Here is a 134,009-nt window from a genome sequence, read left to right on the forward strand (position 1 = left end):
ATAGTAGTAAGAGAAGTGTCCAGAATCAAAGTGAAAGAATGAAACGGACATGTACAGAGTTGAGATGTGCTGAGAAGTAACTAAATACCAAAAAATATATATGCAACTCAGAATACTATTTTTGAGTACCGTATTTTCTGGACTTTAAGGTGCACTTTTTTCATGGTTTGGGTGGTCCTGCTACTTATACTCTGGTGTGACTTACATATTAAAATTTTCACACTGACAGCCACGAGAGGGCGCTTGAGAATTGTGTGCCAGTATCTGCTACTCCTATAGATGCATCAAGAATCTCGGACTTCCGATCATTGCGCAATTGCATACTGGGAAGGATTTTCTGAAACAGTGAGCATCAAATCGCCATGTTTGTTTTCCCAGTGGGATGCGTCTGTTGACAAAGCCGATCTTTTCAAGTCTTTTGAACCATATCACTTTATCACAGCTTAAACCTACCTTAAATATTTTCTTAGATACAACAATCTGAAAGTGTCTCCTTGGACAACTCTGCTCAAAACAGGTCAGGGGAGAGTTGACAAAATTATTTTTTTTATGACAAAACTATAAGTAACTGGGAGCTAAAATTTGGGACTTTTTCTACTGGAAAGTGTGTGAACCTCCTGGAATTTTTTCAGTCAAATCTGAGATGGTCGGGCGGGGGCATTTGGAGATTTGGCGTGGAATGACCCCCCTCTCTCCATAACTGCTGTTGTAAGACTCCTCATTTTTGGTCTTAAAATTATTAACTATTATCCCGCTCTACATGATCCTGGTGTTTTTATTTTGCTGTTTTGTCTAATATGAAACTCGTATCCAAATTCACTCCGATCACTGCAAGCCTCAGTGAACCTCATTTGACTGGAGTCGAACACTATGAGTCGCACTCCCTCAGTCCACGTCTTTACACAGTCTCTGGTCTCACCTCACAGTAGGTCCTGAGTTGCACCCGTCCCTCTTGTATGAATGGTTGGAGGTGGGTGTAGGTCTCGGGGGTGACGGCTCCTCCTTTCCGCGCCTGTCGGATCATGGCCAGTCGTCTGTGGAGGCTTTTCTCGCTGTAAAACTGACACAGAAACGCTCTGCCGTCCATCTGGATCCCATGCTCCACGTGGGAATATCGCCCCACCAGGCTCTCCACATCGCCCACGTCAAACTGCTTCAACTACAACAGCAATAAGTAAGTAAAGAAGTTACATATAGTTACTTTCTTCATGTGTTCACTGACCTGCTCAAAATCAATTTTAAATTTTGAATAAAAATCTCACAAAGTTCAGCAATACTGCCAAATTCAGGACACTGAAATCAGGATACTGTGTTTACATGAACACACACAAAAACACACAAAAAACCTAACTGATCTAAATATTTTAAATGTTTATTCATTTTAATGTTTCAGTTCTCTCAGCACCTTCAAATCATCATCTATGTGCGACAGTAGCTCAGTCGGTAGGACATTTGTCCACTCATCTGAAGGTTGGCAGTTTAAAACAAGGAAGAAAATAAAATATGTGACCTGAAACACTGAGTCCAGAGGAAGTTGAGGAGATAAAAAGAGTGTTTCAGATGATCGGAGGAGACTTTCTACTCTCACCTCTGCAAAACCAACATCACCCTGTGGTCTGACATGTTTGTCAAAGCCTTTCTTCTGCTCGTGGGTCTGTCAACTGGTGAGAAATGAGTTTATGGAAGGATTTATTTATTTATTATTATTTTGCAGATTTAGGCTAAATAGAAAAATACTTAATTGAACTGACTGCATTTTGTGGAAACTGCCAGTGGTAATAAAGCAAATTCAGATTCTAAAGGCAGTTTTTATTAAACTGATTTTATATTTCTTACATTAAAAGCTTTTGCTGCACAAAAAAACATATATATATTTGTGATAACATTTTTGTATTTAACTGTGCAGGACCAGTCAACTTTCATAGTTCTCAAAATGTCTTGAATGTTATGTAGTTTTTCAGATCCAATTTATTTTTATTCGATTAAGTCCAAACATAGTCTTGATTTAGGCAGCTCATTGATTTTAGTTCTTTAGAAAAGTGATGTAATTAAAAGTTCAAATTTATTTTGTAAATATTGTGTGAATTGACTTACTGTGTATTTTTCCCTTTGCAGCATACTCACTAAAATGCTACTATTGCTTTGGCTGTGATAAGTGCAATAATATCATGGACTGTGGATCAGACCCATCATTCGATCGATGCTATTCTGGTGTAAGTCAAGGTAAAAATACAAAGAACCAAAAACTTTATTTGGTTTCTAAACTCTTCAGTAATACCTGATATAAGATCTGATTTTATCAACTTTATGTCTTGATGTATACATTTATATTAGAGTAAGAGGAGATGTATTTGTAAGTTTGTAAGTAAATTCATTAGGATTAATGTATCTTCCTATTTTTTAACATCTGAAATTATCTTGTTTTATTTTGCTTTTATTGAATCAATTTGAACATTTCTCAGGGTGCAGTTTGAACTTTTGTCATCTGGGTGACTGTTGGACTATTGTGACCTCCCACTCCCCCTGTTTTTCTCTTCTGTATATTATTTGTATTCTCTCTCTCTCTTTTTTTCTTTCTTGTAGTTTTTTTTTTTTTTTTTTTTTGTAGTTTTTCAGTTTGTTTTTTTTAATGAACTTTCTCATTGTGACTAAACAGAAAATGTTGTTTTGTGTTTCTCAGGAGTGTCCCAAAAGGCCTGTATTCGCAAATCTGACTGTGTCAGTAATGCAGAAGTTCACATCTCCTGCTGTGAGGGAGACTTGTGTAATGGGAGCGCCTCCTCTGGTCCTGCTGTGGTACTGCTGCTCCTCTCCTCCTCCATTTTCACTCTGTTTCTCTGAAGATTCATCACATCTTTGTAACAGACGATGTTTTAAATGTCTCTGTATTAAATGAATGATTTAATGAGACTTCCTGTTCAAATGAAAGCTACAGCCTAAAACAGTCTAATAAAACTTTTGTTTTGGTCTTTTGCCATCTAAGGTTTAATGTAATTTGTATTTCATTTAAATGCAATGAAAAAAAAATCAAATAACTATAAAATTACATGGGTTTGAGAAAAAAGAAAAGAAAAACAATATCACAGACAAAATACAAAACCAAGACTTAAGGTGTGTGGAATATATGTTCTGTAATCAAACACACAAACAAAAAACTGTTTGTAATCATGTGTCATGCTTTTGCATTAATAATATATAATCATGTGTAAAAGTATTCGAAGTATTCTGAATACACTCAGTCATTTTGTTAATACCACTAAGCGTACTACATACATATAATTACTTTCTTCATGCATTCACTGACCTGCTCAAAATAAATGAAAAATGAAAATAAAAATCTCACGAAGTTCAGTAATACTGCTAAATTCAGGATACTGAAATCAGGATACTGCGTTTACATGAACACACACAAAAACACACAAAAAAAACCTAACTGATCTAAATATTTTGCATGTTTATTCATTTTAATGTTTCAGTTCTCTCAGCACCTTCAAATCATCATCTATGAGCGACAGTAGCTCAGTCAGTAGGACATTTGTCCACTCATCTGAAGGTTGGTGGCTTAAAACAAGGAAGAAAATAAAATATGTGACGTGAAACACTGAGTCCAGAGGAAGCTGATAATAATACTAATACTACTACTACTACTACTACTACTACTACTACTACTACTACTACTAATAATAATAATAATAATAATAATAAATTAATTACGATTAATGTATCTTATTATTTTCTTAACGTCTGAAATGATCTTGTTTTTATTTGCTTTTATATAACTGTATGGTACAGCAGCCTCTCCCTCACAACCAAAAACAGACAAATTGTTAATCATAATCTGTGGCCTCCCACTCCCCCATTTTTCTCTTTCTGTACATTATTTATGTTATATCTGTTTCTTTCTTTGTTTCTTTTTGTAGTTTTTTTGTTTTATGTCTCATTGTGACTAAACTGAAAATGTTGTTTTGTGTTTCTCAGGAGTGGTCGTAAAGGCCTGTGTTCCACAGTGTGCCTGTACCAGTCCCATGTCCTGCTGTGATAAACATTTGTGTAACGGGAGCGCCTCCTCTGGTCCTGCTGTGGTACTGCTGCTCCTCTCCTCCTCCATTTTCATTCTGTTTCTCTGAAGATTCATCACATCTTTGTACCAGACAATGATTTAAATTTCTCTGTATTAAATGAATGATTTAAAGAGACTTCCTGTTCAAATGAAAGCTACAGCCTAAAACAGTCTAATAAAACTTTTTCTTTGGTCTTTTGCTGTCTAAGGTTTAATGTCATTTGTATTTCATTTAAATAAATAATTAAAATAACAAAAAGAAAGAAAAATAATATCACAGACAAAATCCAAAACCTAGACTTATACAATATGTGTGGAATATGTGTTACTATTATAACTAATAATAATAATAATAATAATAATAATAATAAAGCCTCTTGTAGATTATGTACACTTGTTAAAGGTGCACTGTGCAACTTTTTTGATGGGGGATCTGCCATCAGCTTGTCTCCATGGTGATATTATTGCTTTGCCTTGGATGTTCCACAGTATGGCATTAAACAAATATACTGTGAAAACAGTGGTGAGTGTACCAGTTAGTGTGGGACTGAAACTTTTGTGGTGTGAGTTACAAAACTCATTAATCAAAATTGAAACTGTGGTTTTCCACTAAAGGGCACATGAGCACATCTGAATATCTGAATATGTTTTCTTTATTTTTAAGATGTAACTTTTTTGGAGGGTTTGCAACCTTCTTGTTTTCATTTATTAGATTTAGACTTTATTTATCCACACGGGAAATGATTTGGACACAGTAGCTCACACATCACAATATAATATAAAACACAGAGTAAAAATATAATTGGCAATAATAAATTCAAAATAAGGACCAAAAATAACAAGAGACTGGTATCAAATAAGCCATAATTCTACAAATCTATTTGAAAAAATAAAATATAGAAATATAGCAATAATCATATATATCTGAAGCAGGAAACAGCATTTTAACATAAATCAGAAAATAGAGTAATATGAGTCTTTTAAATCCCACCTGTCGTCTATTAAAATATAAGTTGAATACTTTTTAGATACGTACATTTTAGAATATACTGAATGTTCTAAATGACTGAGTTGGTGAGTGTAGCGGTTCGCGTGACATCGTTTCAGTTTGGATGGTTTTGTGTGTTCAAAAAAACATCATCATCTAGACCCCTTCAGAAGTCTCTATGGACAGTCGTGCTATAAACACTAAAACAATACATCTGATCTAATCCAGTGTAATTACAATGTCCATATTAAAGGGCCTATTTTCTGATCTGTGTTATAATGTTGTTTCCTCATCACAAAAACACCCAGAGTTGTGTTTTGTTTCATTCGCACATGTTTAACTCACAGACACGGTCAACTGTGATCATGTCAGAGTGTTAAGAGTTTAACAGGAAGTTTGTAGTCTGTGTCTGCAGCTGTCAGGTCACATGACTGAAAACAGCTGCAGAATGGCATGCTGAGAAACCGTCTCAAGCAAGGTCACTCACACTGGGAGATGTAAGCGGCTTTGGCCAAATAAAATATCTACGAAAGTATTCAGTGCATTTAGGTAGAAGCTAAAACCAATCCAGTGCTTTGCACCACCTTAAAAGTCCTATATTACACAAAAGTGACTCTTGTGAGCTCGAGTTCCCTGAGACACAAACACTGTCACATATAAACACTGTGGGACAGGTCGTTCCCCTTAAATGCCACACTTGTTAACCTGGATGCATAACACATCGTCCTCATCAAGCCCTAGTGGTCACATCTGGCAATGACAACTTTTTTGAGTCCATTACGTTCTCGACTGTGATTGTGAAAACACATATATTAGGTTTATTATTATTCCAAAAGCAGAGGCCATGACTGACTAGAGCCACAGGAGTCCGTGCATCTGCTGAACATACTCCTCAGTCTTCGATCTGTCATTCTTCTCCGTGTTGTGCGGATCATCTTGGTTTTGTTGTAGTTGATGCCAAATGTGTTTAGCAATTCTGTAACTCGCTGCTTGTCCTCCAGCCAGGTTCACTGCATGAGGCCCAATCTGGAGAAAGCACGAAAAAAGACGAGGAATTAAAGGCAAAAAATTTGATATTCATGAATAAATGCCCTATAGCAGTGGTCTCCAAACAATATTTTGTGGATGGGGGGGGGGGGGGGGGGGGGTTTGGGTTTGAGCTCTTAGGGACAATATCTTCACAGACAGGTGGCGTACGGGAGGAGGCGGGAGGAGGCACAGCCTGTTTTAGTCCTGGTTAAATCCTGTTTTAGTCCTGGTTTAGCCCTGGTCGATTATTTTGTGGCAATAAAATTTGTTATTATCTAGTATATAGACTTTCACACCGGCAAACAAAACAAATGGTTTGTTTCGATTGACATTTCATCAATGTTTATCTTCCAGTAGAAATAAGCGCCCATTTTGGGGTTTCCCCAGTTCCCCCCTCCAATTGTGAAAGGTACTGATGCTCCCCCGTTAAAATCACGGGCCGTCCACATCTCAAGTTGTCATCATGAACTCATAAAACAGCAGCATGTAGCCTATAACTTTGTACGCAACTCCCTGCACTTCCTGCAGCAAAAGCACTGAGTTCAGGCAACAGCGATAAAGACATGGGAGCACTCACTGCGGCCCCTCAGGATGGTCCGGTCCTTGGTCTTGTGCTGTCCTCCAAGCGTGGTGGTCAGATGGTCTGGAGGCTCTATTCTCGATGTCGTGGACCCAGATGGGGGTGAGTAATACCAATGCGCAATGGACAGGGTCCGAGCGGTTCCGTGCCGTTGTCTGCACATTGGATCCATGTGGTGAAAAGCAGATTGTGCTGTGGACTACAGGTCCGGGCAGGCTGCTCCTGTCCTCTGCGCTCGAGGACGGCGGCTGGTTCTGAGGTGATGTGAAGCATCTGGGCAGAAGTACGAATCTGGTTTGGTTCGTTATATGTTGTTCTGAGTGGTCCGTCTTCCGCACACTTGATTCTTCCAGGGGAAAAGCGCTTGTCAGGCCGAGGCACCTAACATCACTCCCCCGCTCCAGGTCATCTGAGCCCGGGGAACATAGGTACACACCCCTCAATTTCACTATGGAACGAGACGTTTGCACATTGGTACTCTGATCTCTGTGTATCACATTCTTTGTATTGGCCACTGATGGCAAATTACCCTAAGTCCTGGTTTTAGTTCTACTTTAGTTCTGGTTTTAGTTCTGTTTTAATTCTGGTTTAATCCTGGTTCTAGTTCTAGTTTAGAGGCGCATCTCTAAAATTAAAACAACTCAAAAGCAAAAGTTTTTGCTTTTGAGTTGTTTTAATTTGATCTAATTTATATCTATAGACCAGGAGTATTCAGCTAAAATTTGAGGAGGTCTGGTTAGAGAAAATTTCCTCAAGCAGCGGTCTGGGACATCATGATGTCTAACTTGTGTTATGATTGTGATACAAAAGTAGCCTAGTTTTATTACTGTCTGAATGTATGAACAATGGGCTGTAACATCAACGAAAATAGTTAAAAACATTTCAACTAAATGTATTGTTAACACTGTCTCAGTACATTTTTCAACAGATTTCTCAAAACCTCTTTCCTCTGTCTGTGTCTGTGTTCAGGGTTGTGATCACCTTGAATGCACAGATTTGATTGGGTAAGTAGCGTCAGGACTGGTTTGTACGTTCCTTGGTCCATTGACACAGTAGTGTAAAGTTTAGACTCTAAACTGAATAGGTCCTGTTCAATTGATTCATCTTATAAAATGAACTGCATTTAGCCTCGTGTGAGAAATGATCCAGTCGGACTAGATCCAAAACCAGAGTCCTGAACCAATGGTTCAGGCCAGGCTCAGAGGAGCTGGAGCGGGGAGTGGTTCTTCCCCAGGAAGAACAAAGTGCACAGAGGACCGACCGCTCAGAACAACATATAACAAACCAAATTGGATTTGCGCTTCTGTCGAGATGCTGCACCACCTCAGGCCCAGCCACAGTCCTCGAGCATGGAGGACAGGAGCAGCCCACCCGGACCTGTAGTCCACATGCATTCTCGCTTTCCCCGCACGGAACCAGTGTGCAGACAACGGCATGGAACCGCTTAGATCCAGTTCACTCCGCACTGGTCTTGCTCGCTCCCGTCTGGAACCAGCACATGGAGGAGCCTCTGGACCTATCTGATCAAAGGCTCGGAGGACGACACAAGACCAAGAACCAGACCCTAAATCCCGTCCTGAGGGGCTGTGAGCTATGGTGAGTGTCCTGTGTCTTTACCGTTGTTGGCTCCTGCTGTTACCCGAACTCAGAGCTTCTGCTCTGGGCTGATGTGCAGTGAGTTGCGTACAAAGTTCTACATGCTGCTGTTTTATGAATTTATAGTGAAAACTTGAGATGAGGATGGCCTGTGATGTTAACTGGGAATATTGATATCGTTCACAATTGGAGGTACTGCTGTTCCCCTGTGGAAGCACAGGGGAACATCGGGATAACCCTGTCCGGGTCCGTATGGGATGGCGTCTGGGTCCGGACTCGGACTATGGTCCACCATAGACCATATCATAATGTATTATTTATTGCATTTATTATATTAAATGTGTCACATGTTATATATTATACAACCTAATAAACATTAAAATGAGAAAACAAAACATAAAAAAGCATTGCAGTCTGAAAATTACCCAAAATTCTACCAAGAATACATGGTTACAAGAACATTCAGCTTTTACTGTTATAATACATAATACATACATAATAAGAAGACTCACCTGTAGCGCAGTGTACTGCCCCATCAGATACAGAGGACAGCCCTCCGCCCACTGCAGACTCTCAGAGATACAGGGCCAGCCATCAAGAACCTACCAATGACACCAGTGATATTTCTCAGTTTGCTCTGTGTAGTGTCTTTTGTAATGTTTTCTGTATTTGTAAATTCTTTTTTCATATCATCCTATATCTTCAAGAAAATTAGTGCCTCTCTGAGTCTCCCTCTGCGCTAAGTCACTTTCTCTTCAGACCACTATCACAACTACTACCATCACCATCAGGTTTAGTTGTTTTGCAGTTTTGCATCATGCTTTTGTAAATGTATAGAGAACTGTCACGTGGGCTGAGTATTGCACAGTCTTACTGCTAACTGTATGGAGGGTTCTTATCTATATAGTTCTTAAAGTGTCATGTTTTTTTGCACTGAGCAAACACACACACAGCACAGAGCGGGAGATATGAAGTGCAGTGAACAAACGGTACATAAAGTGTATGTAGAGCTCGGCTTCACTGTGACTACGATGGGAAATGAGGAAAGTCCTGGTGTGTTTACTGTGTCTAAAAATGTTGGCAGTGGACAGCATGAAGTCAAATAAATTACGGCATCACTTAAAGACCTTACATCATATACATATACTAGGAGGAGTCACTGATTTATCCAGATACCATTGGAAGAAAAATTGTGATTGGTCCGTTTCCAGTGCATTATATTAACCCTTTGTTTCCCAAGAAATATCAGTCCAAGTTTATAACACTGATCTAGAAATTATTACTAGTGTAGTAGTGTTTATTACTCACTGAATAAAAAATATAGATAAAATATTTTAGTAGTACAAAAATTCATTCAATATTTTTTCTTGGGCCTTCACTGAATACCTTGAAGGCTCTGGGGGAGGGGTGTTTTCCAAGTTACTACTGTCTGATCGTGTGTCAGCTTTAGTCTAACAGAAGAAGAACAGAGTCTGAGGCTGCATTATGGATCTATTAAAATAACTGGATAGGATGTTGCTGCTTGTAGCTGCCTCCAGTTGATGTAGTGGTCACTCACTGGAACTTCAGTGGAAAAACTCCCATGGGCCGAGAGAGGATTTTTCTCATAGAGCGCAATGTAATCACAAACCGCTCGTGTTCGGCTGACAGGCACCTACAACTTTCAAAAATTTTGAATTTGTTAGCAATTTTTACCTATTTTTAGGTCATAAACTTTTTCTCAGCTCAAAATTAATCAGTTGTCTTAAAAAAAAACTTTATAATCGTTAGCTCCAGCTCAGCTCTAGCTCCTCTCGCTCTGATTGATCAAAGTGATCACATGATACACAAGCCATGCGTGTGCCCGTGGGAGAAAAGACATATTATTGCTTTGCCTTGAATGTTCCACAGAATCACTTTAGACGGCTGGTCGGCCCACAGCCACCAGAAGTACCTCGCTGGGCTAAATTCTAATCTGGAGTCATGGGCCATTGAGCTCGGCCCATTGATTTGAATGGGTGCCCATTTAGAAACCCCAGGGCTTGCATCTAATTTCTCTTTCTTCGTTTCCTTCTCTTTTATTGCTCTCCTCAATTCTGCAGGAAATTAGTGTGGAAGTCCTGCCCACAGAGGAGACACAACAAGGAGAGATTTGGTTAGTAACTATCAGTGTTGATGTGTTGTGTGGAAAAGGGGGCAGATAACATAAGATGACTCTTCTTTGTGCTCCTTTTCATTCATTTCTTGTGTATCTGACACAGTTGTGACAGTATTGATGCCTTTTTGTACTTTATGAATAAAATAAATAAATAAATAAGGACAGAGGATATAAACTCCTCAGTGAGACCAGTAAAATTATTTTATCTGATGTTTGCTCCTGAAGTCTCCCTCAGATTTACTCCTTCCTTCTGTGGAGAGGAATCAAGGTGAAGGAAGTGAGGAAAGAGAAATGAACAAAGACTTTATATTCTTAGATTTTATAATAATGTTTGTGTCACTCCTTTAAATTCACATTTTGCTCATTTGAGCAAAAAGAACAGGACAGATTCAACTCTACTAGGACTCAACTCTGTCCTGCTCCTGTGCTGCCATCTTCTGGAAACATTTGATCGTTACATCAGACTCCAAACCAAGTTTTTTAGCAATCAAATAAAATAAATGCAAGATATAAGTCTAAAGTGATTCTGTGCAACATTCAAGACAAAGCAATAATATCTCTGGATGACAGACCCCACTAGAAAAGTTACATAATGCACCTTTAATTACACTGCCACAAATATAATAACACTTCACTATTTACCAAGTGTGTTAAAATTCAAAATTGTTGATAGAGAATGAAATGCTGAGAATAAAATGTAAGTATAATATATTTTTTTACTGTATTTAATTCACATTGGCGTTATTTTTCATCCCTGACCTGAATAGGGAACTCTTTGATTACTTCAGACAGCAGAGGGTCTTGCTTGGCGTCCAGTTTGCAGCCTGTAGCGAGCCAGATCACATCACCGCTCCACTGCCCCCCGGTGGTGAGAGAGAGGGACCACGCCTGGGTTCTGTAGCACCATCTGGCTTCATTCACCTGCAGAAAACCAAGAGCTCATGTTAGATGTTTAGGAAGGAGAAAGTAGAAGTGTCCAGAATCAAAGTGAAAGAATGAAATATATGTAAGCAACTCAGAATACTATTTTTGAGTACCATATTTTCTGGACTTTAAGGCACACTTTTTCATGTTTTGGGTGGTCCTGCTGCTTATACTCTGGTGTGACTTATATATAAAAATTTTCACACTGACAGCCATGAGAGGGTGCTCTAGGCTTGTGTGTCAGTATCTGCTGCTCCTATTACTCCTGTACCACTGTCACTTCACTCTACTGTGCATGTCTCCTGCAGAAAGAGCCGCTGTCCTGTCTGTATCATGACAGTCGATCACACCATTACATCTGTACCAACTGAGAAGACTGAACACAAATCCCCCCAAAAAGAAAATCACATTTTGCAGGTTACAAGCTGCAAGTCGCGAAATATGCAGTCGATAACAGTAATTGAGCTCAGAAGTGACACCGAGGATGAAGAATTCAATGGATTTAGTGATTTGGAGTGAGATCGAGAGTTTGGTTAAGTTATTCAGAAATTTAATATTGGTATCAGTTAATCAGTTATTGGCCACATTATTGTACTGTACAGGGATATGAAACAAAAGTAATAAGGAGAACTTAAAGTGCATGTCACATGTTTTTATTGTTTTCTAATTATTAAGGAAGGAAGACATTTTTAATAAATTTAAACCTTAATTTACTGGCCCATGTTGGCCCATGTTAACATTAAGGAATTACTTAGTATCTGTAGTATTCCTACCTAGTATGAAATAAGTCATATGTGCTGCCCATGTACCACCAGAAAGTTAAATGAGTCTCCCTCTGAGCCTCTCTCTGCACTAAATCACTCCCCTTTCAGACCACTATCACAACTACTGCCATCACATCAGGTTTATCAAGTGGTTTTGCAGTTTTGCATCACACTTTTGTAAATTTATAGAGAATTGTTGTGTGGGAACATGACTGATGTCAGATTGTGGGCTGAGTATTGCACAGAATCTTCCTGCTAACTGTAAGATTGTGTGCAATCAGGGCCCAGGAACTGATCACTAAATTACTGAAACATGCATGGGTGACATCTAAAAGCTATTCAGGCATGTCTTTTTTGTGTTAACAAAAAAAAGGCAAGCTAATCCCTCCTTAACTTATTTATGCATTTTAAAACCCTATGAGCTCCCTGTTAATGGTCTCACCCATAGACTGTGTGTATAAATGGACATGGCTAATCTGCTATGCTTCTGATGCCGAGTCATTCCACGCCAAATCTCCAAATGCCCCCGCCCGACCATCTCAGGTTTGAATGAAAAAACTCTACAAGGTTCACACACTTTCCAATTAGAAAAATCCCAAATTTTATCTCTCAACTCCTTATAGTTTTGTCTTTAGAATATGGACTTTCACACATGTGCTTTTGGTTTATCACAGATTTCAGGGGGCTTGAATTTGCTCGAAAATTCTACTCTTCAAATTTGAGGGCATCTTTGAAGGGCTGTGGGAAGTGCAGTTTCAAAGACAGAGGTTTCATATTGAACATACTCTTTCCCCCACATGCTGTGTACTTTGTATTTTAAAACACTATAACCCTCTGTGATGAACGCTCTAGAAGATATTAAGTGTTCAAAATGGAAAAAAATAATTGGTGCCATCTTTACCATGTTATACCAAAAAAATTACAGCACTCACCGGCATAAAATGGACTGTTTTAGAAAGAGTAGATCTCTGTTTTTAACATATCCAAAATTTGTGATGGTGTTCTGCCTTATTTTCACAAAATTAAGTTCTTGAAAATGTGGTGTCCGCATACATGCAGAGCCTTCATGGACTATGAAGGCACTTTCAGAAGCTAAGAAACTCTGATTTCATGACACACAGCTTAAACCTACCTTAAAATTTTTCTTAGATACAACAATCTGAAAGCATCTTCTTGGACAACTCTGCTCAAAACAGGTCAGGGGGGAGTTGACTATATATTTTTTAGGGAGTTGGGAGCTAAAATTTGGGACTTTTTCTACTGGAAAGTAGAATTGGAATTGGAATTTTTTAGTCAAATCTGAGATGGTCGGGCGGGGGCATTCAAGGATGTGGCATGGAATGACCCCCCCTCTCTCCATAACTGCTGTTGTAAGGCTCTTCATTTTTGGTCTTAAAATGTTCGTATTTTCCCGCTCTACATGATCCTGGTGTTTTTATTTTGCTATTTTGTCTAATATGGAACTCGTATCCAAATTCACTCTGATCACTGCGAGCCTCAGTGAACCTCATTTGACTGGAGTTGAACACTATGGGTCACACTCCCTCAGTCCACGTCTTTACACAGTCTCTGGTCTCACCTCACAGTAGGTCCTGAGTTGCACCCGTCCCTCTTGTATGAATGGTTGGAGGTGGGTGTAGGCCTCGGGGGTGACGGCTCCTCCTTTCCGCGCCTGTCGGATCATGGCCAGTCGTCTGTGGAGGCTTTTCTCGCTGTAAAACTGACACAGAAACGCTCTGCCGTCCATCTGGATCCCATGCTCCACGTGGGAATATCGCCCCACCAGGCTCTCCACATCGCCCACGTCAAACTGCTTCAACTACAACAGCAATAAGTAAGTAAATAAGTAAACAGTAAATGATCATAGTTTTATATTACACTTTTCCACCTTCAAGAGACTAAAAAAACACTCACCCATTCACACACACATTCATACACCAGTGTACGCAGACACTGGTGTTTGTGCAGGATAATGCTCCCACTTTGAATGCTGTTATTAGGAACTTTGTGTATAAATTTATGAGGCGCCTTGAGGACTCACAAAATGAAATTAGGACACAGGAGGAAGTGTTTATTGACGATCGACTATTATTATACATGCATCCCGAATTTTGCAATGCATACTGGGAAGGATCCTCCGAAAAAGTGAGCATCAAACCACCATGTTTGATTTCCCAGTGGGGTGTGTCTATTGCCAAAGTCTTTTGAACCATATCACTTTTGTTTCTGGTTCTGATATTGTCATATTTTAGTTATGGGATTCAGATGTCGAAATTGTGTGGTTGTTCGGATGTCCTAACACCAGAAAATGAGCTTCGGAAGTTTGTGAACTCCATAACTGCAAAAGGGAAACAGATCTGTGTGACTGCAAACCTCCGTTCAAACTGTTTCCCTTCCCAACGGAATTGAAAAATAGTGAAAGGCGAAGGCGATACTGATACACAGGAAGGACCAAAAAGGTAACCTCTAATTCCCTTTTGCACTTATGGAGTTCGCAAACTTCACAAGCCCGTTTTCCGGTGTTAGGACATCCAACAACCACACAACTACGATGTCCAAATCCCATAACGAAAATATGACAATGTCAGAACCAGAAAAAAAGTGATATGGTTCAAAAGACTTGAAAAGATCGGCTTTGACAATAAACGCATCCCACTGGGAAATCAAACGTGGCGGTTTGTTGCTCACTGTTTCGGAGGATCCTTCCCAGTATGCACTGCGCGGTGACTGGAAGTCCAAAATTTGGGATGCGTGTATTGTTGTGTTGCTTGTCTTCAGTCTGTTTTTAAATATTCTGTATGGACCCACTGAATCTGAAATAAACCTTGAATGATTGATTGATTGATTAAGCCTCATTCTTCCTCTTCTTCTTCTTCCTGTAGAAGGTCTTGGAGTATTTCCTCTGGAAAGTCTTCAGTCATATTTGCTGCCACATTTGGCGTAAAAAGCCTGAAGTATCTCAAAGGTCCTTAGCAAACAGCTTATTTCACACAATCCAACAGTCCCTTAATTGTGTCCTTTGCACTGCACATGCTACATCTCAAAATATGATGTTAAAAACTGAGTTTAAAAAAAACAACTAAAGTTTCAGAAATGGCCCAGTGAAGACAATCATTGCATTAGGAGTCATGCCATAATTGCTGTGACTATGGAGGACTGATGCCATATCTTGAAATCCTTGAATAGAGGGACAGATATTTATCAGAGACTTATTTCGTTGTTCCACTGAGCTGTTGTTTACTTCTTAATATTTTTGTGGCTAATGTATCTCTATGAGAGTTTTGCACTACTACTGTTCCATCTTGAGCTCTGTCTGATATTTTGCAGCTGATGTCTTCAGCGTTCCCTGCGAGTGTGAAGCGAACTGAAAGCACTGCTCTGTTAGAAGTTCTGTTACTCAAGTTTGACTTTAATCTCTGCTTTATAATAATTTATATTCAAACACCTAAACAGGACTATGAACACTTGTACAGGCTCCTGACAATGTGTTGTTTCAATTTTCAGACTGTCTTAAAACTTTTTTGTCAGTGTTTGTCTGTCTATGGCAAAAATAAATGAGAAACTGACTTCCCTAATTGTGGGTGGGCAGTCGCTGTTGAGAAATAGAAAGCTTAAAAAAAGACACTTTGCATAATCTCTTAGCCGGAGACAGGCCGCGAGCCGTAACACTGTTCAAGCTATAGGTGAAACCCTATATCTTGATTTGCATCATGACGGTTAATGTAAACAGGGTTTGTGTTCCTCTTACCTGTAAGTACTTCCTCATGACCCAGGTGACATGACTGGCCCCCTGCTGGAGAGCGATGGAAACTACATGCGCACTGGTCAGACCTCCTCCTACCACCATCACCCTCTGCCCCTCTGTGCACACGACACACTGACCTACGAAGACATACAAAAGACAGTTAAAGGCACTGTGTCTCATCTGTACTGTCTTTAAAATGTGGAAAACAGAACTAGTTCAGGTTTGCCGTGGTCCAAAGTTATTCCTCACTTACCGTATGCATTCCGAGCATCCTAATTATTCACCGAAATGACTTATAAACTCTTTTCACAACAGTGTGTCATCAGTGTAATGCTAACAACAACAACAACAACAACTAGCATGCTAACACACACTTCCTGGTTATCAGACAATAAGCTTTATAATTAGTTGACTATAGCACACGGTGGACTTATTTTGACCTCAAGAACTGCTTATACAATATATCTGTACTGGGGCAAGACAAATTTTGCTCAAATACAAGGGAAAAAAGCAGGCACAAGGCCTTTAATAAAACATACAATTCTCAGTCATAACATCAGTTAAAGAAAGAGGAGAAACACTGACCTATTTCACTTTAATGGAGCACTCAGTTTTCATGGATAATAGATTAAACCATTGAAATCATGGGACTGAGCCAAAAATACAACATAATGACTTAACTGACTGTGTCATTTGTTTCCTGCAGGTATCCTTAAAGATCCACTCTGTAACTTTTCTGCTGGAGGGTCTGCTGCCGATGAAGAAGTTATAAAATGTCCCACAGCATGACAATATGCAAATTTCTCTCTATGGAGAGTAGCAGTTAGCACCAGTAGTCCTAGTTGTAGGTCAGATCTGTGGCTACCCTGCTCCCAGAAATGTATTTTCTTAATAATAAAAAAAACAACTCCTCCATCCATCCATTTTCTTCCACTTATCTGGGGCCAGATCGGGGGGCAGCAGTCTAAGCAGATACTCCCGAACTTCCTTCACCCCGGACTCCAGATCCTCCGGGGAAACCCCAAGGCATTCCCAAGCCAGCCAAGAGAATTAGTCCCTCCAGCGTGTCCTGGGTCTTCCCCACGGCCTCCTCCAGGTGGAACGTGCCCAGAACACCTTTTGAGGGAGGCGCCCAGGAGGTTCCTGGTCAGATGCCCAAACCACCTCAGCTGCCTCCTCTTGACGTGGAGGAGTAGCGGCTCTACTTCAAGCTCCCCTGTGTGACTGAGCTCCTCATCCTATCTGTAAGGGAGCGCCCAGCCACACTGTGGAGGAAACTCATTTCGGCCTCTTGTATCTGCACTCTTGTCCTGTCGGTCATTACCCAGAGCTCATGACCATAGTTGAGGGTAAGAATGAACGGTAAATCGAGAGCTTTGACTTTTGGCTCAACTCCCGCAACTCACCATAATGACTCGATACAGCGACCGCATCACTGCAGATGCTGCACCGATCCGCCTGTCAATCTCACGCTCCATCCTCCCCTCACTCGTGAACAAGACCCCGAGATATTTGAACTCCTCCACTTGTACCTGTACTTTCATAAATGCTAGACAGACAAGTTTAATGCCATACTGTGGAACATCTCAAGCAAAGCAAGAACATCTCTAGCGGGCGATGGACTCTACTCTAGAAAAGTTACATAGCGCTCCTTTCACCCTAACACACTCTGGTGAAGTCACCTTGTGTTTGTGAGGTCTGACTCAGAGGTAGGTGATGCATTAGTTTGACAGTGTGCTGTAGCGCCCCCTCTGGATAACTCTCTCCGATTGCTGACACCCAGGACGGGACGTTGGCCATCTGCGCTCGTGTCGGCCCTGTTGCCATGACGACGCGGCGGGCCCTGAGTTCGGAGCAGTCCTGGAGTCCGACCCGGAAGTACTTGACCCTCCTGTGAGCTGTGGAGTCAGTGCTGCCCCCTACAGGCCGCTCCTGCTCCATCACCGGGACAATAGACTCCACCGTCCCCTTCAGAAGCAAAGAGTCCAGGTTGTAACGCTCCACCTGAAGATTCACACGTACCGTTTTAAATAAAAATAAATAAATAAAAGATAATACAACTTCACAATACTGGACAAATATTATACATGCCAAATGCCAGTGACAATGTCTTTATGACTTTTAAAACTTCCAGTAAAATCTGTGTGTCATTCGTTCATTCATTTTTCAAGATAAAACCAAAAATAAGAAAATGAAAAAAAACAACTATTTTCTTCATTATTTGTCTCCAAAACCAAAATGATAAAACAGATAACAATTCGTTTTTTCAGTTTTTTGATTTTGTGTTTAAGTGAATGATGATGATAATGGTCATTTCCTGTTTCTGTGACTTAAACTGTGACGCCGGACTGAACCAGGACTGAACCAGGACTGAACCAGGACTAAACCAGAACTCGAGATCGGGACCAGACCAGGACCAGGACTGAGACCGGGACTGAGACCGGAACCAGAACAGAGACTGAGACTGGGACTGAGACCGGGACCAGACCAGGACTGAGACCAGTTTAGTCCTGGTTTAGTCTTAGTTTAGTCCTGGTTCAGTCCTGGTTTAGTGCTGGTTTAGTCCTGGTTTAGTCCTGGTTCAGTCCTGGTTTAGTGCTGGTTCAGTCCTGGTTTAGTGCTGGTTCAGTCCTGGTTTTTAGTGCTGGTTTAGTCCTGGTTTAGTCCTGGTTCAGTCCTGGTTTAGTCCTGGTTTAGTCCTGGTTTAGTGCTGGTTCAGTCCTGGTTTAGTGCTGGTTCAGTCCTGGTTTAGTGCTGGTTTAGTCCTGGTTCAGTCCTGGTTTAGTGCTGGTTCAGTCCTGGTTTAGTCCTGGTTCAGTCCAGCCTCACAGTTTAAATCACAGAAACAGGAAACGGACGTTATCTCTTTTTTTTTCAATCATTCATTTAAACACAAAATCGAAAACTGAAAAAAATTGTATCATTATCAGTTTTTTAATTTTGGTTTTGGAGACAAATAATGAAGAAAATTGTTGTTTTTTTTTGTTTTCTTATTTTTGGTTTTATATTGAAAAACGAATGAACAAATGATACACGGACTCAGTAAATTAGTTTATTTTGTCAGTGTTCAGTTACTTGCACGCAATTATTATAAAAACAATTCACATGCAGCGTACACATTTTTTTCCCTGCTGATTCAGATAAAAACATGCACTTTAATAATAACATTTCTGGTGCTGAGTCTGCCACCTGTTTGTCTCCATGACGATGAGATTTCTTTGCCAAAAATGTTCCACTGTATGACTTCCTACAACTGTACAATAAGTCAGTCTTGTGTAACAGATAATACTCCCTACAACTGTACAACAACTCACCCTTATGTCACAGATAATACTCCCTACAACTGTACAACAACTTACCTTTATGTAACAGATAATACTCCCTACTACTGTACAACAACTCACCCTTATGTACCAGATAATACTCCCTACAACTGTACAACAACTCACCCTTATGTAACAGATAATACTCCCTACAACTGTACAACAACTCACCTTTATGTAACAGATAATACTCCCTACAACTGTACAATAACTCGCCCTTATGTAACAGATAATACTCCCTACAACTGTACAACAACTCACCCTTATGTAACAGATAATACTCCCTACAACTGTACAACAACTCACCCTTATGTAACAGATAATACTCCCTACAACTGTACAACAACTCGCCCTTATGTAACAGATAATACTCCCTACAACTGTACAACAACTCACCCGTATGTCACAGATAATACTCCCTACAACTGTACAACAACTTACCTTTATGTAACAGATAATACTCCCTACAACTGCACAACAACTCACAAGGGACACAAGGAGATTGTCTAAATGTTTATCTTCACACATTTCTTTTGGGAGCCGGGTTGTCTCTCCTCAGATCTGACTAGTAACTTGGCCTAGTGGCATCACCTGACTGTCTCCATGGCGATAGATACATTTAATCTCATCCTATGGAACATTCCAGGCAAAGCAATAACTTCTCCACCGATACAAAACAGATCCACGGTGAGAAGTCACATAATGTTCTTTTAAATACAAAAAGGAAATTCTAATGAAAAGTCCTAGATTGCGCAATTTTGCTTATCGTGAGTTTAAGTAATCTTGTATTTTTAGTCTGTCTACACCTCCAAAGCTCAAAATGCTCTGCCCCACCTTGTGATGTCATGGCGTGGTAGTTTTAAAGTCTTAAAACAGCTACCTTTTTAAGCTTTGTTTAGTGGAGATTGGCAATTCCAGGCATGTAATAACAACACAAATGATTCTAGTGAATGAGTTTTGAGTTTAAACTTCCTGTATTACCACATGACATCACAAGGTGGAAGTGTTTTTTAGTTTCAGGGAAGCACCTAAATATGCAGGGTTTGTGTGTTCAACATGTGTGAATGAAACAAAACACAACTCTAGTTATGTTTTTGATGAGGAAATAACCTTATAACATAGATCAGGAAACAGGGTAATATGGGCTCTTTAAAAATATTACAGTACAAAATGTAATTAGTCGTATAAAAACCAAATGACATGACACACAAACATGCCAACCTTCTTCACAGTGGTGTTACAGTTGCAGCGTCACACGTCACACTCCTTCGGTTGAGCTTTGACCTGGTTGCGGAAAAAGTCCACGCTGAGTCTGGTCCCGGGCAGGCTGAAGCTGGGGTTCCTCTTCAGGCTGGAGGACACGTGGAGGCGTCTCTGCTCCTTCTTGCCCAGCCGCATGTCGTTGAAATAGGCGTTTTCGTCCAGGATGTAGACCTGATCGGGGAGACTGTGGAGCTCAGAGGAACGGCCAGACTTAACCACAAAGTCCTGTAAGGCTTTCTGTGCAGGGGGATGACAGATCATTTTTACATTTTGTTCAGTAGAAATTGGCAAATCCAGGGATGAAATTAACAGATAATACTCCCTACAACTGTACAACTCACCCTTGTGTCAGAGATAATACTCCCTACAACTGTACAACATCTCACACTTATTTAACAGATAATACTCCCTACAACTGGACAACAACTCACCCTTATGTCACAGATAATACTCCCTACAACTGTACAACAACTCACTCTTATTTAACAGATAATACTCCCTACAACTGGACAACAACTCACCCTTATGTCACAGATAATACTCCCTACAACTGTACAACAACTCACCCTTATGTCACAGATAATACTCCCTACAACTGTACAACAACTCACTCTTATTTAACAGATAATACTCCCTACAACTGTACAACAACTCACTCTTATTTAACAGATAATACTCCCTACAACTGGACAACAACTCACCCTTATGTCACAGATAATAGGCAAGGCAAGGCAAGTTCATTTGTATAGCACAATTCGTACACAAAGTAATTCAAAGTGCTTTACAGAATAAGAAATACATTAAAATCATAATAAAAACAAATCAAAACATAAATAATCATGAAGATTAAAATTTTAAAAAAGGGAGACATAAATTGGAGAGAAGAGTGCGGAATGAAAACCTTTCAGTTATATGCACAGTTAAACAGAAATGTTTTGAGTCTGGATTTAAACAGCGTCACAGAAGAGTCTGTCTCACATGTTCAGACTGTTCCAGGTTTTAGCTGCATGAACCTGAAATGCTGACTCCCCTTGTTTAGTCCTGACTCTGGGCACCAGCAGGAGGCCGGTCCCTGAGGTCCTCAGAGTGCGAGATGGTTCATATGACACTAACATGTCACAGATGTACTTTGGTGCTCGGCCATGGAGAGACTTGTACACAAGTAGAGCTGCTTTAAAGTCTATTCTCTGAGGCACAGGAAGCCAGTGCAGAGACCTGAGCACAGGACTTATGTGCTCGTACTTCCTAGTTCGAGTAAGGACCCGAGCTGCAGCGTTCTGGATGTTCTGCAGCGTCTCACAGCTCGTTTGGAGAGACCAGTGAGCAGACCATTACAGTATCTAACCTACTGGAGACAAACGCATGGATAAGTTTCTCCAAGTCTGATTTAGACAGTAAACCTTTGATTTTCGCTATGTTTTTTAGATGGTAAAAGGCTGCAGATGTTATTGACTTGATGTGGCTGTTAAAGTTCAAGTCTGAGTCCATTATTACCCCGAGATTTCTTGCCTGATTTGAAGGTTTTAGAGAGAGAGACTGGAGGTGACTGCTGACACTGTCCCTTTGTTTCTGTGGACCAAACACTATGACTTCAGTCTTGTCAGAGTTTAGCTGAAGAAAGTTGTTTTGCATCCACACACTGATCTGTTGGATGCAGTGACAAAGTGAGTCCACTGGTCCATAGTCTCCTGCTGCCAGAGAGACGTAGATCTGAGTGTCATCTGCATAACTGTGGTAGGACACATTATTGCTGCTTATTAACTGGCCTAATGGCAGCATGTAGAGATTGAACAACAGGGGGCCCAGGATTGACCCCTGAGGCACCCCACAGGTCAGGGCCATGTGATCTGAGACACAGTTTCCAATTTCAACAAAATACTTCCTGTCTTCTAGATAGGACTTGAACCAGTTTAGTACAGTACCAGAACCAGAGATGCCCACCCAGTCCTCTAGTCTCTGTAAGAGGATCCCATGATCGACAGTGTCAAAAGCAGCACTCAGATCTAACAGGATCAAGACTGAGACTTTGCCTGCATCAGTGTTCAGGCGGATGTCATTTGTCACCTTGATAAGAGCAGTCTCAGTGCTGTGGTGGGCTCTAAAACCTGACTGGAAAACATCAAAGGAGTTGTTCATTTGGAGAAAGTTCGTAAGCTGTTGGTAAACAGCTTTTTCAAGGACTTTGCCAAAAAACGGCAGATTTGAGATGGGTCGGAAATTGTTCAGTACTGTGGCATCAAGACTGCTCTTCTTTAGGAGAGGCTTAATGACCGCAGTTTTCAACGCGTTTGGGAATGTTCCAGATTGAAGTGACATGTTAACTATGTGAGTGAGTGGTGAAAGTAAACTGTTGAGGACGGACTTTAGAAATCTAGTGGGTAACATGTCCAGGCAGCAAGTAGATGAACTCAGACTGGTAACGATCTCTAAAACAGTTTTGTCAGTTACAGGTGCAAAGTGATTCAGCGCTAAGTGTCTCTGTGGCTGCATGCTTGTTATTTGTGTTGTGGAATTGATGGCATTTTTGATGCCCTGAACTTTGTCATTAAAGAAAACTGCAAACTCATTACATTTAGATGTGGAAATCAGTTCTAGTGGCAGTGGAGCTGGAGGGTTTGTTAATCTGTTCACTGTTGCAAACAGGACACGAGAGTTGTTACTGCAATTACCAATAATGTCCGAAAAATACTTCTCTCTTGTTTTACTGAAAGTGTAGTTGTACATATGCATTGTTCCTCTGTAAATCTCATAATGAACCTGGAGGTTTGACTTGCGCCATTTCCGCTCAGCCTTCCGGCACTCCCTTTTCTGTGCCCTGACTGAGTCATCATTCCTCCACGGAGCTTTTTGCCTATCTTTAACCACTTTAACCTTTATCGGGGCGATGGCATCCAGAACATTCAAAACACTCAAAGTCACAGAGTTCAACACATCATCAACATTAGAACATGAGGCAATTTCAAAATTGATCATTTCCATGAACAGTGCACCTGTGTTATCATTTATGTGTCTTCTTCGAACAACTGTAGGAGCAGCCGGTGGTTTGGGAATAACAGACAGATCAAAGAAGACACAGAAATGATCAGACAGAGCAACATCAACCACATTGACATTTGAAATATTTGCACCCTTTGTAATGAGCAGGTCCAGAGTGTTGCCCTCTGTTGTGAGTGGGCTCACTGACATGCTGAGTCAGACCAAAAGTTTCAAGGACAACATTAAGCTCTTTGGCACTTTTGGCACACACATTATCCACATGTACATTAAAATCACCTGTAATGACTAAACCATCAAAGTCTGTGCAAACAACTGAAAGCATCTCAGTAAAATCATCAATAAAACTTTGACAGTGCTGAGGAGGTTTGTATATGACTATGTAGAGTATGGACGGTGATTGTTTTAGCTCCATTTTGAAGGAAACATACTCAAATGATGAAAACACCCCAAATGACAACCTGTGTGTAACCAAATGATCTCTAAAAAATGCTCCCTACAACTGTACAACTCACCCTTATGTAACAGATAATACTCCCTACAACTGTACAACGACTCACCCTTATGTCACAGATAATACTCCCTACAACAGATAATACTCAAAAACACAACCCCAGATGTTTGTGATGAGGAAACAACATTATAACACAAATCAGCGTAATTTGGGCCCTTTAACCTTTAACCTGAAACATTTACTCTCATACTCTGGAGCATTCCTGGCAAAGCAGTAACTTCTCCACTCATACAAAACAGATCCTCCATGAGAAAAGAGAAACAATGTACTTTTACATTAAAATGGGAAATTCTACAGAAAACCCCTATATTGCGCAAAATTGATTATGAGCTTTTAGCCAAGTTGTTATGTCATCAAAAACATGCCTCAAGTTGTGTGTTATTAGGTTCTTTTTTCAGACCAAGAGTTTGCTTTCATATTTGACAGTTTCGATTGCTCAATGGCGGTCTTCCTCAGAGTCACGTGATGTTGCTGTGACGTGTCCGCTCAGTTGATTTAAACAGGTTTTGGCGCTGTCTTGCTACCAGTGGAGGCAGGATGACAGCGCCATCTGCAGTCCGACTTCCTCAGGACAGAATCCCAGGTGTGTAAGAGTAAAAAAAAAACTCATCCCGTTTTATAGTCTCGTGGGAACGTTTCCTGCAGATGGCGCTGTCGTCCTGCCTCGACCTGTAGGAAGACAGCGCCAAAACCTGTATAAATCAGCTGACTGGACACATCACAGCAACATCACGTGACTGAGGAAGAGCACAAGTGAGCAGTCAAAACTCTCACGTATGAAAACAAACTCTTGGTCTGAAAAAGAACCTAATAACATTAAATATCGGAAGATTAAATGAACCTTATTGGACTATACCTCAAGTTGTGTTTTGTTTCATTCACAAATCAATGTGTATTATTATTCTACATCAGAGATCTTCAACAGGGGGTTTGGTTGATTAGACTTTTTTTCTTTTTTCTTTATTTTGAAGGATGAGGATGAACTGGTTTTCAGCGGGTTCTGGCTGTGCGCTCCTTCATCACTTCTGTCTCTTTTCATTCCCTCGTCTCTCGCTCCTTGTCAAACTGCAAACACGTCGGCGCGGATTTTGTTGTTTCTTCTAGGCTACATGTGAAGAAATCCGTTAAAGCTTTACTTTTAAAGTGGAACTTAAGCTCCGCACGTACTACTGCACATCCGGGAAGGGGTCAAGCAACTTCATTCCCAGGGCGTATTAACTAGGCTCTGCACTCAGCACGGAGCGATTGGAAGAGGAGGGGGAATGAACAGGAGAGGAGGGGGTAGTCGTGTCTTTCCTCTCGCTCCTCAGATCAGAACAAGCTCAAAAGTGTCCGAACTGTGACTCCTCTCTAATGAGATCATTAAAAAAAGTCACACTTTGAGCCCGTTTTCCGTGATGCCGTTGCTCCATTGATCTGGCCTTCTCAGAGTCACTGTGATCACAGGATTTCAGGATAAGCCTGGACTTGTTAAGCGACTTTGATGAAATCCCTCTAGTGTTGAATGTACAATAACAAAGTAGCTGTTTATACACGACACTAGACCCAATTTAATATAAAACACAATTGTATGCCATATGTATATAAAAGGGGGTCCCTGCTCCAGCTCTCCATCAGTCTGAAAAAGGTTGAAGACCCCTTGTCTACATCTCCAAAGCTCAAAATACTAAATGTTCCATCTTGTGACGTCATGAAGTGGTAGTTTTAAAGTTTTAAAACAGTTACCTTTTACGTTTTGTTTAGTAGAAACTGGCAATTCCAGGCATGAGATTATCCAGATGACTCTAGTGAAGGTGTATGGAGTTTAAAAACACAGTGGAGCTTCATTTATTATCACATGACATCACAAGGTGGAACAGTGTTTTCAGTTTGAGAGAAGAACTAAGAAGCCTAAATATGCAGTGTTTCTGTGTTAAACGTGTGAATGAAACAAAACACAACTCCAGGTATGTTTGTGACAAGGAAACAACATTATAACAAAGATCAGAAAATATAATACGGGCCTTTTAACAGGAAACAATGTCAGGTTAACTATATTTTACAAAAAAAACCAAAACAAAAAAACAGATGTCTCCTGACCTTGTGGAATGGATCTGTGTGCACCAGAGTGTGAGAGCGGAGGTGAGGGATGTTGAGAGCCACAAACTGACCCTCCCAAAGGCCAGCCCAGCGTCCGTACGAATCCACCACCGAGAGCCTCATCTTGGGGCAGGTCGAAGTGTCTGGGGGCCCTGGAGCCTCTGGGCACGGAGGGTCCACCACACTCGCTACAGGGACAAATTAAAAAAACACAAAAATATTTGATCTAACTTGCTAACGTTTCTGAAAGTGAAGCTTTAAGCGTGCAGATGATGTTATTGCATTGTCTGGAATGTTTCACAGTATGGCATTAAAAACCTTTCTATCGCCACAGAGATCAAAACAAAGTTACAGGGCAGATCTGTGAAGTAGCAATCTCGCTCACAGTCAGAATGTTTATTTTTCCAGGTATTTTTGAGCTATAAAACCACCTGTAATTGAATAAATGTAAAACTAAGCTGCTTATTGTCATACTGTGTGCCAAAAATGAAATAATAAAAAAATAACTGTTCTCAGATCCAGTCAAAAGCAACACATATTAATGAAACTAGGGAAAAACCCACATGTACACGGCTACACTGAGGTGAATTCCCCAAAGGAACTGAACTGCTCTGAAATTATAGTTTCCCCCCACAGAAAGTACCTCCCTTCAGGTCAGTTCAAACTCAAGTTAACTCTCCTGGTCACTTTACTAGTATTTAAAGTGAACTGTTCAATTTGCTACAAGGGCCTAAGTCCCCGTTAAATACACAAGTGCTTAAAATAAACTATAAACAATGAAACATGTAAATCAAACAAATAAAATCCATAAAATAAAAGAGAGCCCAAAACCTCCCCCAGAGGCTTTAAATATATCTGTCCAAGGGCACGCCCCCTCTTTTGTCTCCAGACCATGTGAAGTAACAGGTAAGACGGTCACTTGTGGTGGTAAATGAAATGTAACCAAATGAATAGTTGTAACCAAATAAAATATTTAAAGTAACTTGTGTGTATTGTGTAACAACTAAACAGACAAAATAAAACAAACCCAGGTAGTTCTATTTAGTTACTTAGTTCTACACAAAAATATCAGTTGGCATGACTTTGAAGTGTGCGGCATTTTGCAGAATAAAACTGTCAGCAAAATAAAGAAATATGTGCATGTATATTGTAGTGATTTCAGTATACTGTGTGTGTATATATATATATATATATATATATATATATATATATATATATATATATATATATATATATATATATATATATATATATATATATATATATATATATATATATATATATATATATATATATATATATAGTACTTACTAGCTTATAGTGTGTGCAATATAAATTATAGCGCTATTTAATAAAGTGTGCTGTCTTTGCAGTATTTTAAACTCTTCCTTAACCTCAAACCCTGAATAAACAACAGCGGAACACACACATATGTAATACAATGCAATGTAGAGCTTAAGTATAGCCTATTTATTATTTTTTTCATTTAATACTTTAGGTTGATCTAAAAAACAAAACTAAAATTGGGGGGTTTAAGTGAACTGACTTCATATCCTCGTTCACTTTTCATTCACATTTTAAAGGAAATGATTTTAAGAACAAAGAAAATATTTAAATAAGTCAAATAAAAAGAGCATGTATATTTATAAATCATAGTGTGTACCTGTTGCTGTCCTGATCTTCCTCCTGCCTCTGCTCTTTGTTTTGGAGAGTCTGGATGTTTCTAAAGTCGGGGGAGACTGTGGAGCTCCGTGCCCAGTGTGAGGTGAGGAGCCTGGGCTGGACAGCAGGGTGGAGAGGGTCAGAGCATGGGGCCCCGATCCGATTATCAACACATCCAAAATCATCTGCAATACAAAAAACACACTTTTGTATCAGGAAATGCGTCAGTAAGGAATTAATGGATACGGTTTTGGCTGGAATGTTCCACAGTATGACACATGGAGACAAGCAACTGGTGCCATCATGCAAAGTTACACATCAGTCAGATCTGTGGAGAGGAAACCCCGCTCACATAAAGAATACTAGTATGCTTTTCAAGGTATTTTTTACCACTAAAACAAATGTAAGTGAATAAATGTACACTGTAAACTGTAACTTTCAAAATAATTAAATAGATTAAGCTGTTTATACTCAATGTTTTAGAAATTATTATTATTATTAATTATGTCAAGTTGCTGTAACATTTTCTCCTTTTTGAGTAATTTTAACTAATAATGTATTATGTGTGTAAACTATAATGTGTAATTATGTATTATCAAACTATATACATATTATATAATTAGGGCCAGGCAAGTTAACGTGTTAATTTTGCGTTAAGTATTTAATTCATTATCGCCGACAATTAATTTTCTCCCCTTAACACAGTTTTTTTTTTTTTTTTCATTGTAAACATTTGTTGCTCACTGGCTTTTATTTTGAAAAAGTTCATCATGAGTGAGCCTAGAATTCCTTACTGCTCCAACGCTCACAGAAAACGGAGGGAAAGAAAGCAGGATAAACAAACATGGAGAAGGGTAAGAAACTTTTACATGGCCATTTTTATTTTAAAGTTCTTACAGACGGCGCAGTCGACACAGCTAAAGTCTTTTGTAACACTGCAATGCTGAATTGTCTTATCACCGGAGTTTCCGAGTTTGAAATATCACCTAAATGCAACACACTCTGCTGATGCTGGCAAATCATTCAATGCTACTTTTTAATTCATTAATTTTGCGTATAACATGCGATTAATCTTAATTAATCAGGAACTTGTGCGATTTTATTTTATTTATTTATTTTGCCCAACCTTATGTATAATGTTTATTAGACTAGTAAATCCCCTGATTTTCTTGTGGGGACCCTGGGTTTAAATCCTCTTCCTAGGGTGTGTATGATCTAAAATATATATAATCTCTATATGTATAATATCATGTGTTTATAGTATAATATATGTGTACTATATTGTACAATTTACTGTGTGTAGTTGCGATCAGCCGAGTAGCTCATCTGGTAAATCTCCTTTCACGTGGGGACCCTGTGTTCAAATCCCCCTCCTATGGTGTGTATAATGTAAATATACTATGATGTGTCTATATGTATACAATAATGTGTGTAGATACAACTGGATGTACTGGATTGTGTGTACAAAATCATGAACTACACACAAAACTGAAAATTCCAGTGGTTTGAAAACTCTAACTGCAAATAGGCGAGTTTCAGCTGACGTCATTGTTATTAAAAGCCCACGTTGCATGCTGGGAAATATTTTGGTCGGGGGCAAGACACACGATAGCGGTCAAACACAATGCGTAACCTTGCGTATTTATCCCGATAATGGTAAATTCCTGCTGCATTATCGGATGCACAAATAGAGGCACGGAAGAAGGAAAATGTCTTTTTCGTATTCTGAGTGAAAAGAACCGCTAACGGCGAATTAAACCGTGGACTCCAACAAGTTCAACAACGCATCGAGACTCTTGGAGGTTTTAATCTTTTCTGCTGTGAATGGCCCAGGAGTTTCCACCAAGTCATTGTGGATATCACCGAAGTGAATATTTAGCCAGGTTGTTGGCGATTCTGACCAGAAATTTGGTTTTGTCCACCTTTTGTAGGGGTTGAAAAGGGTGATTTGGCGTCTGTCGATGCTTATGACCAATTTCTGGTCAAATGGTCTTGGGTCCTCTGCCGTTAGACTGGATAAATAACCGGGATCAAAACCCTTTACGTGCTTTCTCGCTCCGTCCGTCATGTTGAATTAGTGTTTCTTGCCGCTGACCAAAATAATTCCCAGCATGCAACGCGCGCTTTTGTCAACAATGAAACTCACCTATAGTTGAGCTGAATGAGCACTTTTAATTCAGCTGTTATAAAAAAAAAAAAAAAGAGCAAAAGTAGCAAACCATTTAACCTTTTAAATTCTGGAAGACTGTGAATTTTAAGTTCGTCTAAGTTTAAAATAATTGAGGCAATCGATTGTCTCTCTCTTTTGTCTCTGTCTTTTTTTTTTTTTTTTTTGGAGTTCTAATAACTTCTATGGGTTTACGATGTAAGATGGATATGTGTAATGCCATATCATGGGATTTTCAAGGCAAAGCAAACTTACATTAAGTTTTAGGGATAAAAATATTATCTGAACTTTAATAGATAAGTTATTTTATTTTTAGTCCTTTATTGGGCACGAGTAAGTTGCAGATGAAGGTGGTTTAAGTCAGGTTATGATCTGGGTTTGTTCTGAATAAATTAGTTCTGGTTTAAAAACTATTTTCTGATTTGTGCTTTAGTGTTGTTTCCTCATCAGAACAAACCTGGAGTTGTGTTTTATTTCACTCATTGTTTGACACACAAATCCTGCATATTTAGGCTGAGTTTTTCTTTCAAACCGAAAACACTCTTCTCCATCTTGTGATGTCATGTGCTCCACTGTGTTTTTAAACTACATACACCTTCAGTAGAATCAGTTGGATGATTTCAGCCCTGGAATTGCCGATCTCTACTGAACTGAAAGGTAAAAGTTGTTAACTTGAAAACTACCACGACATTACAAAGTGGAACAGAGCATTTGGCGCTTTGAAGATGTGGACAGAGTAATAAAGACGGATTACTCAAACATGTGTGAATGAAACTAAACGCAACTCCAGGTCTGGTTTTTGATGAGGTAACATTATAACATGAAAGTTCAAAAAAGTTGTTTTTGTGTAATATAGGACCTTTAATCTTCCTCTTGAAAACAAAATGAATAGTGTTTAGTCACTTACCTCTGTGTCAGTGGAGGTCTGTGGTGGTTGAAGCGTGGTTTCTCTGACCATATCTCTCTGTAATCAACTCTGCCAACACAGCCAGGGATAAATCCAGGACTAAAACAGAACCAAACCAGGTCTAAAGCGGATTCTCATGGACTCAACCAGGAGTAAACCAAGACTAAAGACGAAACTCAACCACGACTGAGCCGAAAGTAGCAGGACTAAACAAAGTCTGTAACAGGACCAAAACTGGACTTCACTGGGACACGCTGGTGCCCAAACAGAACTGAACAAAGTACTGAAGTAGAACTGAACCGAGACTACACCAGAACTGACCATGCCGTAGCCCTGTGTAATTTGAGGAGGGAGACATATTTAGCTTGACAGGCTCCTCAGTGAATCTACAAATAGCTCCTGTAAAGTGTGTGTGTGTGGGTGTGGGTGTGTGTGTGTGCATGTGCGCATGTGTGCGCCTATGTATGTGTGTGTGTAGTAACACACACTCACCCCAGTATCCAAATAGTCAGAGATTACATGTGACTGGGACACTGGGCATTTCATTATGAATTTATTATGAATGTTTTAAAGGGCCTTACTCATAATGTTGTTTCCTCTTCACAGACAGACCTGGAGTTGTGTTTTGTTTCATTCATTTTAATAGATCCGTGATCATCATCCATGTGAATCAAAGATGTGAGGAGATTTCTAGTGAGTGCGCATGTGCAGCAGGAGACAACAGCAGCGCTAACTTTCAACTTTTTCAACTTACAAGCGAAGCACAAAAGAACTCACTTTTAGCAACAAGTTATTGTTTGTTAGCCTGATTCATCAGCTGGTTTCACTTTGTGAAAACTGTCTGACTTTGCAGCATTAGAATTTGTTCGCTCGACAGTAGGTGGGTACTATTTTTATTTAACCAATCGCTGCTATTTGGCCGTGACATATGTAATGCACCTCTAACGGGCTAACTGGTATATGAACCTTTCCCCAAATCCCGCAGGAAGGACAATAACGTCTTTCCCCTTGATAAAAATTCACCAAACATTCTCTTTATTCCAGCTTTAAATCCTTGGTCTTGGGAATCATTGTGGAATGTATGGCTTCTTTGTCTACATCCATCTGGACCCACTTTGTTTACTGTTGTGCTGTACCACAAAAAGGGACCCAGTCATGGCTTACCAGCTCTTCGCTGATTGGTCAGTGTGCAGTCTCCAACTTCCAGAGTTCTTGCAAACCGTCTAGTGTATTATGACCTAGTCACTGGAGAGAAATGGCGCACTAGGTGTCGCCAGCCTGGCTAGACAGCTGAAACTTGTAGTGGTAAACATAAAAAAAACATTATAGCCATCAGTGAAGAGACATACATTCTATGCTGACAACGATTCCCGAGATCGAGGATTTAAAGCCAGAACAGAGAGAATGTTTGGTGAATTTTATCAAGGAGAAAGACGTTATTGCCCTTCTTCCTATGGGATTTGGGAAAAGCTTAATATACCAGTTAGCCTCGTTAGCGGCACATTACATACATCATGACATTATACCAGCAATTGGTTAAATAAAAAAGTACCCGCCTACCATCAAGTGAACGAATCCTAACGCTGCGAGGTCAGACGGTTTCTATACGAAATGAAACCGGCTGATGAATCAGGCCATCAGCTGCCTTCTTTCGCTCAGAAATGTTCTCCGACTGCTGTGATGTTTTATCAGTTGATCTGACAAGTCCGGCCACGCTCCCTGGTGGTGTCTGGTGAAGGTGTCTCTTTGTTGTGACCAAACCACGGCATGTCCAAGTACACACAAACATCACACTTATTTTGTCTTTAAAAAAAAAATAAAAAAAATCTGTGTTTCATTATAGTCCATGGAGACTAAGGCGACACTGTCTTCCAAAAAGAAGGTTGTGACCTCTGACCATGAACCTGACTCAAATTCTGGAGATGGATCCCAAACATTATCCCAATTTGTTATATTATTTTACAGTTGGCAATTTATGGCGTGGTATTTCCCCATTAGAGAATCCACCTCAGTGAAAATGACCGTTGACATGTTGACACACGAGTGATGATGACTTACACTTGATTGTTTATTGTAACATGAGGTGTGCAGGCAAAGAGGAAGTCCATTTCTAACTTCCTGTTTCTATGGGTAAGTATTAAATTACTCTCACTGTAATTGTTTTAGAGACAGTCGACTTGTTTACGCCCAAACTATTCAGCCGTGACCGTGCAGAGGCGGGGGATCGACAGTTACCATGGGGACATAATGCACACATTAGCAAACACTGTCAAGTTTTAATTCTGATTTTTAATAAAAACGGTGCAGGCGACTCATTCAAAAGTTGTTGTCCAATGCAAGTGTTATTTGAGAGGGACTTGCTCAACAGAACAGAGCTGCTCACCTGCTATACCTCCAACTAAATCACTTCTTTATGTTCAGATTGTGTTAAAACCAAGCGCAGATTAAAGTCTAACTTGAGTAACAGCTTCAGACAGAGCAGTGCCTCCTGTTAGCCTCACCCAGGAAATAATGATGGCATCAGTTGCAAAAGACCAATTAAACATCCTCTGTAATCCAAAATGTTCTTGTAAGACAAGAAGTTGACACAAAATACAGTTGAATCTATGCAGAAAGAACAAAAATGTGGCTGTTTGCTGCAGGTGTTCCAATCAGTAGGAGCAAATAAAGGGTGCTCTTGGAAAAAAGGATCAAAACTCAAGACACAACGGATTCCAGGCACTCCAAAACAGTAGAAAAAGTTAACACATTGCACGAGGAAAAATATAATTAAAAGGCCTTTATTTGAATGGCCAAAGCCAACATGTTTCGACCTTAACTGGTCTTCATCAGGGCTTGATTAAAAATACAGTTGTTTGAGGCGTGTTTAATGCATAAACGAAATGCCACAAAGGCTCCCTCTTTTGAATGAGCATCTTAAATGAGGCATAAAACAATAGCTGGAAGTTAATTAGCCACATAGTAAACAGAACACTATTGTTACTCAAATTCTTCTGAACTTTTAGCCATGTTATAAATGATTACCTCATCAAAAATATACCTGTTTTGTTTCATTTACACATGTTAGAGTTTATTTTTTAGTATTTATTATTAATCTGTCCACATCTCCAAAGCTCAAAATGCTCCGTTCCACCTTGTGATGTCATGAATTAGTAGTCTTCAAGTTAACAAGTACTTTTTTACTTTTTGTTCCATAAAGACTAGGAATTCCATGGCTGAAATTGTCCAAATTATTCTAATGAAAGTGTATGGAGTTTAAAAACACAGTGTGACGCTTCTTGTATGACCAAGACCAATGACATCACAAAGTGGAACAGAGTGTTTTCTGTTTGAGAGAAGAACTAAATCCACTCCAATCCAATCCAACTTTATTTGTATAGCACATTTTATAAACAAAACCGTTTCCAAAGTGCCAAAAATAATAAAATCAATACATAAAAGCAGTGCTAAAAAATAAAATAGATAAAAACAATAAATAAATAAATGAATAAAAAATAAAGCCTAAATATGCACGGTTTGTGTGTTAATCAACATGTGTGAAAGAAACAAAACACAACTTCAGGTATGTTTGGGACGAGGAAATAACATAACATAGAATTGCGTAATATGGGACCTTTAACATCTGTTTCTGAAACTTTATAAATTGCTAATTTATTAAACCAATTGTTTTAAATGTCCTAATCGCGTCATGAATATTTGTTAACATGTGACTGGTTCACTTCTGCTCAGGTAGAACTGCCACCGCCTCTGCTAAGCTTTTGAACTCTTGATATATGAATTTTTTGAAAAGGCATTATGGGCATCTGAGCCTCTGCTTCCTGTTCTCCCAAGGCACTTTTTGACCACTTCCTCTTCTTCAGGGAAAAAGCAGAAGTGTTCACTGTTTTTATGCTCTAGTCTTGACTTTTCAACTTCACGCTCCAGCTTGAAATCTGAGCGAAGGCATCATGGAGGTAAGACATAACTGGTGATTTAATGTAATTTACATCCTGGTTTTGATTTAGCTTCATCCCAAATCTTTTTTGTTTTTTTTATAATACCGGTCAAAAGTTTTAGAACACCCTAATTTTCCCAGTTATTTATTGCAATTCAAGTCGTGCAAGTCCAAAGAAGAGCTTGAAATGGTACAAAGGTAAGAACTGAACAGTCAGAGGTTAAAAAAAAAAAAAAAAGATAAAAGATAACAAAACACAAGCTCGAAGCTCTGCCTACCTCAGAAAAAAGATGGTAAACTTGAAAACATGGAGTGTCCAGCACAGTCTCCAGACTTAAACCCCACTGAGCTGGTTTGGGATGAACTGGAACAGAAGAGTGAAAGTCAAGAAACCTACAAGTGCCACACATTTATGGGAACTTCTGCAAAAGACTTGGGAAGAACTTTCTGAAGAATATTTGATTTCTATTGTAAAAAGAACGAGTGTGTTCAGCTGTTATATCTGCCAAAGGTGGACGCTTTCATGAATCAAAAGTTTAGAATATGTTTTGGTCAGTAGTAAACAGTAAAAAATTGGAAAAAAGTGTGTTGTTCTAAAACTTTTGACCGGTCGTGTTACTATGTGTTACTTATGTTTAGAAAATTAATTTTGTCTTCTTTTTTTATAACAATACTTTGTACAATGTTTGTCTAATTAGCAGAGAACACAAAGAAAATATCTCATTTACGTGACATGTTTTGTCAGTAGCAAAGTCAGAGGTGTCAGCTGACTGCAGTGATATATCTCTTATTTAGACTTAGACAAACGTTACTGATCCACAAGGGAAATTACTTGGACACAGTAGCTCACACATTACAATATAATATAATAACAAAGAGTAAAAATATAAATAGTAATAATTCTAAATAAGTAGCAAAAATATCAAGAGACTGGTGTCAAATAAGACACAATTAGATAAAGTATAAGTACAAGTGAACGTAAAAATGCAATAGAAATAAGTAATAAAAATGTCTCAGCAATATACAAGCAAATATGGTGCGAAGATGATACGATGATTGACAGGACATAGGGTTATCTGTTACATAATGGTGAGTTGTTGTATAGTTGTAGGGAGTATTATATGTGACATAAACGTGACTTGTATGGAGTATGGTTTGAATGTAGTCCTGTATCTCTCACTGTCGGAGAATGAGCTCCTCTGTTCCTCTATAGTCTGGTGCAGTGGGTGAGTTGTTGTACAGTTGTAGGGAGTATTTTCTGTCCCTGTACAGTCTGGTGCAATGGGTGAGCAGGAGTGTCCGTGATGGAGAGCGGTTTGTCCAGTGTCCTCCTGTCCAGCTCACTGCCGATCGATCACGTGCCCAGCTTAACAGATCAGTTTGTTACAGTATTGCAACACTACTGGCAGATTGTGTGCTAACTGCCTTTCCAGGAAAATATATCGAGAGAAAAAGTAAATAAGAATGTATTATTTTGATATAAATTAATTAAATGGGACTACTCACACAACCCATGATTAAAAAAGTGAAATTAGTTATGCAAGCTGTGATTTGTGAAATAAAAAGAGAAAAAAAAAAGTATGAACTACTATAAGGGACGGGCTATTATTCTAATTAAAGCCAATCAGACTAATAAAAGTTTTTTTTTTAGAATTAGAAAAAGCATTAGGTGGGCGAAATGCTCTTAACTGTTCAAAATCAGGAACAGGTAGAACTAAACCAGGACTAATCACGACCCAACCAGACTCATGCAGGACTAAACCAAGACCAAACTAGGACTGAATGTGGACTAGACCATAGCTAATCTTATTATACATTGCAGGATTCCCCGGTGGATGGAGGTGTCTTGTTAGTCCACGAGTTCACTGAAGGAAAGCACCAGTATGAAGTTAAGAGTGTCATCAAACAAAAAGGAAAAAGGAAAAAAGAAGAGGAATATTTCATCCGGTAATGATTATCTTTTTGTCTTTTACTCAAATATTTGAATACAAAGTCATAAAAAGTTTTATGGGTTAGGAGTTGATCTTTCCAGTACTCAGATTAGGTTCTTTCTTCCGCTTTAAAAATCTTATTAAAAAAACAAAAACAAAAAAGATAGCTTCAGTCACAGACAACAAGGTGAGGGGCAACTGCCATTACCAGATTTGGTCCCTTTTTAATTTAACTTGTTTAACTTTTTAAAATGTGTTCATTAAATATTCTGTCTGCTGTACACAGCCTCTGTAAAACATCTGTACCCCGAGAGAAAGTTGGATCGAACAACCAATGTATCTGGGCACACAAGGTTTGAAAAATGGTGCCAAATAAGATAAGGTTCTAAATCAGGCAGTAGCGTGTTATTTTCATTTTTAGTTTCATTTTATCTGAGTGGTTTCCGTGGTGGTTGAGTGGTTTCCATAGTAGTTGAGTAGTTTCTGTGTTATCTGAGTGGTTTTTCACGGAGCTGAGTGTTTTTCATGGTATCATAGTAGTTGGGGAGTTTTCATGGTAGTTGAGTGGTTTCGTGTTATATGAGTGGTTTTTGTAGTAGCTGAGTGGTAAAATGGTCAAAGCCACTGACCTACAGGTTGGCAATGCAATTCCAGCTCCCCCTAGATCAGGGGTGCCCAATACGTCGATTGCAATCTACCAGTCGATCCCCAAGTTAGTGTGGGTAGATCGAAGTGTCATAGTACTCGTCTCGGACTTGATAGCGTTTGGACTCGATCTTGTCTCTCACTCGAGGTTTGACACTCGACAAGTGCAATCATATTTCATTACAGCTACTGCTATCAGCAATAAACTTGTACCGGTGTAAAGGTTTCAAACTACCCCTGGTTTCAAACTACCGGGGGTAGCTTGAAGCTGGTTTGAAATTACCCCCCGGTAATTTGAAAACGCTACCCCGCCTTAACCCTAACCGTAACCCTAACCCCCGGTAATTTGAAACTGGGGGTAGTTTGAAACCTTTACACCGGCACAAGTTTATTGCTGATAGCAGTAGCTGTAATGAAATATGATTGCACTTGTCGAGCTGGTTTCAAATTCCCGGGGGGGTAATTTTTTATGTGCGGGATCGCGCAGTCTCACTGCAGCCTGAGCGCTCAGTGGAACCCGCGGATACTGTGCGGCACATCACAAACACACTCCCTGCGCGCGCCTTGTCTGCAACAGCATGCGCCCTCGTGTACCAGCGTGTATCACAGGGCAGGTTAAACTTTTAAAACATACTACCTGTCCATCTGCCTCACGTCAGCACGCCGCCCCTCGCCTTTTCACGCTCTCGCTCCTCCCCGTGTATAGTGCACACAATCTCCCTCCTCAATGCGCACTGATTAAAAGAGCAAGACGAAATGCGAAGCAAAAACTAACCTAAATTAATGTTACAGTGTTGGCACAGAGGATGCCTACAGCACAGAACAGATCTACTGTGACATGTGGTTGAAGTTTGCTTAATAAAAGTGCACAAATGCATCTGTATTTGTCACTATGTGCGTTCGGTAAATGTGCAAAGGCTGTTAAATCCCACTGCAAAAACAGTAAGAAAATGTAACTCCAGTTAGGAACTTGAACAAACAGGTATACAAATCCAGTCCCATTTCTTCATTTTTTTTTTTTCAAATTTTTCTGTAAAGTGCCAGAGAAAGTTCTCTTAAAAGGGGTTCTCAAACTGTGGGTGAGGGTCCAAAAAGGGGTGCAGGATGTTTCAGTGCAGTAGGCCTACAGTTTGCTTGGCTTTGTATTAGGTAGATAATTTTGACATGGTCATTTTATAAGTAGCTCACATGCTGAAAAAGTGTGGGCACCCCTGCCCTAGATGAATGCTGCCATTGTGTCCTTGGGCAAGAGAGATAACCCTTCTCACCCCTGAAGTGCTTGCATACAATGTAGTTTGCTTTGGTTTCCCCCAACCTCTAAAACTGACATGGCGTTTGATGCCTATGTTCTGTCTGGGCCCACAGTTGAAACACACACATGATGGAGATAGAGTCTTTGAGAGGCAAAAATTACAGATATTCACTGACACTAACAGACAGACAGATGACAAAAACAAACTTAAGAACCCATCAAAATAAGACAGTGTTTTTGGATTTTGGAGGTAGAAAGAAACCCAAAAAACAAAACAAAAAAAAAAAAAGGATTGAACCCCTCTCTTGTGATTTTAATAGTAATAATGTATTTGGTGCTTTTCAGGAGAGGAGATAGGCTGAGGATGGTGAACAACAGTGAAATAGAGGATGTGCCTCCAGAGCAGCTGGCAGAAATATTGGCCAAGGGCAGCCCCATGCTGGTGAGACTGCCCTATATCCACTCTAATCTATTTGAACAACTGCACCTTAGTAAAATTAGTACTGAAGTCAAGTTTTGTATTTTGTTTTATTTCATTTTTTCATGTTTTGCATGTTTTTATATTGTGCTGATTTTATTACTTGGTCCCCGAAGGGTTGACCAGGTTTTGTATTCACCCTGTGTGTCTGTGTGTCTGTCCACCCGCGATAAGTCCACCATTTATGGACTGACTGACACCAAATTTGGTACGTGGGTCAAGCCCCCGTGCCCGATGCCGCAAAAAAAAGTTTGGTGATGATCCAAGGTCATTTGAGGTCACATGGGTCAGTTGAAAGGTCACGCCATTATAAAGGATCGGCAATTTCATCAATTTCTGAACCATCTGCGAGCTAAAATATTCACCCAGTCATCACATAAGCTGGCACACACATTACCAGGGTATGGGCTGGGCTCCTCATAAGCTGCTTCCGTGGTGATGAACTGCCACCACCGATGCCTCATGGGGGACCAGGTCGCTGTCTCTGATTGTGCTTGTTGGCATTTTGGTCACCTTGAGTGATGTAAAGGGCTCTAAAAATAAAGATTTAATGACACCAGGCAGCGGGTCAGGAGATATGGTAACTCATTCAAAAGGGTCACAGGTCAGCTCTGGTCCAACCTTCTTGCCCCGGAGTCCTGGAGACGTACAGAGATGGGAGACTGCACCCGATGACCTCCTCTGTCTCTGGCAGTGACCCCGGGGTACCACACCGTGATGAAGGTGGTGAGGATGGACTCAGTGATGGCCGTGTATATCTGCACCGTGATTTGGTCTGGCAACTTTGCTTTCTTCACCTGAAACATGAAGTAGGAAGAGAGATAGTCCACAGGGTGTCAGTCAGGGCGAGGGGGGACGGGGGGCTGTGAAGTCCACCATCATCTCCATTGTCTTCTGGGCATTGAGCTTCAGGTTGTTGCCACGGTAACAGGTCAACAGCCAATCCACCTCCCTCCTGCAGGACTCATCGTCGTCCATGAAGAGCCTGATGAGAGTGGTGCCACCTGAAATCTTGACCAGCTTTACGCAGAGGTGGTGCATTCGTTGTACAGAGAGAAGAGCAGGGGGAAAGTACACAGCTCTGTGGAGACATTTTTCCTTATCCACATATGCTGACTCCAGTCTTTCAGAGAGGTAGAGCTCCCCGGGCAGGTAGAGTTGGGCAGGTTGAGCAGAAAGAGGTGGAGTAGAGCAGGGAGGATGGTGTTGAATGAGTTGAAATCCACAAACAGGATCCTGGTGTAGAGGGAGTCCAGGTGGATGAAATGAGCTGGTTTGATGCATTGTCTACGGAGCATGTAAATGTTAACAGATCCAAATAATTACTGTTGATATGTTGTTGTGGTCAGACATTGCATAAGACGATTAGGAAGAAGCAGCCCGTGGAAAAGAAGCCTTCAGATGAAGATGTGATGGTTCCAATCTCTAAAGAAGAGCGTATACTGTGCTTCAATCGGATGATGAGGAGAGAGGAGGAACAAGAACAAGAAAACCTTCTACCCACAGGGAAAGGTAAGCAACATTCAGTCAGGCATTCCACAGTCACACAGTAATACGGTAAATTTGTGAGTTTAAAAATATAAATCTGTTTCCTCATCTTGTTCTGTTTCATTAAAAACCTCAGTTCTGGCCTATTTTTCCTAAAATGCTTAATTAAAATGACTCCTAATTCAAACTGATTCAGTGTCTGAACTCTCTGGAGTACAAACAAATGGCTGGGCTCTTTGTGAAGCTGAGGCTCTGTAGTTTTAAACTCTGCTGTTTGATCTACCCTCAATAGGCTATAAGTGGAACAAGCTCTGCACTGAGGAATATCAGATTTTGATCTTAGGGTTAGATTTTAATTCATGGGCTTGGAGTACAAACTGATCCTGATTCGTTCCAGAATGGTTGAAATGACTGAAAAATAAGTGGGTTACAGCTTTCCATTAATGTTTTACATGCCATGAGCTTGATAGCTCCCTTTTATCACATGGTGGACAAAAAGAAATTAAGAAAAAGTACAAGGGCCTCTGTCTCTTAATGCATTTTTTTATGTTTTGTGTGAATTGAATGCAATTGGAAAAAAAACACTATCTTTGTTATAAGCAGGTAAGGCATCAATACAGACGCAATCCTTCTCTCTATATTTTATAAAATAAGAGAAAAAAGAAAAAAAACCTACCAATGCTTCTGCAGGTGAAGAGGATGAGTGTACAGAGGACGATGAGCAGAGTGACTTCCTGGTGGTGTCGATGATGAAAACCACAATCTCTGTGATAACTGGAAGGAGCTGTGACCCCAAAGATCACTGCTACGAGTGTTCACAAGATGAGTGCAAATACAACGACATCGTCATGATGACTGAGTCCAGCTCCGTCACACTAGGTGAGTCACACTTCCCATAAAATATTAATATTAATAAATGCTAGACTACACAGACTAATACTAAGTGATCATGTTGAGTGTTGGTGAGTTTGCACTTGTCCTGGTTAAGGCCTGGTTAAGTTTTTCTTATGGTCTAGGTTTAGTTCAAGGTGTAGTATTTTGAGATATTTATGTCATGTATCTGCTCTCCTCAACAGTCACGTGTAAAAGAGGAGGTTTGGTGTTTACCAAAACCACCACTGGAGGTTGGTTAGCTGTTAGCTCAGATGCTATTTTTACACATTAATAAAATGCCAAATGGTTTAGACACAAGACTTTGTCCTCGCCTAAATGTGGTCAGTGCGTTGGCATCATTTTATACCCTCTTGATTAGTCATAATTTGCCCTTTTTGTGGCTATAGGAAAAAATACAGGGGACTGGCTCCGGTGTTGCAAAATCTTGTCAGACTAGTTGAGTTGCAAAGTGGTCATAGCATTAACATTAGCATTAGCATCAAACGTCATGTCTTTTTATTATATGCATATGTCTATGGTTGTCCCAGCTGGAATGGATCCTTCTGAGACAATGTCCAATCTTAATATTGGTCAGTTTAAAAACAAATACAAGCACGTACGAAGAAGTGAGGAGAAAATTCAGTTTGTCGACTGGACAAAAGTTAGTTTGGTTGAAGACGTTTGTCCTGTACAGGGTGTGGGGTCTAATTAGCATAACAATTCATGGCCATAATGGAGCTTCCACACCTCTGAACCTCACCTGGCTACACCTGTTGTTCTCTTGTTTGTTTTGAATTAGTTTTGAGGATGGAGTTGTAAATAGGAGATAGATGGTGTCTGAGGCCTCCATTTCTGTTTAGAGAAGGATTCTCTTTCTTAACAAAAATGGCTTCTTTCACTCCCCTCTCAAACCAATGTTTCTCTCTGGCTAAAATCTGTACCTCGCTGTCCTCAAATGAGTGACCTGTGGCCTTTAAGTGGAGATGTACAGACTGAGGTCCACTGCTGCAAGTAGTCTGCTATACATCTCCACTTAAAGGCCACCGGTCACTCATTTGAGGACAGTGAGGTACAGATCTGTACAGGTCAATAGGCCTAACAAACAGAAACTGTAAACAAGTAGGTGTGTTAGTTTCAGTTAGTTAGTTCCTCCCTGCAGATATAAGGAAGCGTCCACCAGCATCTGCCCAGAACTGAAGAAGCAGCTTGGATGAGCTGTGAAACGTCTTCAACCAAACTAACTTTTGTCCAGTCGACAAACTGAATTTTCTCCTCATGGATTCTACCTGGACGACTGAGCGATTCTTCACACACATACGAAGAACTCACAAGGCACTAGGTAAAAGACTGCAATAACACACCAACTATAGTGTATTAACTCCTCTTATGGATACTTTGGTGATTGAAATTACATTTGAATTAAAATGAATATATTAGAATGATTATATTGAAAATAACAAATTCTTCTTGGAGTTAATGATGATGGTAAAGTGGAAGATTCCAGCTAGCATACATGGTGGTTCGTATGTAGAATATTGTTCTATGAAAATTACAAAAATGAGCTGTAGTGACCCTGAGTTGATGTCTGAAACTGTGAGAAGCACTCCCTTCAGGTAGGTGGTTCCAACAGGTAATAAACTGGCCTTTACTACAGACCTTTTGAAAAAAATCCTCTAGATCTCAGAAACTCTTCCTGCTAGATGCTTCTGGGTTGCATTCACGTTCCTCACAGACTGGCATAGTAAACATCTTAGTCTCAAAACACACAAAAAGATGCAACTCTAGGAAAGTTTTGTTTTGTCTTTAGACTCCAGTCTAAAGACATCTGTAATTTTGGATAAATTGTTTACATTTCATTCTGCTAATATATTGATGACTCATTCACATAATATTATTATAGCTACAATCATACATACTGTATATTAAACCTAATGTTCTTTTTTTTCCTATTTAAAGCATCTTTTTATATTTCAGTTACACTTAGTCTTTCTGCAGAGCTTTTAGTAGCATTAAATAAGTTCTTTCTACTTTTCAAACATGTCAACATTTTTTTTTTGTCCTCTGTTGTGTTCTGCACTTTACCTGTAGTTTCAGATTTTGTTTTTTGTGGTCATTGTAATGTAGTTTCACTTTCAGCCTTGTCTAACACATATGGTGCTCTGCTTTTTTCAGTTCCCAGAGGAGGAGGCTCTTTCCGGTGTCTTAAGTTCAACGAGGTCGAGGTGACGACTCAGACTTTTCGATACCTCCACTGCCTGTGTGACCAGAAGCAGGTCTACATGTCCGATTACCCAGGTCTGACCCACCACAAGGATCTGCTGTTGGCCAGTGTGGGAATTTACTAAATACAGCCAGTATTAATATGGACATATTTTACCACAAAAATAATCGGCCTACCAACTCCAACTCTCTCACATCTAAACTGTAAAACCATCACACACTCTATAACAAAGGACCACACACTCACCCATGTACTGTTTTTTCACTGCGCTTTGGGTGATGAATACACTGAACACACTATAAACCACATCCTTCTGTTCTGTTCAGATGATATATTTTGCTTGCATCATGTCTTCTCTGTGTTCTCTGGACATATTAAGGGTGTATTCATACTAAACCAGGAGCTCTACATGCATGACTATGGCAGAATGTTCAGCTGTCACTATGGTGACATAATGCACACATTAGCAAAGATACTGTAGCTTTTTAAGTTTTTAGATAGTCTGAAAACTTAAGAAAAAATAGAAAATGGTTTTAAACAACACATTTTCACAAGCCTGGGTTAGTGTGCGTGTGATCAACTCTGAAACTGCTGGCTAATACTAGCTGACTTGTGATTGATGTAATGTGTGAGAGACTTTTTCAACAGCACAAATCATCTCAACTGTTGTAGTTACTAAGGTTATGTTCAGACTGCAGGGCTTAATGCTCAATTCCGATTTTTTTGTGAAATCCGATGTTTTTGCGAGGTTGTTCACATTTCCAAATAAATGTGACTTGTATGTGATCTCCAGTGTGAACAGTAAACGGCCCAAAAGTGTCCCGCATGTGCACTGGAGACACAATGTCGTCAACCGCAGAGAGCGTGCTCTGTGTTTACGGAAGTTGTCCAAACATGGACGCGAGCATTGAGCACCTGGCGATTTTAAAGTTCCTCTCATACCAGAGTCAGAACATGAACAACTTACTTGTTTTAAGGAGACTGAGAAGAAGGACAAGGTTTTTGGTCATGCCGTTTCGTGGGGCAGTGGCAGCGACGTCCGTTGAAAGGAACGTGTGGATGTGGAGATGTAGCCAAGAGTGGTGAGTGGTGATGTGCTTCGCTTCAGTGACACGGAGTTCATTAACAGTTTTCCACCTACTTCAGCGCAGAATAGTGACGTTTGTGGCTTGTTGATAACGTGTAGGTCGGATGAATGCACTTTGGCCGTTCAGACTGAAGTCACATGTCAAAAGATCGGATATGTATCGGTTTCAGGAGCACATATCCAAGTGGCCTGGGTCGCATTTGAAAAAATCAAATCTGTATCGTTCAGACTGTCATTAAAAGATCAGATACAGGTCACATAGGGGCCGAAATATTGGATTTGGGTCACTTCGGGCTGCAGTCTGAACATAGCCTAAGTCAGTGCCTTCTGGCCAGATTGTGTTATACTAAAACGCAGTGCAGGTATTCAGTATTTAGTATTCTTCTCAACACTCACTGTCAGAGGAGAAATTATACTGACTAAAATAATGACACATAAATAGTTTACTTTACTTTTCTGAAATAAAAATAAATATTGAATGCTTTCAGAGCGGGTCACCCTGTACTACTACAAGTCTGATAAGTCTGATAACAAGACCAGCGGGATGCCTGTGGTGGTAAACTTCAGTGAGTCCAACTGCTTCCTCAAGTGCTGCAAAGTCAGAGATGACGACATCCAGCTCCGAGTCGAGGTAAAACAAACATTTAAAAGGTCATATTTAGGCTGCACCATTTTGAGAAAAAAAATATGTATTGCAAGTTTTCTGACAAGCGCTCTGATTTATGTTTTAATAATAGGATTCTGTTCAAAGTTCACATTTTAAACATGTCCAGAAGAATTGACAAAAAGACTAAAACATGAACTGACTAATGCAAGAATCATATTTCAGAACATGCTTGTTTGGATCTAAACTACAGGGAGCTACTTTTTACTTCACAAATTGCAGGCTTTGCGATTCACTAATTTTGTCCAAGATTTTGATATGATGTAAATTAATTTTACATCCCTAAATCATATTCATTCTAAAACTACAGTGACAATGTTTGTGACAGGGCAAGTATAACAGCGCAAACTTCTGCCAAAGCAACAGAAGCAAACTGTTCACTTGGTTTTGCAATGTTTATTTCCTTTGTATTTATTTATAAGAATTGAAAAGTGTAAATAAGACAGATTAGCCTTGGGATCATTTCCATCTGCAGACCCCCAGGCAGGTTGATGTTACAAAAGTGAAAACTTAAAAAATAAAAGGTTGCACAGCTCAAATTTATGTTGCTCCAGAGGACATATAGACATGGACAATAGCCATAATCCTTCAGAGAGGGTACGCCTGAACACGGCTCCTGTTAAATGTCCCAAAGGTCGAGTCAAATGCAGAGAATTATCCATAGGGATCAATAAAATGTACATACTTATTTCCTCAAAACACTGCTAAGTTATTAAAGATTTAAGATATGTGTACTGTTCTTCAAACTACAGAACTGTATGAAGAAAATTTAAAATATTATGAGACTTATTACATCTAATTAAAGGACCAACCAGGATATCTACTTAACTGTTATCATGGAACCAATATTAGATACAGCCAATTTTTCAGAACTGGTGCTGATATTCGAGATCAGTATCGGTACTGGTGCATACCTGTTCTTTACCCGACTTTTATCTTTGTATAGAGGCTTTGCACAATCACGTGACCCCTATAGCAACGGTACCTACGCCGCCACAACACCGGGCACGCTATTGCCATTGACTTCAGTAGCATCGAGAAACATGGGCAGGTTTTGTTGTGTATCTGGCTGTTCTAGACTCTCTAAAAGTGATAAAATGAATCGTTTCTTCACTATTCCTCTGGAAATTACTCATCATGGAGCTCAAACAAGGGAATTATCGAAAAAAAGACGCGGATTATAGCTAGCAAAAATAAACCACAAAGAGATTTCCTCTGGTACCATCAAGACACCCGAAGTTTCATCAAGGTATTTGCTATTTAAATTGTTTCATAGCTTATTTAATGAAAGAAACACATTTACTGAACTAAAATTTCATTAATTTATCCAGGAAAACCCGCACTAGTTTACGATTCAACGAACTCACATTGGGCTCTTATGATCAACATGGCGCACGAGTCGAAGAGTCTGTGAGCCGAACCTCGAAAGAATCGACATACACAGATCCTCAAGAACGTTAGAAAGATCCGCTCACAAAAAGCGATTAATTCTAGAAGACATAGTTGTGGATAAGCAAGACAATAAAGAAAACATGGGTCCTACGACGAGTGACATGTTTATATGTGCGCTGGAAGATACAGTTTCTACTGCCACTCACACTGCAAATCTTTTCTTTTTAAATTTTAGTTCAGTAAATGTGCTTCTTTCATTAAATAAGCTATGAAACAATTTAAATTGCAAATACCTTGATGAAAGTGATGTGAGTGTGTCTTGATGGTACCATAGGAAATCTCTTCGCGGTTTATGTTCTCTAGACATAATTCCTGTGTTATTTTTTTTCAATAATTCCCTTGTTTGAGCTCCTGATGAGTAATTTCCAGAGGAATAGTGAAGAAATGAATCGTTTTATCCCATTCAGAGCGTCTAGAACAACCAAATACACAACAAAACCTGCTCCGATGCTACTGAAGTCAATGGCATAGCGTGCCCAGTGTCATGGCGGTGTAGGTACCGTTGCTATAGGGGTCACGTGACGGTGCAAAGCCTATATTTGTGTTTGTACTTGAGAAAAATTCTGTCTTGCCCCAGAACAGATATAAGCAACTCCTGAGGGCAAAATAAGTCAGCTGTGTGCTGTCTGCATCTAATCATAAAATGTTGTTAGTTGTTGTTAGTATTATCATGACGGCAAACCTCCGCTCTGGCCATCGTTTAAAATGAGTTCTGTTTTTCACATTTTAAAGACAAAATAAAAATCAGGTTCAGCGCCTTAAACTGACAAAATGACAAACAGATTTTCCTTTGTGAAATGTTGCAGACATGTGAAAAGCAGAAATTGAGGAGCATTTCGAAGAATGACCATGAAGCTCTGGCCTTTGTTTTCTATATGAAGAGTGAACGCACCAGAGGGACCACGTTTGAGTCTGCTCTCCACGTCGGATGGTTCATCGAAACCACTGAAGTCAACACTCCGAGAATGGCAAAAGAGGGAGAGCGATTCATCATTGTCATTGAAAAAAAAAGAGCCTAGTACCAGTTACAACCATCAGGGGTGCCATGGATTTTAAATGAGTTCAGCGCTTAAAAAAAAAATCTCTAAAGTCTAGTCTGAAGAGAATACGAAATAGTCACATCACAGTTAAAGAAGGCAAGAGGAAACTACTTTTTGGAGAATATTCAACAGGCAAACGGAAATCCTCAAAAGTTTGACTGATTGATTGATTAATGTATTTCGCTCACTGTCAGAATGTTTTTCTAGGTATTTTTGAGCTATAAAACCATCTGTAATTGAATAAATGTAAAGTAGAGCTGTTTAATGTCATACTGTGGAACATTCATACCATTCCAATGATTTATCCATAGAAACAAGCAGGTGACACGACCCAAAATTATAAAGCTGCACAGTTTAACAAATAAATAAATAAGGAAGTGCGTGTGTGCTCACTTCCTATTTGGAACAGGACCACCAGGGAGTTAGCTCTGTCCATTTACATATACAATCTATGGTTTTACCTCATTTGTGTCCCTAATCAATCTTAAATGTCTGAAAAAATAAATGAGTTATATATATTCCTATTATTTCTTTATTTGTTTTCTATATTTTCTATATATACCAATCTTTGTGCTGCATCATGTATGTAATTCATTTGTTTTCTTTTATATTTTTATTTGTTTCATTCATGAAAAATGAATATATAATAATGTTTTATACATCAATGTAAATGAAAAGGAGCAGAAATATGTATAGACTTGTAATATCTGCCCTCTTTTCATACAAAATTAAACATTTTAACACTTCAACGGTTCCAACTTAATGTATAGCAGCTAAGCAACTTATTTACATGACATACACAATATTAAATACTTTTTAATTAATACAAAAGGACCGTTACTCTATCATATTTAACATTTCTTTTAACCGCTTGAATAGAAGTATTATGAAAAGTATTATGCAATTAAAGTTTGTTGATGAATAAAGCTAATTAATCGCTTTTTATACTTGCTTTGTGTACCACCTTAAACAGCTCCCCTGCAACAAACTGCTTATAGATCTTGAGTGATGGGGCTGCAAGATTCATCACAATCAAATCGAAATCGCGATTAGAAAGAAAGGAGTTAGAAATTCTGCATAAAAAGTGCCAGCTGAATAAGAACTGTACAAATGATGAAATTTTGAAATGTGATGTTTTTAGTTTATATTTCAGTCTTTTTGTCAATTCCTCTGAACATGTTTAAAATCCTGTCGAATCACAATCTCAACGCTTTCAAAATCACATTTAGATTTTTTTTTTTCCAAAACTGCTCAGACCTATTGAGTGATATAGGATAAATGTATAAAAAGTTAAAGTTTAAGTTAAAATTAAAGGTCCTTTATAATGCAAAAATGACACTTGTGAGCTTTAAGCCATGTTGGAATGTTGTTATCTTTTCAAAAAAAAAAAAAAAAAAAAAAACTTGTGTCTTGTTTCACACATGTTTGAGAAACCCTTTATTTTAGTCTGCCTACATTTTCAAAGCTCAAAACGCTCTGTTCCATTTATAGTGAAATAACTTGATTATCTCCTCGCAATTTAGCTTGTTTAAAGTCCTTTATTCGTAACTTAAAAGGGAAAATTCTCATCCAGGTCCTGTCATTTTGATTAGCAATGCAGTCACAGTTGATAGTTCTATACATCCATGGCAGTTCAAAGCAGTTACCCCTTTTGTTAACTCTTTAAGACACAGCCCCTGTTATAAGTTTTGTGTTACCAGAATGGCAATGACCAAGTGACAATGTATGACTAAACACTCTGTATAATGCCGTAGTAATGTTTACTATTGCTGTAAAGTTTTGTCAGTGAAGAGTGAAGCGTTCCTGAGGAGGAATGGTGTGCAGTAAGAGGTTACCCACTGCTATACAAAGATCCCCCCGCTAAACTTTAAATTAATGTAACCTTTGATTTATTTTTATGCATATTATTTCATTTATTAATATTAATTTGTGTGATTATTATTTTATATATTGTTTGGATAAATAATTTATATTATTTTGCATTTATGTTGTTGACAGTTCATTGTTGCATTGTGTTGGGTTCTGTTATGTTGTTTAGTTGTTTCAGTGGAGCGTTTTTGGGCAGAAGAGTAGAGAGAGGTGTTGCTCAATAAAATGTATTGTACACTGTCCTGCCGTGTTGGTTTTAGTGAGCAAGGAAAACTACAAGAACCTACAATCATAACATCTAAGTGTAACCCGACATACCCACAGCCTTAAGATATCCACGTTTCCAAATACTCAATTACAAGTTCTACACTTCATCAGACTATTAATTAAAATCCTCTGCATAAATAAACTCAACTTTACAACATATAAGCCATAACTACTATAGAGCTACTACACATTTGTTTACATTTTACAGAAACAAAACTTAAAAACACATGACTAATTTGCATAAACTATAAAGCACTGAAAAAACAAACAAACAGCTAGTTCCTTGTGCACTGCTGCGGTCAGGTTCTGTCAGACTAAAGGACACGACTCGTGTGTTTTTTTCTGTGACAGAGGATGTGCTGCTTGTCAGCTTCTCCTGGAGGCAGCCTGAACAGAGGATCTTAAGAAAGAGGCTTGGAGAGTTAGAACAGTTCTCAGACATGTCTCTTTATTGGTTCAGGCAGGTACAGGTCTCAAGATTCAAGTTGATTCAGCATGATTTGCCTACGCGGCGTCTCTGTGCGTCGGTCGTCCCTCGACAATGCAGTTGACATTCCCCAACTGATGCACAGAAAAACTGGGTGCCTTTTATACCAGCATAACTGCTGAGTTAACATCTTCATGGAAACATACACAGCAGTTTTGTCCCAACACGTGTCCCATAACAGATAACATATTTTTGAAAGGAGGCGGGGCAGTTCATCTTTTGAAGCATGAAATGTCAGAGCCCAAATGAACTTTGTTCTTGTTCTCATCACCTCAAGAACAAGAATAGTGTTCTTATGTTCTTATGAAGTATAGATAGGCCTCCGCCTGCACCGCGTCTCAACTTCACTCACAAGGTGAACTCTTCTTTGAAGCAAGTGGTTTTACCTTTAACCAGTCAACTCTCCTTTGGATTTATTCATGCTTCAGTTTCTTAAAGACATATAATGGCTTGGCTTTTGCATATCTTCCAGAAGACCCGAGGTAAGAGCTGATATATATGTGTGTGTGTGCATGTGTGCGCGCGTATACATATATATATAGTTTATTTATACGTAACGTACTACATTTTATATAAATACAGAAGACATCAAATAGGCCTATATGAAGCAAGAGGTATACATGGGCATTAAGAAGAACTTGTTTAATGCTTGTTTGCTTTTGAATGATTAACCCGTATGTATGTACTAGTAGTGCCACATTTTTCAGGTGCGTGACATATCTGGATGATCACCACTCCCCTGTCATACCTGAAGCCAGAACCAAACAAGATTGTGCAATCAAATTTTATAAAAATTTTTTCTTTCTTTTTCAATTATGCACATGACCTTTTTCCCTTTCTTTTTTCATTGTAAGTAAGATGGAGAAAAAAGCATTTTGATTAAACAACCTTTGTTTAAGTTACAATGTCTCAATTAATCTATGGATGCAAGAGGATTCATTAAAATAAACGATAAATACATAAAAACATCTACAACAGGTGTATTAAATAGATTAGACAATGAGAAATCTCATATGTTGAGAGAGCAAGATTGATGAACAAATTTAAAGTTTTACCTATTACCCCTTTAAAAAAAAAACAAAAAACAATATGCATAGTTGCAGTATTTTCATGCCTACTTTTGTAAACCCTCTCTTCTCAGAAAGTTTGTTGTTGGTGGTTCTCGGGATGCTCCTTGGACTTTCAGGCGGACTGTTCCTAGGACATTTGGATGAGCTTCTGCTTGAGTACTGGACGATCCATCAAACATTTCTACACACTTTTCTGTATTTGCCAACAGGACTTTTATGCATGGCTATTGACATTGCATCTTCAACCACAGCTATCATGGTTGGGTCACTATTTATAAGAGATCTTGATACCGGGAGTGTTAACACTTTGAATCTCATTGGTTTGGTTTGTTTAGTGGCTGCAAGTGCAACTGGAGCAATGTTTGGGACAATATTTTTTTCTTATCCATGGATCTGGGGTATATTATGTGCTCTTCTTATGGTCCTGTTAAGTCTGTGGAGCTTGTCTGTTCATCAGTCAGAATCATTTGTAATCATATTGGCTGGTACATGGACACTCAACATATTGTCAGTAGTCACCATTTTACATTTTTACACTGGCGTTTCAGGGTATGCAAAAATATTCAAGTATCGTAACTACATCAGCCATTACATTCAATGTTTCATTTTGATGTACACAACATTCCTGAAATATGCATTAATTTTAACTGTACTGGAATTTAGTTTTTATTTTATTAGGTTTTCGATTCTTTTAAACATCATATTACCATCTCAGTGTTTTGTCAGTTGCATTGGGATTTCAAGGTCTTCTCCAAAAGCTTTGGTACTTTGCTTGGCTTCTGCATTTTGGGGTGTAGTGGTTCTTTGTGCTTTAATAGTCGCTGCACCAAAGATGAGTCCTGGGACGTCTATAGGGGCAGTTATGGGTGTGGTGGGGGCATTTAGGGTTTCCATGGAAGCAGCGGCAGCATTAGTGGGAAAGGGCAAAAAGAGAGGGATTTGGAGGGTAACAGTGGGGATGATCATGGGGGCATTGGTGGCTTCATGTTACTTTGATATCGAAATTAACTTTATCTGAGCTTTCTGACACAATGTTGTTGCATAGTCATATCTAGGGTAAAGTTTTGTAAATAAATAAATCACACAAAAAGTTAAAGTTCTTTTAATTTTGATCCAATAAAAATTTTCTATCCTACTTCCAACTTCTAATACTACAAACTTACTTTTGGAACATCGAAGGTACATTCTGAAGCATTATTTCAATTTAACCAAAAAAATACAACGACATCTTTACATGTTGGAGTAAAGCTGAAATGCATAGAGATTTTATTAGACATTTTAAATAGAATTACATTTTACGTTTCACTAAGATAAAGCAGCCGTATCGTATATTTTCTACATATCAAAGGGCCTTAACCTGACTTATTTATAACCTATATATTTTAAAATTGAGTTTGTTGTATGAGAATCGTACAGGAAGAAACTGCAAGAAATGGATAAGAATTATGTGGAGACAACTTCCGCTGACTATCCCCAACAGCTGTTTGTGTCGTGGTTCAAAATCACATTATTTAAGGGTTCACTGAGTTAAACTCCTAAAATCCAGTTTGTTCATTCTCGCTCTCAAAACCTTTGTTGGAGTGTCCGTCTAAGTCATATGGGTTTTCCAAAACTTCATCTTTAACGACTTTCCTACAAACAGATAAGAGGCATGTTAATTTCATTAGCCAAACTTTTGCAACTCTAATAACAAACAAATGGACAATACATTGATTCAGTATGGCAGATTTGTATCAGAGGTGGGGACTTGCGAGTTCTGATTTGGACTTGAGTCAGACTTGAGTCGCTATTTTTAGGACTTGAGACTTGACTTGATAAAATGGACTAAGACTTGGGACTCGACTTGGACTTGAAGGTCAGTGACTCGGGACTTGACTTGAACTTTAGGCCTGTGACTTGAGAAGATTCGATGCTTCTGCTAAAAAAAAATGTTTTTAGAAAATACTCTTCTCTTTACAGTTGATAAATGCAACGCTGAATTTTACTGGAACAAACTAGAACATGTCCGTCCCACTTCACTGTTTGGTACTTTGGATGGAACTGAAGTATTGTGATGTGTTATCCTCAAAAGTACTACAGTAACACACAGTAATATACAGTACAACTCAGTAAAACAGAGGGAACTACATAGAACACGATCCTTCATGACAAAATAACTGTTATTTAGCACTTTTAAATCTGAATTCCTTCTCTTCTAATCGCAGTGATTCACACTAAAATCTTGTCAAGACATTTAAAAAGGAAAAATTTGCTTAAATAAATACTCATATATAAATATACCATGACTTTTAAATTACAAATGAGTTTAAAATTCATATAAATTGCAAAAATCTAAGCTATATTTGGTACTTTGGTTTAAAGACTTGAAATGACTTGAAGCTCAGAGCAGATGACTTGGACTTGACTTGGACTTATGGGCCAGTGACTCGAGACTCAACTTGGACTTGCTGGTCTTTGATTTGGGACTTGACTCGGACTTGAGGTCAAGTACTTGAGACTTACTTGAGACTTGCAAAACAACGACTTGGTCCCACCTCTGGTTTGTATCCATATAATTTACTCTATAAATCACATACATCTTGTAGTTCAATAAAGAGTTACTGTCTGATAAGATGGAAGTGTGTGTTAGCATGCTAGTTGTTGTTAGTTTTCTCAGTCTCAGCAAAACTCTGCTCTGGTGTCTGAGAAAAGTAATCACTGTAATCAGTTTAAAATGAACTGGTTCTGTTTTTCATGTGACAGTGAAAATTAGACACATAGAAAAACTAACAACTAGCATGCTTACATGCACTCCCTGATTACAAACAATAAAACGTTTTCCAATAGGCTCTGTTCACTGTGTCTCAAACACTTTTATTAAAATGGTAAAACATAATGTAACCAATCTATTAAAATCCAAATAAAAACCACATGATTATTTTTATGTGTAGATTACTTCAAATTGTGGTATATTTATAATGCCTCAAGCTCCCTGTTCACTGCTTCATCTTTAAATGTTTTTTATTAATTTTAGCACATTTCAGCAAAAACATCACAGAGATAAAATTTGACAGGAAGTAGTGCTGCTAACAGTGAGGTTGTTAGTTCTCTTGTGCACTGAGCCTAAATGCAGAAGCACGCAGAGGACTTAATTTTACCTCAGGAGCTGCTTATACAATATATCTATACTGCGGCAAGACACATTTTGGGAATAAATCAGGTATAGGGTCTTGCTTACCTCCTGCGTTCCCTGATACCGGAGAACACCATATAGATGCCGGTGAGGACTACAAGTCCCATGACCACCCCAAATATGACAAGCCACACCTCCACAGGCTGCTCAGCAGGCGGAGATAAAGTCGGAGGCACGCCCACAAACTCCAGAGTGCTGTCACTGAGCTGGAAGGCATCGTTGATTCTCCCACGAGACAGTCTAGAGGTAAACAGCACAAACCAAAATGGGTCTAGTATTTAGTGTTAGGAGTTACCATGGCGACACAATGCACAAACAGACCTTTTTCACAACGGCCGTAAGTCTGTAACTTCCGGTAAATGGTTTTCTTTGGCAAAATATCTGTGGAAATATCTCGCGTATTTTCCACCAGCTTCCTAAATCTGCCCCATCACCAAATCTTCATCCAACAAGGTCGACAAAGGATAAACATTCTGTCCATGAAGAATTTATCCACAACTATTAAAGTAAGAAAGACGAAAACTTAAAGGTGAACAATGGCCAGCATTAGTGAACTACTGCTGAGCAAAACTTACCTTATGGTCATGAATTAAACATGAGTAACTTGTTAACTCAGACTACAATTAAAATTAAAAATCAATTTCATGATGTAGATATTAGCCTAGATAGATAGATTTCTACAGTTCAAATGCTAGACATCTCTAACACAACATAAGGTTAGACTTTGCTCAGCAGTCGTTCACTAATGCTAGTTGTTGTTCGCCTTTAAGCTTTCATCTTTTTTCCCTTGATAGATGTGAATAAATTCTTCATGGAAAAATGTTTATCCTTTGTCGACCTTGTTGGTTAAAGATTTGGAGATGAAGTGGGCAGATTTTCGAAGCTGGTGGAGAATATGCGAGACATTTCCACAGGCATTTAACCGGAAGTTCTGCGAAACCTTACAGTACGGCACTTCCGGTCATTGTGAAAAAAGTCTATCAGCAACTACATAACTCAAGATGGATTTAAACAACAAATTTTCATGAGTCTGTAATTAAAAAACAAAACAAAAAAAAGAAAAAATCGTCCATGGTCCTGTTTAGGTGTTTTATTTTCAACAAAAATGTAGTGTGACTAACTGAAAAAAACTGTTGGCTACCTTGGTTATGCCTGTAATTTTATGCTTGGAAGACTTGCTTAACAGTATAAATTCTGTTGTAGTCCCGTCTAAATCTGTTCATTATAGTCAAAATGTGTTAAAACAAAGGTCAGATTAAAGTCTAACAGAGCCTCAGACAGAGCAGAATATCAATAATTGCTAATAAAAACGGCCATCCTACATGTTCATCACAATTTACACAAGAAACTCATTTTTCTGATACATTATTTCAACAAAACAATGGTGTTTTCTCATATTTAAATGTATGAAATGATCCTTTCTGTGTGCATTAGAGGAGTTTTAGCCCAGTGTACAATGTGGAAACCTAAAAATGTATCAAACAGGAAAAAGAATTGTAACATTTTTATGTAAATCTTAAATATAATGGTGCGTTTTAGTGAAATGAGTAGTCCAACCTGTCAAAAGCCCTTTAAGTCTTCATTTAGTCTTTACCTGATAGCTTCCTCTATGTCTTCTTTGGGGAAAAACTGGTTCATTCCGGCTGGGTTTTTCACCACGACGTAGAAGGAGATTCTTGGAGTCTGGTCATAAACTATGACATTGTCTGATCTGTATCAATATAACAAAATAATAGATAATGTGAAAGTATGTGAAATAAGCTGTTTTCTTTAGGGGACGGTTCAGTTTTTGAGCTGATATCTGATACTGAACTTGCTGTTGTGTCATACTGAGGTTATGAGAACAAAAAAATATATGTTAAGTTCTCAAATTAACTTTAAGCTTTTGTTAAAAAAAAACAAAATGTATTTATCTTGGGTATAAAATCATTTGCTGCATGATTGTGTAAATACGGAGCATATTTAAGCCTAATTGCTCCTCTGCCGTTCAAAAAGACAAAATGTTGATTATGTGGCAATAGCACTTGGGTACACAGAGAAAAATAGTGGTAAATATCAGCAAAATTGTTATTACGAAAAGATACCGATACCTGGAGAAAGTCTCTGATATTACTGATAACCCATCTCTAAAAAAATTATGCTATAAAAATGTGAAAATACATACGTGAGCATAACAGTGGTGTTCTTCTTGAGCTGGTAGTACTGTCTCAGGGCGTAGGCGATGTTGGATTTAAACAGGAACAACTCATTGTCATTCCAAGGATACTAAAACACAAAGAAAAAGGTAGAGAAATATAAGCATAATCAATTTCAATCTCTTTTGTTGTTTTCAAAATTGTGGGCAAGGAAAAGCAGACAGAAATTAGGTCCCGATGATATGCCATATTTTTCGGACTATAAGTCGCACTTTTTTTCATGGTTTGGGTGGTCCTGCAACTTATACTCCTGTGTGACTTATATATTAAAATTTTCATATTGACAGCTTCGAGAGGGCGCTCTAGGCTTGTGTGCCAGTATCTGCTCCTCCTGTTACGCCTGTACCACTGTTACTTGGTTCTCCTGCGCATGTCTCCTGCAGAAAGAGCCTCTGTCCTGTCTCTATCACGTCAGTCGATCACAGCATTATTTCGTTACCACTGAAAATTAAAAATTTAAAGGACTTCAGTGCCAACCGAAACCATCCTGTCGGGAAAGGCCGGAATAATTCTAACTGGAACTGATGCTGAATCTGACGACAGCTACACAGAAGAGGAAGCGGCGCTCTGTTTACCTCCAGATGTCGCGGAGTTGCTCAGAAGTGACACTGAGGATGAAGAATTCTGTGGATTTAGTGATTTGGAGTGAGATGGAGAGTTTGGTAAACTTGTTCTGTTGTTTATGTTATAGTTTATCTGAAGAACTGTTCATCTGTGACGTTAACAGTCTGTTGTTCTCTGTTCTATTGTTATTACTGCCTTGCCTTGCCTTTCAAGATGAAATGTCGGTTCCTGGTCTCTGATTTTATAAAATGAATTTCCCCCAAAAATGCGACTTATAGTCTGGCATGACTTACATATGTTTTTTTCTTCTTCATTACGCATTTTTTTGACTCTGGAGTGATGCACTCTTCTCTCTAATTTATGTCTCTCTCTTTTAATTTTGAATCTTTATGATTATTTATGTTTTGATTTGTTTTTATTGTGATTTTAATGTATTTCTTATTCTGTAAAGCACTTTGAATTACTTTGTGTACGAATTGTGCTATACAAATAAACTTGTCTTGCCTTTGCCTTATAGCCCAAAAAATACGGCAAATCTTTTAGTATTAAATCAATAACATATCTAAAGTTCAGATATGAGTTCAAAGGTGCACTGTGTAACTTTTCTGAAGGAGGGTACGCCACAGTATGGAAATAAACTTGGAAATCACAATGGAGACAGGCTAATGGTCAGATCTATGCAATAGCGAGCCTGCACATGGTAAGACTCCATGCTTTTAAGGTATTTTTCTGCTATAAAACTGTAACTGAACACATACGCAGGAGCTATGTTTAACGCCCTACTGTGGAACATTGCAAGAAAAAACATCTCCATTAAGATAGGCAAGTATCGGACTCTCCACCTTAGATGTTGCATTGTGCACCTTTAAAATAAGTAAAGTTTAGGCAAGTAGCAATTATGGTTAATGTCTCAGGACTCAGGAGATGAAATCAGTGTGACATGACAGCTCGAAAAAGTTTGGAATTCATAAAAAAAAGAATATTTGGGTGAAAGTGAATCAATAAAAAAAACTATGATAAAGATACAAAAAAAAAAAAAAAAACCTTACAGCATTGTCGCCCATTGCAGCTTTCAAACTGATCCTCACTTTGACGCCATTTTCCGAAACTATGAGACAACAAAAGAAGTTTAGTTTGATGAGGCACAAATCCAACTTTGCCGAATCTGATGCTCCTGGACATCTTTAATATGTAATATGTAAATGAATCTTAAAGAAGAGCTTCTAACTGGTTTTCCATCATCATCAGACATGACTTTTAATTGAATGTCTCTTTCTCTCTGTTTTCTAACTGAATTATGATTATGCATTTGTTTGCATTGCAATTTTAATGTATTTCTTATTCTGTAAAGAACTTTGAATTACTTTGTGTACAAATTGTGCTATATAAATAAACTTGTATTGCTTTGCTTGAGTGCTCCTTTTTAATTTTCTTTCAAGTAAACCAAGACTTCTAAGACATTTTTACATTTTTTGACAAATCATCAGATGAGCCAGCAACATGTCGGGGAAAAGAAACCTAGTGAATTCTATCTATGAGCGCTGTCGGAACTATCAACAAGAAATTAATGAGCTACAAGCACGGATATTTGCTTTAGAAACTGAACAATGACTTCATCAGACGCTTCCAGTGACTTCCAGAGGTGAGAGCAGCCCACAGTTACTTCCAGAGACGAGGCTGAAAACACTTTTAACTTAAACCTGAGTGATACTTCAGACTAAGGGTTATATATAGCCATTTTTCACCAACAAAAATATGTTGCTTGCTACTGGGAAATGTCACTATTAAGTCATTATAGATCAACAACAATGAACAAATGTAAAATAGTGATGATGGAGTATGTTATAGTTTTATTCTATCAAAAATAGCATATGTCTTTGTGTCCATGTTATAATGCTGTTACCTCATCAAAAACATACCTGGAGTTGTGTTTTGTCTATATTGCCAAAGCTCAGAATGCTCTGTTTCCACCTGGTGATGTCATGTAGTGGTAGTATTCAAGTAAACAGAGCTACCGCTTACCTTTTGTTCAGCAGAGGTTGGCAATTCCATGTCTGAAATCATCCAAATGATTCTACTGAAAGTGTATGAAGTTTAAAAACACACTGGCACATTTCCTGTATTACCACATGACATCACAAGGTGGAACAAAGTATTTTCACTTACAGCCTAAACATGCAGGGTTTGTGTGTTAAACATGTGTGAAGGAAACAAAACACAACTCCAGGCATGTTTTTGGTGAGGAAACAACAGAAAACTGCATATTATGGGTCCCTTCATACCAAAACATAAACAGCAAAACTAATTACAATGAATAAAATCACTGTATATGAATGTTCCACAACAGCTGATCCATACTCACAAGGGTCTATGGTGGGGTTCCAGCCCACAATACGGCCATGTTTCTTGTTGTCCTCTTGGAGCCACACAAAGAGTTTGTGGAAGTAGTCGAGCAGTGGCTGTGCATCCATCCTCACGTGTCCAGAGATGGTTTCCAAGGCCCTGGTCCATGACTGTGACCGACCCAGCTCCAGCATGTTCCTAACACAAGAGCGAGAGAGTTTAATCAGAGGTGGATAGAGTAGTCAAAAAAGTACTCAAGTAAGAAAAACTGTACTTCAAAATGATCATACTCAAGTACAAAGAAGTGGTCATAGAAATGACTCAAGTAAGTAAGAGTAAGAAACACTAATCAAGTAAGAGTAACTGTATTTTAATTTGAAGTTAATTTACTTTGAAGGACTGATTGCACAAAATCTGGTATTTTCAGAGGATAGACACAAAAATTAGACAAATGTGAAGGAGCGGTGCAAGAAACATACATTTTCAAATAATTTCATATTGTCAATGTCAACATAAAGATTTTGCCTCTTGTAGACTTACTCACAGTGGGAAGAGTCACCAAAACCTTTACTCAAATAAGAGTACTGTTACTTCAATAAAAAATATTACTCAAGTAAAAGTATGCTGCTAGAAAAGTACAACTTCTTATTACTCAAGAACTGTGCTGCCCCTGTTTTGTGAGTACCTAAAACATAGCTGTGTTATAGTGTGTTATAGTATGCATTTGTGGGTACCTCAGCTTATATAGTACATAGCTGTATTTGTCGGTACCTGATCTTATAAAGTATAGCTGTATTTGTTGGTACGTGATCTTATATAGTACATAGCTGAGTTTGTGAGTACCTGATGTTATATAAGGCGTAGCTGTGTTATAGTGTGTTATAGTTGTATTTGTGGGTACTTCATCTTATATAGTGCATAATTGTATTTGTAGGTACCTCATCTTACATAGTACATAGCTGTGTTTGTGGGTACCTGATCTTATACAAGATGTAGCTGTGTTATAGTGTGTTATAGCTGTATTCGTGAGTACCTGATCTTATATAGTACATAGTTGTGTTATAATGTGTTGCAGTTGTATTTGTGAGTACCTTGTCCTATATAGTACATAGCTGTATTTGTGGGCATCTGATGTTATATAAGATGTAGCTGTGTTATAATGTGTTATAATTGTATTTGCGAGTACCTAATCTTATGTAGTACATAGTTGTATTTGTGAGTACCTGAGCTTTTCTCCTGCTATGGTGGAGTTGGTGATGTCACATGAGGCCAGGTCTCCCGTGTGTCCCTTCGCGTCACACAGAGCCTTCTGAAACTGGAACTGATAAATCGTCCTGGTGAAATATCTGCAACAAAAACAGCACTTTTATGACATTTTGCATTATATTGTATTATATTGTACAAGATATTTTTGTGTACTGTGCAAAAAGAGAATTGTTTTACAAAAAAATTGTATATTGCTGGGTTTCATGTGACTCTTCTATAGGACAGTAATTGACACCTTGCAGCTCATGTCATTAACATTCTCCCAGGGTGTGATGCTAACCAAAAGTACTGCTACTGTATGTTAGAAGCTCTGTTACTCAAGTTATACTTTAATCTGAGCTTTATTTTAACACAATCTGACTGGACAGAGCTGGTTTAGTTGGAACTACAACAGGTGAGATCTCACACATAAAATTACAGTCAGAAGGTAGCTAGAAATAGTCAACAGTTTTCCAGTTAGTCACTCTCACCTTTTTGTTGAAAATCAGACACCTAAACGGGACTATGAACGCTCGTTTTTGTCACAAGCTCCTGAAAATGTGTTGTTTAAACCAATATGTATTTTTTCTTGAGTTTTGAGAAGATCTTTTTTGTTGTCTGTGTTTGCTAATGTGTGCATTGTGTCACCATGGTAACTGATGAACATTCTGTCAATAGATATACATGTAGAACACCCCCAGCATGATGTCACTGCAAAATATCAACAGATGGGGGGCAGCTAAAACGCATATTGTTAAAATGACGTTTTTGTGGTACAAGAAGTGAACGGATCCAGGCCATGGAGCTGAGAATTATAATATTTATAATTATAATAAGACTTTATTATTGTTCTATGACCTAGACACTAATAGAAATCATTAGGCTAAAGATTTGTAAATTTACTTTTCAGATATTTCATGGCAAAGTACAATGTAATCAACAGGAAAAACTGTCTCTTGCCCCCATCTGGGAGTATGCCATCGTCACTTTCTAGTCTGAAAACCACTAACTGAATTTAAAAACTCCCCAACTTTTTCATTTGGGTTATAAAATGAAAACCAGTGTTACCTGATGAAGGAATAGTCTCCGGACACGTGGAACAGAGCAGGGGGGTCACAGTAGGTCTCGTCATGAGGAACTGGCTCCACCACTCCCACCATCTCCCTCCTGTACAACACAGAGGTAATGCATTGTCATTTCATCAAGTTGAGTGAAATACAACTCTTATTTATAAATAAGTCACATTTAATTTGACTTCTCTCTGTTCCTGCATAATGACTTTTTTCCTTTGTTTTATTGGTTAAACAAATGATTCCAAAACAGCTGCTGTTTGAAGCGTCACCACTAGAGGGAGCGCAATCTTCTATTTCAATGTCAGAACAGTTCATATCAGTGATTACTTTACTATAGAACAAATAAAATCTTGTAAAACACGCATTAAACTTTTATTTTAATTATAATTATTATTCAGAAATTTAATCAACAAAATAAATATAACATTTAAGTCATACTGAAAACTTTGAATAATTATGCTGAGATATTGCTGCTATTGCAGTAAATAAATAAATAAATAAATAAAAAGTACAGGACATGCTCCATTGTGTTTTTAAATGCCATACACCTTCACTAGCATAATTTGGATTATTTAAGACCTGGAATTGCCCATCTCTACTGAACTAAAGGTAAACGGGAGCTGTTAAATTGAAAACTGCCACTTCATGACATCACAAGGTGGAACAGAGCATTTTTACATTTGAAGATGTAGACAGACTAATAAAAAAGGATTACTCAAATGTGTGAAGAAAAGAAAACACAACTCCAGGCTTGTTTTTGACAAGGTAAAAGCATTACAACGTGACTTAAAGCTCACAAGAGTAAATTTGGTGTGATACGGGTCCTTTAAACTAAAAATTTAATTTCAGGATCTTTTTTGATGGCTCGGTGTTCTTACTTCATCTGCCACCAGGTTTTCATCCATTGATCTTTGGGGATGGTTCCGGCAAAGACCTGCCACCTCCACTCCTCCAGCTGGTAGGTGAACGGCAGCGTGGCCACGATGGTCAGAGCCTGCTTCAACAGGAAGTTTATCTCCGTATCTGATTCAGAAAAAAAGACACAAATGTTGATGAAGCTTTAGTTAAATATAGGCTTTTAAATGTGCACTATGTATCTTTTCTAGTGGGAGATTATTATCTGTTATTGATTAGCTCTGTCTGAGGCTCTGTTACTCGAATTAATCTGAGTTTAATGTGAGTTTTAAAACAACATGATCATAAAGAACTGAGCTACAACAGGTGAGCTGATTTTCACTGTTTAACAAGTCACATAAAATTACAGTAGGATGACCAGACGTGCCTATTTACTGGGGACAGTCCCAGTTCTGAGCCATGTGTCCCCTTTTCCCAACACATTTATCCAAAAACCATTGATTTGTCCCAAGAAATGTCCCAAGTGTCCCTATTTTTGACCGTTTTTGATCCCTGCCAACACCAAAGAGAGGCATAAATTGTCATTTGTTTAAGTAAAACTGCTTAAAAATGACCAAACACATTTGACCAAAACACATTTTCTTTGTGTTTTGGTCATTTTTAAGCAGCTTTTTTGTATTTACTGACCAACCTGACTCACAAGTTGGTCATGAAAGAGCAGAATGAATAACAATTTTCCTTAATTCCACGCTTGATTCACAGTTTTATTACAACCACCCCAAAACCAGGAGGGGGTCCCAGGTTTTGACATTGAAAATCTGGTCACTCTAAATTACAATCAGCCAAAGTTTTTCCATCACTCTCACTCTCACTCTCTGTTTTTGTTGTAAATCAAACACCTAAACATGACCATGAATGTTTATGTTATTGCATTTTGTATATATATATATTTTTTTTCTCTTGAGACAGTCTTAAATTTTTTTTGACAGTGGTTGCTAATGAGTGGTGTCACTATGGCAACTGCTAAACATTCCACCATAGACATACACGTAGAACTCCCCCAGTGTGATGCCACTTCACCGATCTGAACTGTAACTTGGCCTGGTGACATACTGTGAAACATCAGGCAAAGCAATGGCAATACTTTTGTCACTGGACTTTATTTGGACAAGTTGTTGCATTTTTAATCATGTTTTTGTGAAATGAACTGGTGTGGTGTCGTTTTTTTATTACATAACCACTTGGTCACTCGCTGCTGGCACAACACTCAATCGAATCAATTTTTAAAAAGGCTGTAAAAATAATGAACAAGAAACCATTCTCATTTCACCATTGCACTATTTTACACAAGAACAATTTACTTAATTTTAATCATTTGTTCATTTTAAATATGGATGTTTTATATATAAAGTTTTGTATGGACTTGCCCCCCGTCCGTTACAGGATTTTATGAAAGTAAAGACTGTCAGGGGCCCGGGGGAACTGTGAGGTCCCACACAGACACTCCACATTTGGACAAAGTGTGTCTCAGTCAGAGGCATTAAGTTTTGGAACAGTCTCCCATTATCAATAAGAGAGACGCCAACACTGACCACTTTTAAATCCCACTTTAAACAGCGGCTAAAGGAAAATCAGACTTGTGGACACTTTTAGTTTAGAACTGTCACTTGTTATTGTTGTTTTTTCTCTGTAAAATTTGTGGTGTCACCTGCCGAGGGACTACAGATGGAAATTAGTATTTTTGCTATAATCTGGCAAATTTCACTGCAATTTTCATTAATATGCACTGTCCCTATGAAATAAATAAATAAATAATACAAATAATTTACTTCATAATTTTATATTTGAATTTGGAAGTACATTCTTGGTATAGTGTGTTATTGTGTATTCAGGTATTACTTCACTGCAACTACAGCTCTTCCAAATATTTCAACTACTATTACAACAAGTACTACCACAACTATAATTTTCTAGCGTGTATTGTGTCATTTACTTTTTTAACCACTCGAGGGCAGTATGGAGCAGCAGATCACCGAGTACATCACTAAACCTGGAATAAACACTGAATATTTCTTATAAAATTCATGTAACATAATATGAGATCGGAATACAAAACATTTAGTCATTAAATAATATTGTGGTGTGTGTATAAATTATAATAATGTTTAAATATTTCAAGAAATCTGCATTTTATTATCAGTAGTAACAACATGTAGTAGCAGGTAATATACAGTTTCAAGTTTTGTAACACTATTTTCTCAATAATAATAATTGTGATGTCATGTGCTCCACTGTGTTTTTAAACTCCATACAGCTTCACTAGAACCAGGCCAAGTTATGAGTCAGATCTGTGGAGAGGCAAGCCCAACCTCAAGTAAGAATGCATGTTTTTCGAGCAATAAAAACACATGTTAATTGAATAAACCTCTGATACATAAGTAATGCCATAGTGTAATGCCATAATGTGGAACATAATCTGAGAAGGGTCCACCTGCGGCTTGGGCGTTTCCCTCAGGATACAGGAACACCCACTGGGGGTTCGTGGTAGTGCAGTTTCACCAGGGATACTGGGTTTAATGTCATTTGCCTGGGAATTTTACATATGGCAGTGGAGCAGCTTTGTCTTTGATGAAAAACCATGATGTCAGTAAATTGGCTATTTATTTCGACAACATTAATGGAAAAGTGTTCTTATGTTGTCTGTAGCACTGATATAGCTGCTGTTTCGTCTTAATTGTATCCAAATCCAAGAATAACATTAGCGACAACATGCATTCAGTAGCAGCTAATCTCATGTTATATCGTATATTAACAGCTGGCCTGAAGAAACCTATGTGTTATACTGTTTGTAGTTATAGACTATAGTTTGCAGCAAAGTTTTTGTCCGTTATTTTACAACATAGGCAGTATTACTACAATACACTGTTAAGTTGGATGTGATCATGTTCGTTGGAAATAGCGGCTGTAGAACACTGGTGGATGTGATGCTTTGTTTTGGTGGTAAACAGTAGAACATGTAGCTTTCTTCTGGCTCGCTGTTAATGTACGAGATAATATGAGATTAGCTACTAATGAATGCCTGTTGCTAATGTTAGTATCGGATTTGGATACAATTAAGATGAGACAGAAGCTGTATCAGTAATACAGCCAACATAAGAACACTTCTCAATTACTGTTGTCGAAATAAATAGCCAACACCATGGAGCCTCCCTGAAATGATCGTGTTGTAGTCTAAATAAATACAGTCTATGGTTGTAGCTATGTCTCTCCCTCCACCCGCACTCACGATTCCTCTCTTTCTAGACTGTATAAAAATGTATAGGCTAAACCCTTCTATAGCTGCTCGCTGCGTTACCGAGATAGTTCGATGTTAGTTAAAGTCTGCCTGTGCTAGGTCCTAAATGTAAATGAAGTTGATTTAGATGTAACTGGACACATGTTATGTATTTGGCTTAGTTTGCAAAGGTTTACTCTATAACTAGATGTTATTTTGAAACTTTATCTATCGAAAGTTGTTAATCCGGATGTTGATGTTGAGAGAGCCGGATGTTGACAGTGACGAGGAACGGAGCCCCCACCCACACGGGAACGCTCATAGCACGGGAATGCCCATTTGTGTCCGCAGCTGGATGATATTGCATAATCTGGCAACCCTAACCCAGACAAAGTGATAGCATGCAGCAAAGTAACCTCAACAAGAAAAGCTGCACAGTGCACCTTTGAAATAAAAAAAATTAATAAAAAAAACTATTCCTCAAAGTACAAATTTATACTGTCTTCTCAATAAATAGTTATAGTTTTACATGTGTGAAATAAGTTTTACTTGAGTCGTATACGAAGTCGTGAGGAAGCAGCCCCAGACTCTGCAGGTGAGAGGGCGTGGCCGCAGACAGGGACATGATCTCGCCCACCGCCTCGTGGAAGCCCTCGTTGGCCCCGTCCCGCAGCAGGTAGGACAGGTTCCGGTAGGCCATCTGGTACTGGTTATGCCCCATCTCGTGGTGCACCGTCAGGAAGTCTTCCATGGTGATTTTAGTGCACATTTTGATCCTGGAAAAGGGGCAAGAAAAGCATGAGTGAGTGAATTGTGCTTTTTTATCCAAGGGCCAGATCCAGCTCTTGGTGCCTAAGACGAGACTTAAAACCAGGAGGGACAGGACCTTCTCTGTGACCGGCCCCACACTGGAGAGTTTTAAGACTCGTATTAAGACCCATTTTTACTCTCTGGCTTTTAACACTGCGTGAGTTGTGTGGTTTATTTATTTTTCATGTATTTTATTTATTTATTTATTGCTATTCTATGATTTTGCTCTCATTTTATTTTGCTGGTTTTATTATTTTAAGACTCGTATGATTAAATCTGAGCATTTATTTTATCATTTTATTATTGCCGTTATTAGTATGTATTTGTGCAGCACTTTGGAAACCGTTTGTTTGTGAAATGTGCTTATCTAAATAAAGTGGATTGGATTATTATCAAGTCTATTCTTTAGTATCAAAATAGACTTCAAAATTTTAGTATTGTGACAGTTTTTTGAGCAACACTGGAAATTTCATGATCACATGAGTTCAGTAAGAAAGAAGAAATAGTAATTGCTGTCTTTCTGTTTGTAAAGCATTACAATAATACTTTTTTATAACACCACCACGATATATTTGAATGGGTGTATTCCTTGTATAAAATGAGATAATGAGATGAGATAAGACAGTAAGCTTTTAAACAAGACTATATAAATTAATAATTGACGATGAGTTTGTTATCGCTACACAATATTGATGACTCATGTCTCACAGATAACAAAAATCATGAACTCATTATTAAATTAGATTTGCTATTGTGTATTTACCATGTTCAAATCAAAGCATATTTCAATCTTCTCTTTAGTTTTGGTCTGAGCCTCCTTCCCTCTGTATCATGTATTCACTCTCCTTAAATGTAACTCTCTGCTGCCCCCCTCTGGACGCAGATGTATGTGCATGTTCTCTCTCACCTGTAGTCCTTTTGGTTGCCCATGTCCCAGGCGGTTGGGTGACACACGACTTTGCGTCCATCTTCGGGTTTCACAAACATCGATTCGGTCCAGAAATTATCAAACATTTTGTACAGGCCCACAGACATGAAGAACTTCTCTGCCTCCTGAAAGAACTGCTGCTCCTTCCAACCCTGCAAAAGAAAAACAAAATAAAACTCATTTATGTAGCCTTAAGTATTTTATTTTAATGTGTCTGTGAGTGTGTCTACATGTGGATGAGACTGTGCACGTGACTTTTTTTAATAACTGCAAAGCATTTGTGTTACATTTTTTGTATAAAAAGTGCCATATAAATAAAGTTTGAGTTTTAAAAGTTATTTTAGTTGGGTGGCTACTTTCTAAAATAGCCTAATTTAATTATTGGATTAGTTTTTGATGGTGAAATCCCAGTGAATATGAGATTTGTACTAAATTTGACCCAGTGAAGTATATGTTCTTTATCAAAAATTTCATTAATTTTACTAATTTGTTAAGAAGTGAGGTGTAGATTTCTTGTTGTTAATTAACTTGAGAGCCTCGTGTCTGACTGTTTTCTATGATTTTAATAGTTGTATTGTGACTTCAACTGTGATTGTCTTTGTCTAATTTGTTTATGTACAACAATCGGACAGCTGTAAATTTTTTAAAGTGGTAATAAGTAAAGTTGCTTTGGTATGATATGGTATTTGTTATGTATTTTTGATCGAATTGCGCATCTGTCTGAGTCAACACATGGTAAGATTTTGAGTCTGTAGATAGATAGATAGATAGATAGATAGATAGATAGATAGATAGATAGATAGAAAACATTGAATTACCAAATTTTTTGGACAAGACACAGTGATACTTTTAGCCTGGTATTGTCGTTTGATCATTATTTTTATTACACACGAAAATATAATTAAATTCACTTGGAACCTACCTGTAGACCACTGTTTCCCAAAGACTGAGTCACGACCCTCAGGTGGGTCACAAGAGATTCTTATTTTTTTGTTTCTGGATGAGCATTGTTTGTCTTAATAGGGCCATTATTTATACGTTTATTCTTTTTACTACTACATATATGTGTCAATTGGGATTTTACTACTACAAAAACACAGACAGGCCCACCTATCTCTTTGACATGTTTTGTATAATTTCTGATCTTATTGTAATTATTTTATTGACTTTTTTTTTTTTCTAATATTGCTGGTTCAATTGAATGTTGAAAAGAAAAATAAATGAGCTACTTAATGTCCAAATAGGCGACTTATGGATCCCTTTTATTGCTGATTCAATTACTGTTTTTCATTAGTTTAAAACTTGAGTAAACGATCACTTAGTCAATAATACAATAATACTCATTAATGTTCAATAATGGTCAAATCCACCTTTATTTTGTGAATTACGAATAACGTCTATTGACATGGGTTGCGAAGGTTTGTGACTTTTAAAATGTGGGTCCCCAGAAAAAAAGTTTGGGAAACATTGCTGTAGACAACTGAGGAACTACACCAGTGTTTTTAGTATTTTATCATGAGTTGTGGTGATGTTGAGCTTTCGATGTCTAGTTTGATAACCGACTTTGCCAGGTTATAAATCAGTGAAAACAAGTAATGGAAAAGTCAAAAGTTCAAAGAAGGTGCAAAATGGTGTCTACTCCCCGATATCTGCAGATTTGTGTGGATATCTGCACTGAATGTGATCTGAAACTGTACCTGCTCGACCATGGTTTTGCTGACGTCGATATCTGGTCTGTCGGGGAAGGGGATGGACAGAGGATACAGGTTGGTCCAGAATCGTCCCCACATGTCACCTGTAATACAAAAGTTAAAGTTGCACTATGTAACGTTTTACTTGAGGGTCTGACACCTTCTTATTTCTATGGATATGTCATCGCTCTGCTTCAAATGCTCCACAGTATGACATTAAACAGCTCCACTTTACATTTATTCAGTTACAGGTGGTTTTATAGCTCAGAAATACTTAGAAAAATAGACATTCTGACTGTGAGCGGGGTCGCCTCTCCACAGACCTGACTTTTAACTTGGTCCGGTTTGGTCTCCATGAAGATAGAAAGGTTTAATGCCATACTGTGAAACATTCCAGAGAAAGCAATAACATCACTATGGAGAAACCTGGAGTTGCGTTTCATTCACTAGAAGATATTTTTAGCTTGTTAAGTTTACAAAAGTTAAAACCAACTTGTTACTGCTGTCTGTAAAATCATCTGGTTTCTCTCTGATCATGGTCTCTTTCTGGGCTCACATCAGATTTAGATTTTTTCATTTAAATAGTCTTCCAAAATCAGATTATAATCGGATTTTGATTTGTGTGTGAACAGCACCACTAGTATTCACTTTTTGACCACTTGTTTAAGAACAGGGGTGTCAAACTCAAATTCACAGAGGGCCAAAGGTAAAAACTGGGACTAAGTCTTGGGCCAAACTAAATATTTATTGAAAAGTAACAACAACATCTGCATGTTTTCTCTTCTTTTGACATGTGTAATGTTAAACCTTTTCTTATTAAAATAAATGTTTAATAAAGGTTTTGCTTAAACATTGAATCCAGAACAAGCATAATATAAAATAATAACACAATTTTAAATAAATAATGTCTCTATAGTCTATTAGTAGCTGGCGGGCAGCTCTAATACATATTTGATATGATCTTGATATGATATTGCAGTTATTGAGTTTGACATGTTTGTTTTAAAGAATCTTTTTCAATCAGTAAAGTGAAGCATAACTCACATGGTTTTCTTAGAAGTTTGCATTGGATAAAATGTTTAAAGGTTCTATATTATATCATCTCACACATTTGAGTAATCTTTTATTATTACTCTGTCTACATCTCCAAGCCTCGAAATGCTCTGTTCCACCTCGTGATGTCATGTAGTGCCAGTTTTCAAGTTAACAGCTACCTTTTACCTTTTACCTTTTGTTCAGCAGAGATCAGCAATTCCAGGGCTCAAATAGTCAAAATTATTCTAGTGAAGCTGCCTGGAGTTTAAAAAAAAAAGTGGAGCATATCCCGTATTACCACATGACATCACAAGGTGGAAAAGAGTGTTTTCTGTTTGAGAAAAAAACTCAGCCTAAATATACAGGGTTTGTGTGTTAAACGTGAATGAAACAAAACAACATTATAACATCGATCAGAAAATAACATAATATGGGCTCTTTAATGATTAGATGAAAACAGCATGTGAAGTCTATATTATAATATTATGATTTCTTATTGAGGAAAGTGACTGTACCGAGCAGATGGGCGGGCAGAGGGCCATGAGGGTGGATGTGTCCGGGGTAGACGTCCATCAGTTTGGCCCTGACGTAAGCATGGAGCTCTTTGTACAGAGGCATGATCTGGAGAACAATTTGGGTTTAGTTTTTATTATTAATTCATTTCATTTTCATTCACTTATTTATTTTGAGCTGATCAATGAACAAAAGAAGTATACATGTAACCAATACACTAAATGTCAAAGTGTTACAGGACTTTTTCCACAAGATTTTAATTATTAATCGCTATGGCAACGGCCCTAACTTGGAGATGGAGATTACGTGTTACATACCATATTTTTCGGACTATAAGTTGCACTTTTTTTCTTGATTTGGTTGGTCCTGCAACTTATACTCCACTGCGACTTATACGTTAAAATTTTCACACTGACAGCCGTGAGAGGCTCTAGGCTTGTGTGTCAGTATCTACTACTCCTATTACTCCTGTACCACTGTCACTTCATCCTCTACTGCGCATGTCTCCTGCAGAAAGAGCTGCTGTCCTGCTGCAAGTCGTGAAGTCGAAAATGGTAATCGAGCAGCAGACAGAAAGTTTGGAGTGAAACTTGTGAGGGACTGGCGGAAAGCGGGGATGGAGAACACAGCTTCACGGGAACTGGGAAAGTGCACCATGCAACTTTCCTGGAAGTCATTGGATGTACCGACAAAGCCTGAACTTCAGTGACAACCAAAACCATCCAGTCAGGATTCAGAAACGCTGGAATAATTCTAACTGGAACTGATGCTGAGTCTGACGACCCCTACACATTTAGTGATTTAATTTAATTTAATTTAGTGATTTAGTGATTTGGAGTGAGATGGAGAGTTTGGTAAACTTGTTCTGTTCTGTTGTTTATGTTATAGTTTATCTGAAGAACTGTTCATATGTGACGTTAACAGCCTGTTGTTCTCTGTTCTATTGTTATTACTGTAACTTGCCTTTCAAAATGAAATGTCGCTTCCTGGTCTCTGATTTTATTAAATAAATTTCCCCCCAAAAGTGCGACTTATATATGTTTTTTTCTTCTTCATTAGGCATTTTTTGGCTGGTGCAACTTATACTCCAGACCAACTTATAGTTTGAAAAATACGGTAGTTTGCTTTCAGACCTGGTGGTATATTTTGCGGACGTCTTGCATGAGCTCATCTCGGGTGTAAGTGTAGGGAGGCTGCTCTTCGATGGTTTCATAGTTATATCTCCAGTACGCCCCATAGTCCTCAAAACCTGCAAAAAGGGAAGAAAAAAATGAAATATGACATTCAATTATACAAACATCTATTTCAAGTTGTCAGATTGTGGTAATGTATTAGGGCTGGGTAATATTAAGAAGTTGCCGATACGATACATACCTCGATACACTGCACTTTTGGTTCGATATGATTCAATAAAAACATAATGTCTAAATCATGGCTGTGACACTAAAAGTTTTCGTTAAACCCTTTCTTGTGCAACGTTCAAATAAAACACAAACATTTTAATCATCAAATAAATGAAAATAAATATTAGTTTCAGTATAGGGACTAAAAAAAAAAAAAAAAAAGGAAGAGAGACAAAAGGAATTTCAATTATGAATGTGTGCCAATGTTAGGGAGCCAAGCGTTGTATTTATGTTGCACTATCACATTTATTTTGTTTGATTTTGCCAAACTTGTGTGGGTGTGGGTGGTTTAGGGGGAAATGGGGGGCTTTTTTTTTTTTTTTTTTTTGTATTTGTTGTGGTTGTTGCTCTATGTTTTTGTCTGTTTTATGCTGAATATTGTAATTGTTAATTAGTTAAATGTTGATTGTTGTTTTATTTTCTAAATGTTATATTCTGTTGTCCTTAATAAAAAAAAAAATAATAATAATTTTAAAAAATGTCAAATGTGTTGCATAAATGAATTTCCTTCTCCTGAACAAACAACAAAACTGTAGCGCTGTAACAAAATAATTTAGTAAAATATACCAAAAAATACTCTTGGTGAAATATAGATACAGCAGCCCACGACATTCATACTGCATCATCACATTAAACAATACGATATATCGATATTTCGATATATTTTTGCACACCCCATACCGTGATCTATATTGATCTATTTGCATCGTAATTGTTAAAGGTTTTATATTACGCAGCATTTACTTGTGATGTCATGAATTAATAGTTTTCAAGTTCACAGCTTTTACCTTTTAATGAGTAGATATTGACAATTCCAGGGCTGAAATTATCCAAATGATTCTAGTGAAGGTGTATGGAGTTTAAAAACACAATAGAGCTCTTCCTGTATTGCCACATGACACACAACTCATGGTATGTTTTTGATGAGGAAACAGCATTATAACATGGATTTTTCTTAGCGCCTGTTTGTTATTGCTTTTCCTGGAATGTTCAGCGGTTTGGGATTCAGATTCTCCTCTTGTTTGTCCTTGGATGGTGCTAGAAGAGACCCCCAGTTACATATCAAGGTTATCATAAATTACTTGTCACCTAATATAAACACTTTTTTATCTTGTTTACAAAGACTCAGTATTTGTGACAACATTTTAATGCAAATCATTTCTCTTTGTTTTATTTTTTTTATTGAAATGATATCTCTAACACAAAAACACATAAAATCAAAACTGGGACTAAGGGCCTGTTTACATGAGAACAATTGTGGGTAAAAATGAAAAAAATATTTTATCGGAAGTGCCTTTCGTTTAGACCAGGGGTGTCCAAACTTTTTAAATCAAGGGCCACATATCTAAACACAGACAAAGCAGAGGGCCAATCAAGGGCCCGTAGACTGGTGCTCAAGAAAGAGAATAGATGAAATATGTGCATGTTTGGCACGTTACAATGAGCCATCAGTCTTTATTCCTGCTAAGATCCTTAAAACCACACACTAAATTTTAAATATGAACTTTATCAAGGTAGATTTTCAAAAAACTTGCAGCAAAAAGTATTTTTTATTGATGCAGTGTAATTTCGGCCAATTCACCTGAACGTCTGAGGGCCAAGAAAAATTTGTCTGAGGGCCACATTTGGCCCCCGTGCCATAGTTTGGACATGCCTGGTTTAGACGGTGACAGCGTTTTGGGGAATTAAAACGCGAAAATCTGAAACTACCCTTCAGAGTGGAAAAGTTGAATATATTCTGTCATAGCGTTTCCATCTACACTGCCGAAGATGCAAAACTCTGGTCAGATCTGCTCATGTCGTGTACGCGTTTACGTCACAGACATCACCACCTAGCGTCATCACCGAGCTGCCTGGCATGCATACCCAATCGAATTCTACACACTTTTGCGTCACCGTACGCATGCAGATTTCCTCCCGAAAACACTCATCTGAACGCAAAATAAAAAGTGAAGACGCAACACCACTTTTCCGTCTTCTGTTCAGACCGTCATCATATAAACGTAGCCTAAATCAGGACTACACCAGAACTAAACCAGGACTACAACTGGACCAAACCAAGTCTACATCAGGACTAAACCGGGCTCAAGTTTGAATGCAGCTATTGTTGTGCTTTTGGACTATCCATGGGTTTCAGAACCATGTCAAATCAGAACAGTTGCCATAGAGTTTATCAATATCAAAATATCAATTTCCTGTCTTTTGAATGAGGAAAAAACGTCCTCAAAATGTCGCATGTAACAGGAAGTTGAAATCCACAATCCAATATTTAGTCATTGTTTCTGTCTGTGCTTGAAACACATTTCTTGCATTTTTTCCCTTTGAAACATTTTATCTATGTAATAATGTTTCCTCATCACAAACAAACCTGGAGTTGTGTTTTTTTCATTCACTAAATCCTGCATAGTGAGAATGAGTTCTTCTCTCAAACAAAATACACTCTGTTCCACCTTGTGATGTCAGGTGGTGATGCAGGAAGTCCTCCTCTGTGTTTTTAAACTCCATACATCTTAATTAGAATCATTTGGATAATTTCAGCCCTGGACTTGCCAATGTCTACGGAACAAAAGGTAAAAAGTGCCCCTACAAGACCTCACAAGGTGGAACAGAACACTTTGAGATTTTGAGCTTAATAATGCAGCATTACTCAAAACATCTGTGAATGAAACAAAACACAACTCCAGGTTTGTTTTTGAAGAGGTAACAAAATTATAACTTGGCTAGTATAGAACCTTTAACTCTACAAACGTACAAATTGTACAAAACACTGTGTCAATATTATAAAAACATCCTCCCTTTATATATGTTACATCTGTGTCTATATCTCTGTCTCCGTAAGTGCAGCAGGAAACACGGTCGGGTTATGTAAATGAATAATCCAAGGTCAAAGGTCAAGGGCTGGTTCACTGTTGAGACCAATTGTTTTCTATTCACTGAGCTCTACAGACTTTACAATAGCCCTAACTGAACTATTATTTAGATTTGAGCACATAATATTGATTTAGTAACTTATTTATGTAATTGCAAAAGGCAGTCCACTTTTAGATTTTAGACAGAATTTCCTCATTATCCCACTCAAAGTTGTATTGTTGTATTTCTGTAGATTCATGTATGAGTAATCCTGAATAAAGTTTTGGTTTGAGTGTTTGTTTTTGATCTAATATAAACTATAGTTCATTAGACTTGGTTTAGTCCCAGGTGAGACCTGTTTTAGTCCTGGTATAGAACTGATTTAGTTCTGGGTTAGTCCTGGTTTAGGCTTGAGTTAGACCGGGTTAAGTCCTGGGAAAGACCTGGTTTTGTCCTGGGATAGACCTGGGTTAGACTTGGTTTAGTCCTGGGATAGACCTACTTTAATCCTGGGTGAGACCTGGTCTTGTCCTGGGTTTGGCCTGTTTTCATTTTGGGTTAGACCTGATTTAGTCCTGCGTTAGCCCTAGTTTAGTCTTGGGTTAGACTGGTTTAGACCTGGTTTAGACCTGGGTTAGACCTGGTTTAGTCCTGGTTTAGTCCAGGCTGAGAGCTAGTTTAGTCCTGGGTAAGAAATTGTTTAGTCCTGTATTAGACCTGGTTTAGTCCTGGGTGTGAACTGGTTTAGTTCTGGGTTAGACCTGGTTTAGACCTGGTTTAGACCTGGTTTAGTCCTGGATTAGAACTGGTTTAGTCCTGTATTAGACCCGGTTTAGTCCTGGGTTAGTCCTGGATTAGACTCGGTTTAGTCCTGGGTTAGACCTGGTTTTGTTCTGGGATAGACCTGGTTTAGTCCTGGGTTAGACCCAGTTTAGTCCTGGTTTAGCCCTGGATTAGTCCTGAGTTGGACCTGGTTTAGTCCTGGGATAGACCTGATTTAGTTCTGGGATAGACATGGTTTAGTCCTGGTACAGTCCTGGGTTAGACCTGGTATAGTCCTGGGTTAGACCTGGTTTATACCTGGTTTAGTCCTGGAATAGTAATGGGTTAGACCTGGTTTAGTCCTGGTATAGTCATGGGTTAGACCTGGTTTAGACCTGGTTTAGTCCTGGAATAGACCTGATAAGTATAGATCTGCACATTTGCATAATTTTAACAGGTTTTTTTTAAATTATGTGTGATTGTTACCGTTGAGTTTGGCTGCTTCGTTCTTCAGATCTACGTAGTCTTCATACAGCGTCCTCATCCTTTTACCCACTTCCTGTCTCCAGCCCTCCCAGACATGCAGCCGCTCATAATAATCTTTACTGTAGAACATGACCTCCTCCAAACCTGAGGATGGACAGATAAACAACACTTAGTACTAGATAGTAGGCTGCGAAGGGACCTAGTTGCTGTGAACTTTATTTCATGGTGTAAGATGAGATAAGTCTAGAAGGTGACTTTTTAACCAATAATGAAGTCAAATTAGTAAAGTGCAAATTTGTGTCTGTCTTTTTCTAATTCTAAACAGGTCCATGTACCATTTGTTCTTTTGAATTTCAAATGAGAACGAAAAACAGTTGTCATTATTCTGTTTTAGATTTTGACCTCTATTTCCAACATTTTATTTAAAGTTTATTTCAAATCACACCAATCAAAAAAAATGGTCTCAGTGCATATTTTAATTTTTGATATTTTATTCTCTTTGGTTTATATGAAGTTCTGCTGCTAGAAGGACTTACCTGAAAAATTGTTGGTAATTTTGTGGACAAACATTCTGGACATACTCTCTTTTTTTAAAGCGAAACATTTTCTTTCGTGTCTTAGAAAGAGAAAATAAAATATCAAAATTAAAATAGGCACTGAGACTGTTTTTTTGATTTGTGGTATTTGAAATAAACTTTAAATTAAATATTGGAAACAGAGGTCAAAATCTCTTCTTTTGTTTGACACTAAAACACGAAAAATTAACTAACAAACAGTTTTACCATTTCTCAAAATTCAAAAGAATGAATGGTACACGGACCTAAACTGGATACTTTATACTTTTACTTTTATTTCATTTGAGAGCATGTATCTGAACTTTCTACTTCACTACATTTTTGTACAGAACTGAAAAGTAAAAGTATTTTTATGATAGTTTGTAGTAGTATTTTTAACATGTTTATAACTTGAGCAAACACAAATATAACAAATAAATACATCTAGGAAAAGAATTACCCAACAAAATTCAGCACAAACCTGTATCAAAATCACCACATTTGAAGCTTTATTAGATCCCAAGATCTGTATGAAATACTTTTACTTTTTACCCTTTAAGTACATTTTGAAATGGGTACTTTTACTTAAGTCATTGTTTTTCATATGATATTTTTAAAACAAAGAATCCAGGGGTAAAACAATCAAAGATGGAATTCGTACAATAAAAATGAGCTGCCTTAAGTATCTACCCATCACTTGTTTTTCTCCATGGATTTGGATTTCATTTCTCTCCAGCGACTAGGTCAGGAATCAGAATACACGAGACGATTTCGCAAAAACCCCGGAAGTGCGAGTTCGGGCATAAGCGAAGAGCCATGCATTCTGTGCTGGCAACGATTCTCAAGATCAAGGATTTAAACCCGGAACAAAGAGAATGTTTGGTGAATTTTATCAAGGGGAAAAACGTTATTGCCCTTCTTCCTATGGGATTTGACGCATTACATACGCCCAGATAGCAGCGATTGGTTAAATTAAAAAGTAGCCGCCTACCATTGAGCGAACGAATCCTAATGCTGCAAGGTCAGACGGTTTCCACGAAGTGAAACTGGCTGATGAATCAGGCTTGTAAATTTCACTTGACAAGTAAAATTATCTCTAGAAATAGATGGACACAACAGTTTTTGTAATTAAGAAAACACTCTTTGCACTAAAAAAAACAAAAAAACAAAGGCTTTAATTTAGACAAGAAATCCTATTGCATTGGTAGTCAAGTTGAATCTACCTGAAAGTTCTTAATTGATTGATTCGCCAATCAGCGAAGAGCCATACATTCTGTGTTGGCAACGATTCCCAAGATCTAGGATTTAAAGCTGGAATAAAGAGCATTCGGTGAATTTTATGAAGGGGAAAGACGGAATTTGGGAAAAGCTTAAACTTATACATTAGTTAGTCCCGTTAGTTAGTGTTTACCGTCAAGCGAATGAATCTTAATGCTGAGAGGTCAGACAGTTTCTACAAAGTGAAACTGTGCTCCTGAAAGTGTTCATGAATCAGGCTAAGCAACACCTTGAGTCCACGAAAACATCTAGTTTTAAAGCAATACTAAGGAATATCCTTGAGAAAGCACAAACATCTCCATGGAGACAAACAGGTGAGAGGGCCCACTCTACCAGAAAAGTTACACAGCGCGCCTTTAAATCTAAAAATAAACTAAAACATGACCAAATAAATGCCGGTATATCCTCCTGCGCCCCCTCTTTGAATGCTGTCCCTGTGTAGTGTGCCCTTCGCTCAGAGTGATTATGCTGAGAGGTACCTGGCTCCAGCGTCTGGCAGTTAAAAGGGTCGTCAGGGAGACACACGGTGGCGGTGCTGTAGATCGTACTCATCTCATTCATGACCTTCCCCAGCTGAAGACACAGGACACAACACAAGAGCAATATTAAACACCTCACTGTTAATGGAAGGGGGAAATACTGCAAAAATATAAGGGGAAAATTTGGTATACGAAGCAGGAATAGAGCAGTAATACACTAGTAATAACCGTGTTATCTAATTTAAGTATTAATCAATGTAATAATATTATTTTAACATTACAGAAACATATATTAAACATCTCACTAGAAAAATATGAGGGAGAAACCAGGTACATGAAGCAAGAACAGAGTTGTAATAACCATGTAATAAAGTATTAAACCATTTTCAAACATAATTTTCAAACATCTCATTCTTGACCTTCCTCAACTGAAGACACAGGACACAACACAAGAGCAATATTAAACACCTCACTGTTAATAGAAGGGGCAAATACTGTGAAAATATAAGGGGAAATTCTGGTATATGAAGCAGGAATAGAGCAGGAATACACTAGTAATAACCATATCATGTATTTAAAGTATTAATTTATGTAATTACATTATTTTAACAATAGAAAAACATATATTAAACATCTCACTGGAAAAATATGAGGCAGAAATCAGGTATGTGAAGCAAGAACAGAGTTGTAATAACCATGTAATAAAGTAATAAATCATTTTCAAACATCTCATTCATGACCTTCCCCAGCTGAAGACACAGGACACAACACAAGAGCAATATTAAACACCTCACTGTTAATAGAAGGGGCAAATACTCTGAAAATATAAGGGAGAAATTCTGGTATATGAAGCAGGAATAGAGCAGTAATACAGTAGTAATAACCATGTCATGTAATTAAAGTATTAATTTATGTAATTACATTATTTTAACAATAGAAAAACATATATTAAACATCTCACTGGAAAAATATGAGGCAGAAATCAGGTATGTGAAGCAAGAACAGAGTTGTAATAACCATGTAATAAAGTAATAAATCATTTTCAAACATCTCATTCATGACCTTCCCCAGCTGAAGACACAGGACACAACACAAGAGCAATATTAAACACCTCACTGTTAATAGAAGGGGCAAATACTCTGAAAATATAAGGGAGAAAATCAGGTATATGAAGCAGGAATAGAGCAGTAATACAGTAGTAATAACCATGTCATGTAATTAAAGTATTAATTTATGTAATAACATAATTTTAACAATAGAAAAATGTATATTAATCATCTCACTGGAAAATATGAGGGAGAAATCAGCCATACGAAGCAAGAATAGAGCTGTAATAACCATGTAATAAAATAATAAACCATATTCAAACGTCTCATTCATGACCTTCCCCAACTGAAGACACAGGACACAACACAAATGCGAGATTAAACACCTCCCTGTTAATGGAAGGGAGGAATACTGCAAAAATATAAGGGGCAAATTGGGTATATGAAGCGGGAATAGAGCGGTAATAACCATGTAATAAAGTAATAACAGATTTTGTAATATTATAACGAACATTTCATTCATGACCTTGCCGAGCTGAAGACACAAGACACAACACAACTGCAATATTAAACACCTCACTCTTAAAATATAAGGGAGAAATACTGCTAAAATAAAAGGCGAAAATCAAGTACATGCATGTAATAATGTAATAACCCATGTAATAACTGTATTTTAACAACACAACTGCAAAACTTCAACTTCAAACACCTCACTGACAAAATATAAGGAAGAATTACTGCTAAATATAAAGTGAAAATCAGATATATGAAGTAGTAGAGTAGAGCAGGAATACTGTAGTAATAACCATACTATGTAATAAAGTAATAACATATGTAATAACTGTATTTTAACAACACATCTGCGATATTAAACACCTCACTGACAAAATATAACGCACAAATCAGCCATATGAAGCAGAAATAGAGCAATAATAGCTGTTGTATTCACACTGCAATAAACGAAACCAAACTGGAAAAAAAAAGTGTTATATTTAGTTATTATTTCAAAAAGTTACATACTGTGGCTTTAACTTTAAGTCTCATTCATGACCCTCCTGAGCTGAAGACACACAACACAACACAACACAACTGCAAAATGAAACACCTTCATGCTAAAATATAAGGAAGAAATGAGCACTGTGAAGCAGGAATGGAGCCGTAATAACCGTGTAATACAGAAAAAAAAAAAAAAAGATGTAATAACTAAGAGTCAAAATTTATCGTGCATCTGGGTGAAATAAACACCATGAAGAAGTAATAATGCTGAATTAAACACTTCAAGCACTGTAAATATTTAAGTGTCAAATTAGTCTTATCAAGAACTAATAACAGGTGATAAAAGTATAAACCATGTCATCGCAATATTTTAACATAATTCACGACCTTTGTATTCATGACATAACAAAACAGCAACATCAAAATCCTCAATAGGAACATGCATGGTAATTATAGTAATAATAGGACTATCTCAGGAGAAATTAACACAGTGAAATGCCCAACATGGTCCAGGAATAAAACCTGACACCTCCTTGTTGTGAGAAGGGAGACTAGACACTATGCCACTACATTTCAAATAATAAATTGAAACCTGAGAGAACACATATTACGCAACAATTTGAGCAAAATTCTTACAGAGCATTTTAATGGATTCGTGAAACGTGTGAATGAATCAAAATACAACTCGAGGTGAGTATTTGGTACACCATAGTATCAAGGGACACCATAACATGCTTAAGAGCTCAAAAAAAGTTAACTTTGCATAATTTGTGTCCTAAATTTTTCATAAATCGTCAGTGTTAGAATAATTTGGTGACATTGCAAACTGACAAGTGGCGAAATGTAAAAAAGACTATACAAGATATAAGAAATACTTGACATGACATGACTTGCTTTGCCACTAATGCTTCAAACTTCATGGTATAAAAGAATTCATAAATAGTAGGGATGTAACAATAACCGAAATATCATGATATCGTATCGTCAAAGTTCTCACAATAATATCGTGGACCATCACAATATATTGAATTACAAGTCTCTTTGCTTAAATTAAGAGTTATGGTGCAGCAATAGCTAAAAAAAAAAAAAAAAAAAAAGACAGAGGGAACTACATAGACCATGATCCTTTGCTCCATTTCAGTGTAGACTACAAGAAGAAATAACAGTTCTAAGCACTTTTAAGTCTTAGTTCTTTGGATTAAGTCTTGTCAAGGCTTTTTAAGAGTAAAAACAGTTAACAGTTTTGTTAGTCTCCACAGCATATCGCAATAAATATCGTACCGTGAGATCTGTATTGTGAAAATATCGTACAGAGAGATTTGAATATTGTTACATCCTTAATCGTGAGCCTCCCCACCATATCATGAGCTTTCCCATGATATCGCAATAAATATCGTACCGTGAGGTTCATACCGTGACGATATCGTATCGTGAGACTTGGAAATCGTTTCACCTTTAATAAATATATCAATGTGTGTCCTTACATGAGCCTGTTTGTCCGGAGACAGCGCCCCCGAGCCTTTGTCCTGGAGGGAGATAAGCTGCAGTTTGATTTCTCGGTCTTTGATTTGATCTATTGGAAAGTTTGCGGACTCTGCCGACATTTCAGCGTAGAATGCTCCCCATAGGGCACCTTGTTCAGACTGAAATAAAGAAACAGCAAATTATTATTAGAAATACAAAACATAACAAATTCTAAGAAATCTTTCATCAAAAATTAAAAATGAGCTTTCACAAAATACATCTCGAATTCATGGGTTATAAATTGCAAATGTGCGTGCCATATTTTTCACTGTAATCTTTCAAATCCAGACAATATTGATCCTAATAGTCGAGTACATGACACAATGCAGGACTCCAGCATTAATTCTGTACTTTTAATACTTGTTTTTTACTTTTTTGGTAGAGGAGGAAAATTTTGCGATGAAAAAATTCCAAAGATTTAGAAACCTGCACAACAAAAACATAGTTGGACCTACGCAAAGAATTCTTGTTTCCCTCGACAGTAAACAGTAGTTATCTATAATAACTATTCTTAAGACTTCATGACGAAACCCACCACGACACTGAGAGAACATGCAAACTCTACTTACTTCCTTAGTTTACATACAGACAGGAATACCAGGCACATTTGTTTTTAAGACAAATATCATGAAATCATGTATTTTTTTAGGTAACAGTGAATTTATTGTAACCAGATTATTAGTAAGCCAATGCTATTTTGATGTCTGCTACTTTCATGTAAATTCTAACCGTACAAAAGATCTATCTACCAAGAAAACTTAGACTTCGACTTTAACTTTACTGATCCACAGAGGAAATTATTTGAACACAGTAGCTCACACATCACAATATATTATAATAACAAAGAGCAAAAATATAAATGGTAATAATAGGTAGCAAAAATAACAAGAGACTGGTGTCAAATAAGGCATAATTATATAAAATGTATATGTATAAGTAAAAATAAATAAGTAATACAAATATTAGGTCCTGAAAGTACAATAAAGCAAATTTTCAAATCTAACCTCTTTGTTGGCATTTTCCTGAGAGATGTCAGTGTTATATGCCCATGACGCTAGAGAATAGTTGTACATCAGCGCTGACGCTTGTTCATCGAACTTCTTGAGAAACTCCCTGGCTCTGGTTTCCAACTCAGTCTGGGCCCAGGCCGAGCAGCAGAGGCCCAGCAGGAGAGTAAGAGCTAGAGCGTGGTTCATTTTAGCATTGGCTGGTCCATCCGCGCTCTGGTGGAAAAACGTACAGTGTGCCGTCTGAAAAACCTGAGCGTCGCCTTGGCCTTTGGACAGTCATAACTCTGGGTGTATCCGAGTTTTCATTTACAGAAAGATACAAGGAAACAAGTGAGTGAGTTTACGTTAGCTCAAGTATCCAGGTTCGTTACGGTATTCTGGATGTGGTGTTTACATGCGCTCAGAGAAAACACGATACTCATATCCCTGTGTAGATGCGCCATCAGAGTATCATGAGTATTTAGAGTAGTTGCGATGGTAACTATAGCACAGATGTGGCAAGGTATAGCTTTCCTAGTGGAGGATCTGTCATCTGCTTGTCTCATGAAGATGTTTTTGCTTTGAATGCTCCACTGTATGGCATTAAATTAATTTATCTTGCATTGAGTTTTATTACATAGTATTTTATTAGTCAGAAATACCTTGAAAAGTACACATTTAAACTATGAGTGGGCTTGCCTTTCCACAGATCTGAACTATAACTTGGCCTGGTGGTGTCACATACTTGTATATATAGGGATAGATAAGTTTAAGCCAAATTATGGAAAATTTCGATGAAGACAAACAGATGCTGGACCGTCTACCAAAAAAGTTAGATCGTTTTCAATTTTAAAAAAGGACAATTCAGGTAAGAATATCAGACCACGGAGCTCACACAGCGTCAGTTTTGAGCTAAAGCAACACAAACAGACACAGAAGTGAGTCCAGTGTTAACAGTGTACCATTTTATTTTGTTTATACATGTGACATATTATTACTTAAAGTGTCCTGGTAGGAGTTTGAGTTTTTTGGGAGGGGAAAAAATAACAGCTTGTTACTTCAGTAACACTTTATAATAACTACATCTTATTTAGCCTTAATAAAACATGAACAAAGGCTTAATTAATAATGATTCATGCTTAGTAACTACTTAATTACTACCTTAATTCACACTTGCATTTCATTTGCCTGTGCTGTAAATAGTTAATCATAATTATTTCATACTTAATTACTTATGGACTAACTATTTGAGCATTTATTAATGATTAGTAAGCTATGAGAGAATGATTTACTAATAATGCAATGCAATGATAATTCAGGCAGCTGTTATCTGTTAGTTAAGTCTTTTTGAGAGCTTTTCTAAAGTGAAGACAAATTATGCTTTATTAAGCATTTACTAAGAGTGAATCATTATTAATTAAATCTTTGTTCATTATTAATTAAGTCTTTGTTCATGCTTTATTAAGGCTAAGTAAGGTGTAGTTATTATAAAGTGTTACCGTTACTTCAGTTTGCACACGCTCAGTACAACACCAGTTTTAAGAAATCAGGATATTGCGTCTATATGCCACAGGTTCCAGGATAATCTCAGAAAAACCCAGTGAGAGTCTCCCGATTTCTCACCATCGGGATACCGCCTTATCCAGACCAGGATTCTGAAAACAGGATACTGCATTTACATGGACATACACCAGGATACTCAAAAAAAAAAAAAAAAAAAAAGTTATAACTGGGATTCTTGAGCTCATGTGTACACACTGAATAAAAAAATAAATAAAAAAACACGTCACCCACCTTTTATAAGCGAGTTAAAATGAAAGCAACTTTTATTTTAACTTTCGTAAAATATCTTATTCCTTCTAGACTTCAGCTATGTCGGTAGCATCTTAAATCCTTTGTTGTTTCAGATAATTTTCTAAAACAAACACGACTCATTGACTAGAAGCTTTAAAAAGGGAGCTGCGGAAGTTTCAGAAGTTTCGACTCTGGGGCCTGTTATCAGTGAACTGCAAGTCACACATCATAAAACCACTAGATAACCAATCAGTGCAGGGCAAAGTGTATGTTTTTTATTTATTACAGCTGTAAGATTATTTAATATTATTGTTTCAGATAAATAAACATTCATCATTCACGTGTTTTTATGGCGTCTCAGGCAGTAAAATATAATGCAGTAAGTAAGAATGTTATTTTGCTTAGTTTTGTCATAATATCATATTTTGAAGAGAACCATTTTGCTTCAGAATACATTGCAATAAATGATATAATTAAAGATTATTTAATGCCACTGACATAATAACATTGAAAATCCCAGAAAAAGCACAACAACATGGATCCGCAATAACTATAGTCTAATTAAAACGTATTATATTTAGTTAGTTAGTATCTATAATGAGTCTCTGGTGAGTGAATTCTTCAACACTTTTCAGCTGTAAATGAATAAAAAGCTCTCCATAAAATGTTCAAGTGTAATATTGAACTCCATAAAATATTGTTTATCTTTTTTTGTTATATTAGGTTTCAGTTCAGTGAGTGCACTTTTTATCACATGCACTAACATTTCAGAGACGATTGGAATATTGTTCACTAAACTAATACAAGAGTCCCATTTCCAAACAAGTTGCAGCATTTGTGATGAGATGTGTCAACTCAAATTGCATTTAAAAAACATAGCAAAAATCAAAGGTATACTATCTAAAGCAGACTTGGAGAGACTTATCCATGCGTTTGTCTCCAGTAGGTTAGACTGCTGTAATGGTCTGCTCACTGGCCTCTCCAAACAAACTCAGAACATCCAGAACGTTGCAGCTCGGGTCCTGACTCGAACTAGGAAGTACGAACACATAAGTCCTGTGCTCAGGTCTCTACTCTGGCTCCTGTGGCTCAGAGAATAGACTTTACAGCAGCTCTGCTTGTGTGTACAAGTCTCTCCATGGCCGAGCACCAAAGTACATCTGTGACATGTTAGTGTCTTATGAACCATCTCGCACTCTGAGGACCTCAGGGACCGGCCTCCTGCTGGTGCCCAGAGTCAGGACTAAACAAGGGGAGTCAGCGTTTCAGGTTCACGCAGCTAAAACCTGGAACAACCTTCCTGAACATGTGAGACAGACTCTTCTTTGACTCTGTTTAAATCCAGGCTCAAAACATTTCTGTTTAACTGTGCATATGACTGAAAGGTTTTCATTTCGCACTCTTCTCTCTAATATATGTAATTAATGTCTCTCTTTTTAATTTTATGATATTATTTATGTGTTGATTTGTTTTTATTGTGATTTTAATGTATTTCTTATTCTGTAAAGCACTTTGAATTACTTTGTGTACGAATTGTCCCATACAAATAAACTTTCCTTGCTTTGTCTTACCAGTTTGCCCCGTTAGCGGTGCATTACATGCGTCACGACCAAATAGCATCGATTAGTTAAATAAAAAAAAGTACCCACCTACTGTCGAGCGAACGAATCCTAATGCTGCGAGGGTTGGGGCTACTCTCTAATTTATGTAATTAATGTCTCTCTTTTTTAATTTGAATCTTTAATTATAATGCTTTTTTTATTTTTTGTGTGATTTTAATGTATTTCTTATTCTGTAAAGCACTAAATTACTTTGCGTATGAATTGTGCTGTACAAATAAACTTGTCTTGCCTTTTTTTATTCATGATATAAAACAATGGTCACCACATTGAATAAAATACGCCATGGAAGCCCTAAATACATGTTGTCATGATGTCAGGAAGTGATCATTTTCAAGTTAACATCTACCTTTTACCTTTTCTTTAGTTGAGATCGGGAATTCCAGGGCTGAAATGATCCAAAACACAAACTCCAGGTATGTCTGTGATGAGGAAACAACATTATAACTTACAGTAGATCAGAAAATGCGATAGTATGGGCCCTTTAACTTGAAATAAGAACATACATTCTCTCATCAGGTAAGTGCACATACTGTATCTTACCCTATATAAATGTGTCTGTATACATTTGTGCAGTAGAGGATGTTGGCAGGTGAGTGGGAGCCTCTGATAGGTCACTGTCAGTCTGTGGAGCTGGAGATTCGCTGCAACAGCAAAACCCGCGCCTGGTCCGGTCTCTATACAGGTCTATATGAGCCTGGGCCCGCGGCTATGGGCTAATCACTGTGAATGAGGCGCACAACAGAGGGGTTAGGCTGGCCAAAGCACACACTCAGCACATCTGCTCCCCACACACTCCCAACAGGTGGACTCCACTTACTACTGTATACTGCGTTAGGGTAATATATGTATGTGTGACTGTGGGGGGGCATGAATTTATTTATTTTTAATGAAGAGAGTTATTGGTAAAGGAGATGTAGGCTATTTTATAATTCAGTGTTAAAACGTGACCCATATGATGTCGTAGTACAATTTTTATAAGGCAGTAAACCTTAGCCAGAGTAGCGCCACCTAGTGCCTCCACTCAATTTCATTTCTCTCCAGTGACTAGGTCAGGAATCAAAATACACTAGAACCGAGCACCAGCCAATCAGTGAAGAGCTGTAAAGCCATGACGTCAAACTCAAGTGTCTCTGAGTCCTTTTTGTGGTACAGCACAACAGTAAACAAAGCGGTTGAGATGGATGTAGATGAAACCATACATTTTGTGTTCGCAACGATTCAAGGAAATCAAGGATTTAAAGTCAAAACAAAGAAAATGTTTGGTGAATTTTATCAAGGGGAAAGACGTTATTGCACTTCTTCCTAGTGGACTTGGGAAATGCTTAATATACCAGATAGCCCTGTCAGCGACGCATTACATACGTCATGACCAAATAGCAGCAATACATGCATCCAGAATTTCGGACTTCCGGTCATCATGCAATGCATACTGGGAAGGATCCTCCAAAAAAAGTGAGCATCAAACTGCCATGTTTGACTTCACAGTCAATTCCATTGGGAAGGGAAACAGTTTGAACGGAGGTTTGCAGTCACACAGATCTGATTCCCTTTTGCACTTATGGAGTTTGCAAACCTCCGAAACCCATTTCTTGAGCCGTTTTCTGCTGTTAGGACATCCAACAACGACACAATTACAAATCCTAAATATGACAATATCAGAACCAGAAACAAAAGGGATATGGTTCAAAAGACTTTGACAACAGATGCATCCCACTGGGAAATCAAACATGGCGGTTTGATGCTCACTTTTTCGGAGGATCCTTCCCAGTATGCATTGCACAATGACAGGAAGTCTGAAATTCAGGATGCAAGTATTGGTTAAATAAAAAAAAGTACTCACCTACTGTCGAGCGAACGAGTCCTAATGCTGCGAGGTCAGACGGATTCCATGAAGTGAAACCGGCTGATAAATCAGGCTAAGTAAACCTAATAAAACCTTTTATAAAAAATGAGAGAAGATGGGAGACTCCTGGGAATACCAGTTGCCACAGAGAGGCGCCAGTGGTAAAACGTTGTGTCGTCAGGCAAGACACTTCACGCACCTTGCCTAGTATGAATGTGGTATTTGCGTGAGTGTTGGTGGAGATCAGAGGGACCGATTCTGTCAGTCTGACCCGGGGCAGCTGTGACCACAATAGCAGCTTACAACCACTGAGTGTAAAGTAAATGAATAATGCTTTTGGTGTTTTGAAAGGCTTTAGGTAAATCCACTGCATTACTATTCAACTATTTATCTTTAAAAACAATATATTCTGACCTAGTTTGATGACTGGAGGTGAGTCTACAGACCAAGGAACTCCGACCTTTATCCTCTGGTGAACTATTTTCATGAAACGAAAATGCCAGAGAGCTGCTCATATTAGCGGTTACAAAAAATTGAAAACGTAGAGCTATGGCAAGCTTTAGATGGGGCACACTTAGATGTCTATTAAACGTAAACCATTATCCATTTATTAGTGCACAAGTTAGGAATCAAGATTACACATTTACAGTGGAAATAAATTCGATTTTAGTTATTAAGCACTACAGATGTATCCAGGCTGGCACGACCTAGTGTCTCCGCTCAGTTTCATTTCTCTCCAGCGACTAGGTCAGGAATCGGAATACACTAGACCAGTGGTGTCCAAACTTTTTTCATCAAGGGCGATAAATCTAAACACAGATGAAGCACAGGGCTGATCAAGGGCTGTAGCCTGATGCTCAGTACAGTGAATAATTGAAATATGTACATGTTCAACACGTTAGAATGAGCCATCAGTCTTTATTCATGCTAAGATCCTTAAAACCACACACTAAATATTAAATATTTGCTTTATCAAGGTAGATTTAAAAAAAAAAAATAAACTTGCAGTAAAAAGTTACTTTTTAATTGATACAAGGTAATTTGGGCCAATTCACCTGGAAGCCTGAGGGCCAAAAAAAAAATTGTCTGAGGGCCGCATTTGGCCCACGGGCCATAGTTTGGACATGCCTGCTCTAGACGGTTTGCAAGAACCCCAGTGCAAGTTCAGGCACCAGCCAATCAGCGAAGAGCCATACATTCTGTACTCTGTGCAACATATTGTTGTCATTGTTATTGTGTTGTCAACGATTCCCGAGATCGAGGATTTAAAGCCGGAACAAAGAGAATGTTTGGTGAATTTTATGAAGGGGAACGACGTTATTGCCCTTCTTCCTACGGGATTTGGGAAGAGTTTACCAGTTAGCCCCGTTAGTGGTGCATTACATACGTCATGACCAAATAGCAGCGATTGCTTAAATAAAAAAAAAGTACCCACATACTGTCGAGTGAACGAATCCGAACTCTGCGAGGTCAGACGGTTTCTCCGAAGTGAAATCTGCTGATGAATCAGGCTAGGGATGTAACAATATCCAAATCTCTCGATACGATATTTTCACAATATGCTGCTCACCTTCCGATATTTATTGCGATATTCTGTGGAGGCTTACAAAACTATGAATACTCAAATTTTTCCTCTTAAAATGCCTTGAAAAGATCCAATGAACCAAGATGTAAAAGTGTTTGGAACTGTTATTTCTTCATGTAGCACTGAATCAAAGCAAAGGATCATGGTCTATGTAGTTCCCTATGTTTTTTTTTTTTAGCCATTGCTGCACCATAACTCTTCATTTAAGCAAAGAAACTTGTAATTCGTTATATTTTGATGGCCCACGATATGATTGCAAAACTTTTGACGATACAATATAACGATATTTCAGTTACACATATCAGTCACATATAATTCAGAAATCCTTTGGTGAGATACTTGGAAGGAGATTTAGAGCTACTGGGAGCCCCCGAGCTACAGGTTGGAGACCCCTGGTATAGATGATAATTTCAGACTCTATTGTTATTTTAATGCCATTGATTGCACATTATAGTTTACAATAGACTAAATGAGATCCAGATTTAACATTTTATTGAAGTTAGATAGCTGTAAAACATCAGTAACAGCAGACAGTCCACCAACCACATTCCATTTAGCCTATTATATTATATTTTTAGTCTCGCCAGAGGAATTAGAGTAATAGTGAGATGAGATGCATGCATGTGTTGCTTATCATTCCCGGTGCGCGCAGGTCCCTCTTCCTCCGCTTGTCTCCTCACAGCCTCGGTGTCTGAGCGGGGTTCAGGCCGAGGACCCAAATCCGTCAAGCTCCAGACGATACAGAGCAGAGACACAGGAAGTCACACCGCGAGCTACAAAATAAAAGACAGAAAAAGGTCCAGTTCAGCTCTAACAACTTTGGACAACCTGATATGCTTCATGCAGGCATATGGCACGTGTCTTTCCTCCGGGTAACAGCATAATTTATTGAATTTAATTAATGAAGATACTGGTTTAGATTATGATCAAGAGAAAATGGTCCTCAATATGTCTTCCTCGACAGGCAAACTAAGAAAATCATACATATACTGGCTCCACATACACTGTTGTATTAATATAAGGCTGTTCAATCATGACTATTATTTGATTTTAGATTTTTTGTATCACAATGGACCTTTAAACACTGATTGATTGATTGAAAATTGCTTCATATTTTTATTTGTTTATTGCTCTTTTGATTGTTTGAATGTGTTCTGTAGAGCAGACATGGCAAACTCAGGCCCGGGGACCAAATTAGGCCCGCAATATAATTATATTTGGCCCGTGAGATCATATCAAATACGTATTAGAGCTGGCCCGCCGGCTAAAGATACTGTACAGAGACTATTTATTTTTTAAAAATTTATAATTTTATATTATGCTTGTTCTGGATTCAATGTTTAAGCAAAACTATTATTAAACATGAATTTTAATATGAAAAGGTTTAACATTACATATATCAAAAGAAGAGAAAACATGCACATTGTTGAATATTTAGTTTGGCCCACGACTTAATCCCAGTTTTTAATTTCGGCAATCTGTGAATTTGAGTTTGACTTTACCTGCTGTAGAGCGTCTTTGAGTGTCCTAAAAAGTGTTACATAAATTGCATGTATTACTATTTATTCTTATGATCATATTTTAGAGTTATTGTATTAAACTAGAGGAAAAGCCCAAATGCCATAAACTTTTGAGCCCGTTTGACGCTTTTATTGTGGCAGGTCTGACCAGTGCTTCCGGTCTGTGCTGGCTGGTTTCACGTCGCGCGGAGAAAAGGCTGGATCGCAGACTGAGCACGCATCCTCGCGCCACTGACCTGGGCTTCGCCGTGTCCTGCATGTGTGTGCATGAGTGCGCGTGTGTGTGAGAGGGAGTGTGAATGAAAACCCACAAATAGCTCCAAACGAGACCAAACGGAGAGAATCATTTGAAACAGCGGCGGGTTCGGCATCACCGGGATGGAGGGTCTCAAGGAGAAGATGGGAACTTTGGATTGACGCCCGTGGACGAGAGCATCAGCGCGGCTTCTGGTGGATTTACGCATTTGGATGTTGTCTCTTTCGCCCTTTGCAGTTTTCTTAGGCGTTGGGACTTCACACCCGGTTTATCTTTGGACAAAATGCCTCTCGCCAAGCGGATTGTGGAGCCGCAGCTTCTGTGCAGGCACCAAATCCCCAATGACGAAGGCGTGCTTTTCGAGGACCTGTGTGCCATCAGTAACGTGGTGTTATCGCGGACCTTGCGACAGTTGTCCGACTTGGCCCGACACGCCTGCTCTTTATTCCAGGAGCTGGAGAACGACATTGTCAGCACCAACCAAAGGGTCTGGGCGCTCCAGAACAAAATAGGCCAAATACAGCAGACAGCCAGTGCCCTCGACCCCAAAAAGGAAGCAGTGCGTAAGTAGGACCTTGGCTAATTCGTGTCCAACGCATCCACCTGTCATGTGTGTGTGCTCGTGTGTGTATGTGTGTGTGTGTCCTCCCTCCCCAGCATCATTCATATTCTACATGTGTTCCTCGTGTGGCGACGCTCTGTCAGAATCCCCCACGTCTCCTTACGAAGCGCGTCCCCAAATCTGAACCCAATATTCCTCCTGACGCTCAATCGGGTCTAGACTCGGATGTGGAGCGTCGAAATGGAGCGATGGGGAGATGGGGGGTGGATGGTTGGTTCGTTGGTTGGATGCTTGGACGTGGAGGGGGTGGGGGGGGGGTCGTGTATGCTTGTGTGTGTACGCGGAGAGCAGCAGCCAGCGGTGGAGGGGCGTGTGTTCCCGCTGCATTAGCTCAACATCACCAATCTAATGCTTTACTGCGGGAATTACTCTCACCTGCCAACAACCTATTTTTGAGTCTCGTATCTCCCCTTAGGCCTTTCATGAGAATTAAACAGAATTGTCTTCGTTGTTTTTAGCGGGAGGTTGGGGAGGACGGGGAGGAGGGGGAGGGAGGGGAGGGGGGGCGGCTGTGGCTGTGACTGTGGCTGTGGATGATGCGCGTTGGGGTTTGCGCTTGCACTTCTTTTCGTGCGCAAAAACCCACCCTTTCCACATGCAGAAGCGCCAGAACACCATCAATAATGAACACAGCTGTCCTTGTTGCAGTCTCCGTTTCTTTCACGTCGCTGCTCGTGTTATGGGCTCTGTGTGAGGAAAAGGAAAAGGAGGGAATGGCACACACACAGAGAGAGAGAGAGAGAAGAGGGAGAGAGAGTGGCACCAGCGCTTTCCACGTATTATTTATGTTCTCTGCAGTAAGGCTTTTAACGCGCGCATTTCACCTGATTTGCGTTTGCTCTCCGGAGGTATTCACTGCGAGGTGGCGTTTCTCACATCATTTTAGCTTAGGCCTTGAGGTTTAAAAAATAAAATAAAATCAATGATGATGGACACAGTGTATTGAAATTAATGTAAAATAAAGCCTATTCTATCTTAACTTACTCAATAGGCCATCATATAGACTACAGATTATCCAAATAGAGTGGGATTAAACTGGGACTAACCACGATTTTAAGGTGAATTTAAAATCTTTTACGTTATTTATTTATTTTTCATATGTGCACAAACTAATATAGTGCATGTGTCTTAGCTGATTAAACGAGATTTCTGTAATTCAATTGGAAGAAACCATTTTCAAACAAACTTCTTTTCATATTTATATATTATTTTAGTAGGCTATGCAGTACTACAAGAGCTGGATATCATTAAGAAGTTGCCGATATGATACATACCTCGATACATAGGCCACGATACGATACACATCTCGATACAGTGAGCTTTCCATTTGATATGATTCAATACGATATAATTCAAATCGATTCGATACTGTTCAATAAAAAACAAAGGTTAAATCGGCTGTGATCCTAAAAGTCTTTGTTAAACCACTTCTTGTGCAAAGTTCATATGAAACACAAACATTTTAATCATAAAAACAGTGAAAATGTCAAATGTGTCGCATAAACGAGTTTCCTTCCTGTACGCAACAAAACTGTAGCTGTAACAAAACAATTTAGTACAAAAGACCAAAAAACACTCTTGGTAATATATCGATACAGCAGCCAACAATATCGATACTGCATCACAACATTAAAGCGATACGATGTATCGATATTTCAATACTTTTGCACACCCCAAAGTACTACAGTATTATTAATAGGGCTGGGTATTAGGGATGTAACAATAACCGAAATATCTTGATATCGTATCGTCAAAAGTCTTGCAATAATATCATGGGCTGTCACAATATATCGAATTACAAGTTCTTTTGCCTAAATGTGTTGTTTTATAGTAGTAACAGCTTATAAACATAAGGAACTACATATCCCATGATTCATTTCAGTGCAAACAACATGAAGATATATGTTTTTTACGTGAATTCCTGGGATTATGACTGAAATAATTCACACCAAAATCTTGTCAGGGTATTTTAAAAGTAAAAAAGTGTCCCATCTATAATTAGATTAGCGTATTCAAAATATCGCAATAAATATCGTACCGTGAGATGCATATCGTGTTAATATCGTACCGAGAGATTTGGATATCGTTACATCTCTCCTGGGTATCAGAAGAAGAAGAAGTTGTCGATACGTATAGGCCACGATACGATACAGTGCACTTTCGATTCGATACGATACATTTCAAATTGATGCGATACGGTTCAATAAAAAAAAAAATAAAGGCTAAATCATGGCTGTGAAACTAAAAGTTGAACCACTTCTGCAAAGTGCAAAGTTCATATGAAACACACATTTTAATCATCAAAACAGTGAAAATGTCAAATGTGTCGCATAAACGGGTTTCCTTACACTAAACAAGCAACAAAACTGTGGCGCTGTAACAAAAAAATTTAGTAAAATATACAAAAAATTGGTGATATATCAATACAGCAGCCCACGATATCGATACTGTATCATCACATTAAACAATATTTTGATATTTTTGCACACGCCTAATTATTAGTGTAGGAATAATGCCAACAACACCATCGCTCTACTTTCGCCAGAGTTAGAAAGATAAGAAGACAACGAGATGTGTTCACTGTTGTTGATCTGAGCCCAGTTTGATTTTGACGGTTGCTTTGGTTCTGTTAGTCCTGGATTTGCTCTGGTCTAGTCCAGGTTTAGTCCCAGTTTTGTCCCAATTTGGCATCACATAAATCATTAAGCCTTCAACTTTATTCTGCTGGCTTCTTGTCCATTTTTGCATCTTTTTTTTTTTTTCAAATCACTCTCCAGAGCAGAAAAGTAGCTGCCTCAAAATCATGAATGAGGTTGTGAATAGTGACATTTTTATACACATATTTGTCTAACAGTCTAATATTTTCTATCTTATATTTAAGCATAAACCAGGGGTGAAAAGTAACAAACAAATACTGATGTGACTGTAATTAAAAATATATGTTATTTATTGTATAATATATGTTTTTTTTGGCAGATTTTGCACTCGTAGTTGCAATTGAGTATAACTTTTTACTAAGTATACTGCAACTGGGCCTGTCACGATAACAAATTTTGATGCACGATATATTGCTACAGAGAAATACTGTATTATGATAAATGGTAATACTGAAACTACTTAAACAATAAAAAATACTGACACAATAAAAATAACGCAATATAATCCCATTTAACTATTTTTCAGAAGACCATATCATGAAAGACATAAGTTGCAAGAAAATAAATAAATAAATACATTTTTACAACAAAAATAACAAATATTACCCCATTATTGCAAAAAAAAAATAAAATAAAAAAATAAATAAATTTAACTGGGAAATTTGTGGTTATTTTATTTATTTATTTATTTTGTATTTATTTACTTATTCATTTGTTTTATTATTATTATTATTATTATTATTATTATTATTATTATTATTATTATTTTTATTATTATTTTATTATTATTATTATTATTATTATTATTATTATTATTATTATTATTATTATTATAGTAGTAGTAGTAGTAGTAGTAGTAGTAGTAGTAGTAGTAGTAGTATAGTATTATTATTTGGCTATATGATAAGATTTAAGCCATAGAAAGTTGAATTAATAACTTTAATAACTTCTACGGCTTAATACAGAAGCAACCATGAGTGTTTCATTCTCTTTTTTGTCTATTTCGGGTGTTTTTATTAGCAATATTGTAGATTTAGAATAGTTTTTGTGGTTTAAATCTGCTCTTGAGTTACTGGGTCAGTGGCATATTTACTTCAGCAATATATCAATCTTATTGTATTTTATTGTATTAATTGTACTTTACACTTTTGCTCTATACAAATGTGGCAGCAGTATTTGTATTTGAGTAAATTTTAAGCAATATTTGAGTTAGAATTTTCAATATTTCACCACAGTTAAAACACAAACAGAACCCTGATGACATATAGGAGATCTTTGTCCTGACTTCACACACATTGAACTGTCCATGTAATTACATTAACTAATCAAATTGGGGCTTGTCAGTGAGGAGAGGGTGATATATTGCGTTTCAATAGAGATGTACTGCTAAGATGTTCTGATAGTGTTCTTGTATTGATCATTTTATATACTGCATATGGTCCATCTCGTGTTTTAAGATGCTAGTGTAGATAATGTCTTATGAATGAGCCTTTGTTGTCATACATACTGATCGTTTTGCATGTTTTGATTCATCTTCTGCTTCTGAAATTGCATAAATAACAACTTTCTTAAAGGAAGTTATTTCCTGATCTATGTTATAATGTTGTTTCCTCATCAAAAACAGACCTGGAGTTATATTTTGATTCATTCACACATGTTTAACACACAAACACTGCATATTTAGGCTCTTCTCTCAAACAAAAAACACTTTGTTCCACCTTTTGATGTCATTTGGTCATACAGGAAGTGCTCCACTGTGTTTTTAAACTCCATACACCTTCACTAGAATCATTTGAATAACTTCAAAAAGGTTAAAAAGGTAAAAGGAGCTGTTAACTTGAAAATTACCGCTTCATGACGTGACAAGGTAGCCAGGCTGGCGCCGTCTAGTGTCTCCACTCAATTTCATTTCTCTCAGTGATCCAGCGGTCAGGACTCCAAATACATTAGATGTTTCGCAAAAAACAACAACAAAAAAAACAGAAATGTGAGCTCGGGCACTGACCAATCAGTGAAGAGCCATACATTCTGTGTTGCCAACGATTCCGAGATTGAAGATTTAAAGCCGGAACAAAGGGAATGTTTGGTGAATTTTATCAAGGGGAGAGACATTATTGCCCTTCTTCCTACAGGATTTGGGAAAAGCTTAAATAGCAGCGATTGGTTAAATAAAAAAAAGTACCCGCCTATCGTCAAGTGAAGGAATTCTAACGCTGCGAGGTCAGACGGTTTCCACAAAGTGAAACTGGCTGATGAATCAGGCTTGTCACAAGATGGAACAGAGCATTTTGAGCTTTGTAACTGTAGACAAAATAATAATAAAGGATTTCTCAAACATCTTTGAATGACACAAAACACAACTCCAGGTATGTTTTTGAGGAGATAACAACAGTGTAATAATTTTGCATAACAGGACCTTTAATTTAAGTGCTTTTGTTTGTCTGTTGGGCTGTAACCTGGTCATAAAAACAACATGCGTTAGGACAGAGGTGTTATGTTGACAATTAAATCTTCCATTTCCTACAATCAGTTTATCACTGCAAAGGTATCAATGCACAGGAAAATTCAGAAAAAGGAAAACTACTAGCACTAAAGCGATAGTTAGCACTTTTGCACATAGAAAATGGGACTGGGAATCCAATTCTACATCACAATATGATGTGGTTTCTGGCGATGGGACAAAAAGGAGATACTGCCAAAATCTATTGGACTCCATTTAAGAAACAAACATTTTCACAACTTATCACTTAAAATCCCATTTCGTGCACTGTCTTCCATAAGAAATACCACAGTTATTTAAAAAGTTCAGTAAATACTTCAACTGAAGTTTTACAAAAAAATTCTGTTTTCCAAATAAGCAATACAATAATAGAATGGCCAAAAGCTACTTTTAGCAAAAATATTTAAAAATTAGTTTCCATGTATTGATACAGAAGGCTGCAATAACAACACAGTTAAGGAAACAAAAAGTATTGCAGCATATTTAAAGGTGCTCTTCCCAGGTCAAGTTTACAGGTCAGGGCTGTGGAGAGGCGACTCTGCTCACACCATGAAGTGTTTTTTATGTTTGCACTTTTTTCTGCAATAAAACTCCTGTATGTCTGTATTTAATGCCATACTGGGAAACACTCCAGGCAAAGCAAACAACATTTCCATGGAGACAAGCAGATCGTGCCAGAGCACCAATATTCACACCGTAGACTGTATAAAGAAGTGAGTGTGACGTCATCCACAAAGTTCTGCTCCAGTCAAATGAAGCTCAAGAGGCCAGCGGTTACAGGGCGGCATTTGGAGCCGAGGAATTTATTTATAGATAAAATAGCGAAATAAAAACACCAGGATCATATAGAAGATTATACTATGAACATTTTAAGTCCAAAATAATGAGGCTTACTGCAGCAGTTACAAACTTTTCAATGTAAAGTCAATTAGAGTCAGTGGAGTCAGAAGTTCCCCTATGAATACCAGCTCGAGTGTCCCCCTGGTTTGAAAGTCCCAGTTCGAGTGTCCCATTCTCTCAGCAGCACACAGATAACTGCTGTTCTCGTCGGCCTTTAGTATGTGATGTATTGAGTTATAAAATCAACAATCTATATAAATTTTTTTTTTAAAAAGACATGTGAATTAAGTGAGACCAAATGTCGGGCCTTGTTTATGTCATTTTATCGATCTTCCTGAAGCAACACACATTTTTTCAGTATGTAATATCAATATAATCCTCATTCACTATGCAACTGTATTTTAAATATTTTTTTCTTGTTCCCCATTTCCTATAGCATCTGTGACTGTTGATTTGGGAAGAAATATTATTTATTTCCTTACTGGCCATTAACATAATTTTTGAGCAGGGCAACACAAGAAACGTAAAAAGCTACAGAATTTGTTCAAAAATCATTCTGAATCACTTTTAGGAAGGTCTTAACTATGTATTTAATTGAAATATGTAAGATAAAATCCTGAAATAGTTGTGGCACATTTATTGAGAACACAGGAGTTTCCACTTTTGGACTATGTTTGTGGCCACATAATTTTTGCATATTTTGTTTGTATGTATGAACAAATGTGTTGAGATACATTGTAACTTGCAATTACTTATTTTTGTGTATACTGTAAAATCCGGGCTATTGAGCGCACTTAAATATACACCACATCAACTAAATTTTAACAACATTTTAAACTTGTATATATATCAGGTCACAACTGATTATAAGCCGCTAGTGTCCACGTCCTCAAGAACGTTAGTCTGCTTTTATTGCCTCTGGAATCTTTTGTCATCTTTTTGTGTTCAGTCAGTTCATCACGATGCCGTCGCCAAAATCTCACCATCGACTCATTGATGCCGAGCTCACGTGCAGCAGCTCTATTTCCTTCTTCCACAGCCACATCAATCACCGTTAACTTAAAAGCTGCATCATCTGTATTTCTTTGTGTGTTTTCCATGAGCGCATCACCCCCGTCTCTCCCTGCACTCTGCTACGCATGTCTCCTGCAGAAAAGAGCCGCTGTCCTGTCTATATCATGTTAGTGTCTTGGAGGATTTAAGGAAATTTCAGTCTCTCTCTCACTCTCGGGGGCGGGGTTAGTTCTGTCAATGGTATGAGTGGATGTTCGGCTACTGAAGTTTGAGATGTTTCTTCTAGTCATTTACACATACGGGTAAGACGTATCTCCCTCATTAATGTTCATTTAACATCATAACTTATTTTCTCACACGCCGATAAACTATTTGAGTGCACTGACAATATCGCGAGCTCGTGTAGCAACTTCATGTGAACCCTAGATCCATGTGTTACCGCACAGACAGCGGCGTCTTCTGCACTCAGGCTGCGTGTATCCGCTGTGTTACCAAACCATAGACCCTATTTATGAATGGACAATGTGACAAACAAAGAATCCGTCCATATGTTCGCCGCATTGTTTTATTAGTGTGAGAAAAAAGTAACGGCTTATAGTCTGGAATTTATGGTATGTATATAGAACTTAGTTTCATAAAGGGTACAATTCATTCGGACTTTCCAGCTTGGGGACCTTTCAGCCAGGGGGACTTTCCAGCTGCTTCCCTCCCCTATATGCTCATTTTCTTTGTGAAACACGGCAGCTAGCGGGTTACCTATGTGTCTTTATATATACAGTCCATTATTTACACCTAGAAATGACCTTGTACACCTGCTTTGTATCATTTGATCCCATCGTCTGTCGCTCATGTAAACTGCTCTGACCCACATACAGTGCGTCTGAATGGCACACTGTCCCTCACTAATGAACTGGAGATTCCTACTTTAATGTGCGGCTGCTATTTTAGGGGCAGACACTGGCTGTATTTAGAAACAGTGAGAGAGGGTCTAAAAAGGCCCTGTGGTATTTTAATGGGGCATACCACAAACTGATGTGTGGCTAGTGGTCAGTGCACAGTAGAGATGCAGGCATATTCTGCAATACGCTCACATTATGTGTCTTAAGGCTGCAAGATAATAGTAGAACGTTTTATTTACACCGCAAAAAGTAGTATCTAAGTTAATTCAGATTATTCACATAAGAAGATTTAACTTGATTTGAGTGGATTCAACTCCATAAGCAAAATTATCGACCAAACAACATATAATTTAGTTTCTTTTTTAAGTACAAATAGTTGATGTTTTTGTTTTCTTCAGTATAACTAGGTGTATTTTTCAATTTCAACTACATAAAGATTTGGTAAATTGGTAGATAATTCTAATGTTCTTAATTCAAGTCATTTTAACTTGGCGAGATTTGAGTTTTTGTCGTGTATGTAGCATTTCTCTAAAAGAATGCAATTAAAAAGAGCACATTTAAAAAAAAAATTGAAAGCAGGTTTAGGATCAAAAGCAGTTCTAAATCGATGGATTCTGAGCAGATTTTCAGATTTTCAGATGAATGACAATCAAATAGAAATCAACATTTGAATGGATGCAATCACAAAGGCAAATCTGTCCTCTGCATTTGACCCATCCTTCTCATGCCACGTGGGTAACCTGACTTGAAAGTTTTAAAATGTTTTTCTCTTGATGTCTGAGGGGCAACCCATGTTGGATCAGTGAAAGTGAAAGACGCCAGACTGAGATGGTGCACAGAAGAGGGACAGTGAATAGGTGGGTAACGTGGGTAGAAGGATGCTGGGATGATGAGGCCACTGAGGAGACGTGTGGATGTAGTGAAAGATAACAGGTTAGATCAATAAATTAAATGCAGAAATTGAAAGTTAAAACCAAAAGAACGCAAGAAGCTTCTGGGTTCGATTCCTGAAGCTAGGTGGTCCTAACCAAGCCTCGCTCAAGATCTGGAGATGCCTCCCGAGCACTGTACGGCAACAGCTCATTGGTGAAAGAATGGATCAAACCAGATAATACACATAATGAACTTACCACATGAAAGATCAATAAAGTGATCCTAAACATAAAGGTCGTATATTGCACAAAATTGTCATCTTGTGAGGTTTAAGCCATGTTAGGATGTTAGAATTATCTGCTCAAAAACATAACATACATAGTAAATTATTCTAGTGAAGGTGTATGGAGTTTTAAAACACAAATTCAGCTTAAATATACAGAGTTTGTGTGTTGAACATGTGTGAATGAAACCAAATACAACTTTATTGTATTGGAAACATTATAACATAAATCAGGCAATAGTGTAATATGGGTCCTTAAATTCCTGTATACCTCTCAATCCTATAACCCACTGTCCCAAAGACTAGGTCACGATCCTCAGGTGGGTCGCCAGAGATTTATTTGGGGGTCTCCTTGTCACGATCTGCATGTAGGTCTGCAATATACAGTTGTTTACCTGGATCTTTGACCTTATCGTCAGTAGGGCCAGTATTTCTATGCTTATTCCTTTCACTGCTACAAATTTGTGTGGATTGGGATTTTCTTTGCCCCACAAAAATGAAAACAAAGCACAAAAACAGACTGAATGCTGCACCTGATCTGCTGCTGCGCTCTCCTCCTGCACCCCAGACTGGAACGTGCTACAAAAATGCAGACAGGCCCACCTATCTCATGAGAAATGTTAAAACGTTTTGCATAATTTCTAATCTTTTTGTAATTGTTTTATTGAGTAGTTTGTTCCAATATTGCTGGTTTAATTTAATGCTGAAAAGAAAAAGAAAAGGGCTACGTTTAATGTCCAAATAGGCAACTTATGGATCCTGGTTCAATTACTGTTTAAACCATGAGTAAATGATCACTCAGTCAACAATAAAACACCCTCATTAATATTCAATAATGGTCAAATCCTTCTTTATTTTGTGATTTACGAATAATTGACTTGAGTCGCGAAGGTTTGTGACTTTTATAATATGTGTCCCCAGAAAAAAAAGTTTGGGAAACATTTATAACTAGATTAAATCCGATCATATCTGGCTAAACAGCGCCCTAAACTTCTCCCAAACCTTCCATGTTGTATTTTGAACATGCTCTCTCTTTGTCAATAGTGTAACCCCTTGGAGACCGATCACACATTTGAAGAGTTTTCCAGTCAGACAGGCTAACAGACCGTGGGTGACTCCGCGCTCCTCTCCACAAAAGAGCTGGAGCTGTTGGACGCGCACCAAACTTTGATATATTTTTACTCACAGGTTTTCCGACGCCCTATTCCTGCCGTAGCGTACATATTGTGGAAAAGGAGACCTCGCTGTGTGCAAACAGGCCGTGATTTGATTGGCTGACGGAGTGTTCGTTTCCTGGGGGAGTGTGGGAGACTGAGGCGGTCAATATGCTCAAGTGTGGGACTGCTCAGATGGCACTGCGAGACTCTGCATCTGCTGCTTTAGTCCAAAACAAAGTCATGTCTTGGCAAATTGGCTCTGAATTCATCTCTGTTTTTTTTTTTAAACTAATTTAACAATAATTTTATGTGTGGATATGTACAAGAGGTATGGGTGAATGAAATTAAAATATTCAAACATTTTTGTAGGTATTAAAAGGCTTTTTTAATCGAGGGCCACATCTTGAAACATTTGAATTGGAGAGCCACTGACCATACATCAGTATAATGGATCATTCAGACATATATCAGTGCATTTGTTATAGTTTTGACAGAGCCAGCATCCCTTTAATGAAGACCGAATCGTTAAATGTAGGTCTGTATCACAATGACGATGTTATTGTGGTTATAGTCGTAGAAATGCTAACTTTTTTTCTGGAGACCCTTATTTTAAAAGTCCTTCGCGACACAAGTCAATCGGCATTATTCGTAAATCATAAAATAAAGGTGGATTTGATCATTATTGAACATTAATGATGATATTTTATTGTTGACTGAGTGATCGTGTCTCTCTGAACAATAAGTATTCCTCAAGTTTTTGACAATGACAAAGACAGTAATTGAACCAGCTATATAACGATCCATAAGTCGCCTATTTGGACATTAAATGTAGCCCATTTCTTTTTCTTTTCAACCTTCAATTGAACCAGTAATATTGGAACAAAATAGTCAATAAAATAATTACAAAAGGATCAAAAATCATACAAAACATGTCTTAACATTTCAACATGTGTAATGAGATAGGTGGACCTGTTTATGTTTTTGTAGCACATTCCAGTCCGAGGTGCAGGAGGAGAGCACAACAGCAAATCAGACGACTCAAAAAAATCTCTTGCGGCCTAGTCTTTGGAAAACAATGGCCTATGATCACAGATTTGACCTATAACTTTGTTAACTTTGCCTGGTGTCTCAATAAAGATATTGTGGAAAATTGTAAGCAAAGAATTATCTCAATGTGGAGAAACAAATGACAGAAAAGTTAAATTGTTCAGTTCTTCAAGGTTTAGGGCCTGTTTACAGGAGAACGCTTGCTGGTAAAAACGACAAAACATTTTATCAGAAGTGCCTTTTTTTAGACGGTGACGGCATTTTTGGGGCTTAAAAACGCAAAAATCTGAAACCACCCTCCCGAGTGGTAAAGCTGAATACGCTCCACCGTAGTGTTTCTGTCTACACTGCCCAAGACGCAAAACTCTGGTCAGATCTGCTCATGTCGTGTACATGTTTACGTCACATACATCACCACCAAGCCACCTGGCGTGCATACCCAATCGAATTCCACACACTTTTGCTTTCCTGTATGCACGCAGATTTCCTTCAGAAACACTCGTCTAAACGTGAAATAAAAAGTGAAAATGCGACTTTTGCGTCTCCTGTTCAGACTAACATCATATAAACATAGCCTCAGACCGGTAGTCATCATGTAGTTTGGTTTTGTCTTATTTTAGGTCAGAATTCTGTCTCGGTCCAGTTTTAGAGCAGTAAAACATTATCACAAACACCACAAACATTTCCAAATGAGTCATGATTCTGAATGTTATAATCTCACATTAATATAATATCAATCGCTGTTGCAACATTGAACTTAGAATCTATTTTTCCTGTTGTGGTGTTGTGGTAAAACAAACAAACAAACAGCTGTACAGAGCGTGGTCATTTGCTCCGTAACAGTCACACACTTAACTCTTAATCTCACTCTTAATCCTTTGGAATATAACAGCAATAAAAGCTCATCGGGGCATTTTAAGAGCACTGATACAACACTGTTATAATAATACATTTCATTCATATCGGCCCTACACTGCATTATTCATTCACTCCAGACTGGTGAGTGTCAGATAATGTCGGTCCCTCCACAACCAACTCCAATCACTCACTCACCACATTCATAGTATTCATTATGGGTGAACTGTCTTGCCTAAGGACACAACAACAGTTTATATTAAAGCCACTGCTGTCCCATTGCGGCATCTAGTATTCTAAATTTCCCAGTGGTCTCCCATCCAAGTACTAACCAGACCCGACCCTGCTTATCCTCTGAAATCTTTTTTGTAAATATTGTGAGGTGGTGCTGGGAATCTCAGGGTCCCATGGATGTAACGATATCCAAATCACTCAGTACGATATTACCACGATATGCATAAAACGGTACAATATTTACTGCGATATTTTGGAGAGGCTAATAGAAATGTAGATAGGACACTTTTTTTTGCTTTTAAAATACCTTGACAAGATTCTGGTGTGAATTATTATCGTCATAATCCCCAGAAGTCAAGTAAAAATCATATCTCTTCATGTTGTTTGCACTGAAATGAATCATGGGATATGTAGTTCCCTAAGTTTATAAGCTTTTGCTACTATAAAACAACACATTTCAGCAAAGGAACTTGTAATTCGATATATTGACAGCCGAAGATATTATTGTGAGACTTCTGACGATATGATATCATGACATTTCAGTTATTGTTACGTCCCTACAGGGTCCCTCGCAATCCAATATGATACACGATACATGGCTCACGATCACGATATGGCGATACATGTCATAATCGATATATTGCACATGATACTCTGTGATATATTGCTGCTTTTTAAGAACCAAATTTATTTTAGCAACAATATTTCTTTGTTAAACCACTACTTGTGAAAAGTTAATATGAAAATCTATTTTACTCATCAAAACTAGGGGTGTGCAAAAATACTGAAATATTGATATTGAGATCATTTAATGTGATGATACAGTATCGATATCGTGGCTTGTTTATGCAACACATTTGTAGAGATGTAACAATAACCGAAATATCATGATATCGTATCGTCAGAACTCTCACAATAATATCGTGGGCTCTAGCAATATATCGGATTGCAACGTTTTTGACTTAAAAGCCTGAAAAAAGAGAAAACTGCAAAGGCCATGATGCTTTATTTAATTTACTACATAATAAGATAATAAGACTGCTATTAAGCACTTTCAAATCTTTTTTTCATTGGAATTTAACAGTAATGATTCACACTGAAGACTGATCAAGGTATTTAAAAAGGAAAAATTAGCATATGTACAACTCTGTGAACCTCTCCGGAATAATGCAGTAATTATCGTACCGTGAGATGCAAAGCGTGATAATATCGTACCGTGAGATTTGGATATCGTTACATCCCTACACATTTGACATATTCACACTTGATGATTAAAACGGGCGTGTTTCATTTCACTTTGAACAAGAAGTGGTTTATCAAAGACTTTTAGTATCACAGCCATGATTTAGGATTTATTTTGTATTGAACCTTGTCGAATCAATTTGAAATATATCGTATCAAACCGAAAGTGCACTGTGTCAAGATATGTATCGTATCGTGGCCTATGTATCGATGTATGTATCGTATCGGCAATTTATTAATGATACCCAGCCCTAATCAAAAAGGCTACAGAAGATGCAACAGTGGTGTCACCTCTTCACTTTTTTTCCGCGTTTAGATGAGTATTTTTGGGAGGAATTCTCGGGTATGCATGCCAAGTGGTTTGTATGTGACGTAAACGAGTACGCGACTTGAGCAGATCTCACCAGAGTTTTGCGTCTTGGGCAGTGTAGACAGAAACACTACGGTGGAGCGTATTCAACTTTTCCAATCTGGAGGGTGGTTTCAGATTTTGCGTTTTTAAGCCCCAAAAACGCCGTCACCGTCTAAACGAAAGCCACTTACAATAAAATATTTTGCCGCTTTTAACCACAAGCATTCTCGTGTAAACAGGCCCTAAATACTTAAATACTAAATTGTACTGTGGTCGCAAAAACATAGTTAAAAAATACACCTTTATATGAATACAACAGCGCACAATAACAATACTGTATCACCAAATTTAGTATCACGATATACTGATATTTAGATTTTCTTGATATTTGATTTGATGTATTGATATTTTTGCTGTAGAGAGAAGGAAATACTAAGATAATAGATATAGTTAAACACCTTTTCCAAATCCTAATTGTCATTTTTAAAAGGTAAAATGGGCTTTAGCAGCGCGATCTAAACAGAGTCGACAGTCCGGAAGGATTTTGAGCTTACATATATCGGGTTTTTTGGAGCGGCAGTGTTTTTGTGATGGATTTGAGTGTGTGTGTGTGAATTTGAATGTGAAATGTTGAGCGTGGCGTTTGGCCTGTGGCAGTGGGAGCTCTGTCTCTCTATAGTCTGCATAGTAACAGCACCAGGGCCACGTGTGCTGCACCTTTTAGCTGAGTCAATCCCTCTGCTCACCGAGTAATACAGCAGCATGTGATCACAGGGAGGCACGGACCAGACCGAGACCGGGACTAGACCAGGACTAGGACTAGGACAGGACTAGACCCAGACTGGGACCAGGACTAGGGCTAGATCAGGATTACACCAGGTCTTGGATAGACTAAAACTAGATAAGGGAAAGTACTAGACCAAGACTAGACCTGGAGACTGGGGCTAGGATCAGGACCAGAACTAAACCAGGATCAGGATCAGGACCAGGACTAGACAGGGACTAGGATCAGGACTAGAAGGGGAGTAGGATCATCACCAGTCAGAGGGTAGGACCAGGACTAGATCAGGGCTAGAATCAGGAACAAGCCTACACTGGGGCTAGGATCAGGATGAGACCGGGACTAGGATCAGGACCAGGACTAGATGGGGCTGGGATCAGGACTAGACTGGGATTAGGATCAGGACTAGACTGGGACTAGGCTCAGCACTAGAATCGGGATAGGATCAGGACCAGGACTAGATGGGGATAAGATCAGGATTAGACTGGGACTAGGATCAGGACCAGGACTAGACTGGGTCTAGGACCAGAACTAGATGGGGCTAGGATCAGGATGAGGTCTAAACTGGGACTAGGACCAGGACTAGACCGGGGCAAGGATTAGGACTAGACCCATGCTAGGATCAGGACTAAACCAGAGATAGGACCAGAACCAGGACTAGACCAAGGCTAGAATTAGGACTAGACTGGGGCTAGGACCAGGACTAGACCGAGGCTAGGACCAGGACTAGACCAAGGCTAGGATCAGGACTAGACCGAGGCTAGAATCAAGACTAGACCAGGGCTAGGACCAGAACCAGGACTAGACCAAGGCTAGAATTAGGACTAGACCGGGGCTAGGACCAGGACTAGACCGAGGCTAGGACCAGGACTAGACCGAGGCTAGAATCAAGACTAGACCAGGGCTAGGACCAGGACTAGACCGAGATCGAGGCTAGGACCAGGACTAGACCGAGACCGAGGCTAGGACCAGGACTAGACCGAGACCGAGGCTAGGATCAGGACTTGACCGGGGCTAGGAACCAAGATTAGACTAAGACTAGAATCAGGACTATACCAGGGCTAGGATCAGGACCAGGACTAAATCAGGACTATAGGATTTGGACATATCACAATTACAACCACCGAAATTGGACCTGTAGTGTTAGACCAGGGTTGGGACCACGACCAGCTAAACGTCTAAAGGTCGGGACTAACTTCAGAACAACACAAGGGCTAAGACTACGATCTGGACCAGCACCAGGATTATGATAAAACCAGAGACAGTTCTAGTCTCATTATTGTAAAATGTCAGCAATAAACTATACAAAAAAAAAAAAAGTCAAAGTCATTAATTTCCATATTCTTTTCTGGTTTATCTTTCCTCATCCTTATTTAAACACCTATATGAAGATTCTTGCACAGAGGTATGCGGCCCATTGTTGTCCGGGCTGTCCGCTGTGTCCTGTTCACTGCCCCCACTGGCCTACTTTCCCCTCTCTGCAGTGGAGGAGACTTATTTAATGTTTAATGCTCTTTGATTTCGCATAGACACTGAAGGAGCTGAGCGCAGAGAGCAGATAGTCGACGTGTGAGACTGGACCAGATAAGACCCTATCGATGCCATGTTAAAGATGGAGATACGGAGACACGGGGACAGCGGTTAAGACCAATCCGTGGATCATTCGTTCATTCGCTTTTCAAAATAAAACCGAAAATAAGAAAATGGAAAAAAACAACTATTTTCTTCTTTATTTGTCTCCAAAATCAACATTAATAAAAAGATAACGATTCATTTTTTCAGTTTTTCGATACGTATATGGATGGAACCAGGACTGAGACCGGGACTGAGACCGGGACCAGACCAGGACCAGATCGGGACTGAGATTGGGACCAGACTGGGACTGACACCGGGATCTGGTTTAGTCCCGGTTCAGTTCTGGTTTAGTCCTAGTATAGTCCTGTTTTAGTCCTGGGATCAGTCCTGGTAAGGTCCTAGTCCTGGTCCCCGTCTCAGTCCCGGTCTCATTCCTGATCAGTCTATGCGGGCGCACTTCCAGGACCATCCCGACACTCCTGGTTTAGTCCTGGTTTAGACCTGGTTCAGTCCTGGTTCAGTCCTGGTTTAGTCCTGGTTTAGACCTGGTTTAGTCCTGGTTCAGTCCTGGTTCAGTTCTGGTTTAGTGCTGGTTTAGTCCTGGTTTAGTCCTTGTTAAATCCTGGTTTAGACCTGGTTTAGTCCTGGTTAAATCCTGGTTTAGTTCTGGTTAAATCCTGGTTTAGTCCTGGTCCAGGCCTGGTCCAGGCCTGGTGTAGTTCTGGCGATCGACTTGGCAATTGTGGTATGTCTATATTTATGCTAATGACACTGGTTCAGTCCTGGTTTAGTCCTGGTTCAGTCCTGGTCTCAGTCCTGGTCTGGTCCCCGTCTGGTCCCAGTCTCAGTCCCGGTCTGGATCCTGGTCTCAGTCCTGGTCTGGTCCCAGTTTCAATCCTGGCCTCAGTCCTGGTCCTGTTTGTGGTCTCAGTCCCGGTCTCAGTCCCGGTTTCAGTCCTGGTTTGGTCCCGGTCTAAGTCCTGGTTTCAGTCCCGGTCTGGTTCCGGTCTGGTCCTGATTATTCTAAAACTATTCAGGAAAGGTTCATTTTTGTTCTGTGAATGTGACTTTTTAGTATCGATTCTTCTGCAAATGAGTGTCTAGTTTCGATAAGAGTTTTAGCTTCGATTAGTATCTGATTTTCGATACTTTTCACAATCCTTCCTAGCTCCAGCAAGGTGAACATAATGACCTATTTCAGCTGTTATAAATTGGACTGTTTTCCATGTAGTCACACCATTTAAGTGAATAAAATCCAGATGCTCTTGCTTATATGTTGTATGTTGTATTTCGTCTCACCGTTACCGTCTCATTACCGCTCCCCTCTTCTGAAGGAACCCCCGTGCAGCGTGGGTTTGTTTGTAGTTCACAGGAAGCTGTCAACAGAGACACACCGTGTTACTACTGTCAGATCAAAAACTACAGAAGCAGAGAGGATCAGGGAAAATAAATAATAAGGCAATTGTACAGAAAAGGTTCATTAAAAAAAATTGTATTGTTCATTTATTAGAATAAGCGTCACATACAGAGCAGGTATAGCTGTCACCTTGGGGCTGATGGTTTGAATCCAGACATTTTGCTCTTGCTCCTCCATGATCCTGTCCAATAAAGCATATAAATTAAATCAATAAATGAACATACCATTTACCATTTTGACAAAAGAATATAATAAATGTAATTCTTATTAAAAACATATATAAATAAGGGGGCAGATAACATAAGATTACTCTTCTTTCTGATCCTTTTCATTCATTTCTTGTATGTTTGATATGACACTCTTATACTTTATGAATTAAATAAATAAATAAACAAACAAATTAATAAACAAACTTTTTTTTTTATAAAATAAATAAAAATAATAATAAAGTAATAATTATCCATCCATCCATCCATTTTCGTCCGCTTATCCGGGGCCGGGTCGCGGGGGAGCAGCCTAAGCAGGGACTCCCAGACTTCCTTCACCCCAGACACGTCCTCCAGCTCCTCCAGGGGGACCCCGAGGCGTTCCCAGGCCAGCCGAGAGACATAGTCCCTCCAGCGTGTCCTGGGTCTTCCCCGGGGCCTCCTCCCGGTGGGACATGCCCGGAACACCTCCCGAGGGAGGCGCCCAGGAGGCATCCGGAACAGATGCCCGAGCCACCTCAACTGGCTCCTCTCGACGTGGAGGAGCAGCGGCTCTACTCCGAGCTCCTCCCGTGTGACTGAGCTCCTCACCCTATCTCTAAGGGAGCGCCCAGCCACCCTGCGGAGGAAACTCATTTCGAGCGCTTGTATCCGCGATCTCGTCCTTTCGGTCACTACCCAGAGCTCATGACCATAGGTGAGAGTAGGAACGAAGACTGACCGGTAAATCGAGAGCTTCGCCTTTCGACTCAGCTCCCTCTTCACCACAACGGTCCGATACAGCGACCGCATCACTGCCGAAGCTGCACCGATCCGCCTGTCAATCTCACGTTCCGTCCTTCCCTCACTCGTGAACAAGACCCCGAGATACTTGAACTCCTCCACTTGAGGCAAAGACTCCCCACCCACCCGGAGAGGGCAAGCCACCTTTTTCCGGTCGAGAACCATGGCCTCGGACTTGGAAGAGCTGATCCCCATCCCAGCCGCTTCACACTCGGCTGCAAACCGCCCCAGTGCACATTGCAGGTCCTGGTTCGATGAAGCCAACAGGACAACATCGTCCGCAAACAGCAGAGATGAAATCCTGTGGTCCCCAAACCGGACCCCCTCCGGCCCCTGACTGCGCCTAGAAATTCTGTCCATAAATACAATGAACAGAACCGGTGACAAAGGGCAGCCCTGGCGGAGTCCAACATGCACCGGGAACAGGTCTGACTTACTGCCGGCAATGCGAACACAGCTCCTGCTCCGGTCATACAGGGACCGGACAGCCCTTAGCAAAGGCCCCGGACCCCATACTCCCAGAGCACCCCCACAGGACACCACGAGGGACACGGTCGAATGCCTTCTCCAGATCCACAAAACACATGTGGACTGGTTGGGCAAACTCCCATGAACCCTCGAGCACCCTATGGAGAGTGTAGAGCTGGTCCAGTGTTCCACGGCCAGGACGAAAACCACACTGCTCCTCCTGAATCCGAGGTTCGACTATCGGCCGGATTCTCCTCTCCAGTACCCTGGCATAGACCTTACCGGGAAGGCTGAGAAGTGTGATCCCCCTATAGTTGGAACACACCCTCCGGTCCCCCTTCTTATACAGAGGGACCACCACCCCGGTTTGCCAGTCCAGAGGTACTGTCCCCGACCGCCACGCGATGTTGAAGAGGCGTGTCAGCCAAGACAGCCCCACAACATCCAGAGACTTCAGGTACTCAGGACGGATCTCATCCAACCCCGGAGCCTTGCCACCAAGGAGCTTGCCAACCACCTCAGTGACTTCAGCCAGGGTGATGGATGAGTCCGCCTCCGAGTCCCCAGCCTCGGCCTCCTCCTCGGAGGACGTGACGGTGGGATTGAGGAGATCCTCAAAGTATTCCTTCCACCGCCGGACAACGTCCCCAGTCGAGGTCAGCAGCTCTCCCCCCGCACTGTAAACAGTGTTGGTGAAGAACTGCTTCCCCCTCCTGAGGCGCCGGACGGTTTGCCAGAATCTCTTTGAGGCCGTCCGATAGTCCTTCTCCATGGCCTCCCCGAACTCCTCCCAGCTCCGAGTTTTTGCCTCCGCGACCACACGGGCTGCAGCACGCTTGGCCCGCCGGTACCTGTCAGCTGCCTCAGGAGTCCCCGAGCCAGCAAGGCCCGATAGGACTCCTTCTTCAGCTTGACAGCATCCCTTACTTCCGGTGTCCACCACCGGGTTCTGGGGTTGCCGCCGCGACAGGCACCACAGACCTTACGCCCACAGCTCCGAGCAGCCTGCATTGACAATAGAGGCCGAGAATGAAGCCCACTCGACTCCATATCTCCAGCCTCCCCCGGAATCCGGGAGAAGTCCTCCCGGAGGTGCGAGTTGAAGGTCCCTCTGACAGAGGGCTCCGCCAGACGTTCCCAACAGACCCTCACTACACGCTTGGGCCTGCCAGGTCTTTCCGGCTTCCTCCTCCGCCAGCGAACCCAACTCACGACCAGGTGGTGATCAGTTGACAGCTCAGCCCCTCTCTTCACCCGAGTGTCCAAGACACGCGGCCGGAGATCAGATGACACGACGACAAAGTCGATCATCGACCTCCGGCCTAGGGTGTCCTGGTGCCACGTGCACTTATGGACACCCTTGTGCTCGAACATGGTGTTCGTTATGGACAAACTGTGACTAGCACAGAAGTCCAATAACAAAACACCACTCGGGTTCAGATCGGGGAGGCCGTTCCTCCCAATCACCCCTCTCCAAGTGTCACTGTCGTTGCCCACGTGGGCGTTGAAGTCCCCCAGGAGAACAACGGAGTCCCCGGTCGGTGCACTGTCTAGTACCCCTCCCAAGGACTCCAAGAAGGCCGGGTACTCTGCACTGCTGTTCGGCCCGTAGGCCGACACCACAGTGAGAGACCTGTCCCCGACCCGAAGGCGCAGGGACGCGACCCTCTCGTTCACCGGGGTGAACTCCAACACACAGCGACTGAGCTGTGGGGCAATGAGCAGGCCCACACCAGCCCGCCGCCGCTCCCCGCGGCCAACGCCAGAGAAATGGAGAGTCCAGCCCCTCTCAAGGAGTTGGGTTCCAGAGCCCAAACTGTGCGTGGAGGTGAGGCCGACTATATCTAGTCGGTAACGCTCAACCTCCCGCACAAGCTCAGGCTCCTTCCCCCCAGCGAGGTGACATTCCATGTCCCCAGAGCTAGTCTCCATGTCCGGAGATCCGGTCGCCGAGGCCCCCGCCGTCGACTGCTGCCCAGATCTCTCTGCACCGGCCCCATATGGATCCTCCTGCGGGTGGTGGGCCCACGTGAGGACGGCCCCACGTCGCTCCTTCGGGCTGAGCCCGGCCGAGCCCCGTGGGGGGAGGCTCGGCCACCAGGCGCTCGCTGGCGAGCACCCACCCCAGGCCTGGCTCCGGTGACGCCAATCCGGGCGACGTAACTGGCCTTGCTCGTACACTCATCATAGGGGCTTCTGAACCGTTCTTCGTCTGACCCGTCCCCCCGGACCTGTTTGCCTTGGGTGACCCTACCAGGGGCATGAAGCCCCCGACAACATAGCTCCCGGGATCATTCGGGCACTCAAACCCCTCCACCACGATAAGGTGACGGTTTCAAGGAGGAGTAAAGTAAAAAAATAATTATTAAAGTAATAATTAATAAAATAAAATAAAATACATTTCTACTTACAGGGATTCCACTTTTTTCACTGACAAAATTTCAAAACTTTTCCATGACATTTTCATGATCTAAAGTGAATTTTCCATGACTTACTGCACCTATGTGTAGAACTGATCAGACTTTTAGGGATAAATATGAAATGTGAACCCTTTTCACTCACCTCATAGTTTGCTATTATAGTTTTTTTTAACATTGAAAATACTGTCATTGCATTTATTGTCGTCTCTTTTAAATAAAAGGTGCATACGTTCAGAAATAATCATAATAGCCTAATCGTAAATTAATAGAATGTGAAAATGGTACTAAAATTCCACGACTTTTCCAAAACTTTATTGGATTTACAAAATTCCATGACTTTTCTAGGCCTAGGAAATAACATTTTTCCTGCATTTAACACATAAAAACACACACAAAATGTATTCCTCCAGAGTCTGAGCTCCATACCACATCTTTGTACAATCAGAGTGGATCTCCTGATTAAAAAGACACTATCTGATACTCTGGTCATGGGTCTGGTTCTCTGGGTCTGGTTCTCTGAGTCTGGTACTCTGAGTCTGGTACTCTGAGTCTGGTTCTCTGAGTCTGGTTCTCAGGGTTCATTTAGACACTATAAGATAATTTATTCTTGTTTCTTGGCCTGTGAGTAATATGCACATTTGAAGTAATCCTACCCTTTAGTAGGCCTGTCTTGATAATTACTATATCGATTTATCATTCAATATTTGATATAAACTGGAACAATTTTTTTTTTTTTTATCGCGTGTACTTTTTCTTTTCACTGCTGGGACATTTTTGGTATATTTTTTGGCTATATGATAAGATTTAAGATGTAAAAATGTTCAATTAAAGGTACACTATGTAACTTTTTGGTTGGGATTTCTACAGATTTGTTATTGCTCTGTCTGGAATGTTCCACAGTATGACATTAAACATGCTATTTGGTCGTGATGTGCCACTGACGGGGCTAATTAGTATATTAAGTTTTTCCCAAATCCCGTAGGAAGAAGGGCAATAACGTCTTTCCCCGAACATTCACCGAACATTCTCTTTGTTCTGGCTTTAAATCCTCGGTCTCGAGAATCGTTGGCAACACAGAATGTATGGCTCTTTGCTGATTGGCTGGTGCCCGAACTTGCACTTCCAAGGTTTTTGCGAACCATCTAGTGAATTCCAATTCCTGACCTAGTCGCTGGAGAGAAATAAAATTGAGCGGAGGCACTAGGTGGCGCCAGCCTGGCTATTCAAATAAGGCATAATTATATAAATGTATTAGGGATGCGCATGATTAATCGATTAATCAATAATTGATCATTAAGAATTTCATCGATTACGTTAATTTTAATCGACAAACCGAATGTAGGTTGCTGTGCGTAGCGTGACCAAACAGGGGTCTGTACATGTAGCTCTCTGCACTCAGAAGGAGCGAGCAAATACAAACATTCTTTCAGTCTGCAACGTACCGAAGCACAAATGCGTATTTAACGATGACTTGTACAAGAAATTCCACGCTTTCCGATGCGTTCGGGACAAGTGGGAGTCGCGCAATGTCGATGACGAGTCTCCACCTCCCACCCCCTGTACGGTGTCCTGGTTTTGACAAACGCAAATATGGTCACACTAACCTGTATTCCACTGAGTCATGTCTTTTAATCCAACAGAAATTGACCACATCAGCGACACAAGAGCTGTAGTTTTATGTTCGCTTAGTTTATGCAAATTAGTGATGCGGTTTTAAGTTTCATTTCTGTGACAGTTGCGCAAAACTGTCGTTACGGTTTATATGTCGTAAAGTTGAATTTATTTATGCAGATTAGTAGTGCAGATAGTAATAATAATGATCATTTTAATATAAAAATGTTAATGATTAATCGATAATCGATCGTTAATTCTTCCGACGATCGATTAAGAAAATTTCATCGAATGCCCATCCCTAAAATGTATACAGTATGTACAAATAAAGTAATAGCCCTTTAGCTGTTGTTGTATGTGTCTATATACAGTATAATAATGTACAGTCTGTTGTATACACAGCTCTGACTCAATGTACACTGACAGATAGAGGGTTAATTAGAGTCCTGCTGTCCTCACCTCTCACCAGCCGCTGCAAAATTGGATTAATTCATGTGATCCGTAAATGCTCTGCTTCAGAACAGGAATTTAACCAGCAACCAGCGAGGAAAATGCATCTAGATTACTATACTATTATACGATGAGCGCTAAGAGGTATGTATTTATAGACTGAATTATGCTAGAAATAGAAAAATAATATGTAGGTTTAATATTTGGTAAGATTATATATTATTTACAAATTTGGAAATTGAGTTTCAGTTTGGTACTCAATTTTTTCACACAATTTCTTAACAAAATGGCATTTAGTCAAAAACATTTCAGTCATTTTTAGTCATCTTTTGCACAAAGGATTTCATTAATGAGAGTAAATGATCTCATAACGCTGTTTTTACTCATACACCAATTTCATCCTCATTTGTATTTCGATTTTAGGCGTATTTTACCTCACGTCACATCACATACCTATAGCAGCTTTACGTTACGATGGGTCAGTTGCTAGTCCAATTAGCCTGGCTCGCTTCTTTACGGCAAGCTAAGGATCTTACCGGGACAATCTGTTTCTTAGGGAGTCTTTAAGAGCGGCTCAATCCTTTAAACGGCACAACACAGAACCTCTCCATCTGCCTCTGCCTTTAGGAGACGGGACTACAGCGTGCGTTAGGTCTAATCCCGGTCTGACCACTGTAATCTGCACTGTCCATATTTCCGCAAAGCACCATTGATATAATTGGCTTCACATCTTATTTTCTTATGTTGATGTATAGATCCAAGTGGTAGCACTATTTAAGAGCTTTATTTACTACTAACCAGGTCAAAAGCAGTAGTAAAGAGTGGTTTGCAATCTATGATTTATTGTTATTCTTATGTTTTTAATGTAATTTTGAGCTACTACACCCATAATTCTCCATGTGCACTGCAAAATGTAATATTTAGGTAAGTTAAAATCCCTTCAATTAAGAACTTTTGGGTAGATTCAACTTGACTACCAATGCAATAGGATTTCTTGTCTTAACTAAGTCTTCGTTTTTTTTATTTTGAGTGCAAAGAGTGTTTTCTTAATTACAAAAACTGTTGTGTCCGTCTATTTCTAGAGATTTTATTTGATTTATTTATCAGCCGGTTTCACTTCGTGGAAACCGTCTGACCTCGCAGCATTAGGATTCGTTCGCTCGACAGTAGGTGGGTACTTTTTTTTATTTAACCAATCGCTGCTATTTGGGAGGGACATACGTTATGCGCCGTTAACGGGCTAACTGGTATATTAAGCTTTTCCCAAATCCCCTAGGAAGAAGAGCAATAACGTCTTTCCTCTTGATAAAATTCACCAAACATTTTCTTTGCTCCGGCTTTAAATCCTCAATCTCGGGAATCGTTGCCAACACACAATGTATGACTTCATCTACATCCATCTCGACCACTTTGTTTACTGTTGTGTTGTACCACAAAAGGGACCCAAACAGGCGCTTGAGTTTGACGTCATGGCTTCACAGCTCTTCACTGATTGGCCGGTGCGCGGTCTACAACTTCTTGCAAGCAGTCTAGTGTATTCCGATTCTTGACCTAGTCAGTCTGGTCACGGACCTGACTTAGTCCTGGTTCAGTCCAGCATCGCAGTTTAAGTCACAGAAACAGAAAACAGCCGTTATCCGTTTTTTTCCATTATTCATTTAAACACAAACATCAAAAACTGTAAAAAAAAAAAAGTTATCGTTATAGTTATAGTTATATTTATTTTTTCGTTTTCTTATTTTTGGTTTTATATTGAAAAACGAATGAACAAATGATACACGGATTTTATATGTGTATTTTATGTGTAATCCCTCAGTGGTCCATGGGCGTTTCCTAGTCCATGTGCTCTTATACTTGTCCTGAGCTCAAGATTATTCTAAAACTATTCAGGAAAGGTTCATTTTTGTCCTGTGAATAAGAATTTTTAGTATCAATTCTTCTGCAAATGAGTGTCTAGTTTCGATACTAGTTTTAGCATCAATTAGTATCTGATTTTCGGTACTTTTGACGACCCATCCTAGCTCCAGCAAGGTGAACATAATGACCTATTTCAGCTGTTATAAATTGGACTGTTTTTGATGTAGTCACACCATTTAAGTGAGTAAAATCCAGATGCTCTTGCTTATATGTTGTCGCTGGAGAGAAATTAAATTGAGCGGAGGCACTAGGTGGCTAGAAATGTACTGCCATCAAGATAAAATGCTCTTATTTCAAGTAACTTTGCTAGACTTTACTTATTGCAATATGGATTACGTTTGTGTTTGTATGTTTAGTCATGGTTTGGTTTTGATAAAAGTTCATTTTGCCCAAGATGCAGTTTTCACCAGTCATAGTCTAGTCCTGGTCCAGTCTTTGTGTTCTAATACTGGGTTATGTAAAGATAAATATGAATAATGAATTAAAAAAAGAAGAGATTGTTGCTGGTTTTAAAATTAGATGATTGATTGGTGAGTCTGCAAACAGTCAGTCTGAAAATTTCAAGAATTTGACTTGTGCCTCTAATCCTTTTGGCTCCACTGAACAATCCCATCTGCACTAAGACTCTGTGAGCTTAAGGTTACGCCAAAACACGTGAAATCCAGCCGTGTGCGTGACCTCTACCTGTTCAAGCATGTTACACTTTAAAGGAACACATTTATTTGCTTCCTAAATGTAGCAGACTTTTTTTTTTTTTAGAATGAAGCAAATAGTGTTGGTAAAGACCTTGTTATTATTTAGCATTATTTCAAGATTATTAAAACTTGGTACTGTCATAAAATGTACTCTGATGTGTTTTCTTGTGGAAGACCTGACACCCGTTTGTCTCCATAAAGCTGTTATTGCTTTGCCTGCAATGTCCCACAATATGGCATTAATTTTGTTTATCTCGCGTTAATTTAATTTTGATGTGCGATGTCTGCGTTTGGCTTGGTCAAGTGCTCATTTAAGTTTACATTTGTTCCTTGATGTTCATTTATACCAGTGTTTCCCTTTTTTTTTTTTTCTTGGGACCCATATTTTAAAAGTCACAAACCTTCGCGACCCAAATCAATATATATTAATGAGGATATTTTCTTGTTGACTAAGTGATCATGTTTCTCTGAACATGTAGTATTACTCAAGTTTTAAACAATGAAAAACTGTAATTGAACCAGCCATAAAAGGATCCATAAAATTTGGACATTAAATCTAGCCCTTTTCTTTTTCTTTTCAACATTCAATTGAACCAGCAATATTGGAACAAAATAGTCAATAAAACAATTACAAAAAGATTAGAAATTTTACAAAACATGTCTCAACATTTCTAATGAGATAGGTGGGCCTGTCTGTGTTTTTGTAGTGTGTTCCAGTCCGGGGTGCAGGAGAAGAGTGCAACAGCAGATCAGGCGCAGCATTCAGTCTGTTTCTGTGCTTTGTCTTCATTTTTGTGGGCATAGAAAATCCCAATTCACACATATATATGTAGTAGTGAAAGGAATAAGCATAGAAATACTGACCTTACTGAGGACTAGCCTGATTCATCAGTCGGTTTCACTCTGTGGAAACCGTCTGACCTTGCAGTATTAGAATGTGATTGCTCGACTGTAGGTGTGTATTTTTTTATTTAACCAATCGCTGCTATTTGGTCATGACATATGTAATGGGCCGCTAACGGGTCTAACTGGTATGTTAAGCTTTTCCCAAATCCCGTAGGAAGAAGGGCAATAACGTCTTTTCTCTTGATAAAATTCACCAAACATTCTCTTTGTTCCACTTTAAATCCTCGATCTCAGGAATCGCTGCCAACACAGAATGTATATCTCTTCACTGATTGGTTGGTGACCGAACTCGCACTTCCGGGGTTCCTGCCAACCGTCTAGTGTATTCTGATTCCTGACCATGTCGCTTGAGAAAAGTGAAATTGAGCGGAGGCATTAGGTGGCACCAGCCTGGCTAATTGAGAACAGGATATTCTGACAAAGTGCGTTGCCTGAATCATGATAATATATTCACTGACTCACTCGCTCTCTCGTGTGTCAGAACAGTATATCACAAACCTACATGCAGATCGTGACAAGGCGACCAAAAAAAAATCTCTCCACCTGAGGCTCGTGACCGAGTCTTTGGGAAACGATGCTTTATATTGTTCCTTGCCCTGTCTGAGCATTTCCATTTTTGCTTTCTGTTTACAAACCTAACAATAGGTCCACTGCGCTGATTTTCCCTTTTAGGTAATGAGTGGCAGGCTTCAATGTCCCGTGGATCAATGTTTATGCCTTTGGTGCTGAGAAACATCGTCACTTGTTGCTCTGCTGACTCCTGGTCCATCTCGTTGGGTTCCCCCTATTTTGCTGCGGCTCTTGCACATGATCAAGGCCAGTGTTTCCCAAACTTTTTTTATCTGGGGACCCATATTTTAAAAGTCACAAACCTTCGCACCCCAAGGCAATAGACATTATTCACAAATCACAAAATAAAGGTGGATTTAACCATCACTGAACATTAATGAGGATATTTTATTGTTGAATGAGTGAAAGTGTCTCTCTGAACAATTAGTATTACTCAAGTTTTATACAATGAAAAACAGTAATTGAACCATTGTTAATGTCCAACTGTTTGGACATTAAATGTAGCTCATTTCTTTTCCTTTTCAACATTCAGTTGACCCAGCAATACTGGAACAAAATATTCAGTAGAACTGTATGTTGCAGACCTACACGCAGATCATGACAAGGCGACCCAAAAAAATCTCCTGAGGATCACGGCTCAGTCTTTGGGAAACATTGATCTAGGATCAAAGCCAGTGACAATTAGATCATTTACTTCAGTGTATTGTTCCAGATGTGCGAAACATTTTTCCAGAGCATTTGTCCTTTTAAGACTATGATTTCCTCCATTAAATCGATTATGGATTTTTGTTGTTTTGCTATCTTATACATTTGCTCTAGGACTTTATTTTTCTTCCACCATTCCTGCCGTTAACCTTTTTTGGACTCATCACTGGGCACACTGGGCAAAGCAATCACATCTCCATGGAAACACTTGGCTCACCCTCCACCCGAAAAGTTACAGTGGCTCTTTAAAGCGTTTGAAAACCCATAAGAAACAAGTAAAGACAGAGTTTTATTGTAGATTAATTAGAGCGGTGTCAGACTGAGCTCCTGTTGCAGTAATTATCAGAGCAGTTGAATAATTACACTGAACTAAAAGTGAAGCTGCTCCAAGAGGACGGGGGAATCCTCTGCACACGTCACCACTCTCCTGAGACTCTGCTCACACTCCAACCACATGGAACTAGATTAACATCACTGCAACAGATATTCTGATACTATTACTGCCTCTGGTACTACTACTAATACTACTACTACTACTACTGTTGTCCCGAGACTCTCCTCACACTCCAACCACATGGAACTAGATAAACAGCAACAAACATTTTGCTACTACTATTACTGCTGCTGTTACTACTACTACAATTATTACTACTACTGTGACTACTACTACAACTACTACTGCTACTACTACTGCACTTGCCACCGCTCTCCGGAGACTCTCTTCACATTCCAGCTACATGAAACTAGATTAACACCACCGCAACAGATATTGTGATACTACTACTGCCTCTGCTACTACTATTACTTCTGCTACTACCACTACTATTACTACTACTACTACTACCACTACTACTATTACTATTATTACACATCACTGTTCTCCTGAGACTCTCCTCACACTCCAACCACATGAAACTAGATTAACATCACTGCAACAGATATTCTGATACTACTGTACTACTACTACTACTACTACTACTACTACTACTACTACTACTACTACTACTACTACTACTACTACTACTACTACTTCTCGTCACCACTCTCCTGAGACTCTCCTCACACTCCAACCACATGGAACTTGATTAACATCACCACAACAGATATTCTGATACTACTACCTGCCTCTGCTACTACTACTACCACTACTACTATAACTGCAAGTGCTACTACTACTGCTAATTCTACTACTAAAGCTACTACTGATACTACTACTACTAGTACCACTGTTGGGCAAGTTACTTTTAAAACTGTAATGCGTTATTTATTACTTATTACTGTCATTTCAAAGTAATTTTGTTACGTTACAATATTACTGCATTTAAAATGTAAGGCATTACATTACTATTGCATTACTTTAAGTTACTCTCACCAAAATAACTGCGAAAAAGCTGAACTTTTGAGCCGTATATGGACTGAACCAGGACTAAACAAGGTCTAAACCAGGACTAAACCAGAGCTGAACCAGGACTAAACCAGGACTATAACAGGACTAACCTCAGACTGATTCCAGGACTGAAGAGGAGGACTAAACCAGAACTGAACTAGGACTAAAACAGGACTCACTGTCAGGATGGGCTCGAAGGTGACCGCAGGAGAAAGGACCGGCTTTGCTCCGCACCTCATGGAGGTAAGAGTGGCTGTCGCCCGATCGTTCTTTATGGACCCTGCTGCTCGGGCTCACGGTCCTGATTTCAGCAACTATTTGCGGGTACAAGATCCGGTGGCAAAACTCTGCTACAGCGCGTAACTTCTACCTTCCTTCAACGTGTCCAGAAGTCCAACTTTTTGTGTGATGGTTTGCATCGTCCTCTGTCTTTTGGGTGTGAGCGCAGGAGACTTTGTCGGTGCAGAACATTTCGTCGACGTTGTGGATTTTGTCGGAGAGAAAACTTGCAGACATACAACACTTCAGAATCACACTGATACAGATTGAACATTTATTTAAATTTGGCAGCTGAACACATTCTGTACTGTACTGTTCAGGAGACAGGAGTCCCTCAGCCGATCAGGACACAGCGGGAGGAACGCAATACGTGTTCATACACTAAAAACAAAAGGCATGCAAAATTGCACACAAAAAAAAAAAAATTCTAAAAATCAGCGAAACAGCGAGACCGCGAAAAGTGAATCGCGTTAGAGCGAGGGACGACTGTAAGCCAGGTCTAAACCAGAAGTGACCCAGGTCTAAACCAGGTCTAAACAGCGTAGAGTTCTGGGTCGGTCCTTTCACCAGCGGTTAACTGAAGGTCTGTCCGGCCGCGTCTCCCGGCGTTTCACCGCTGCTGATTTCACGGTGATTTTAGCGAATTTCTATGAAGAAAAAACCCACCACTTCAATCCAGGTTAAAAAAGCATTGTAACGCGCGTTACTCACGTTTTGTACCGAGTAAAATATTACAGTTTTTTCCCCTGTAATGCCTTACATTACTGCTTTACAGCAAAAATCAACGCATTACTGTAATACATTACTTTTATAATACATTACTCCCAACACTGACTAGTACTAGTGATACTACAACAACACTCTGTATCTTCGTCCTGTCTATTCTTCCATCTCTCTGACTTCCCTCTTTCTTTCCTAACACATCCTTTTCACTCTTTCTCTCCATCCCTTCCTCCTCCCTCCTTCTCTCTCTCTCACCTTCTCACCTGCTCTCTCCATCTCTTCTTCCTCTCACCCTACCCCCCTCCTTCACTCCGCTCATCCATGTCTTCTTCCTTTCTCCCCATATCTCTCTCTTTCTCATCCTCCCTCCCTCTCTCTCTCCACCTCTTCTTCCTCTCCCTCTCTACACATGTCCTGCTTTTTCTAACTTTCTCTCTCTCTTCTTCTCTACTCCCCTCGCTCACCCTCATCTCTCTCTCCATCCCTTCTTCCTCTCCCTCTCTCCCTGCTCTTTCAAACTTTCTTTCTCTCTAAACCAGGGGTGTCAAACTCATTTTGGTCCGGGGGCCATATCCAACCTACTTTAATCCCAAAGGGGCCAGATCAGAAAACTCATGACATATAAACCCCAAAAATAACAATAAGTTTAAATATTTGTGCAGAGAAACACAAATCTATTACAGAAATCTTTTTTAATTGATGAACTCTTTCTTTTACAAAATATTATAATATTATGAACAACCTAAAACTTTAAGAAAAATACAATTTCAACACAATGTTTTAACATGAACTTGTATGTAAATAGAAATAAGTCAATTTTTCTTGTAAAATCCTGCACTCGGCTCCACTTTTCTCATTTTGACATTTTTCTGATGAGGGTGTCACGGTCAACAGTCAAAACGATCGTCCTTTAAGAGCGTTTGGAAAGAGACAAGTCTTCATTTGTGCTGCTCTGGTGGGAGGGGCCACGCACAGAGACGCAGGAGATGCTGCTGTGATAAACACCAAAGAAAATTAACAATATTTTAATAGAAAATATAATAAAAAATATTTTAGTAGAAAATCAGCTGGGGGCCACATTAAAGGTCTTGGAGGGCCGCATCTGGCCCCCGGGCCGTATGTTTGACACCTGTGCTCTAAACCTTCCTCCTATCTTCCTCTCTCCACCCCTCTTCCTCTCTCTCCTTCTCTCTTCCCCTCCTCTCACCCCTTTCCCTCTCTCTACCCCTCTTCCTCTCTCTCTCTCTCACCCTCTCTCTCTCCTTCTCCTACCCTTTTCCCTCTCTATCCACTCCTCTTCCTCTCTCCTGCTCTCCTCTGTCTCTCTCCATCCCTCCTTCCTCTCCCCCTCCATCCCTGCTTCCTCTCCCCTCTCTCTCCTTCTCTCTCTCTCCTTCCCCCCTGTCCCCGGTGTGTGTTGTGTGTGACGTGTGTGTTCTTTGATCGGCGTGTGTGTGTGTGTCTTGTGTGTGTTTACAGTTGTTGTTTGTGTGGTCTTGTGTATCTCTCATTAAAATACATGAGGACATCCACATCGCTCATTATTTATTACACAACTTGATTGGGGCACACTCCAAACACTTCTCAACTTTGGACCAGTGTGAGATCAACTACAATTACAACATCTACTACATCAACTACTATTACTACTAGTACTAGTACTAGTACAGAGTAACCCAGTGCAAGGAAAAAAACAAAAACAAAAACAAGACGGTTGACTCCAGCATGATGTTGTTTGCCAGAGAATCCCGTTTTTCCTACCTGTGCCAACTACTACTACAGCAACAACAAAAACTACTAAAAGTACTGCCCCTACTACTACTACTGCTGGTACTACTACTAGTACTACTGCTACTGTTACTGCTACTACTACTACTACTACTACTACTACCCACTACTGCTGCTGCTGCTGCAGCAACAAAAACAAAGTACTGCCCCTGCTGCTACCACTACTACTGCTGGTACTACGACTAGAACTACTGCTACTGCTACTGCTACTACTACTACTACTGCTGCTGGTACTACTGCTACTGCAGCGACAAAAACAAAGCACTGCCCCTGCTGCTGCTACTACGACTACTACTACTACTACTACTACTACTACTACTACTACTGTTACTACTACTACTGATACTGCAAAAACAAGTACAGCCACTACTCCTACAACTACTCCTTCAGCTACTACTACTACTACTACTACTACTACTACTACTACTACTACTACTACTACTACTACTACTATTACTACTACTAGTACTATTACTATTACTACTACTACTATTACCACTACTATTGCTACTGCTACTACTACTACACCACAAATCCTAGTAATCAAATGTATCGACAAATTGAAAACAAACATAACATTCCAGGAGAGTTTGTTGAGGAGCTTTTATATTATTTGTGATTTTATGTAACAGGAAGAGCGTGTACTATTTATAGAGCACAGATATGGGACCTAAATACATACTATTAAAATGACAGTAACCCTATGTGATAAGATTACTTCTGCATGGTGGGATTTGGCAGAAACGAGACTCTGAATCAAATTTTACTTTTAAATGAATGAATGAATGGAAACGCAAAAGAACAGTTTAACCTAGATGGGTCTCTACAGTATGTTATGTAATAATGCTATATTTAAAATGGCAGATGGTGGAAGCCCTGAGCTGATTCCTGGCTCATTGTGCGTCTCGGAATAATCAGGTGGAAGCAAAAAAAAAAAGGTTATGAATTGCATTTCTTTACAAAAAATATATTTAGAGGTGATTTTTTTGTGTATCTGGAGTCCTTTATAAAGCAAACATATTAATGCAAATCGACTTCAACCATGTTATAGCTGTTTCCTCTTCTCATTTACCCTCTCGAAGTTGTATTTGGGATGATTTGTGCCTGTTTAAGTAATTTTTAATCTCTATTTTCAAGACGCCGTTTTGCCGATCAACCCCCGTTTTCACCGCCACCGCCATACGCCCACTGCTCTACACTTAATTCATTCTCTAATTAAATTTTCTTCATCAGATACACGTAGGATTCGACAGCACCGCATAATCGTTTTGGTACAAATAAATAAAATCTGCTTTTCGCTAATGTGATGCACAGCTATCCACAGGAGGCACCGACAACTTCAAGGCTCTTTGATGTGATCACTCTCCCACTGGGTAGTGCAGTTTTCTAACATAGATTTGACGCAGATTTGATTAATTTAATGTGCAGATTATAACACAATGATCCACAAGTGTTGTAGATAAAACTATAGAGCAGTTTCAAGCACAATATGCCTTTAATTGTTTTCAAATTGGAAAAGTTGAATCGCACAAATTGCAAATGGAAATTGGAATATTAAAAACAAAAACCCAATTACTTTCATTTCCAAAATTGTGCTTGACTAGTGATTTGTTTTTATTATGATTTTAATGTATTTCTTATTCTGTAAAGCACTTTGAATTACTTTGTGTACGAATTGTGCTATACAAATAAACTTGCCTTGCCTTGCCTATTTATACTTCAGTTTCTCATAAATTCATACATATTTTCTGGAGTTTGGATGTCACCTGCATAATTCTGCATTATTAAAAATAAGTGGAGTTAATATTAAGGATTCAGGAGCTGGACCACGCCTCAACTAGTCTGATTCGTCATCCAGTTTCACTTCGTGGAAACTGCCTGACCTCACAGCATTAGGATTCATTCGCTCAACGGTATGCAGGTACTTTTTTAATTTAACCAATTGCTGCTATTTGGTCGTGATGCTAAATCCTGTGAGAAGAAGAGCAATAATGTCTTTCCCCTTGATAAAATTCAACAAACATTCTCTTTGTTCTGGCTTTAAATCCTCAATCTCAGAAATCGTTGCGAACACAGGAAGTTTGTCTTCGTCTACATCCATCTCGACCACTTTGTTTACTGTTGTGCTGTACCACAAAAGGAACCCAGACAAACGCTTGAGTTTGATGTCATGGCTTCACAGCTCTTCACAGATTGGGCGGTGCACGGTTTACAACTCCCGGGGTTCTTGCAAACCGTCTAGTGTATTCTAATTCCTGACCTAGTCGCTGGAGAGGTGTGGTTGAGAGCTTATCTCAACCACACTTCAACACCGTCAATTACCCAGAAGCCCTGTTTATACAGCCATCTCATATCACCGCCTGTGTCAGCTCTCTCGACCCCCCCTCTCTCCCACCTAATGTCTCTCATCCATCCTTTTGTCCGAAGACGTCATCTTTAAGGAGGGAGTGTTCCGAATCAGCTGGGTGACCATTTTAGACTGGAGACTGAGCCCCCACCGCTACGTTTCCCCCCAGCCATTACATCTATCCACCGTCAATAAATATCTTATTGTATTATTGTCTTCCATTGTTGTGGCATGGTCCTTGCTAGTGAACTACAAAATATTTTTTTGACAAAACAGAGGGCGGCATTTTTCCCTTTACTACATAACTGAGTGACAAGGCGTGTCCAAACTTTTGACTGGTAGTGTAGGCTTATGTAAGTGTAGAAATTTTATAGCAAGGATGCTCACTAGGGATATAACATTAACCGAAATATCGTGATATCGTATCGTTAAACGTCTCCCAATAATACCATGGGCTATCACAAAATATCGAATTACAAAATCCTTTGCTTAAATGCATTGTTTTATAGTAGAATAGCTAATAAACATCAGGAACTACATATCCCATGATTCATTTCAGCGCATACAACATGAAAAAACATCTTTTTACTAGAATTCCTGGGATTATGACAGAAATAATTCACGTCAAAATCTTGTCAGGGTATTTTAAAAGCAAAAAAGTGTCCTATCTTCAAGTATATCAGCGTCGCCAAAATATCGCAATAAATATCGTACCGTGAGATGCACATCGCGATAATATCGTTCAGTATCGAGATATTTGTATCGTTACATCTCTAATCCTCACAGTAAGAATATATATGTTGTTTTTTTTCAGTACAATAAAAACATCAAAAAAAAAAAAAAAAAAAGCAAATAAACGTTTAACTTTGTGTATTTTTGGATAAAAGTTCCACAGTAGAGCTTTAAACTGTGCTGTTCTCCTGTTGTTCTGCTCTCCTTTGTTTTGTCCATAGAGCACACACTTCAGTATAGGATTAACTGTGTGGAGGTCAGCTGACTCCTGATGTCACTATGGGCTGATGCAACAAGCCGTTCACACTTCAGGACTATTTTTTTTTGTATTATTTAAAGTATGTTTTTCTCTTCCACCCAAATCATGTCCCACTCAGAATAGTCCAATTAAACCCCCCCAGCATGCAGATTCACCAGGTGGAGTTATTTATAATGCAGGGACAATAAGGCGTAGAGCTGTAGTCTTTGTTCTGTGTGGCTCCTGGGAGAGAGGGAAAAACACGCTGCATGAAAACAATAGAATATTTTAGTTAAAAGAAAAAATACTTGTTTATGATTGTTGATGGTACATGCCCTTAATTTGACCAGATGTATTAATGCTTGGAAGTATATTAACATCTAAATGAACTAAAATAAAAACTTAAAGGGCCCATATTACACGATTTTCTGATCTATGTTATAATGTTGTTTCCTCATCACAAACAGACCTGGAGTCATGTTTTGTTTCATTCACACATGTTTAACACACAAACCTTGCAGATTTAGGATGAGTTCTTCCCTCAAGCAGAAAACACTCTGTTCCACCTTGTGATGTAATGTGGTAATACGGCAGTCTTTCTCAAATATAGGGAGCGTGTGACCTCGTGGAACATGCTTTTTTTTTTTTTTTTTTTTGCCGTACTAGAATAAAGTGTAATTGCACATCCACTACAGTAGTTGGCAGTGATGCTCTCATTGTCAGAGTTTTAGCACTATCGTGTCGGGTTTTTGCTCCGAGCAAACGCACACACACAATGCAGAGCAGGAGATACGAAGTGCAACAAAATGTACGTAAAGTGTATTTAGCGCTCGGCTTCACTGTGACTACGGTAGGAAACGCGGAAAGACCTGGTGTATTTACTGTCCCTAAAAATGTTGGCAGTGGACAGCATGAAGCCAAATAAATTACAGCGTCGTGTAAAGACATTACACCCCAATCACGCTGATACGCCGCTTCAGTTTTTTTTCAGTGAAAACGTGCAGAATATTGTCAACAATCATCCCGCTTTGTGAATGCTACTTCAGTAAACCAGTGAAGCCAAGAGATTTCACAACAAACGCAAATGCCGCAACAAATACAAATGCGACAACAAACCAAAAAAAGCCACAACGGAAATGACCGTGGGACTCTATTTTAATGCAAACGGCGCAACAAATACAAACGCCACAACACAAACGCAAATGCCGCAACACAATAAAAAGCCACAACACATTAAATAGCCACAACGGAAGTGACCGTGGGACTCTATTTTCCGACGGTCAGCAGCAAGTGAAGAAGAAGAACTACAACATGAAACGAATAATGATAAAGTAGTTCTTCTTCTTCACTTGCCGCTTGATCGGTCCCGTTGAGAGTCCCGCGGTCACTTCCGTTTCTGGCTTTTTAATGTGTTGTGGCTTTTTAATGTGCTGTGGCATTTGTGTTTGTGTTGTGGCGTTTGTATTTGTTGCAGTGTTTGCATTAAAATAGAGTCCTGCGGTCATTTCCGTTGTGGCTTTTTTTGGTGTGTTGTGGCTTTTTGTTGTGTTGTCATTGTTGTGTGTTTGCGTTTGTTGTGACATCTCTCGGCTTCCGTAAGCAGAAGAGCTGATACTGCCGAACTATAACACGGACATCATCTTTAAAAACGAGGAGGACACAGGAGCGGAGGACAGACACAGGAGGACAGACACATGCTGCGTGTGTCCCAGGAGTCGCTTTGGAGACGCGACTAAAATGTTTGCTCTCATATGTAGGCGACTGAAGGCGAGGGTGCGATTTGTTCACGTTTGGTAGTAGTTCTTCGGAGAGTGGGGGAAGCGCAGACTCAAATGCAAGGTTGGTTTTACTTCTAAAATTATTCTATCGACACAAACATTAACATCGACAGTCTGGCCTCTGCAAATACAAGGACTGGATGGAATATTTAAAAAAGTGTCTCCACACGTCTCCAACACTCTGGCTCACTAGGAAATGAGGTCCTATGTCCAAAATTCCAATCTGTCCCTTTAATATAAGACCTTTAAGTACTATGTAACTTTTCTGGAGGGGATGAGCCACTTACTTGTTTCCATGGAGATATTATTGCATTGACATTTATTATTGCTGATCGTATTTATTCAGTTACAGGTGTTTCAAAAGTCCTCAAAAATCATACATTCTTCATATGATCAGGGTTGTCTCTCCACAGAACTGGTCTGTAACTTTGTCTGGTTGTGTCAACTGCTTGTCTCCATGGAGATGATACTGTACATACTGCGGACCATTCCAAATAATCAATAACTTATCCATGGAAACAAGCAGAAGGCAGACCCTTCCCTAAATATTTACACAGCGCAACTTTAAAACAAAGCTCAAAATGAAAAATGTCTTGAAAAAAAAAATGCATTCTTCTTATGAACAGGGTCACCTCTTCAGAGATTTGACTTGTAACTTTGGTCTGCAGGCTGATTAATTGTGGACCCTCCACCAGAAAAGTTACACAGTGCAGCTTTAAACGATATCACAGTGTTTCTGTATCACCCGGGTCAAGCTGTTCTGCCCTGGTTTAACTGCAGTGACCTGGGTTGACTCTTAAGTTTATAATCCTTCTTTAATTTATGTATTGTGTGTTTGGGAAAATGCAAACGCTTGGCAGAAGTATTCAGGAAACAGAATACTAAATTATTCACTCTTAAAATGTAACAAAAAAATGTAATTAAAAGTGTGTTTGCATTTTAAATTGGCCTCATTTTGTTGCATACTTGTATAGGCCCATTTTTTATCCAAGGAATCCCGCTGATTTGTTTCTTCTTGGAAAACAATCTTGTAATTTATTTATGCATCCCACAATTACAATACATAATGTACATAATTATGCATTATACATACAGCCTACGTTAAGAGGGCTGTATCCATATTTCCATGTACATTTTGTTTTGTAAAAATGGTAAAAGCGGCTCTTAGGGTCAAACTGAGATCACTGTGTGCTGTCGGCATTTTAAAGGGATGGTCCAGAATTCTGGACATAGAGCCTAATTTAATAAAGTGTTGGAGACGTGTGGAGACACTTTTTAAAATATTCCATCCAGTCCTTGTATTTGCAGAGTTCGCTGGTGTTAGGCTAGTGCATGTCAATGGCCATAGTTATCCTGCCACTAAAAACAGTCTTACCCACTCCACAAAACACAAAACAGGCAAATCTATTATTACACCAGACTGTCGATGTAAATGTTTGTGTTGATAGAATAATGTTTGAAATAAAACTAACCTTGCATCGCATGAATCATCGCATGTTGAGGGACTATTTTCTCATATATCAGTCCGCCACTGCCAAGCTTTCTATCAGGAAATACAACTCGCTGCTGCTGCTCAGACATAAATCCTTCAAATGCAAAGTTGGTTTTACTTCTAATATTATTCTATCGACACAGATATTTACATCAACAGTCTGGCGTAATAATTGTTTTGCTTCAGGTGTTTTGTGGAGCAGGTAAAACTGTTTTTAGTGGCAGGATAACTATGGCCATTGACATGCACTAGCCTAACACCAGCGAACTCTGCAAATACAAGGACTGGATGAAATATTTTTAAAAAGTGTCTCCACACGTCTCCAACACTCTGGCTCATTAGGAAATGAGGTCCTAAGTCCAAAAATTCTGAACTGTCCCTTTAATTTAAAGGTCCTATATTACACAAAATGTACTCTTTTGAGATTTAAACCATGTTCTATTATTGTTGTGTCATCAAAAACATACCTGGAATGGTAATTTATTAAAATTATTATTAATCTGTGCAAAGTGCTGTTCCACCCTGTGATGGATAGGTTAACATCTACCATTTACCTTTAGTGCAATTAAATTATCCACATGATTCTAGTGAAGGTGTTTTGGGATTTAAAACACAATGGACCTGTATTACCACATGACATCACAAGGTGGAACAAAGTGTTTTCTGTTTGAGAGAAGAACTCAGCCTAAATATGCCGCATTTGTGTGTTAAACATGTGTGAATGAAACTCAGGTCTCAGAAGAGTCAGTTTTGCATAATATAGGACGTTTAATACATTTTTATCATTCAAAACCGAGGTCTGGTCCACAGATAATCTTGTAGTTTCTTTGTAGTAGTCAGGGCAGTGCATTTGGCCTGTGCAGGTTTATTAAACTGTAGTGAATTATTGAGGATGTGAGGCTGTGATTGTGGAGGGTGAGTGAGAGCGGTCTGGACAAAAATAGGTCAATCTCTCCTCTGAAGAAGGGCTGCTGTCTCTGAGGAGCGCACTGCTGTTGTGTAACTATCAACATCATATTCAACCAGTGTAATCTATTCATATGTGTCTATTAGTCCTGTTACCATAGATACTATATCGTCTCTATACATGACAAATGGGACAATACATTTTTGGGGGTTCAGTATTTATCGTGAGTGCTTTTTTCTTTGTACTTTTGGGAATTTTTGGATATTCTTTGTGCAGTCTGATAGATTTTAGCTGTAGAAGGCTGAATTAGGTCTTCATCTTCAAAGCTCAAAATGCTGTGCTCCACCTTGTGATATCATGTAGTGGTAGTTTTCAAATTAACAGTTACCTTTTACCTTTAGTTCAACAGAGACTGGCATTTCCAGCATTGAAATTGATTAATTCTGGTGAAGGCATATACAGTTTAAAAACATAGTGGAGCACTTCGTATATTGCTAGGGGTGTAACGGTAACAAACGGCACAAAAATCACGGTTCGGTATGTACCTCAGTTTAGAGGTCATTGTTTGGTTCATTTTCGGTACAGTATGGGAACAAAATGCAAAACCATTTACTTGTTGTTTATTTGTGTTTTTATAAAATCAATAATTTGTTTTAACATTATAGAAACAGGAAAATAAAATAAATGCAAAAAGCTGCTTGGTAACACTAAGTTAAAGGTTGTATAGAGGATTTTCCAAGGAACGAGAAATCCAGCGACTGTTTGTCCTTTTTCAAATGTTGCGCATGCGTGAAACCACCCCCCCTCCCCTACAGCTCCTACGTAGAAACGCCTTCTCCCGCCTCCTCTTTACGCCAGAAACAGGTTTGTTTACAGCCGGTGCTGCACATGACTTGTAAACAACTAACTACAGTGTTGGTTAGGCAAGGTGGAGAAGTGAGGAGCGGGGGGAGCGGGTGCGCGGACATTTCGTTCACGGACGAGAAGTGAGGAGCAGGGAGAAGAGCGGAGCAGGGAGAGGAGAGAGGAGAGAGGAGAGAGGAGAGGGGAGCGGTGCGCGGAGATTCCGTGCCCGGAGAACTGA

At 39.0% G+C, this 134,009-nt stretch overlaps 5 protein-coding genes across 5 annotated transcripts in view; 3 read left to right on the forward strand and 2 right to left on the reverse strand.

Annotated features, from left to right (window-relative positions):
• The first annotated feature begins 1,545 nt into the window (after positions 1–1,545).
• Positions 1,546–2,933, forward strand: LOC110161247 (CD59 glycoprotein-like). The gene is made up of 3 exons (XM_055154937.1): positions 1,546–1,664; positions 2,116–2,223; positions 2,681–2,933. The coding sequence occupies exons 1-3, from the start codon at positions 1,622–1,624 to the stop codon at positions 2,839–2,841; spliced, it is 312 nt and encodes a 103-aa protein (XP_055010912.1). The 5' UTR covers positions 1,546–1,621; the 3' UTR covers positions 2,842–2,933.
• A 1,984-nt stretch (positions 2,934–4,917) lies between these two features.
• On the reverse strand, positions 4,918–31,034 carry zgc:113276 (uncharacterized protein LOC553748 homolog). The gene is given in 10 exon segments (XM_020925940.2): positions 4,918–6,074; positions 8,766–8,855; positions 11,150–11,311; positions 13,658–13,897; positions 15,827–15,960; positions 17,482–17,827; positions 20,431–20,646; positions 25,997–26,184; positions 27,660–27,843; positions 30,733–31,034. Coding segments are annotated over 10 exon segments (1,785 nt in total). The 5' UTR covers positions 30,784–31,034; the 3' UTR covers positions 4,918–5,900.
• A 3,482-nt stretch (positions 31,035–34,516) lies between these two features.
• Positions 34,517–48,546, forward strand: LOC110161215 (uncharacterized). Its single transcript, XM_020925931.2, has 8 exons — positions 34,517–34,685; positions 36,489–36,613; positions 38,840–38,936; positions 40,322–40,484; positions 41,151–41,339; positions 43,506–43,628; positions 45,130–45,272; positions 47,564–48,546. Exons 1-8 carry the CDS (start codon positions 34,680–34,682, stop codon positions 47,774–47,776), a joined length of 1,059 nt encoding a protein of 352 aa, XP_020781590.1. The 5' UTR covers positions 34,517–34,679; the 3' UTR covers positions 47,777–48,546.
• Positions 48,547–52,991: 4,445 nt separating this feature from the next.
• ace2 (angiotensin I converting enzyme 2) lies at positions 52,992–83,762 on the reverse strand. Its single transcript, XM_020925939.2, has 18 exons — positions 83,571–83,762; positions 82,527–82,685; positions 79,001–79,094; positions 76,690–76,833; positions 72,322–72,437; positions 71,191–71,296; positions 69,647–69,744; positions 67,929–68,101; positions 66,761–66,987; positions 62,961–63,105; positions 62,078–62,176; positions 60,988–61,110; positions 59,784–59,962; positions 58,471–58,529; positions 56,827–56,927; positions 56,257–56,373; positions 54,708–54,902; positions 52,992–53,122 (listed from the first exon to the last, which is right to left on the reverse strand). The coding sequence occupies exons 1-18, from the start codon at positions 83,760–83,762 to the stop codon at positions 53,026–53,028; spliced, it is 2,424 nt and encodes an 807-aa protein (XP_020781598.2). The 3' UTR covers positions 52,992–53,025.
• An 8,696-nt stretch (positions 83,763–92,458) lies between these two features.
• The window catches only part of nhsb (Nance-Horan syndrome b (congenital cataracts and dental anomalies)), an 82,792-nt gene continuing 41,241 nt past the window's right edge, over positions 92,459–134,009 (forward strand). The window contains exon 1 of the mRNA XM_055154992.1: positions 92,459–92,738. Coding sequence (XP_055010967.1) covers positions 92,459–92,738 — 280 coding nt within the window. The remainder of the gene's footprint in view (positions 92,739–134,009) is intronic.

This window comes from Boleophthalmus pectinirostris, unplaced genomic scaffold, assembly GCF_026225935.1.
Source record: "Boleophthalmus pectinirostris isolate CB_2022bp ecotype Guang Dong unplaced genomic scaffold, ASM2622593v1 HiC_scaffold_19, whole genome shotgun sequence".
NCBI classification, from domain to species: domain Eukaryota; kingdom Metazoa; phylum Chordata; class Actinopteri; order Gobiiformes; family Gobiidae; genus Boleophthalmus; species Boleophthalmus pectinirostris.

What these genes read in the sequence shown, in the direction of transcription:
- LOC110161247 (XM_055154937.1), top strand. Translation starts at nt 1,622, where the DNA reads ATGTTTGTCAAAGCCTTTCTTCTGCTCGTGGGTCTGTCAACTG. An exon ending in GCTCGTGGGTCTGTCAACTG is followed by an intron (nt 1,665 to 2,115) that starts GTGAGAAATGAG and finishes TTCCCTTTGCAG; the next exon opens with CATACTCACTAAAATGCTAC. An exon ending in CTATTCTGGTGTAAGTCAAG is followed by an intron (nt 2,224 to 2,680) that starts GTAAAAATACAA and finishes TGTGTTTCTCAG; the next exon opens with GAGTGTCCCAAAAGGCCTGT.
- LOC110161215 (XM_020925931.2), top strand. An exon ending in CCTTCTACCCACAGGGAAAG is followed by an intron (nt 40,485 to 41,150) that starts GTAAGCAACATT and finishes ATGCTTCTGCAG; the next exon opens with GTGAAGAGGATGAGTGTACA. An exon ending in CTACATGTCCGATTACCCAG is followed by an intron (nt 43,629 to 45,129) that starts GTCTGACCCACC and finishes GAATGCTTTCAG; the next exon opens with AGCGGGTCACCCTGTACTAC.
- ace2 (XM_020925939.2), bottom strand. Translation starts at nt 83,762, where the DNA reads ATGAACCACGCTCTAGCTCTTACTCTCCTGCTGGGCCTCTGCTGCTCG. An exon ending in TCCGCAAAATATACCACCAG is followed by an intron (nt 71,297 to 72,321) that starts GTCTGAAAGCAA and finishes ATTGTTCTCCAG; the next exon opens with ATCATGCCTCTGTACAAAGA. An exon ending in GAACCCCACCATAGACCCTT is followed by an intron (nt 58,530 to 59,783) that starts GTGAGTATGGAT and finishes GTTGTCTCATAG; the next exon opens with TTTCGGAAAATGGCGTCAAA.